This window comes from Centroberyx affinis, unplaced genomic scaffold (assembly GCF_046629955.1).
Source record: "Centroberyx affinis isolate AG114_WGS23_722 - 3 ecotype Tasmania unplaced genomic scaffold, CSIRO-AGI_Caff_v1 ptg003328l_1, whole genome shotgun sequence".
Taxonomy (NCBI): Eukaryota; Metazoa; Chordata; class Actinopteri; order Beryciformes; family Berycidae; genus Centroberyx; species Centroberyx affinis.
Window position 1 is genome coordinate 167,688 of NW_027281329.1, and position 140,876 is coordinate 308,563.

The 140,876-nt window shown below is 43.4% G+C and overlaps 5 protein-coding genes across 6 annotated transcripts; 2 read left to right on the top strand and 3 right to left on the bottom strand.

Moving 5' to 3' along the window:
- Positions 1 to 10,723: 10,723 nt before the first annotated feature.
- mafaa (MAF bZIP transcription factor Aa) lies at positions 10,724 to 11,662 on the bottom strand. Its single transcript, XM_071538712.1, has one exon. It carries the CDS (start codon positions 11,660 to 11,662, stop codon positions 10,724 to 10,726), a length of 939 nt encoding a protein of 312 aa, XP_071394813.1.
- Positions 11,663 to 16,751: 5,089 nt separating this feature from the next.
- On the bottom strand, positions 16,752 to 63,301 carry zc3h3 (zinc finger CCCH-type containing 3). Of its 2 annotated transcripts, XM_071538708.1 has the most exons (13): positions 63,253 to 63,301; positions 60,256 to 61,729; positions 59,555 to 59,739; positions 37,839 to 37,989; positions 32,734 to 32,760; positions 31,581 to 31,741; positions 29,887 to 29,965; positions 29,538 to 29,693; positions 28,702 to 28,771; positions 26,693 to 26,824; positions 19,785 to 19,960; positions 19,125 to 19,294; positions 16,752 to 17,036 (listed from the first exon to the last, which is right to left on the bottom strand). In XM_071538708.1, the coding sequence occupies exons 1-13, from the start codon at positions 63,296 to 63,298 to the stop codon at positions 17,005 to 17,007; spliced, it is 2,859 nt and encodes a 952-aa protein (XP_071394809.1). In that variant the 5' UTR covers positions 63,299 to 63,301; the 3' UTR covers positions 16,752 to 17,004. The 2 variants fall into 2 exon arrangements, with proteins under 2 accessions (XP_071394809.1, XP_071394810.1); XM_071538709.1 differs by lacking the exon at positions 32,734 to 32,760.
- A 970-nt stretch (positions 63,302 to 64,271) lies between these two features.
- On the top strand, positions 64,272 to 71,630 carry cyldl (cylindromatosis (turban tumor syndrome), like). Its single transcript, XM_071538710.1, has 15 exons — positions 64,272 to 64,585; positions 64,908 to 65,346; positions 65,486 to 65,764; positions 66,221 to 66,302; positions 66,393 to 66,571; positions 67,014 to 67,179; positions 68,066 to 68,207; positions 68,306 to 68,409; positions 68,525 to 68,623; positions 68,716 to 68,779; positions 69,081 to 69,213; positions 69,746 to 69,854; positions 69,930 to 70,048; positions 70,173 to 70,386; positions 70,495 to 71,630. Exons 2-15 carry the CDS (start codon positions 64,912 to 64,914, stop codon positions 70,677 to 70,679), a joined length of 2,310 nt encoding a protein of 769 aa, XP_071394811.1. The 5' UTR covers positions 64,272 to 64,585; positions 64,908 to 64,911; the 3' UTR covers positions 70,680 to 71,630.
- A 12,348-nt stretch (positions 71,631 to 83,978) lies between these two features.
- On the top strand, positions 83,979 to 103,728 carry ghrhrb (growth hormone releasing hormone receptor b). The gene is made up of 13 exons (XM_071538706.1): positions 83,979 to 84,084; positions 87,453 to 87,555; positions 93,500 to 93,607; positions 97,147 to 97,247; positions 98,091 to 98,188; positions 98,848 to 98,980; positions 100,050 to 100,203; positions 100,397 to 100,457; positions 101,267 to 101,336; positions 102,289 to 102,380; positions 102,639 to 102,768; positions 103,064 to 103,105; positions 103,443 to 103,728. The coding sequence occupies exons 1-13, from the start codon at positions 84,001 to 84,003 to the stop codon at positions 103,647 to 103,649; spliced, it is 1,383 nt and encodes a 460-aa protein (XP_071394807.1). The 5' UTR covers positions 83,979 to 84,000; the 3' UTR covers positions 103,650 to 103,728.
- Positions 103,729 to 110,255: 6,527 nt separating this feature from the next.
- Positions 110,256 to 121,570, bottom strand: adcyap1r1b (adenylate cyclase activating polypeptide 1b (pituitary) receptor type I). The gene is made up of 13 exons (XM_071538702.1): positions 121,514 to 121,570; positions 117,376 to 117,478; positions 114,688 to 114,801; positions 114,105 to 114,208; positions 113,899 to 113,996; positions 112,808 to 112,940; positions 112,332 to 112,485; positions 112,154 to 112,214; positions 111,978 to 112,047; positions 111,770 to 111,861; positions 111,221 to 111,350; positions 110,781 to 110,822; positions 110,256 to 110,510 (listed from the first exon to the last, which is right to left on the bottom strand). The coding sequence occupies exons 1-13, from the start codon at positions 121,568 to 121,570 to the stop codon at positions 110,322 to 110,324; spliced, it is 1,347 nt and encodes a 448-aa protein (XP_071394803.1). The 3' UTR covers positions 110,256 to 110,321.
- Positions 121,571 to 140,876: the final 19,306 nt, after the last annotated feature.

Genomic DNA, 140,876 nt, shown 5'->3' on the forward strand with positions numbered 1-140,876 from the left:
TAGCCCCCCTGCCCTGTGTCACTGCCTTTTCCGTTCATTTCCGCTATGGATTTTTCTAAGCTGTCACTCATTCCCACTCTCCTTACATAACCGCGGACGGCCGGTCGCCTGACAGGACGCGGAAGATGAATCTGTCCCATCAGAAGCAGGGTGCGCTCCCAGTGTCCTACAGCGGCGCTCCCGCTCCAGGGGGGATTCCCACCCGCTCCCCTCTTGACAGGTTTGATGAATCTCCACTCTTCCTCTCCTCCAGACGCAAATCCTGGGGTCTTACCCAAATGCACCGCTGCCCCGTCGTTCGGAGGGGTTACAGATGCACTGTGGGCCATTTCACTAATAAGCGACGTGACATTTCAACCCAGACCCCCGGTACACACGTCCCTTCACCCCATCTCAACATGACAGCCTGCAGATGTGGTTTGTCCTTCCGCTCTGTGGCCAAAGTCATCAAGATCCAAGAACTGAAACGCATACAAGCAAACTTCAACACATGTGATTTTAGGGTGACTCTACCTTGAAGCAACAAAAACGTGCCTAAACTCAGATGCATTTTCCCCCATTTAACTCCATCCAGGGTGTGGTCCTGCCTTGTCAAAGCCATTGGCTTACTCATGACTAAACAGCACTTAAAGCCTAACAGCCCAGACTAAACAATCCATTTACACGAGATGAACAAACAGGGACCCCCATTTGTGCCAAAATAGAACACCAGAATGGTGTGTGGGTGTGTGTGTGTGTGTATGTGTGGTTGAGCGGGAGGTGTTTAGTTAAAAAGGTGTAGAAGGGAGGTATTTAGGAGCAAGTGTTTTTGACATTAAATTGGCGCCCACTCTTAAATCTTAGTAAAAGCCATGCATATTTAATAGATGTAAACAGGGCCAGGTGAGTGGACTGTGGAAGATGACTTATTCATACAGGCCTATCTGACCGGCCCTGGAGGAGACCTGGGGGAGGGAGGGAGGGAGGGGGGGGGCTGTGTCAAACCGCTTGTCTGACTGATTGCGTGTGAATGTCACCATGCTTGGTTGCTGTTCTACACCACAGAGAATTAGAAGAGCAAGTGGTGGAGCGAGGAGGGGCACGAGGCAAATGCAATTAAATAAGAGGTGCTGGGAGAGGGCAAGTGTAAGAATGAGAGATGGTGATTGTCTAGAGCGGGGATAGGCACGAGGGCTGAGAGTCTGCAGGTTTTCATTCCAAACAAACACGATACCAGGTGATTTCCCTGATTAGTGTCTCCTCTCTGGTTGAAGGTGTGCTAATCAGTGAAATTAACCGCTGTAGTGTTTGGCTGGAGTGAAAACCTGCAGACTCTCTTCCCTCCATGGCGCATGGTTGTTTATCCCTCCTCTAGAGGCAGGCGGACTTTGTGTTTCAAGTTTTCAGGGTTGGTGGGGAGCGGTCATGGGTTCGGGGGCGCTACCCCTGAAGCTGAATTCTGTGAGGACAGACTACATGAGCCTGCAAGTTTCTTGAGTGCGTGTCTCTGGTTGGGATATTAAGGGAATGCAGATGGGATTAAAAAGAAAGTGAGTCTTGGTCAATCTATGGGGGATATGGAGCGGATAGAAGTGTTTGGCTCTCAGATTTCAAGGCTAATAAAAAAAAGGAAGATGAAAGAGTATCCTGAACCATACAGTTACAGCTGGTTTGTTCCCCTGAGGTGATCGGGGCGGTCTAGATTAACTAAAAAAAATAGTGAACCAAAACAAAACAATAAGGACAGTGACAACAGCAGCAACAACTACCACAATAACAACAGCCGAGGTAGAGAACATAATCAGCTAGAGAAAAGACTGAGAGAGAGGGAAAAAATAGAATAGCTGGCCCCAAACTGCCAACATCTCTCACCACAAAAAATACCTCTAAATGAAAAGGCAACATGTCAGACAAGTACCTCCTCTCTTTCACTAACTCTTTTCAATTTCTCTCTCTCTCTACCTCCTTTGCTTCTTCATTCCCTCTTTCCTTCCCCTCCTTTGCTCGCCCACTGACGGCACACACACACCCCTCTGTCACCAAGCGAGGGCTGCCATGACAATTTCAGCACTCTGTCTCTGTCTCCTCTATATGCCAGCGGCACAGCTGAGTCTGCACTCTTTCACCACAACACTTCTTCATTCTGTTTATTTCTCCTCATCTTTTCTTCCCAGAGAATGATCCTCTGCTAAGTATTAAACAGGCTAAATGAGGACACGGTTTTATAAGGCAGATCTTTTGAGTTTACCCCAGTTTAAGTTGCGTCGGAGTTGAAACGGGACGTCGTACCGCTGCTTGTGTTCCGGTTACTCTCACAGTCTCTCTCAAACACACATACACACACACTGCAGTTTAATTTATTCAAGAAGCATAGTTGAGTCTCTTTCCCCTAATTTAATTGAGAAAAACTTTTAGGAGCCACTTATTCCAAACTTCCATATGTAGAACTCAGCTATACTGCATGCACTCCTGCATGTAACGCACCATGACAAAACCCAGTCAAGAGACATTACATAGACACACATATTGTCTCCCTGTATGGGGTGGAGCGCCCTTCTAGATGTGCATCAGTCAGGACAGTGTGTGTGTGCCTCTGGGTCCGGGCTCCGAGTGTCTTTGGGTGTGTGTGTCAGGCTCAGTGACGCCTCAGTCACTTCGGCTCTGCCGCTCCACCGTCGTTGCCACCATGAGTGCGTGCGTGGCATTTTGTGGGCGCACGCGGTGACAGGGTGCACGACACTGGCCGATGTGCTACTAGCAGCACTCTGTCATTTGTGTGACTCTGTTTGGCACCATGCAAAAGCAGAGTATCCCCCCTCAGGCCTGTGCAGGAAGCAGACAGCGAGAAAAACAGCTCTCGCTACATGTGATGTGTGTACAAAATCTGATTCAGCTCCATGTAATGTGACATTCACACAGCTCCTGGTGAAGAGTGGATGACAGACTGAGAGAAGGAGAATTAGCAGAGTGGTGATCTACCCGAGTGACCAGTGGCTTTTTTAAAGTTCAGTGGTAATCCTCAGTATCTCAGATCTAATGTAAATCTGTCCCTATGCATGCATTTATGACTCCTCTCCCTTCACTGATTAGTAACAATGGCCGTCCTCCCTTAGTGCGTTTTCACCCTACACTAGGAAACTTTGTGCTGGCCTACATAAAGACACAGATGAACGATGGCGGTGCCTCAGACCTGCAGTCGGGGGAAAGTATATATTATCTGTTTTCATGGCATTGTTTTTCATCCAGTCAGACTTGCGGCCTCTGTATAATATTGGCACAAGACGTAGACTGATGGACATCGGCCATGGTGGTTCTGTCCTGGGTGATTGTGTGCTGTAGGAGGGACACACAGACACACACACACACACACACACGCACACACACAGACACACACAGACGCACACAAATGCGAGCGCGTGCACGCACACACAGGTTATATGTCTGAAAGTGACTGAGAAGGAATAAGAATGTACAATATCTTTGATTGTTTATGTGTGTGTGTGTGTGTGTGTGTGTGTGTGTGTGTGTGTGTGTGTGTGTGTGTGTGCGTGTGTATATGAGACAGAGAGCGAGAGAGAGAGAGAGAGTGCATCTGGTGCAGGGAGTATAGAGACTGTGGTGTGGCTGCAGGCCAGGCTGAGTGGAATAATTGATTGCCGATTGACCCTCCACTGCCACTAAGGACAGTCCTCCACTGCATTACTCCACATATTCATTTGGTCAACACTGTGTGTGTGTGCGCACTCATAAGTGTGTGTGTGTGTGTGTGTGTGTGTGTGTGTGTGTGTGTGTCTCAGCCCTCTGTCGACACACCAAAGCCACAAACCAGCTACTATTATCACAGCAGGAAGGCCTGCATGACCTTAGACATAATGAATATGAATGGAGTTTAAGAAATAATGACTATACAGCCGTGCATGCATGGTTGACTAGGCCAAAATTGCTGAATCACACACACACACACACACAGGGGAAGTGAAACATGTAGGGAAGTGATAATGGTGGTTTGGGGATTCAGCAAGAACTTCATCCTTGTTAAAAGGTTGACTCAGTAAATCGCCTTGTGACCACTGTCAACGGGAAATAAAATAAAATAAAATAAACATCATCTACTAAGTGAAGACACTGCAAGAAACAATCAGTCCAAAACTAAGCATATACTGTAGGTATAAAAAAAAAGTAGGAAAACAATCACAGCAGTATAGGCTGCAATACAGTAAAATGTAGCCTTATAATGTAACATAATATCACAATCATAGGAATGGTGCATTGTTCAGTTATTCATGCTCATGCAAATTACTTTGATAACAGTTGCACTGCTTTAATAACTTCAACGGCGGATAGATGCAGTTCATTTAGAGGTTTTTATTTTCTCCCCAGAGAGGCCGACGGGTTTTAAACCGCTTTAATTCCCACTTTCAGGTAAATGTAGCCTATTTCCCCTGAATCACACAGCGCAGCCCGTGGCATCTCCCCGTGTACAGATCAGCACATCATCCCACCGGTCTCATTTATTTGTTTGTTTGTTTGCTGGTAGGTTTGTTTATTACTGTATTTTCAAAGCACGGGACAAGGTTGGATTTGCTGTTTGGGCATATTTTCTCCTGTGATAGCATGTTTGAATTTGTCTACTCAGCACGCCGCGTGTCAGTGCGGGTGTGTGTGTGTGACAGTGCGGAGCCGGTGGAGGCGCGCCAGGGGTCGCAGCAGCGCGCGCCGGTGCCAAATTGCTTTCCTGGGCGCGTCGGGTGGGGACCGGCACGGAGCCGCGGCCCCCGTAGTGGGGATTCTGGCCCCGGGTCACTAACTCAATCACCAGATCAAGAGTAATAATTATTAATACCCCGTGAGCGTTAATAGCACACGGGTGATTTATCAAAAATGTCGATTTTATTTTGCGCGGGGTGACAACTTTTTAAATCTAAACATGCCCCTAAGGAATAGGCCTACAAGGCGCGCCAAACCTCCGCGGCTACACACCTACTTGTCTGGAAAGAGGCGGGTTTCTGGAAACTAGAAGGTAGGCTTGGCACCAAAAGCCCTATATATGATGTAGAAACTATAATACACTGTGCAAATATTCAAAATAAAAATATTTCTCCTTCTCAATCCCCTTTGCAAAATGTACTTAGGCTAGAGCTAATAGTTTGATTCTCTTATTTTTTTGATCATCCACACAGCCTACTCTCGCGATGAGTGCTGAAAGCGAACAACAGGTGCAGGAGGATAAGACTAAAGTCATTATCACTCTTTAAAAGCATGTGGAATCTATCATCTGGTCTACATGGCTTCCAGACTATACGTTCGTCTGGACTCTGTTTATTGTGTGTGTGTGTGTGTGTGTGTGTGTGTGTGTGTGTGTGTGTGTGTGTGTGTGTGTGTGTGTGTGTGTGTGTTGCTCTCCCACTCTGGGTAGGTGGGTAGGTAAGCTGAGCCGAAGAGACGCTGACTGTGTTGAATCTCAGCAGCAGCAGCAGCAGCCTAGACGCCAGAGACACACTGCACCTCTCTCTCTCTCTCTCTCTCTCTCTCTCTCTCTCTGTGTCTCTCTCTCTCTCTCTCATTCATTGTTCTCTCCATCCTTCTCCTGTTCTCTCGTTAGACCTCTCAGTGGCTCAGGGGTTGTTTTGTTTCTCAAATGCACCTTGGGTAGACTAGAACTTGATTTATAGAAAGGAAAGTCTATACAATATAGTCACAAGCACGTGCCTGTGTGGACCAGTGCATATCATAACAATCAATGTGTGTGTGTGTGTGTGTGTGTGTGTGTGTGTGTGTGTGTGTGTGTGTGTTATAGGTACAGTATCATGGTGAGGTGATGGCTGTCAGACTGCTCAACGTTCCCTCTGAGTCAGCAAAACTAAGAGGAAGAGGGGAGTGATGGAGGGAGTAGGAGGAGGAGAGTGGAAAAGGAGGAAAAAGATATTAAGAGAAAATTAAAATTTGAACTGGTGATGTGAGTGCCGCATAACCCCCCCCCCCCAAAAAAAAAAAAGAAAAGTCAGCAATTTAATTAGTTTAAAGTTGGTGAACTTATAAAGAAGTAAATGCAAGTGTAATAAAATAGGGGGGGAAAGTGTAATGTTTCTATTAACGATTTGGCTAATTTTAATGTGAGTCAAATGTTTGAGATTATGCAGTGCAAGGAACTCAACACACTTCAATGAAGAGGATGGGAATATTAAATAAATCACATTGTTATGGAAAGAGGAAATTGTAATAACAAAATGGTCCTGTCTCCTGTCTGTCTTTTTCACACACACACACACACACACACACACACACACACACAAACCTAAGACTACTAAGACCTGAACTGTTACAACTCAACCAGTAAATCTGCCAGCCAGGGTTTCTATATAAACACACACACACACACACACATATCTATATATATATACATATATATGTACAGAAACATAATGGTACCTCAATCATACCAATATGTTTATGACAGCCTAATTAGGGTTAACCTATACTGTCGTGTAGTATTTAACAGCCCAAATTAAATACACCTGCCTTGTGATTTTGCACATACACATATACAAACACACACAGGCTATGAGCATCTAAACACACAACATGCGTTAGCACAGTGCAGATCATTGACATCCTTACCGTTTGACCTATAACCTGTCTATTGGCTATCACTGGTGTGCATATGACCCCCACACACACCTACAAAGAGGCCTACACACTCACTCACTCACTCACACACACGCTCACAGTGAGTTGTGATATGTATTTGATGTCAGCCACCACCCACTGGGCATAATGGCGATGTGTGCATGAGGCCTGGAAGGATGTCACATCAGGACCAACACAGGCTGGCATCTGTCTCAACCCGCACTGCGTTAACCCTGAGAGGAGGGACCGCTTAATGCAGCTTAGTGAGCGCACGCACACACACACACAGACACACACACACACACACACACACACCACTGCAAACACACATGACATAGAGATGGTTGTACATATAAGCGACCTGCCACATGGACACACATGCCACTGCAAACATGATTCTGACATAGCAATGTTCGTACATATGCCACATGGACACACACACACACACACACACACACACACACCACCGCACATATGACATAGAGACAGTCAAACATACCGGTCATATAAACACACACACATGCACACACACACCACCACAAATACAGTATAACACAGAGACAGTCATAGTCATACATATCGGTTGTACACACACAAAGACACACACACACAGTAGTACAAACACAAACACACATGTTCATCTATAGGCCTATCTGTCATATGAACAGGTGGACAGACAGGCAAAGAGACAGACAGACAGACAGACAGACAGACAGACAGACAGACAGACAGACAGAGAATGACTTTTGCTTATCTACCTTGTTTTGTTTGTGGGCGGCAGACAGACGCCTCTCTGCTGAGCTTCACTCCAAGCAGTAAACAGGCCGCATCCTTCAGAGAGACATCCATCCATCACCGGGTGACGAGGGGAGCAGAGGCCCGCTGACTGACGGCCAGTCCCGGGACAGCGGGGCTGATGAGGGCGGCTCGGCCCCGGCGGTACTTTACACAGAGAGACAAATTGGTCCGGTGATGTTCCCAGATAGCAGATCAGCCTCTTCCTCACCATCCTGCGCCGGACAGCGGCTCAATTAGACTAATGTGCGCACTACAAAAATCCAAACAAACAGCTTCCCTCTGTCATCACCTCGTTAATTAGAAGATAAATTATTTGGCGAACGGCGTTTGTCTGAAAAATATCAGAGAGAAAAGCAACTTGCCAAGATGATGTTCAGGGCGAAATTAAAGGGGAAAAACGACTTCAAGGACAATTGATGAATGATTCCAAAATGAAGGATAAAAAAGTTTTTTGTTTTTTTTCACTTTTTAATTCTCGCACCCATAATAATAATAATAATAATAATAATAACAAGCCTAATACTAATAATATATTTTACATCCACATAATTGTTCATATTATTATGAATAAATTATTTACCACTCTTGCCAACACGCTGCTTTACACAGTTTTTCTCTGTTTATCGTCGACTATCTGCGTTGAGTCAAATTCAATAGAGCTATTGTTCAAAAACACTTTAAAAAAATATATATATATATTAGTATTTCTATTATCCGTGAAGTCTGAGACAATTTCATGTAGGTTAAATTAAATATTGTTGTCGGGTGTAGGCGGTCGAGGCTGAAGCAAATTTCATTTCGATTTTTTTTTAAATCAGGATGAACATAATAATTTTTATTATTCAGTTATTTTATAGGTAAACATTTAATGGCTAAATTTTATGACCATTATCAGGTCAATAGTTTGCTGTTTAGGCTACTCTTTTTATATCAAATCCATAAGGATGCCACGAAATTAATCTGAATAGAGTCCTATAGGCCTACGGGAAAAAAGTACCAGATTTATGACAGGCTTACGCAAACGCCAAGACTTAATAATTTAGAGGCACGTAGCCTGTGGTAAATACACTTGACCAAATTCCACCTTTCTTTATAAACGAATGATGGGAGCAGTCTGATAGATTTGGGACAGAACTTTTTATTAAACATTATGAAAACAAGATTCTCAACAACATTCCACTTGTATGTTTTCACTTGTTGACACGTTAGGACATGTTCCTTGAATAAATATAGAAATTATATGTACAGATATACATAAACAGCACTGTGCAGAAGTTTTTTTTTTCGCCATCTTGCTTAGATCAAATCGATATTTAGGCTATACCTCAGGAGGAAATACCTAAATTTGGGATTAAATCTAACCAAAAAGTCAAATGAAAACAAAGACAGTTACCCGAGGAAAATGCTGATCACCTAAATGATTACAGTAATTGGCAGATGACTCGCAAGAGTTACGTTTGAGATTGGATCATTTTTTGTTCTTTTGTGTTGTATTTTGCTCAGGTAAAAATCGCCCCACTGATCACAAGGTAAAAGAGGTGGGTGATATCTGAATTGATCGGAGCAGCAATACATAAAAAGTTTCACAATGTAGCCTAATGTAATTGAGAACGAATTCACGAATTTATTTGCATCATCGGATTGTTTTTCGGTGGCATTTTGATCAATCTTGTGTTTTAGTTTCAGCTCTATTCCTGCACAGGTCGCCATCCAACAGGTAGGCTGAGCATCGGATACTTCTGCACAATATTGCACATATATCTAGGCAGCAGAAAACACACGAACCAGGGATTTCTTGTCGACAGAATAATGCGTTGAGTTACTCCAAGACAGTAGGCTAAGCTCTACCATCAGGCAAAGTTTCCTCTTTTCCACAATCAAGCATCCTCCTATCAGATAGAAGACCTTAAGACACGGGACTGCAGAGTAATCCACAGACCCTATAAATTGTTGGCTACAGATATTAAAAAGTAAAAAAAAAAAAAAAAAAAAAAAAAAAAAGAAAATCCATTAACCAAGTTTTTTAATCATCAGGTTGGTGCATAGAGTTTTAGCAGCGAATGCAGTCCTTGTTTATCTATTAAATCAGGGATTCATCCCATCAAATTTACATCCACATTTTTGAGAGTAACAGATCAAAGGTCCTATCAGTATAAAACAAAATGTTTTCCCAATTTGATCTCTTCTTAGTGCAGTATAGGCTTGCCTTTGACATTACACATGTTCAGTAGGAGGAGGATACCATAGACGATTTGCATGCTGTAACATACAAACATTGTATTAAGACATTTTGAATCATCAAGCAACAAAAGCATTTTTAAAAAGTAACACAGTAACTGTTCTCTACACATATGTACAGGTGGAAATAAATAAAGTCTAAAATCTGGCTCAGTTAATCTCTTTTTGTCGTTTTTCTTTTCTTTAAAACAATAGAAAAATTGATTGAAAATAGCAGTAAAGACGCATCCATTTTTGTAATAGCAGATTGTTTTGCGTTTTGTCTGCAGTCCTTGCACCTCTCGGGGATATGGGAGAAAAAATGTGGTTTTTGCATACCCAGGCCTTACTGATGGCAGAGGAGGGAAGGGAGGGAAAGGAGAAGCGTTAAAGGAGGAGAGAACCATGGGCCATGCTTTCCATACATGTGTAAGGATGTCAGGAGATGACTGGAGGGTCGGGGTTACCATACATGTCCTGCATGCAGGGTTGCAAATAGGGATGGGGAAACTAGACTTGCAATATTCAAAGGTCTCTTTCTCTGCATCACAGACCGTCTCTCTGTCAAAACAGTCCATTAAGGGCGCTTTCTGGAGCGAAGAGAGGGGGAGTATTGCTTTTTCTGCTTCTATTTCAGTCCAATCTGATAAAATAAAACAAAATAAAAAAAATCATCATTCATCCCCCAGGTGTAAGACAAAAACATCTCTCTGAATTAAGACAGTCATGTTAATTGTCAGATTGGTTCAGTAAGACTTCAGTTGCAGATCAGGTTTCCTTGTTGTGTTGCATCAGAGAAAAGTCTTTTGATTTGACTAAGTGATCCCATGTGTCCAGATCAGAGGTCTTTGTGTGTAGGCTTGCAGAAGTTCAGCCAAAACATCTTTAAGACTTATCATGCGCACAAGGATTACTTATGTGCGCATCTAATGCTTATTTGTTTACACATGAAGCATTGTTATTAATGTGTGTTTTAATGTACAACGATAGTCTTTTGTCGAGGGAATAACTGTAAACAAAATACAAACGAGAAAAATATAAATAATAGTTAAAAGTGGGTTGGGGATATAATTAAGAGTCTATGCTACAAATCATCAGTCTCTCACATGAAGAACTCAGTGTTGGCCTGTTTCCCGTGGTTGCCAGTGGACGGATCTCTTGAGTTCGCAGGTCCACCGGCATTGTAGGTCCGGCTGGCCAGCTTCTCGTACTTCTCCTTGTAAAGATCCCTCTCCTTGGCGAGGCGAGCCACGTCCTGCTTCAGCTGCTCCACCTGGCTCTGCAGGGTGCACTTCTCGGTCTCCAGCATGTGCCTCTGCTGCACGCGCTTGTAGCGGCAGGACTGCGCGTAGCCCCGGTTCTTCAAGGTGCGTCTCTTCTGCTTCAAGCGGATCACCTCCTCCTTGCTGAAGCCCCGCAGCTGCCGGTTCAGTTCCCGCACCGTCATGCTGACCAGCTGCTCGTCCGAGAAGCGGTCCTCCAGGCGGGCGTGGTGGCCGTGGTGGTGGTGGTGGTGGTGATGGGCCTGGTGGTGGTGGGCCGCTGAGGCCGTGGACAGGTCCTCCCCCACGTACTGCTGCCCGCGGAAGCCCTCGTAGGCCTGGTGATGGTGGTGATGATGGTGTGCGTTACCGATGAGGGCCTCCACGGCGTCCTCCGGGGTCAGGTTGAGCGCCTCGGGGTTGATGTGGTGCTGGTAGCTGGGGATCCAGTACAGGTCCTCCAGCTGGGGCTTGCCCGTGGCGCTCTGATTGTTGTTGCCGTTGCTGTTGTTGCTGCCGCCGCTGACCCCGTTGGCGAGGCTCTGGTTCGGTTGGGCGCCCGGGCTGGGGGCGCAGAAGCTCGGCGAGGAAGGCACGGAGGAGCAGGGTGTGCTGATCGGGGTGGAGGAGAGGGAGCCCGGCGGGAGGCGGTGGCAGTACCGGTCGGCCTCGGGCGGCTCCTTCTTCACCTCAAACTTCATCAGGTCGAAGTCGTTGACGTACTCAATGGCCAGGGGGCTGTTGGGCAGCTCTGCGCTCATGGCGAGGTCGGTGGCCATGTCAGTCCATGCGACGACTCCCGCCCTCACAGCCAAACCGACAGCGGGCAGCCCTCTCGGATACAGATTGCGAAGAGGAATAAAAGGCTGTTTGGTGTATATATAGACACACGCACACGCCCGGTGCGTGGGGCTGCTGCAAGGCCGGTCGAGTGGGTGGAGAAACTTATTAGGGCTGCTAGTCCCTAAAACAACTTCTATATATAGTGGCGTGAATATACGTATGCATGTAAATGAACTTGTACACCTGCCAGTTTGCCTCCGTTTGCTCCTCTTGTTGACAACTTATCCCAGGTCAAATGCACGCTTTAATACCAGGAGCCCCCGGGGCCGGCTGAAACTCGAGCCTGGTGAATTTGGAGACACCGACCTGTCTTGTCCTCGCTTCACCTCTGCGGTCCCCTCGCCTCCCCGTGATTTACTGTCCTTGGGTTGCTTGATCAAGTAGGATGAAAGATTCGCTCGCTTCGTCTCCTCCGCCAGCCGTGCGTTATAAATATTTTCCAAGTAGCTATCCTTCTTCGCTTCCACTGTTTACAACTTGATCATGAAGTCCCAGTGTGCAGGCTGAAGTCACTGCAGCGTTGCACGCACAGCAGCGGATTAAAACTTTCCCACACAGTGAGATCAAGACAGTGTATGACAGTCACAGGACGCCGGGCAGGCGTGCGTAAAGATGTGCCAAAAGTCCCAGTTTTTAAACACGGAATCCAAAATGGAATGGCACGAAAAAAAAAGTTGTCAAAGTTCATATAAATAAGATGACTTGGAAGTTAAATAGATACTTCCTTTAGCTGGAGGGACTGGATAGTATGGTCCCGTGTTGGAGTGGTCAGTCCAGATATTCTTTTCATTCAAGCAGCAGTTTACTTACGGCTTCGGTCCCCAAGGTCCTCTCCCCCCTCACCCGGGGCGCGTTGTTGACTTTACGTGTTGTGTGTATATAATTATGCAAGAGGTGATAAATTCCAGTTGGATTTCTCGCTAATGGGCCAGAAAGGTTGCAGTTTTCTGAAAGCTCTGCGGTGCAACCACGCAGTGTCACTGAGGCGCTGGGTATGGCAATCTGCACTTATAAAGACAGCGTGGCCCCCGACCCTCCCACCTAGAGGTGTGACGGGCCAATGGGAGGAGATGACAGCGGTGGATTTGCATTCTCCTATAGCAGCCTCTCCCTGGGCCAGTCGGGGCCGAGCAGAGTCGGATAGAGCCGAGCAGAGCCGAAGGCGCGCCGGGAGAACAGGTGCAGCATATCCCCCCCTCTAGTGACGGAGCAGATGCAATTGCACGGACGTAAGATGATCGCCCCGTTAGTTTCTCAGAGAAAAAATGTTTACTCGGAAATGGGTAAACTTTTCCTCACGGTTTCAAAACCACGTTATGCAGGTCTACGTTATGTAATAGGGCTGTCCTCATTTACACTATTTTTTGATTTACCTTCAACGGAAACTCGTTACAGTGAGTTTGTAGTCACTACACGTTATTGTACTGTATGCCTTTTTTATTTCCTAACACTATATTTCTATAGGGACTAAAAGTGCGTCTGTGGTAGCCTACTCAATGCTGAGATTTTAGTGACCTTATCATACTTATTTTTTTCATCTTCCACAGTATCATTATAATCATAAAGTGACTTACAGTTTTGCTGTGATATTTGTATAGTATATTCTAAAAAAATATTTTAGGTTTCCTTAAGGGGAACTTCATAATTTAGCCATTCACAATAAAATGTAAGCTAAAATACAAGCTATAGATTGTATTACATATTGCCAAGTTATGTGACCTATCACTTAAATTAAATTGTCACCTGTGACCCCTCAAAAACATGTATCGTGGTTGGTTTTGGAGTCGTGTAGACAATTAAATATAGACCTACTACTATGACAAAGAGGGTACATGCTGTAAACATCTTATAGGCTACAACTTATAGCCTATGGGAGAAAAGCTATATGGCAGGAAAATCAAGAACATTTACACAATAACCTATTTGGCTATAGCCTATCAAAAATGACTTATCTTACTTGGCAAATGGGTTTGCTTTTGAGTTTCAGGGTGGCTCTGACACCTATTGGCCTCCCAAACCACGACTCTATCAATCAGTGATTGATTTAAGGCCACGCGCCCCTCTGCCAAAAAATCAATCCGCATTTCCGTGGGGCTATAAGGCCGCACGATGGGTGCGTGCGGGTTAATTATGATTGGCTATTCCTTGCGGTGGTCTACGGGGTTTTCATTCGCAATTAACCACAAATTGCATCCCGACTCATCTCCGCGGATCGACGTATAATTAAGCCCCGCGCGCTACGTGCGCCTCCATTCTGGACACACACGTCTTTTTCTGGTGAAGCATGCCGGGTAAAGCAAATCAAAGCGGAAGGTTGAGCAGGATGTCGATACCAGTGATAAGCATCTTGGGACCAGGACTTAACGCGGGATGGATACCAGGACTCTGCTGCACCTGACCCATTTAGCCTTTTAAGCAGCGACTGCACTTGGGGCCCCCAGTGTCCCATCAAACGAACAAATGATATCTGTGAGATATGTCGGTGAAATAGTGCCTATCTCCATGAAAAACAGGTGGCAGTAAGTTTAACTTGGTCAGATGTGAACAGCAAAACCTTGCACAGCACTGAGCTTAACTTCCAGTCCGAGCTGTCCATGAAATACGCGCCCTCCCTGGCTCAAATCTGCTGGCGAGGATGAAAAGAAGAGTATGAGATGAGGGGACGGAAATCATATCAAGGTATTTTAAGTTTAGGTGCGCTAAGTCATTAGGAGGGGTTTTTTATCAAATAAGCAGGAGCAGGCCCGCAAACGCCAAGCTAAGCAGTATGCATTGAAATGCCACATTTAAGAAGATCTGCTGTGGTCCATTCATTGTCAGGGAAAGGGGAGTGTCTGTGGCCGAGGGCTTGAGACATAAATTTTTGAAGTCAGGGTTTTCATTGTGCTTTTGCATATTGGGAGTTCGCTGCTGGTGCAGTTCTACCGATTTAAGCAAAATGGACATCAGCAAGGCGGAGATCGACAGCGGGCTTTGAGCCGGGCACAAGGCGAGCTTTGAGCCAAGGTAGCCCCATCCAAACCAAAGCCCCACTGTGGCTCTAGGAGGTGGCTGAAGGTTATCTGAGACCTGGAGGTTTTGTAACTGCCGTTAAGTCACTAATGCCGCTCTGGAGGAATCAGCTTTAATTGTACAGGGATATGACACGCACACATGTGCACACACAGTGAAGTTAACAGCTAGGCTTACCTTGAAAATCAGGAATTTCACCACATGTAGTAGGCCTTGCTTACATCGAAATCATGTTTGTCCATCTGTATGAGAAAGTTCTTTGTTCAAAAAGCAGCATCAAACATGCCAACGCTGAATCTGGACTATAAGGGGTTGGGACTTGGGAAAACTAATGAATTACTCCTCACAGAAAAAAATGTGATCTTTATTGATGGAGGAGGCCATGTGCATATAATTAGTTTGTGCTCATTTAAGAAGAGAATATTGGATACATGCATGTGCCCACAGACAGACACACACACACACATACACACACAAACCAGTTCTTATCAAGTCACACACACACACGCACAGTGAAGAATCACAGTTGACCTTTCTTTTTGTCTCTCCGAGTCTCCATGGACAGATGATTTCTCTCCCTCCGTCTTCTCTCCGTCTCGTGCGCTTTTACTAAAAATTGAAATATTGATCTTAATTAGAGTTTGCCGAGCTCAGCAGCTCGCGTTGAGGGTTTTAGACAAGAGGCAGCAGACATCTGTCTAAGGCACTTACGTCTTCAGCGCAGGAGAGAAGGAACGTGGGTGAGGAGGAAAAAAAAGTGTGGTGAGAAGAGAAGAGTGATAGCTCCCTGTCTCCTACCTTTTCTGAGAAACATGTCTAGCTCTCCATCTCTCTCGCTGCTGTCAATAGATCTCGGAGAGAATCAAGTTGAATAGTTACACACATGCACGCCAACCCACGCCCACACACACACACACCCACACACACCTCTTCCCATCCACTGAATCCTGCCACACTATACTCAACATGGTTTCAGTGGGCAGTATGTGCCAATCATACCAATGTACCAATGTTAAGTTGTGCATGGATGATCATCAACCGATTGATCTCTCTCCTCTATTTGAGATCTGCTGCCTCTGGATACACACAAACAACCATTTATAGGTGTGGAAATACACACACACACACATACAGGCACTCACACACAGAAACACAGAGTTGTCTCTTTCATCTGCTGGGGGTCCTTATCTTGTTAACACGGTGGCAGGTCTGTCAGTGTATGTGTGTGTGTGTGTGTGTGTGTGTGTGTGTGTGTGTGTGTGTACATGTGAGCTCCTAGCTGTGTATTAATGTGTCGTGTTGCTGTGAGCACCGCTGAGTGAACACACTCCCCAGGGTGTCGCACTGCTCGTTTGTCACCGTGACGACGCCTCGGTTAAATAGCGTATTAATGGTCTAAATATCAGGGGCCACACTCACACCCCCACACACACAAACACAGTGTATTAATAGTTTTATTATCGCGGGGTCTATGCTCTGCAAAGTAATGGATGGATTACACAACCCAACATCCTCTCTGTGCCACTCTCCATTGCCACACACACTATTACATTACACACAGATGGAGACGGTGAGAAATCAAGGGAGGGAAATCAAGACAAAGGGAAGACAGGGGAAGAGGGGCGGAGGTGAACAATGTGATAGTTTAAACACCTCTGCCTCAGAGCACAAGGGAAGCAAACACCTACACACACACACACACACACACACACACACACACACACGGCTTGGTGAGGCTGATGTCACTGTGCGCTCATGTGTCTCGACTCCAGGACTAAAACCAAGGGGCACTGCTGGTCCTGTCACCACCTTACAGACGAAAGAGGAAAGAGTCCGTCTCTAGGGACTCCAACACGCACGCATACGACGATACACCGCACCAAAACAGGAACACACTCATAGCCTATAAACACTCTAGCACCACTGAACCCGTCCCCTTTACTCGTCTGAAGGGCCAAAAAGAGTCTGTGAAATAACACGTGCACGGTAACAGTTAACATTTTATTTGCCTTATTAAAATTTACAAAACATGTACTGATAAAAGCTGCATTGTAAACATCCAAGCAGATATGTAAAACAGCTTTATAGGCATAGAAGAGATACCTTCAGGCCCTGAGTTAAATAATTCAGAGGGAAGGGACAGAGATGTCTGTCAGGATGAACTCAGCACTCAGAAATGAGAGATCGATCTCTCTGGTGCTCCAGAAGTGTCCAGGTGCCTCTGGTACCTCGAGCTTTTTAGCCTTCGGTGTTGGACTTTGTAGTTCTAAAGCCGTGGCTTGATCTGCAGTTTTTTCTCTGTAGAGGACACACAGGAAAAGCAATAGATTAAAATGAAAGAGAAGCATGGTGGCAGACATAAAAGGACAGAAATAGCGAGGCAGCTAGCAGGGCTGTTTTAACATGACAAGGTGTGTGTGTGTGTGTGTGTGTGTGTGTGTGAGGGCGTTCGCTCATGTGTAACTGACTCTGATCTATGTTGAAACATTTGAATCTGGATCCCTGTCCTGTTGAAATGCTGAGTGATGGCATCTCAGCTGATGAGTAAATGAGGAAGTGAATGGGACAACAGGGATGGATGGAAGTGTGTGAGTGAGTGTGTGTGTGTGTGTGTTTGTGAGGTCGCACTCTGGCAGTGATACATTGCGTCTGAGCTAATTTATGCAAAGTGAAGAGGAGCTTGTTTGGCTGTGTTCCACCCTTAATGAGGCACTGGGGTGTGGAGTGTGTTAGGGGGAACCAAGCTATCATTAGTAATACTTAAGTGCACAAAGCAACTGGACAAAGTGGGTGAAGGGATTAGGGAATGACCACTGGTTCGGTGTGTGTTTGTGTGTGTGTGTGTGTGTGTGTGTGTGTGTGTGTGTGTGTGTGTGTGCGTGCGTGCGTGCGTGTATGTGTGTGTGTGTAGGGGCATACATGTGTATGTTTGTGGATGTGTTGCCCAGGTGATGGCGGTTGCTGCTGGGCATCAAAGTGAAGAGTGGGTTTGTGGAAGCTAGCTACACATGTATACACACAGCCTTCCATACATACTCACATATACTGTACATACAATATGCGTGCGCACACACACACACACACACACACACACACACACACACACACACACAAACACAGACACTAAAAACATACACACACAAACACATAGACTAAAAACATATACACACACAAATGCATAGACAAAAAACATACAAAAGCACACACAGAACATCAAAGATACAAACAAACACATCTACTGCCTCAGACGCATTAGGAATTTGGGCTGTGTGTCTGTGTGTGTGTGTGTTGGGGAAGGAGGGGAGGTGGAGGTTGGGGCAAGATGACTCAGGTCAGGTCAAAGGTCCTGCTTGTTTCCAAGCAGGCGAGACTAAATATAAAACCTAATGAAGGAGGGATTACAAAAGCATGAGAATGAAAATAAAGAGTGAGAAGCAAACTTATAGTGAGCTGTGTTTCTGTAGATGGTGCAAGGTATCAGCTGTGTACAGTTACAGCAACTGAGCAGTTATCAACACTAAATTACAAATTGATTTCTTTTTGACTGTTAATCACTATATAATGTCTTGTTTAAAACAAGGCAATATTAGTTGAAACAGGAATGTAAAATGACATGAAAAAGAAAAATGAAAGAAAAGGGTTCAAATCAGAACGTTGTTAGGTGACACGGTGTATGGTAAGGTAGGTTGAAGGTGGGTGTTGCAGTGTAAGGGATTAAATGTTGTGTCGCAGTGCCAGGCAGCATAAGTGTGTGTGTGTGTGCATGTGTGTGTGTGTCCAGCAGGCAGGGGCAGGTGGGCAGTCGGGCCCGATGGGAGGGGGAGGAGGAAGGCAGCCACTTGCCTAATCCTTTATCTGTCAAGTCTGTCAACAGAAAGCTCAGCTGTGCCTTCCTCTAGCCCAAAACCTAAATATTATTACCTCTGTCCCCTAAGCATTATTGCACCTCCTCTAAGCATTATCACAAATGCTCTACAACCCAGCTCCAATCATCATTACCTGCCCCCAGCTCAGACACCTATATAAAAATCCTCAATCCCCCTCTCTTGAACTGAGGAATTATCCCATGGCATTCACCACCTTCAAAAAGCATGGTCCCCTCCCCTAAACCTGTCTTGTAAATATGTGTTTGATAGTCAGCAATTCTACACCAAGTAAAGCATAATTAGGCCTCTGAAGTGAGGAAATATACCTCAAAAGCTAATTTAGATATCTCACCTTCAGCAGGATGGTCTCAGATTGGTTCTCACCCTGCATTCTTTGTCTGTTGGCCATTGGTCTTTTTAGGTCTTTTCATGTCACAGTTGTTTTGTGTATGCTGGTGGCTGCCCTCTGGTTTGTTGGGCCATGTATTATCTAGGCTAGACCGTTCATGGGAGTTGTTACCTTTAACCTGCGAGGTCTCGGCTGGCAGCGTGTCTGGAGCCTCTGCCTCCTCCGGGGAGCTGGAGAGGGAGATGAAGGACGGCAGCTTCAGAGGACCCGAGGTAGGTGTCCCCGGATCTGCCTGAGAGCCCTGAGCCTGCTCTGGTGGCATGATGACAGACAGGCGGGGCCTAGGAGAAGGACATGAACAGGAGCAGCCATGACTAAACATGAATGACGTTTTATCAGTGAAACTAGATATGTGGCATTCATCACATGCCACATCCAACTGTGTATACTCTCATTAATATATAACTGTAAATTAGTTTCTGTAAATTCAGTTTTTTTTAAGTGATTGTTGCTATGACAAAAAGTAGCCTGAACTATCAGATTCATGGTTTCCTTCTGTTCAAGAATCAAAGAGTTTTTGGGGCTCAATTTCCTGCAAAATAGAAGAAAACACTTCCAGTAGACTGGTAGGTTACACATCATAAGCAGCAGAACATGTGAAATATGCAGACAGAGAGCAGCTCACAGGAGCTATAAAATGCTGTGCTTGTGTTTTGTATCACAATTTATTTAACAGTGACATTCAAACAAAAAAAATCCAACAAGGGTTATCATAAAAAATATCTCTGTACAGCTTGTATGCTGCTGCATTACATGATCTTCTGCTCTGACCTCTTGGTGGAGTCCTTGGTGCGGCCTCTCTTGGCTGGGTTGGGGGAGGTGGAGGTGGAGGGGGTGGGGGCGCTTCGTTTGGCTCTTTGGCGGTGCTGCAGCTTACATCGGGCACCCTGGGGGCAGGAGCCGGTCCTGGAGAACTCTGGACACACCAGCGTGTGTTTCTTCTTACACTGGTAGTTAGAGAGAATAAAAACACACCCAGAGGTTTATAGCATGCATGAAGAAATTATGCAAATCTGATAACAGGATTGAGGATTTGTGGACACAAAGTATGCACAAAGCTTTAAAAGGTCTGACAATCACCATGTAAGCAACAAAAATCAACTAAGAGTTTCAAAAAGGGCAAATAGTCAGTGCCCCAATTGCAGGTGCATTCATTGGTCAAGAAACTGCAAAACTATTTAATGTGACACGGGGAGCAGTCTTTTTTTTTCTTCTGGGATTTTTGCCTTTTGTTTATTGGATAGTTCAAAGTGGAGAGACACAGGAAAGACTGGGAGAGAGGGGGTATGACATGCGACAAAGGCTAGGCTGGATTCGAACCCAGGACGTCACAGTTACATGGTACGTGCCTCAGATCACTGAGCCACCAGGACGCCCCAGAGGGAACAGTCTTGAAACTCATTTCAACATGAAGCTCAGGGATAGATACGCTTAACATGATAGCTGCTAAATACCATAAAACTAAGCTTTCAAAAATGATCACAGAATGGAATCAACGCTTCTGTGACAGTTTCAACAAAAATGCACGTAAGGAGCACAAAACCTGGACCCATGAGCAATGGAAAAATGTGTCTGATGATTCGTCTTTCACTCTTTCCTACATCCAGCTGGGTTTGTTTGGAGAAAGCAGAAGGATGCGGTCAATCCACAATGCCTATTGCCAGCTGTTTAATATGGTGGTGGTGGATCTGTAATGTATGGGGCAACCATCTTGTTATATTAGGTCTGTCAATTGTTCTGCATGGTTGCATAAAGGTTGAGGCCATTTTACAGGACCAGGTGCATCCCATGGATTAAACATTGTTATCTCATGATGTTCCCATATTCCAAGACGATAATGCCCCCATACACACAGCTGAACAAATTCATGAGTCAAACAACTTTCACAGCCTCTCCAATATCCAGACATCATTGAACCTTTATGGAAATTTCTGGAGCGCAGAGATATGTCACTGAAGTTAAGGACTGAAGTTCAGTGAAGGACTGAAGTTGTTCAGAAGGCAAAGGGCGACCCTACTCCTTATTAGGTACTTGATATTCATATATTGTTAGTTTCTGTTATTTTGTCCACTCCTTGTATGTTACTACTTCAAATCTGCATGTTTTTCTTTAACCTCCAATGTGTCAGTTGAGCAAGTGGGTCATTGTGAGAGTCATTCTGGCAGCATTGTGCATGAGAGAGTGAGGATTCAGATGCGTGTTTGCAAGTGAGAGTGTGTATGACAGTGTAATATGGGCGTAAATTGGTAGCTTCATTCTCCACGAGATCCGATCCCTCCCACCTGTCAGAAAAGCTAATTATATTCACTCTGGGGTGCGGGGTGTGAGGAGTGTGTGCGCGCGCGAGAGAGAGGGAGAGTGTGTGCATGTGTGTGGAGGGGTGAGGAGCGCGGGACCGGGAAGCAGATTGGTCCAGAAATAGAGTGTGGATTGGGGGATGTGTGTGTGTGTGTCTGTGTGTGTGTGTGTGTCTCGGGTGGGGAGAGGGGGATCTTGAGATCGAGTTTCCAGGAACAGCGTGGACTCTTGGTCAACTTGCGCTGCAGCCAAACAGCCTTGACTCTGGCAGGGTGAGTGAGCCCAGATGAGGCACATTTCCCCTACACACCTTGTCCGTGTCTGTCTGTGCCTTTAGAGCCCCTCTCACTGCTCTCACACCCATGTTCCTGCTCACTGGAGGCCAGCGCTCCCCGGGATCAGCTCGCTGTCAAATGTTTCTCCGGATCACCTTATAGGACTGCCATTTTAAGTCATAACAAAACAGTGGCACAGGGCCGCCACTGGTGTTGATGATGTACATTATTTTATATTTGGTGTATGACATCAATACTGACCCCACCCCCATCAGCTCCCACCCAACCAGCCTGTCTCTCACTGGTCCCACCAGCAGACATTGTCATTGGTCATTGAAAATATACAATATATAGAGTTTTGGTTTTGGTAATTCTAGTGTGCACAGCAGCTACCGATTATGGCGCACACACACCTGCAAACACACAAACATACATGTATACACTTCCAGTCAAAAGTTTGGACACACATGATTGAATGTACTATGTTTTTCTTTAGCTTTGATCTATAGGTTTATGCTTAAATGCTTGACATTTGTTTAAATATAAATAGTGAATTTGATGCCTATGTATGACTTTCTTTCCAAAGCCTTTGTCTTTCCATCAAGGCAAAGGGCGGTTACTTTAAAGAATCTAAAATATAAGATAGTTTTGATTTGTTTAACACTTTTTTGGTCACTGCATAATTCCATTTGTGTTATTTCATTGTCTAGATGTATTTACTATTATTCTAAAATGTGGAAAGTAGTAAAAATTAAGAAAAATGTGGTGTGTTCAAACACAACAAAAATAGTGTACGCACACCACACACAGATCATGTGCAAATCAATACTGTTCACCACTGTGTAGCATGAAGTATTAACAATGCTCATCTAAGAGACCACATGAATGTGGTGAATTAGCAATCTAAACAAGGGCTATTACCCACAGGTTTCACAGAGCGCTCATCGTGAGATGAGTGCGACAGGACAACAGGAGTTAACACTGCTGAAGCACTTTACCAATGTGAGAAAGTCAAAGTGAAGGAGAAATTGACTGTAAAAGCAAAGTCCACTACAGCCCAGCTCCCCGCAGTCCCATACATCCTCATTTTCATAAAAAGTCTCAAGACAGAGAGAGAGAGAGAGAAAGAGCATTGGGAAATGGGAGGAAAAAGCAAAAGTGGACAGAACATCTTTATTCCACACCAAGTTAACAATTTTCCACTTGATTTAAGGAATGCTGGGATGTCTCTGGGGCCTATTAGAGAGCTCTCTGCTGGGCCAAAACCAGGAGGAGTCAGCACATTTACCATGAGACGGAGAGGAAGCAAAAGAGAGAGAGAGCAAGAAAGAGCAAGCGAGAGAGAGAAGGGGGTATAAAAAGACAGTATAAAAAAGAGGGACATCCATAGGCATTTACATTTTGGGCATTTAGCTGACACTCTTATCTAGAGCAACTTACACTGAGTAGAATAGAGCAATAAAATAAACCCAGATTGCTAGAATATTAACATTACAAGAAGGCAATATTAAAGGATAATTCCAGTTATTTTGAGTTGATTGTGTTCAAAATTTCATCACTTACTTCATTGTAGAGCTTTGTGTCGGGCCAAAGCAAGCTCCAACAGTTGAACCCAAAAAGCGATTAAAACACGTCCTTTCAACACAACAATAGGCACACTGCAATGAGACCTTCCTACATCCAATTTCTGATTATCCATTGCCTGAAACTTGCATATACTGTGGTATTAGATATGTTTTTTTAACTAGCGTGAGACACTTGGGAAGTGGAAAGTTCAGCATATGTATGCATATACGTATACGTATATCTATATATCTATATCTATATATATACTATATACAGTATATACAGTATAACACCATACTAATACTGGGTAGGTATCAGCTTTCAGCTCAATGTCAACCGGCTACCAAAGTGACATCCGCCTCAAGGTTCGACGTGTTGCCTTCTGAGATGCTTTTCTGCTCACCACAGTTGTAAAGAGGTTATCTGGTTGGAGCTGACAGAAAGGCTTCAGTAACTCAGTCTGGTCATTCTCCTCTGACCTCTCTCATCAACAAGGTGTTTCTGTCCGCAGAACCGCCGCTGACTGGATGTTTTTTGTTTTTCGTACCATTCGGTGTAAACTCTAGAGACTGTTGTACGTGAAAATCCCAGGAGATCAGCAGTTTCAGAACTGAAACCAGCTCGTCTGGCACCAACAACCATACCACGGTCAAAGTCACTGAGATCACATTTTTTCCCCATTCTGATGTTTGATGTGAACATTAACTGAAGCTGCTGACCTGTAGCTGCAGGATCTTATGCATTGCACTGCTGCCACATGATTGGATGATTGCATGAATAAGCAGGTGTACAGGTGTTCCTAATAAAGTGCTCGGTGAGTGTATATATATATATATATATATATATATAAATACATACACATATATACACACACACACACACACACACACATATATATATATATATTAAGGCTGGGCGATATGGACCAAAAATCATATCTTGGTATTTTTAGGCTGAATGGCGATACACAATATATATCTCGGTATTTTCTACGAAGTAGGCTAAATGTTCAGTTGTAAGTCAAAGCCACATGTGAGATGTCACAAGCACTTTCATTAAAACAAGACTGTGATCAAAATAAAATGCAAAGACAGGGTTTCCTTCCCTGTTTTAGAACAGTCTGGTAAGTTCAGAAAATGACATCACTTTATTGTAATGCAGCCTTTAAAACCAGGAAAAGGCAACACTTATGCCATATCACGATATTACGATATCCAAAATCTAAGACGATATCTAGTCTCATATCACGATATCGATATAATATTGATATATCGCCCAGCCCTAATATATATATATATATATATAGATAGATATAGAGATAGAGATAGATATAGCTGAAAGCCCGTTCGTCTGCTTCTTACAATATGACCTGCATGTAGCAGAAATCCAGCAGACGTGGAATTACAGTGTGTGTGTTACTGTGTTGAAAGGACATGTTTTAATCGCTTTTTGGGTTCAGCTGTTGGAGATTGTGTTTGCCCTGTGGGTGTGTATTGGAGAGCAGCACTCCCAACGGACTGGAGGAACAAAAAGCTCTACAGTGAAGTAAGGAAGTGACAAATTTTTGATGATGGCAAAAACTAGGAAAATAAGACCCAGGTTGAAAATAACCAGAATTGTCCTTTAAGGAGTGCAAGGTTCACAGTGACAGTTCCTTAACATTAGATGTAACAAATAGTGTCCCTACATTTTGCATGCATGATAGAGAACTGCAAGGTAAAGAAATAAAAAACAAGGGCAAAAGGTACAAATGTTTTTTTTTTTTTTTTTTAGACAATTTAGATCTTAGACTAAGAGTGGAAAGGACAAAGAGAGGAGCCAGATTTGAGGTAATGAGAGATAAGCGCAAAAGAAGAGATAAAATAAGCAAAAAAACAGATAAGAATGAATGCTATGGAGCGCAGAAAGGAGAGGGGCGATTAGAATGGTACAGAGAGCCTGTGAGGTGGAGAGCGACTGTGAGACAAAGCCAGGATGGTAGCAAGTCTGAGAGGAGGAGGAGAAGGAGGAGGTGGAGGAGGAGGATGGAGACGAGGAGCGGACTTAACCCCTGAGCTGCTGGAGTGTCTGCCTGCCTGGTCCATAGTGCCATCCTCAGCACTTTTCCCATCTATAATTACTGCCTGCTATCCATCATGGAGCCGCCAGACCCTCACAGCGCAGCGCTCCATAAACACACACATACATGCACACACACACAAACACACACCCAAACACACACACACACAAACACACACACACAGGGGAAAATCACAGACCTAAGCACTTCAGCTAATAGAATAAATATTAATATCCCTTTTGTTTTCTATATCCTCATTTCCCCATGCACTATTTAAATGAGGTCTGACAGTGTGAAAAAGCATCTGTTTCACACTCACTCAAAAACAACCACTGAGAGGAGGAGAGGGATAGAGAGGGGGAGACAAAGGGAGGGAAAGAGAGGTGGGGGGGCACAGGAGGTGCAGGGGAGAGGAGGGGAGGGGCGGAGTGAGAAAGTGGGTCTGTTTGAGGTGGATGTGGGGACAGTGTGGGGGCCTTGCATGTCTAGGGTCATGTGTAGCTGCTCTCCGTTACCCATCAGGTCCTCAATGTGTCACTCAGTCACTAGAGTAATGCCACTATGGAGCACAACCCCCAGCAGCTGTTCCTGCCTGTGTGTGTATGTGTGTGTGTGTGTGTGTGTGTGTATAGTTGGTTACCAAACCACTTGTTTACCTGAGCCTCAATTAAACTCCAATGGAGCTAAATCTTAACATAATTTCAACATAATTTCATGTTCAAATGATGAACACCACTCACATCCAACACTCATTTTAATGAGAGAACATTACAATCAAGTAATTGCATCAATGGGATGGCAAAAAATATAGTGAAGCCAAACTTATCTTGGGCATAGCCAATATTGGATATAGTAAGTAATATATGTACAATATATGCATTCAATTAATTGGGTGCAACTGGAATTTCCCAGTCAATGTGGACCATCAAAAGCATTTGAACTGCAAATTAGGCGCATGGTACCAATAGACTTTTTTTTAAGTCTGGACATGATACACGTGCCTACCAAATTTCGTACGTCTAGGGGAAACGTACGGCGAGGGATCGTTTGTAGGGGGCGCTATCTAGCCATTTTGCCACACCCATGCGCGAGACCCTTAAAATATATAATTTGCACGCGTGTGCAAAGTTGCGCAACTTTTCGAGCACGTTTAGGCCCTCAAAAGTGCGATTTTTTTGTCCAAGTAAGAAGAAAAATAATAATAATTCCTTCAGTTTCAATAGGGCTTCGCACGAGGTCGTGCTCGGGCCCTAATTAGCTTTGGCTTTACTGTGGGCTTATGTCAAAGTTTTTAACATTTCAATCTTTTCACTAACCCTCAAACCTGAGGGGGTTGGATAAAAGGGGCTTCATCAATACAGTCATAAAGAGGCTCTGATACACGCTGGGAGCTCTGGAGCAATGCCTCCGATTGCGTGTGTATGGTGTGTTGGTGTGGGTGCTTGTGTGTGTGTGTGCGTGCGTGTGAGTGTGCGTTATACCTTCTCTCCCTGAGGGCAGTAGCCCTTGATGAAGTCTTGACACACGTCAGCCTTGCGGGACACATAGACATGACTGTAGGGACAGCTACTGTTGTTACAGATTCCCTTCAGGAAGTAGGAGCACACTGGCATCTAGAGAAGGAGAGAGACAGAGAGAGAGAGAGAGAGAGAGAGAGAGAGAGACAGAGAGGCAGACGGAGACGGACAGGGAGCGATAAAGAAGGAAAGAGAGACGGACAGAAATGGAAGGAGATAAAACACGGGCAGAGAGAGCAGGAGTGACGAAAGGGTGAGATTATATGAGTTTGTAAACAGACAAGCGGTTTTACAAACCACACGCCAATGGGCACACATGAGCCAACGTGTACAATAATTCAGATGTGTCCCGTCTGCCAAACAATCTGTCACACACTGAGCAGCTAAATGACCTTAATTGCAGTTGACAGCACTAGAGTGAGAGTGAATGTGTGTCTGACAGCATGTGTGCAAGCGTGTGTTTGTGTGTGTGTGTGTGGAGAGATCTACTGTTTGGCGTGTGGGTAAGCTTAGTGGAGGCCGGTCTAAATATACCTCTGAGGGGTTCAGTTCAGAGGGAGAGGTGGAGAGAGAGGGCCATGGGAGGAGGGGAGGAAATGTGAGAAGGAGTCCATCTAGTTGGGATGGGATCAGTTCTACCTAATTAACTGCTACAGAAATATTTATCCAGGCTGCAGCTTGTCCAGCTATCATGATGTGTTTATGTGCTGGATGTGTGCATGGTCGCTAGGACTTGGGCCAGTGGCGGGGGGCGGGGGGGTCCCAGGGGGCAATGCTGGGGGTGTAGGGTGCGGATCTCTGGTTTCGAGTTATTTGTGGGGGGGTGGGGTGGGGGTGTGCAGGATTTGGACTCGCCTATCCACACTAGTGCCCCGGATCAGGTTCAGATAGCTGGGTGCATAACCCCGCACCCCCCTGCCCCCTCCATTTCTCCCCAAGACCCCCATCCAGTTCTGTTTAAGGGGTCCACGTGAAAGGGGAGCAGACTTTTAAGTAGTATCCTGTGGGGGGAGAGCCAGGGAGTGAGGCAGGGAGGGAGGGGGGAGCTGGGGAGGGCAGGTGGGGCTCTTGGAGAGGTGGCATTACAAACAGACAGCTGGGCTCTCAGCACTTAGGGGCCGCAGCATGACAACCGACACAGGTGCAGGGCATTGTGTGTGTGTGTGTGTGAGTGCTGGAGGGAGAGGCTAGGCACCTGTTCTGGGGTTGTTTGTCTCAAGGAAAAAAAAAGAAAAAAAAAACAGCTTTCCCTGTTGAGTGTCTGCACTTTCCCCTATACGGGCAAGACTATTTCCTCTCTCGCAGACACACACACACAGATCAGCTGGAGCCTTGGGTTGTACAAACACAGCTAATAGGGCAATATGACAAAGACAAAACAACAAATTTTCAAAACAAGAAAATTATCTCGGAACTTCAAATTTAGAGGTGGATGCACGACTCCTTCCCTGGAACACCGAAAGAAGTAGGTAAAATAACCACGGGTTTGCAATGTGTGGAAGCAATCACGCCAATATATGTTGAGGCATTGGTTTGCTGGGGTTGAGAGGATTTGCTGTTGCTCTCTCGGGCCTAATAAGGTGTGTATCCACAGGTGTGAGGTGAACATAGTGTTCCTCTTTGCAGTATGTGAAAACCAGGACAAGGTACGTTCCAACCACAACACCCCATCAATCCACCTTAAGTGTCTCACTCACCCCCCCCCCCGACATCCTCATCTGCTCCCTTACCACCCAAGCCTGAACCCCAATCCCCCAAATCAGGTCATGTCTTCTGCACTGCTTTCAGTGTCACGGAAACAGGACCAGTGCCAGGAACATGAACACGATCCACGATGACTGTACCCAACAGTGTGTCATCATATACCTACATACCCAACCCTGGCCCCTACAATGTTCTGAGAAAACCCATAAAACACTATGTTGTCTGACATATACAAGTGAGTGTGTGTGTGTGCGTGTTTTTAGTGTTACCTTTTCCTTGGCCACCTTATGTGAGAATGGGCAGGTCCCGTCCGCCCGCTTGCAAGTCCCTCGCAGAAACCTGCAGGAATCGATGGAAAGAATCATCACAAGGTAGCAGCTATTTATGTGTACATGGCTTTGAGTATAGTGGAGATGGAGGGTTGTCTGTCTTTACTGAGGGTCACATGTCAGAACACCCAACCACCATGTCCCCCTCCCACACCCCATCCCCAGGACACACAATCAAGTATGCACATCTCTGACAAATCAGGTAATTTGTATAATCCCTGGAGCAGTCCTGCTTAGTCAAATCTCTAGGTGTATATCAAATCCAAAAATGCCAAAAGTTGTATGCCAATATATGTGGAGAACCATCTTCCCAAGTGGTATTGGAGAGAACAAAGTTCTCTAGAATGAGTACAGAGAGGTCTCTTAACAGTTTGGGATGGGCAATATGTTTGACATCGCACACACAATCAATTAAGATGCACAGCTGTTAATTTTCCCATCTGTTCCAACCAGCTCTGCACCATAGACTTGGACTGTTGCACTGTTTGGAAATGATGTGTCATTCTCCCAATGAATCATGCACCGTCCGATGCGTCCTTGTTTGCCAAGTAAACTTTTATCTGTCCTCTGTCCTTGCGTTGTTTTGGAATTATACTTCAGCTGTTAGATATTACATCAAATGCGTCATGGAGGATGCAAGAGCGCATATTGAGAAAGATCCTGTGACTTTTACTCCCACCATGGATTCTCTCACCACAGGGCCACCCTGCCAGGACCACCCATTATCCTGAGTCTACAGGCATGGAAAACGGGATGTGTTAGTGTGTGCGTGTTACCTGGTGCAGACAGCCACTTTGTCCGGGTCATGGATGTAGGGACAGCTGCTGCCACGGTTACACTTGCCGAAGCGGTTATAGTACATGCAGTACTGCCTCGGCTGCTTCTTCTGACGAGCGTGTCTGATGATGGCAAGACTCCGCTGGACTGCGCGACTTGGTGGCAGAAAACACAAAACACATACTCACACAGGAATCTACGAACAAATGAACAGCTTGTGGTCCTGAATAGCTCAATTCACAAAGCACTAACACTGCCAGGATTAGGGGTCCGACTGTCTCCCGGGGCCTCCCATGCTAAAAATGCCTGCACTCCTGGCACTATGAGGAGCTTTGAACCAGAGCCTACCTGGCCACATGACGGGTGTTGGAGGGCCGGCTCAAAGGAGGCGTTGAGGGGGAGACGTGCTGAGGACTGAACCACCTTCCTAATTGTGGAGAAAGGGGAGCACATAGAAACACCATAGGTACAATTAAAAGGGAGTCTATGTAAGATTTTCATTTTAATCCACCTTACAATCTTCAGTAGGAGGCAGGTTTTGTCTTTGTTTTGATTTAGATTAGTTATTCATCTTGCACCTACAGGGGGTGTTATTTTACATAAATCTTACATAGTATACCTTTAACTATTCACAGCAAATGAACTAGAATTCAAGCAGTGAGTGTGCGCCCAGCCGAACGCTGTAACAACTTGATATCTGTCTAGTTATTTATACTGTGATGGTTTGACACATTTGTGCTGAAGCCAAACGTGACATCCAGCACTGTCTGAGAACATCATAAACACTATGTACCCGACGCGCTCGCCAAACACAGGAAGAAAACGAGAGGGAGGGGGCTGCTGGAGGCCAGGAGAGGAGTGGAGAAGAGGAGAGGAAAGGAGAGGAGAGGAGAGGAGAGGAGAGGAGAGGAAAGAGGGGTGGGGTTAAGATGGTAGATGATCTTATTCGGGCCTCTAATTTTGGAACATTTTTGGCTGTAAGGCATACACTCCTCATCAAGTGTGCGCTCTGGTGTGATTTAAGTAGAGCAGGATTACAGGCTAGTGGCACCAGACCAAGAACAAATGTGAAGAGGAATCCAAGCTTGCTGGGAAGATGTGAAATCACAACTCCTGTTGGAGGACACCTGAAGCGGTTTTTGGAGCATGCTGGAATGCGTGTATGTGTACTAGAATGCTGGTCACGAGTTTAACAGAACGGAGCTCTTCAATTTCACCCACAGGTTGAAGAGGAGAGAGAGAGAGAGAGAGAGAGAGAGAGAGAGAGAGAGAGAGAGAGAGAGAGAGAGAGAGAGAGAGAGAGAGAGAGAGAGAGAGAGAGAGAGAGAGAGAGAAAGAGAGAGAGAAAGAGAGAGAGAGGGGAGGCATGAAGGAGAGAGGTAGAGGCAGATCCAGGCTTTAATCTGCGTCGTCCAGTTCTGCAGGCCCTCCCCCTTGGTGCTCTGACAGATGACAACTTTATTATTTCAGATGGCAAATCCAGCCGGCTCCCCCAGTCTATTACAGTGCTTTTGGACAGGGCTACAGCCACAAACATGAATAAACACTGCTGTATCACCTCGTAGTTCACACTTACTCATTGACACTTCACTCCTTTATACCTGTGCACTATCAAACTTTTTACCAAATAGTAAGAATGACCTTTATTTTTATAGTGCTTTTCAAAACAGAGTTTACAAAGCTGCTTTAAAGATAAAAGAGCAGCAAACTAAAGGAAAGGAGAATAAAAATAAGCAGAAGATAAAACAATTCGGAGCATCAATAAATAAATTAATAAAATACATGAATGAATATAAATAAAACATGACAAAAGAGGTTAATCATGTCTGTTCTTTATTGATCAGCATCTAATTAAAGTGAAGGAAGTAAAATTTGTATTGTGAATTTTGTTTTCATTTTCAATTGCAAGTCTTCATACCTTTACTGTGAATTTTCACAGTCCTGCAATCCTCTTCACATATTCAGAAAGCATCGCCACAGATGAGCCAGGGGACTAGAATCTGTACTGTTTTTGATGACCAATACAATAACGGCCAGCGTACCTGTTCGGTTGATTGACGTGCTGGCTGCCACAGTGCGGGAGAGCTTATTGGCTGACACCCTGTACCAGGAACCACCAATCCAGCGCATGCCCCTCCCTCTCCAATGCTGGGATGGCAGGTGTCTGTCCTGGGGAGCCCTCAGACGGCTCTGGAGCAAACTCCTGAGGGAGGGAGGGAGAGAGAGAGAGAAGGAGAGAGGGAGTGAGAGAGAGACAGCGAGAGAGAGGTGAGGGCCAAATAGATGATAGATCATCACTATATATTCACTGAATACAGATAACATTAATGTTAAAGCAGGAAGAATACACTTATGCTTAGTTCACAAACTGGGGTAAAATTGTCGGTGTTCCTCTGAATGTGACTGCCGTGCTCTGAGTTGAAAGGATATTAGTCTTTAAAATCTGCTCATTTCTTCCTCAGCACCACCCCTCCTTTGCCTGTCCTCTGTCCAACTCTTCCACTATATCTCCTCTCCTCTCCTCACTTTATGTTTCCCATCTTCCAGACCACCCCCCCCCTCCTCTCCTCTCTCTCTCCCTCCCATGTCACAGCACTCTGTTAAATTGCTCCTCTAATGGAAAGGACGGCAGTGTGGAAATGGAGAGAATTGAAAAGAGGAGAGGAGGAAATCAATGAGATAATAGGCAGGGCAGGGGGCCAGAGCAGGAGGTTGGCCCCAACACTGGAGCGTAGAGACCATGGACACACACATACTGACACACACACACACACACACAATGTATCACAACACGCTACTGCTGCAGCACACACAAACATAGGCCTCTACACACATATGCTCACAAAACAACATCCAGAAGTCACTCACTTGGCTACAGTATGTGTGCGGGAGGGAGCGTGGGTGCTGTAAGTGTGTGTCTACAGTTTGTATGGGATGTTGGGAGGTGGGGGTTGGTGAGGGTGGGGGGGGTACAGGGGTTATGGCGATAAATTGCGCTGTCCTGTCACTTCTATTTGGGGCGGATTGGGGCTGGTGTGCAGGGCGCCGCTGGAGGTAATTTGCTGCCGTATTTCAGATGGGCTGGAAATGGGTTTAGAGCGAGAGTTCATGCCTCCCATTATAGAGAAAAGAGAGGGTTACCCCAAACACACACCGCACACCCGCGCGCGCAAAACAACTGACACACACACTTACATGCGGCAGTGGAGAGGTTGTGCAGTGCTGAAAACAAGAAAAAAAACAGAGCAAATATCACCCATCAGTGGCTATCACATACACGGTCCTCCTGACTGCGTGCCATAACTCAACAGCAGAGACAGTCAGTTTCACAGATACAAGATCAGTGGCTGCCCTACATAGGGCAACTGCAGCCAGGGGAGCCGTAATGGAGGCTAATGTTGGAGCGCTCACTGCCACCCAGGGAGGCTTAAACAGGGACCAGGCGGCCTGGGGAGCCACAATGGAGGTTAATGGGGATATGACATGAACAGTTAACACAGACAGCAGTTAACCCTGACACAGGGCCACAGTCAGGGGGGTGACTGACGGTGTAGCAGTGGGAGAGGCAGGATCTTACGATCTTAACCTGTAGGAATAAGCACAGGTTGGGTATAAGCCTGTACATGTCAGTGTTTGGTAGGTGCATGTGTGAGGTTGTGAGCCTAATTTGTGCTCTGAGTTCTAAGCCTTCTAAGTAGTGTGTGCTCGCGTACGCGCGTGCACACACTGAAATGATTGCGCTAATGTGAGACACAGAGCTGTGTGAATGAGTTTCACCCACAGGCGCAACACCATTAGCGAACAACAGTCTCTGTGGGAGCAGATTACCTATGTAACACCATCGAGGTAATCTGCCCACTAATGAGAGAGGAGGAGAAGCAGGAAGAAGAGGAGAAAGCAATAGAGCATCTGAGGATCAAACCATGCACAAATCAGAGAGCAATAACATCATCTAGAGGGGAGATGGGAGAGCAGGTTTCCTCTATCCCCACTCTCACTTTGACCTGTTCCCCATGACGCCCTTGACCTCCAGGAGGATATCTGTTATCAGAGAGCCTCCAGGCCTGTTCACCACACAAATCCTCCACTGCTGGACAGCCAGCTTCTTTCAGGGGGGAGCCCTTTCACTGTTGCACGTTGCACAGATATACCTTAAAGCTGCCTTCCCCTCTTCCACGAGGCCTGGAGCACACGTCCACATACATATCATCCCAATCGCCATAGTGATTATTTGGACAAACGAAGGGCAGTGCATTTGGGGATCTGAGATTTAGAGTGAGGTAATGCGTCTGTGTGCACATGTAGGTGTGTTGTAAAATAAGAGAGAGAGAAAGAGAATGACTAGAGGTTAGAGTAAGAGTAGATAAACTCCACAGAAAAAGGTAAAAAAGACAGAGGGGGAAAAAGGAAGAGATGGAGGGGGGAAAGGGTACACAGGAACTCCCTTGTGAGTAGTCTGCATGCACACGTACATGTGTCTCTGTGTGTGTGTGTGTGTGTGTGTGTGTGTGTGTGTGTGTGTGTGTGCGCGCGCTTGTGAGTGTGAGTGTGTTTGCATGCACGTGCATGCATTGCTCTGACCATGCGATGCACAGATGAAGGAGAGAGCAATTCAGCACTACTAGTGCTGTTGATGAATGATCCGACTTTTGTTTTGGTGACAGGGAAGAATTTGGAGGGTCGCGCGACTGCTCAGAATAATGCTGCCCTTGTCTATTTGTCTGCAACCCAAGCATTAGTAAGCTCATATTGGGAAACAGTTACCCTTGAAACAGAGCACAGCAAAAACAGTCATCTGGCTAATTCCAACAGTGAGGACTGCTGCTCTGCTTTAGGCAGTGCACTTAAAGCAAATCTAAGCACTGTCATTATGCATCACAATACTATCAAATCCAACTTAAAGGGACCTGATTGTAATGAACAAAATCTTCTTTTAGGGCAGAAAATAACACAAAGAATGGGAAAGGCATTCAGAATGTAAAAAATAAAGGGTGTGCATGAGAGGCAGCAAAAGGGGAGCACAATGTAGGTGACGGTCAGATGACTAATGTGATAAGTAATGAGTAAATGAATAGATTGGTGTTTGAAAAGGGATGAATGGGGGAGTGAATGCGGGGAAGGAGGAGAGAAGTGAAGAAGAGAGAGCACTGCTTCACTTTATTGCCCAGTCTCTTACATCCTGTACTGATCGATACAGGAGCACTAAACGAGATGAGGGCCTGGACCGAATGTGTGTATGTGTGTGTATGTGTGTGTATGTGTGTGTATGTGTGTGTATGTGTGCGCGTGTGTACATGTATACGCTCAAAAATAGTATACTTATTTGGGGTTGGGGTGGACTCCATATAGGGGGCTGTAACATCAACACCAGAAATTTGTGAGGGAAAGAAAGTGGAGGGGAGTGGAAGACGAGAAATTAGGATAATAGATGCACTGACAGTTAACCAGACAAACAGAGTAGTGTGGAGGAGATACATGTGATTCTATGTGCAGAGATGACACAGAAAACAGATGGGTTGAGTACAAAACATTACAGAGGGAGAGAGAGAGCACAAAGCAGGTACAGCAAGAGGGGAAAGGAAGGGAAGATGGGGATATAGAAAAATAAAGAAGGGAGGGGGGAGAGAAAAAGAGGGAGGGTGCGAGAGAAAGATGAAGGGAGGGCTGGGCTGTAATTTATCCTTGAGCGTGCATGCTTTACGGCTTTCTTAATTCAACTCCTGCTACTATTAATGGAGTTAATGTTGAGATTATATCTATTTTCTGGTGGCGGGGGCTGAAATACTGCGGCCGATTTCCCCTCCTCCCCCTCCTCCCCCCTCCTCCCCCACAGCACTCAATCACCCACGATGCCCATTACCGCTGACACCAGAGAAGCGCGTGGCATGCTGGGTACGGATCACCTCACTTCCTCTGGGCCTGGGAGCAGGGAAACTTTGGGAACAGCAGGGTGAGAGAGTTTAGCTGGATAGGTTGGTTAGTAAAGGATGAAAATGTGTGACCAGACAACAGAATGCAGTGAATCTAAAGGCAAAAATTGTTATATGTCTTTTTGACACTGTCAACTGTTTTGCAAACAGCTGAAAACTGGTGGCTTGGCCTGTAGGGGTAGAGCAGGACCTTATGGGGGACCGCTCATGTTAAAATGGGGTCCTTGGAATAATACCAAACCAGGCAAAAAGACTGATAATGTGCACATATTTATCTTAAATAAAAAATGCTTCCAACAGCTCTTGGACTCCACATAAGTTGGTTTCTGCCCTCCTGAAAAACAAACAAACATGGGTTTTGCCCTACAGGCAGCCTAGCCAAAACATCAGAACAAAGTAAATACAATATTTTCATTCATTGTGTTGTTGGGGTTACAGGAATTTTCTCAGCTCCATATGGGGAACCCTGCTAGAAAAAGTCGGGAACCTCTGGCCCATCATGTGAGGCCGGGTCTGAGATGCACAAGGTCTTGAGATGCATGGCACTGAGAGATAAATAAATGGGGGAGTTCATCAGTAGTGAGGGGTTTAGGTGTTAGCAGGCAGAGAGATAGGGGATGAGGACAGATTAGGACAGGGATCATTGGGTCCGATGGGCCAGAGATGAGGAGCCGCACTCAGCAGTTAACATGAGAGAATATGAGCTCATGCTACAATAGATAGGTTAAAACTGACAAAAGTGGTGGGCTTTTGGAGTCAAACAGATAGATAGGCATGTGAAGTGTGGGATGGTGGGGAGGTGGACTGGTGGAGGGGGGCGGGGGGTGTCCGCTCTCCCGGGGGACCCAACCTGTCCCCCTCCCTCCCCATCTCCCCTCACTTCTACACACTTGGTGATATTTCACAAGATGTCGCGGGGCTCAAATTGAAAATCCCTTGATGAATCAATATTTACTGCAGCAGCTAAATGAATAGTAATAAGTCACCAGAGGCTGAGTCCAGTCACAGTCCAGGCCCTTCTGTCTCACCAAATCTGAATTACACAAATGAACCCTACACACACACACACACACACACAAATGCACATATAGACTCACAACTGCACTTATGCACAAAAAAATATGAAATTATGAAGGGCTGCCCAAATATATACCAAAAACCAAAACACAACTTAAACACACCACAAAATGAAGGAATTGTCGCTTCTATGGCCCACAATAACCGTTGTCAAACTGCAACTATTTTTGTCTGCATGGATTTGTGTGTGCGTTTGTGTGAATTAATCAGTGTGCCTTACAATGCTCCAAACACCTGCAAAGACACTGCAGATGCCAGACATTAAACAATACCAAGACAAAACACACCTGCATATGCAGCCATATGCTACCCTTAACCCTGTGTGGTTTGGTACCATGGGTTCATTGTTTGTGTGTGTGTGTGTCTCGCATTGTGTGTGCAATCGGGTCAATGGTAAGGATACTGTTAATTCTCTACACATTAACAGATCTTCAAAACCAATCACAACAATCTGTTAAGTGTTTTCATAACCAAAGGCTACATACATAACCACTGGGGGAAAAAAAAATTGTAATACTACTTGGTTAATAATCATCATAATAAAACATCAACTAAGTGTCTTTTTCATGGCGATGAAGCCATGAATAACACATTAACTTAACATCCGTCACCCAATAATGACCTCATCATAAACATTAATTAACTCTCTACCCTCAGTGATGACCTCACCACCCCCCACCATCTCATATCACACAAAAAAGACCCTCTCTGCTCTGGAGCTAAATATTCTTTTACCCTCACTTAACCAAGTAGGGTTATAGCCAAGACCATGTTCCCTTATTCACACACACTTATTTACAGCAAAATCAAGCCTCACTAACAATTTATACCTCAAATGAGAACGAGGAGAATGATAGAACGATGACTAGTGAGACTGTGAAAGTTAGATAAATGAAGGTAGAAAAAAAAAAAAGAAGCGATGGGGGTTGTAATGACATTAAGAAAAGGACGCCCCCACCCCTCCCCTCTCCCTGCGTCTGTCCCGGGCGAGATCCCATTCCCGCTGGTGTAAATTAATGTGGGGAGCACACCGGTGTAAATGTTTTATTCTCTGGGTTATCTACTGTGTAAAAATGAGCACCATAAATTTCCGACCCTTCCACTCGTGCTACACATGGCTGTGACATGAAAGACAGGGCGATGCTCTGTACTGAGGGATATTAGCCATTGAGACACATTAAACACATTAGACCTAAGTGTATGTGTATTCGTCTTTGTTAGTATATAGCTTGACAAGAGTGTCGATATGCAATACATGTATGCATGTATTTTGCAGCGGATCCTGTGTATTACCTGGCGGACTGGATCCTCTTGGCTCTCCAGGAGAGGGTGGGGCTATACTGGAGCGTGTGTGTGGCGCCGGCACCCTGGCGGGTCACCATCTTGTAGCGCGTCCTGAACACCCTCTGGGAGGCGGGGCTACGGTGGGAAGGAGAGGCGGGACCTGCGGACAGCGAGGTTGAATGACAGATCAGTAAACCGCAACACAGGATATGAAAATCTGACCACTGAAAAACTTCATACAGAAGGCACACTTAAACATCCAGTCCGTGCATGCGCAATAGGTACACATCCACAGCACACGCACACGCACACATACACACACCCACAAGTTTGTCAGAGAACTCTGGCAGGTGTGCTCTTTAATAAGCTTCACATATAAAAATGAGAGGGAATAACAAAGGCAGAATTTTTATGAGCCTAATAAATCATATCCTCTGTCTCTTTCCTCCCTGCCTTCATCCCTCCTACCCGGCCTCCCTCCCTCCCTCTTTCTCTCTTTAAGTCTCATTCGTTATATCATTTCACAGATCCATCAGGGAAGAGGCGTAAGAGTGGGGATGGGGGGGATAAAAAAAAAAGAGAGGACAAAGTGTTTTTATTTATTTATTTTGGTGTGTATCAATCATGTTGCTTTATGATGGCCTGGCTTGGCTGACGCACTCGCGCACTTCTTGGGTAAAGGATGGAATTTGCATTGTGGATCGGGAAGTTCCAGTTCACCACCAATTTACCAAGCTCAAAGATTACATGAGCCAGGAGCTTCTGTATGCAGGCCTATACACTGTAGATAGTGCAGGACAATTGTGAACTATTATGGATTCTGTCTACTAAGACAGCCTATCCCATACAGTATTCACAGACATATGAGACAAGACATAGATTCAGAGCTCGTTAGACTGTTGGTCGTAATTTAAGATTGTGATTTGTTTGTTTTTCTTTGTGACAAAATGAATAAATTTGCATGAATTAAGCCGCATGACAGAAAGAAATCTTAAAAACCACAGCACTGCTACAGTCTGAATAGAGGAAACCAATGCAACATGAATCAGTAGCAGAGTGTGTTCATTTAAGTCAGACATACTCCACACAATAAATAAATATCCTGCACTCTTCCCTCTTACGCCAACCATCGTTCAGTGTGGTGGTCAGTGACAACACTCCGTCTTCCTGAGTGAAGGAAAAAAAAGGAAAGGGGGAAAGGGATAAGAAATGAGATTCTACACCTAATGAGGAGCTCGTTTCGTATCACCTCTTTCACAAGTCTATAATTGCCAATTGTCATGATTGTTGCCATTTTAATTAGCATCCAGTAACAAACCATGACGAGAGCCGCAATGACAAACAATAAAATGATTCAATTTCCACATTCCACCTTCCCTCTCCATCCTTCCTTCCTTTATTCCCTCCACTCCTCCCCACCCACCCACCACCACCACCCCCCTCTCTTGTCTTCCTCCCTGAGGCACTCGTTTCATTTGTCAGCCAGGATGCAGTCCTGGATCAGCTGGAGAATTCATCTCAGACAAACATTTACCGATGAACAAATCACTGCAAGCTGGGGACCTGCCTAAACACCACATGCTCAGGACACACACACGCGTGCACACACTCACACACACACACGTTTGCCTTGCACATACACTCAAGCAGATGCACACACGCTGTTAGGTGTATGGATGTTCTATGGGTGAAATGGTGTATGTGGTGGGTTATGAAAGAGAGACCTGGGGAAAAAGAGAGATAAAGAGAGAGAGAGAGGGGGGGGGGGAGGGGGGGGGGGGGGGTTGTACAGGATTAGTTGCCTGGCTTATAGTCACTTTTTCTCCCACAAGCCATCTGTATTGCAGTCAGAGCTATTTGGGCGTCCTGGCAGATGACAAATAGGGCTTGTCAAAGGCGCTGCCATGGCTCACACCCCGCAACCTCTTACACACCTCCCCCTCTAGCATCCATAACCTGAACCTCAATCTCTCTCTAAACCCTTGTTCCAAATATCATGACACCCACCATGTCCCAAACACTGTCACAAAGCTGTTCCACCTTAGCTGCTGTTTAATGACATCTATAGTGAGCTGTTGGTGTGTATCCATGTGTGTCCATATGTGTATGTGTGTGTGTGTGTGTGTGTGTTTGTGTGTGTATGTGTGTGTGTCAGCAGGGGATGGATGGACGGTGTTGCTCTGATTGTAAACCACTGCAGGTTGTGTTGGTTGAGTGGCTCTAGGAGCAATGGGGTCTCAATCTTCCACTACAGGACCATGACCAATGAGCGTGTGAACACACACACCAACACAAAAACACACACTTACTCACACACATACACCTGGGGTCTCAATCTTCCCTTAATAGACCTCTGACAGTGGCCTGACTTGCAATGTGGGGGAGCAAGCGAAGTGGCGCCTTGGCCTGTGAAGACACCGTTTGCAGACGCATGCACCGCACACGTCGTCCATCCATCTCTCGCCGACTCTATGCTGTGTGAATCCACAGATAATCTACTCTACTAGCTCTACACTGCACCCATCTCACTGTGCCTCACTCCCTCTGCGAGTAGCCTGCCTACCAGTCATATAGCCACATGAAAACAAAATTGATCCCTTTTATCCTCCCTGTCTGTGCAGAACTAGCAGAACTGATCCTCTCCTATTAGTTCAACTGAAGAACCCGCTAAAACTCGACGAATTAATCATGTAAGGGCTGCTTTATCAACATCAGGAGGCAGATGTACCGCCATATAAGTGGATCTGGGAGAGCTGAACCAGAGTCCCATCCCTAAGATGACTGAGCCTCGTCTAAGTAACACGGACTAGACTTGAGCAGAGTGGAGAGGAGTTGTGGTAGCTCCCCTCTCTCTATCTCTCTATCCACAGCCCTCTGACTGGGGCTAGTGACAGGCCATTCCACAGCACCTCTCTTCTCCCATCCTCTTAGGGATCCCCCCAGCGATCCCCCCTCCGTACCTGACGGCTAATTCCAGTGAGCAGCGGTCTCTGTCTGCCCCCTCCCTGGGACGCCTCGATGGATCATAAATCTTATTATTGACAGCGCCTGTTCCCCCTGCCATCCAATGTTCCCGTCCCCTGGGGCTCATCTTCTGACTCCCACTGCTCCAGAGCTCTTATACAGACAGCGATGCCACACTAACATCAGACTTAACAAGGGAGTTACCACGATTTAATAACCCACTCTAAGCCAACACGGTTATGCTAATATGATCTGTGCATGTTTGACAACCAGTGATACTTTCTGACAGACTACCCAGAGATGGAGACAGAATCTGCTGCTCCACCCTGCCAAAAGAGAGCCGCATTCCCTGGTCTTAAAATATTGGGTCCTATAACTCATCGGGGCATACTGCCATGTGCATGCACATGTGTGTTTAGCCTTGTGCGTGGCAGACCAGGTATGTGCAGTCATATGTTCGGATGGTGGTGTCATATGAATGCTTGCCTGCTTGGAGTATGCCTAGAATGTGTGCATCGCAAGAGGCGCTGCATGCGAGGGAGTTTAAAGTGTGCCGTGTTTTAGAAAAAGTAAGAGGAAGGAGAGTGTCATGACCTCTAGATCACAAAGTCTTCACATGCCTCCATATCGCTCCTCACTGTTAAACCCATCTCCATCCCTGAAGTCTCATAATGCAGCTCTTTTTTCCAGGATGATAGACAGGCTCTTTGGGTACATGGCTGCAGGACGTGGAGCCATTTGTGGTCCCTGACCTGCTGTCAGGGTCCAGACTGTGTGTGTGTGTGTGTGTGTGTGTGTGTGTGTGTGTGTGTGTGTGTGTGTGTGTGTGTGTGCGTGCGTGCGTGCGTGCGTGCGTGCGTGCGTGCGTGTGTGTGTGTGTGACATGAAAAAAATGTATTTGCTTGATATACGTATGTGCAACTGGTGTATCTATACTATGTAAAGTCTCCATAATAAGTACCATGCATCCATGTTTTGTATTCTCAATTTGTATGTACTTGGGTGCTGTTTATCAGTGTGGACATAGAAGATTAATGCATGAGTGTGTGTGTGTGTGTGTGTGTGTGTGTGTGTGTGTGTGTGTGTATATAGGCACACACAGATTCTTGTGACCTTTATGCATTCCTAAGGACAAAAAACAGCACCACCCTCAGAGAATTGGGGACTGGGTATGATGACGGACGGACAGCTTAACATTAGTCCATGGATTGACAGAACTGAACACTTGGCTGCAAGTTAGGTGCAGGACAAGAAGCATTAGTATATTTAAGAAAGCGTTCGTACACGATAAACCTGCTAGTCTTTTAAGAGGGGAATACTCTGGGGGTCCTTTAGTGTGTGTGGTTCAAGAGGTGGGTTGACACAGACTGACAGGCTGATGGTGAGGTGGGCCTCTATACTGACACTGTGGGCCTATCCGTTGGTGATGTCACTGGAGAGAGGCATGTTCAGGGAAGGGTGTGTTTTGGGAGGGAGGTGAGGTGGGGTGGGTGTTGGTGGTGACGGCAGGGAGAGGGGGGTTAAGCTACAAGCTACTGGCTACTGGCCTCGTCCATCATCGCAGTGGAGCCATCAGCTGTAACATATACCAACTGACCCAGGGCCCTCATGCTGACCAGAGGAGGGGGGATTCTTCCACTCAGCCTCACACACATACACACACACACACACACACACATGAAAACACACACAAATAAACAAACACAAATGCATGCTTTCCTGGTAGGTTGCGCAACATGGTACTATGTAGTGTTTATGTGACTACGATGACGATGATGATGATAATCAAAATAAAAATAAAATAAAATCAGAATTCACAAAGAGCTACAACATATAAAAGCAAACATTATACACATAAAATAATAAAATAATTAAAACAAGTAAAAACAACAAGACAGCACAAGACAGAAAGATAAGAATGCAGGGAGAAAACAATATAGCCATAGGAAATAATAGGATAAGTCTATAAGAGTCTATAAAAATAAGTTTTAAGAAGTGAGTTAAAAAAAAATATATATATACACTGCTTATATACTGATTTTCCTAGCCTAAGCTTCTCAGGCAGGTGTTCCAAAGCCTAGGTTACATTATGGCAAAAGACTTAAGTGTAGACTTAAGGTCAGAGGAGACCGAAACCACACACCGGCTTATAGGGGGGTAAAAAGGTCTGCAATATAGCTTGGGGCCAGACCAATCTGTGCTCTAACAGTGATCATATCATTTCCATCACCATTTCATCTGAAATTAGCACACCTGCAGCAGCATGAAGCCTCTGTCATTACATTATGGGTCTTTATTTATTTTCAATACAATCTTAATCTGCAGAAAGAACAGGAAATCTCCACGGCGTAAGGGCACAATGCATGGCTTAGTATGTTCGGCTCTTTCCTAATGTTTATTCAAGGAGACTTGACAACATCCTCGATGAATAATTGAATGATAATAGTCCCTGCATGTGCTTTTCAGAGTAGCCATAGGCCCCTGTAGCCATAAAGAACATCAATAACGTGAATAAGACATGATGAAAAAACACATTTCCTGTGACCTAAACCTTGACCCTGACCCCGACCCCCAAGAGCTGACAAAATCTCTAGCGATGATTGGGACTCCTTCAGGTTCTGATGTCTGCATCACAAACATTTCATATGCGTCTCACGCCGTGCGTGTCACGCACAGGGTTGCCTCTGGTCAAAGGGATGACTATGGCTGTCGATCAGCAGATCCCATTAGCTGCATCAAGAGGAAGAGCCTGGGGCTTTGTCCACTTAAGGATCGGTCATTATTTGTGTACTTGTGTGTGTGTGTCTGTGAGCAAGAGAAAGAGAGACAGCGTATGTGTGTGCTTCTGAGAGAGAGTGAAAGGGTGGAGGGGAGCATGTGTCATAAAACCTTTTCCAAGTGTGAGTGGGGCACTTGAAGGTTAAGTGAGTGGATCCCTAAAGGGCTACAGAAGATTCCACAAGGGATGTGAACCCCTGCCCCAACTGATACATGTCAAGACCCCCAACCAACTAAGCAGTCCCAGGGGACAGCAAAAAGGGGACTGTGTGTGAGTGTGTGTGCGTCACTAAGTGAGCGAGCAATAGAAAAGAAAGAGGGGAAAAATAGAGCAGATGTACAAGTGTCAACCTATGTTCGGTAGAGTGTTTATTTCATCATACTGAGTGACGGGTTAGAGACACATGCGAGATCCTGTGGCATGTCAATCGCCACACACACACACGCACACAAGGGCCAGGGGGTGGCTCGGGGGTGCAGATTTAAACCAAGAGTGAGGTTCTGGTTGCAGATGCCAGGCCTGGTACACATCCATCATGCTGGTGATTCTTTTGGGCCAGTGAGTGATTGAGCCCAGCCAGCCGGTCGGACACTAGCCCTGAACTTCTCCGTTTCAGCCGCTGAGTGAGAGACACGGAGGTGACTTACAACCCCGTCGGGAGACACACAAGCATCATGAATGTGTCAAAGTGTTAAGAGAGAAGGGGGGGCAGAGCAAGGGGCTGAGGAGAGGAGGATGGGGTGTCAAAAAGAGAACGACGCCAGCAGGAGGATGAGGCCGTTCATAAGGTGTACTTAGGCCTTCTTTACACTCCAACTTTAAGTGGGGCACACCTTTCAGGGGATAAAGATTAAGCCCAGATACAGCTGCACTCCTTCAAGGTCGGGGAACAACAACATGGGCAGCAGTTCCCCACTTAGCTGTTACAGTACTGGGCCTTCAACATTTTTTTTCCTTTCTCATGTATTCTCCATAATTGTTTGTAGTGGAGAAGACATGATTTTTGTTTTTTTGTAAAACATGGTGAGCTTTGTGTTCATTTTGCAAAGGAGGAACAGGGAGGAAGATGCTAGGTTAGATGTGCTTAGTGGGCAGGGCTATTGATTGACAGTTTGCTGCATGTACATGTTTTGCATAAATACATAAATTGCAAGTTGCTGGTGATGAATGATAAGCATTGTTTCTGGGTTTTTTTCATCAAATAGTCTTTGCATTTATCAAGCCACTTGAAAATATATCATGCTGTTTTTCAATTTCTTCATACTTTCATCACCCCTATATTTATCATTATTTTTTTTTTGTTATTTACACCCTTCATACACTTTCTTATAGGTTAACGGGATGACAGCCTTCTACCCAAGAATAGTGTATACATACAGTATAAGACGGATAAGGACAATAAAGTAGCCTCCTTATGTTACTGTAAAGGTTTGCGTGTCCAAGGTACAGTATAGGTTTACAGGTGACCCTTGGCATTGACTGTGATATTTGACCTTTGAGTCTCGATGTAATGCAGAGAGCCTGCTGGACTAATGAACTGCTGTCTGACCGTTCACTCTGGCCCCCAGCCATGGTCAGCTCGGTAACAAGGGGGGGGTGGGGGGGGGTGGGGGGCACTACATTTACTGGGGTGAAAGGTGAGGGTTCAGGGTCCAAGGATCAGGAGGGAGAAAGGGGGACGGCGTGATGAGGGACAGTCAAGCCTCTTGTCGGCTCGGGCGCTAATTTGGTGGGGGCAGAGGGCCAAGGGGGCTGCCGCTCTCTCTTTTCTGAGCCTTTTGAAGACGAGCAGGTGCTCTGAAGAAGCGAGCCTCCAAATAAACACTCCTCCCCGCCATCTCACTTCCACCTTTCCCTCCTTCAACCACTGCTCTCGAGTAATCGGTCACTTTCTGCACTCATCAGGGTCCCTCCATCCTTTCTTCAGTGCCCCTTGCTCTAATAACTTGCCATGTCCACATGTATCCTTAGGCCTATCTGCCCTTCTCTTATGTTCCATCCTCACCCACACACAGCCTCCTCATTCCATGGTGGCAGTCTGGGTGCAGCTGCCAGGCTCTAATTGGTCCCTTTGGGCCAGGGAGAGCTGGCAGCAGCCTGCTAAAGTGCTGATCACAAACAGGAAGAGCGGGCACCTGCTTGGAGCGGACACCGCTGCTGAACCGCTGGCATAGCCCACGCACAGACACATACACAGAGGCATATGTACTAATAAAGGTCTTTCAAAGTCACAGCAAGACTGTAGGATGACAGCTAAAAGCCTCAATTCAATCACATTAAGACCAGCCTACAGTCATTCACAGCCTACAGTCATTCACTCTACTGAGTCACAGCTACGATACAATTCCTGTATTATGTGAGTTACGCTTGTCTTATGCTTTGTCTCCTGATGATATCACAGATTACTAGAAGTGGGACAATATATACTTACTATGGGAATAAGAAACTGACAAAATAAGTTGAATATGACTGAAACAATGTGTACTCAGACACAAATGCGTGAAACAAAACTTTCAAAGTTATTGATTCTAGCAAGTAAGCTAACTAGCAGTGGTATTAGCCTTATTTGCCAAGTTGGTGAATGCCACCTCAATCTCCAGAAAACTTGGAATAGCTGTAAATAAATAAGCACTTTAATAGTAAGTGCAGTGTCAATATATGAGATTGTTTCATGATGAGAGAAAGAAATGGATGAGTTGGCTATGGATTTCTGCATTAAATCCTCGCCATCAGTCCCCCAAATTTTCAAGTTTGTTATATTCATGTTTTTTTTCCTTTGCTTTACCACACAAAAATGCACATTTAGGGTTAACACTGGATTTGTTCATTCATTCATTCGTTCATTCATTCATTCGTTCATGTATTTATTCACTTATTTATTTTGCTGCTGTATGGAAGACACACCAAACTATGACCCAAAATGAAGGTGAATACTGTGAATTTGTGGATGGCATCACCCCTACAGGTTATAATTTTGTAGACTGAGCTGTCCAAACAATATCATGTGGCTTCTGGTTTTGGGTGTGTTTTTCCATTGATTTTTTCTCAAAGCTGGTCACTGTGCATTAGTGAAACAGTCCCCATCACCATGGTAATTCAACACACGTTGCACCAAGCTGGTAATTTATATGTATAAACTTGTTAAGCCAAGAATGCCCTGAAAGACTAGCCGTGGTGACAGAGAGAGAAGGAGGGAGGCTAAGTGAGGAAAGGGTAGCATGGTAATCTTGTCCAAAATAGACCAGGGGGCATGAACTCTACACAGCCTACACTATGAGAGAGCACAGAGAGATGCCATGGCGTAGAGCCACACACACGCACACAGACACGCACACGCACATACACACACACAAACACATATTCAGGCTTCGAATGAGTTGTCGTAAACAGGAGTTTCTCAGTGGGAGGCTCTTGTAAACAGGTAGTGTGTCCAGTGGCAATGCAATACACCTCAGAGAGCACCCTATATAAACCAGTGTAGCCTTACAGCCAAACTTTTGTGTTTCATGTCACAGAAAGAGAGACCCAGGAACAGAGACAGAAACAGGATGAAACTAGGTTACTCTTCTATTATTTCACTATAAAAACTCAAAAAGTCCATATAAAGATATTACTTTACTACCACTGCAATAGTCAAACTCAGTGAAAATGTGGCTGTGGCACAAACTGTAGGTGTCTATTATAATTAATAGCCTGGCAAATATAGATGACATGCAAGAGCTTAACCTTGGCCAGAAACACTATACGCATTTTTGTAACTGTTGCTGTAGTTACAAGCCTGCAACACATGAAGTGCCAATAGGAGTCGCTGGTCAAGCTGGTGAAGAGGATACATTTCTGTCTTCGGGCCAAAAGACCCCAGACGCAAGTTTGGCCAAAAATTGTCCCAGACTAACTTCAACCAATTTCTTGTTATTCCCTAAACCTAGAAATTTCTACCCATTGCCTAAATCTAATCCTAACCTTTGCCATTCCTCATTAGGTAAGGCAATCCCATTCCTTCCTTGCATAATGTCAACCTGGAGCTATCTAACTATAGTTGTTTTAGTTAGCACAGTAGGTTCAATCAGCCAGGAGGCTAAAACGGGTAGCTATGTGAAAAGCCGGTGTGATGCCTGACAACTAAAGAGCCAATGAGATTCACTGACCGTGAGAAAAAATAAAAAATAAAAAAACAAATCAGTGTCACTAGTAGGTTTCATTCGCAGGCCTGGCAAATTCAAATCCGAAGCCTATCATTTTAGACATGCTTAAGGTTAGTTTACAAAAAATGATTTTGGTCTTCTTAGATTTTGATCTACAACAGAGTTCATATTGTTAATGATGGCTATTTGGCAATCAGTCTAGCATTACTGTCATTGAACAAGAGGATCAATGATATCAGTGTGTGTCTCCACAGAGACAGAGTGAGGTATTTAACAGCTAAACCCCCCCCCAAGACAGGAGACAAATTGACCGCACACATTGTAGGCATGTACACATGCACGGCACACACACACACACACATACAGATACACACACAAAGAAGCCCCCTAGACAGGAGACAAATTAACCACTTCCCACAGAGCAATTCACAAGGGAGCTGGGGACAGTAAACGGCAAATGATCAATATTGCCTTCTTCAGGCAAGCCCACACAATATTAGCTCCACACATAGGCACATACACCGCAAAAGTGTCTAGGGGGCAGTATATCAATCCCTAGCATAAATGTCATATTTAAAGACCAAATGGGTGTAGAATTCTCCTTGATTTCGGAGCTCCCCTGTGATTGTGGAAGTCCTTGTGGTTGCGATGCTCTTGTCTAGATGAGACAAGTGGCTTTCTTCCCCCTCCTCTTTTTTCTCCTCTTTAACTCTGAAGCTACAATGACAGGAGACAAACTAGCTATTTCCCCCAGAGCAACTCACCGGGGACAGCAGAAAATGAACTGCCCCAGATCAATACTGTACTCTCTCTAACAGTCACTCTCTCCTCCCCTCCCCTCCCCTCTACACACACAGGGGCACACAGCAATGTGTGGGCCACCAGGAGAAAGACAGTTATTTTAGGAGTCATCATTTCAGTTAGTGAAACAGGAGGAACAGCAGTGGGTTTGTGTGTATATGCTTGCATGTGCGTTATGTCAGAAAGACGGGAGTGTGTCAGTGTGTTAATGTATTTAACAAATACCCAGATGTCCAACCACAAGTGAGAATTGTGGAGATTGGTGAAAACGTAGGTATCCCATCCAGAACTGTCACTGGCTACTTTTACATGCAAGGAGTACCTTAAGGTCGTATCTGGGCTAAGCTGTTTACATGCACCTGTGATACCCTGCAACTGAGTATCCCTGTTGCCATGAATAAGCCACTTAACTTATAGCGTCCTGCCCAGAGATGAAACGGTCCACCCACTGAAAAGGTGCAGCCGCCAGCTACTCCCTCCCTCTTTAACTGAGCGATAGTGGGTTACTTTAAAATAGGAGAAATGAAGATCCAATAGTGATATTAAGTACTGTTTTGTTGGCATAATGCTCTGTGAGTCTGAGTTTGTGCAAGTGAAATGAGTAAGATGTTTACAAGCGACGGTAGCCCATATAATATTGAAGTAAGCTAGGCATCTTTACCAGGTTTCTCTTAATCAAGAGTATGAACTTACTCAGGTTATTCTAACCAAGTTATGACATATGATCCAAAACAAGGTTATTTGAGTGAACGGGTTAAGAATGGAACATCACAATGAAAAACTCCAGTCACTAGTATATGGTTTAATGTTGCGTTTAAGTCTAAAATATGGTCTCAAAGGTCATAAAAATATGTCTGTTCTCTTTGCATGCCTCTTCTAGTGAGAAATTTCCCTGGTTGTGCTCATATTTTACTGCTTTTTCATTTTGGTTTGACTCTTCTGGCATATTTGAGGATGAAATTGGTCTTAAACTTTATTCGAACTGGAATTATTGGTGTTAAAAAGTTTTACGTTTAACTTACAGAAACATGCAGTCATGCTATTTTTATGGTTTGCACTTGTGTTTTGTTTTCCCTCAGATATAAAAAGAGATTTTTTTCAATCATAATTGTCATCATTCAGATTTTGCTCAAAACATCATGCCAATATTGAACTGTGAACCCAGTATTGTGTATCAAACCATGGGGAACTTTTTGAGATGGAAACAGGCAATGTGGCCTTCAGTGGGGAACTGACAAATGAGACAAAATCAATCCAAGTAAAGCACTATTGGTCATACTGTTGGCAAAGTTCCCATCTGCATTGCCTTAAAATGTTGCCCCTGTGTCATCACCTGTTGTCCAAAGTTCTCTTGTAGGAGAGGAGAAAAAAAAATAAAGGTTTCGCACAACTAGAAAAACACTGAATTCTCAAAAACACACAAGGCTGCAAGTTGTTTAAGAGACCTACACAAAAGCACACCTCATTTGTATGGGTGTGTTACATGAACCTTTCTCTCAATTTTGGGAAAAGTGAGGGGCTATCTCAGCTCTGTTCTGATGAAGGGCAGAGGTTCACCAATTGCTCAGGTTGCTGAGCCAGCACATGTGCAGAGCCCCCTCTGCAGCTCACTGGCAGGAATGCAAGCAGTATGATCTGTCTGTGACGTGTGTGTGTGCCAGTCACAGGTGTGTATATATAGTAATGACCCCTGATTCGAGTTCTCTGGCCAGGTCCCTGCCAACCCAATCATACTCCCCCTCAAGACCTGATGGAATAGAGACCAGTGGCCTCCTCTGACCACTCAGTGCCGACATGCTGTAGTTTACTGTCAGTGATTGTGGGACCACAGTCGAACCATTATCAGTGACAGCAGACACTAACAACCACCAGCCAGGCTAGGGGGCAAAATGATGCAGCAATAAATTGTGATTTTTTTGTGATTTGTTGTTTTGTTGACTTGACATTTCAAAGTTAATGAATGAAACTCCATGTGATAGATGTTCTATCAAATCACATCTTGGAAAATGAATGAAGTATTACTGATTGACATTTTCCTGCCCATAGTGATATCTACTGCAGTTAAATGGATAACAAAAAGGATAATAAGGAGAGTAGAATAATGAATTACAATGCATTATAGCACTGAATTGCAGTTGTTAGTGTATTGCAAAACAATGAGATTTGCCTTATTAACAGACAGTGTAATGTTCAAAAAAAGTATTGCGACTCCTGTAACGTGTATCAATTTATTCTGTTAGAATATAGGGTCACAGTATTTAACCTCCATTACTACACCTAAGACTACAAACAAATCCATCATCATTGTTTTGATGTGTAGTACCAGTTATTTATATCATAACTAATGCTTACAGCCTAAGTAGGACACCTATCACTACTAACTCCCCTCTGCCATCCATGCCAACCCTGCTGGCTTGACCGCTGCTGGCAAAGACCCCAGCTTCCAGTGCCAATGTTGCCATACCAAAATGGTAACACCACCACTACCACAAATGCCAACACTACTAATACCAACACACTGCCAGTCGCATCAAAGCCCCAGCCGCTGTACTGTAAATCACACGTGCCATTGCGATCAGGCGTGCAAGAGAAAGTGAGCCACTTGATGCTGCAATCACTGTGCGTAATGTGCTTACACCAACAGCATGACACACACGTGCATACAATACAGCCACACAGATAAGCACAAACACACTTCTGCACAGACACCCCCGCCCATCCCTATCCCATACATACACAGAGTTGAGGACTCAATTACTCTGCTTCTGTTCAGAGCAAATCTCACTAATTAAATAGGTTAAGCATTAATTATTCAGCCAGAGAGAGACCCTCCACAAGGGGAGAGGAAAAGAGGAGGGTACTGAAGGAACATGGAGGGTGGAAGGGGGGGGGGGGGGGGGGGGGGGGGGGGGGGGGTTGATTCTGCCTGGGCCATATAACAATCCCCACCCGGCACGGCTAATCAATATAGCCCTGCTGGAATTAGCAGTTATCTTAAAGCCCTTTAACAAGAGCACGCTGACTGACAAACACAAACAGTCATCCATTATTAAATATCACACACAACCAAAGCCCTAGGACAGGAGGGAGGGTGGGAGGGGCGGAGGAAAACGTTGCAGTTGTATGTTTGGTGTGTGTTTGTGTGTGGTGATGGGGGTGGGCATGGGAAGGGGAGAGGGGGGAGGGGGGGTTAGAGGCTAAACGGAAGAATTAAGTGAGATTGAGGGAAGGGGAGTAACATAGTTGAATGAAATGGAGAAAGGGAAACACTGGAAGAGGGATGGAGAGAGGTTGACAGGACCAATCTATCATTGAGTTTACACCTGTCTATCATGTCTCTGCCGAAGAATCTGTCCCATACTGGTTCCCACCACTGACAACATTATTCCTGATGGTGAAATGCGGGGGACACCTGTAGGGAGGGATGGCAACGGGGAGGTTCTGGTGGATTTAGGGAGCCCACCCTTGGCATGGAAGACCAATAGGAGTTTGGAGCGCGAGCAGGGAGGTCAGGGGCTCAAGGGAAAGTCCGGTGTTCAGCTGGAGGGTTTGCATGCCAATCATGGCTGGAAGCACACGGTCAAATAGCTGGGGGCCCCAAGAGACTGGACAAAACTTAACTGCCCCTATGGGAGGGACAGAAAAGCATGGGGAGGTACAGAAAAGTGGGGGGTGGGGTGGGGGGGGTGACGATGAGGAGAGCCAAGGAGGCACTTAGGTGGGTGGGGAGTAATAGGGTAGGGAATGGTGGGGGGATCGGGGGTCACTGAATAGCTCCACAAGACCAGAATAGACTTGGGGTTCGGGTGTCTAGGCCGGTATGACTGAAATGGAAAGTTGGAAAGGCTGAAAAAAATGTCAAGGAGATTAGGGGTCAGGTTTCCCCTCAGCCTGGTGCCTAGACCTGGAGCCTGGCTCTACGGTTTGGACAGAGGGCCAGGTGGAGCAGACAGGATGGGGAGGGCAGAGGACTGAGAAAACTGAGAGAGTGTGAGAGAGATCTGGGCTCATACTCATAAAACCTGAGTACTGAGCTAGAAAGGCTGGTCAGGTCACGTGACCATACAAAATTCACTAACATTATATGAATATGGGCCTTGGCCCGGCTTGGCTCCGCTGGCCGAACAGGACTTGAAGCCAACCCATCAATTAGGAGAATATGTTCACTCCCTCTGGCCAGGGAAAAAATAGGGAAATAGAGTGAGGGGGTGGGTGAGGGATTGCAGAATGTGATTATGCAGATGTAAGGCCAGAAAGAGGGATAGTAAAGAGAGAGGAGGAGGGAAGGTGTTGAAAATGGCCCGTGCTCTGATGTGTGTGTGTGTGTGTGTGTGTGTGTGTGTGTGTGTCAGAGTGGATGGCCCTGACCTCTGTAGAGTTGACACAACAACACAAGTCCCTGTCGATCCCACCACTGGCATAACAGACCCTGTCTCACATCTCTGTAGATGAACCCTGAACCCTTTAGATCAGTGGTCCAGAATACCGCAGTTTTTCTGTTCTCTGGACCCTGAGGACCAGATTTGAGGATTGCTGCTTTAGATTAATCTACAGTTCAAATTCACCTCTGTGAAGATAGTAAAGAGGTCTCCGTCTCAATCCCTTAAGAGGAAGATTGTTTGATGTGATGAGATTGTGCAGGGCAATTCTTCAACCTCCTAAAGACCTCAAAAAGACCCTGAAGCTCTATTAAACCACCCCCATGTCACCAGTCCTCAACACCATGCCCAGTGCCCAGCTAACCCAGCTCCGGCCATGATGACCACCCCCCCAGTCAGTTATCCAATCCCCGCTGGACCATGTGTCCCTGCATGTGGGGAGGGAGGCCCCATAATTAACATGCCAGGCGCTCCTCAGACTCTTTGCTCCTCTTCCCACGTAAACGGCAAACCCCCGTGATTATTATGGTAACACATCAGTGTGTGCAGACATATGGAAGGGAGCAGGGCGGGATAGAGTTACTGTCATAGGCCAGGGGGTACAGCAGGGTGTGGGGGTGGGTGGCGGTGCCAGCATGCTCTCTGACTGACAAAAGGTGGAGATTTATGGAGTAGCTCCTAATGACCCCTGACTGTCCCCTCTCCTTTACCATAACAGACATAGCTTTACATAATGCAACAAGACCCAAAAACATTGGATTGGCTTACACTGATTAGCAAAAGTGCAAAAACAGTTCAAGAATGATCAGCGGTCAAAAGGGGTGCAAGTGAGTAGAGCTTAAAATATGTTCAATATTTGAACCGCAATTTATCAGTGTAGGCTAAGTGCTGAAAACACTGTCAAATCAAAAGAAAGTGGACCAGTAAATTACCTACATTACCTTCTCCAAATAAATTACACACTATCATGGCACAAGACAACATGATGAAGAATTAGGCATTTGCTTGTTTAAATATTGGTAAATTAGATTCAGCGGCCATAACCTATAGCTAAAGATGGCGACACCCCTTCCCCCAGCCAAGCCAGTTACCACTAAATGACACCCGCCTTGCCTGCCATGTGTTCTCAAATAATTAGTAGGGCTCTGCCTGCGTCCTGTTAGGTTTCTGATTTATTCAGACAGCCTGGCACATGGGCCACTCCTCTGGATACCAAGAAAACATTTACCCCCTTAACTGGGAAGGAGTCACAGTAATTTCAGGCTAAAGTTTCTGAACGCAATAGTATTGATTACACATTTCAACACATGCCCCTCAACCCCCTCGTGGATACACGGGATAAAAACACCCTCTGATGACGGCATACAGCACACTCTGATCTCATCTTAAAAGGTTACTCAACAGAACACTGATCCACTGATTTGACAATAAGACATTAGGGACATCTAGACCAATCCATAGGACCAAGAATAAAATACTATTTTTCAGCAGTAGTGAAACACTCAGTAGAGCTCTTTGAAACGTTCTCAACAAAAGTCAGGTTTAGCTAAGTTCAGCGATAGAAGTGTTTTGTCTGCATCAAGGCCTGGGAGGTTTATCTGCATGTTGATCTCACCCGAGTCTTGTCGATCAGCACTTCAATTATGGCCAGTTGACGGTTTGATGAGTGTCCAGGGGAAGAGGAGGGGTCTTAGAACGCAGATGGGGTGGAGTTACTGATATGGAGATAGGTAAAGGGGTTTTTAACACTAGCGTGCATGTTCTCTGGGTCCTGAGAGGTTAATAAAATGAGGTTATTAAAATGCCCAATGTTACCGTGACCTGAGGCAGAGAGCTATACAGAACACCACTTACTGGAGAAACTGAATCATTCACACAACCTCATAGCCATACTGTTTATATACATATATACAGAGGAAACTGCATGCAGGGGTTCTTGCTACCTTTTCCTCCCAAATACATATATACAGACGCATAGAGAAGATACAAAAATGCATATAGACATAAACACGCCCTTTCTTTCTTCCTCTCTTTCTCTGCCTGCCGTGACTGTGAAGCATAGTCAGTAATCATTTCATAAATGTTTATTATAATTATAAATCAATCTGGATGTGTGTAATTTGTTTGTTTGTTTGTGTGTATATGTACGTACGCACATGCATAAATTGTCTTACAGAGCATGTGCGTATGAGACAGAGGGAAACGGATACAAAGACAGAGGAAGAGATAGAAAGGCACAGACAGAGAGAGAGAGGAAGAGAAAGGGAAGACAGTGATCCACCTGTTTGACACAGAGAGCCTGAGAAAGTGCAAAGGAATGAGCAGAATGCCAGTGTGTGTGAGTGTGTGTGTGTACTGGGTTTGGGTCCACACAGTCTGAGTGAATGTGTACGTGTGTGAGTGTCTGTGTGGCGTCCAATTGATAATACTATGGAAGCACTGGGGAATGGCATTTAGAGAACGGTATTTAGAATAACAGCTGATGGGAGAAACACACACACACACCCCCACCACACACACACACATAAAACTTATTTAAATCATTTGTGACCAATAAAAGGTATGAAGAAAGATCAGCATACACACATGGGATATTATGTGACGCATACAGTTTGCACATAGCAACACCAACTGTGTACTCTGACGTCCAAACAAACAGTGATTTAATGTTCATTCCCCCTATAAGCTGGATGTGTATGTCTGTGCTGTGCAAGTGACAGAATGTGGGAGAGAGAGGGGGAGAGGAACAAGGCAGAGGAGGACAAGTGGCCGTGGTGTAAAGGAAAAGTGGGAGAAACTGGAGCAAGTGTGAATCAGTGAGTGATGCAAATAAACAAACAAAAATAAACAAACACACTTTCAGCCAAGCCACAGCCAAAAAAGGTTGTAGTGTGCTTCAGGGTGCAGTTGCATATCGCTGTTGTTGTGTGGAAATCTACCAAGTCCATTTTTTGTGATTTTTACATTTTCACTTCAATTAATACTCTTAGGAATGGTCTTCTATGGGTTGAGAAAATTCTCTGACCTCTTGGGCTTATGAAATCCTTTCAAATCCCACTGGATAACATCAAAAAGCTAAATGCAAGGCTGTTTTCCTTATTTCCTGAAAAACTGACATTTTGGAGATATGAGGTTTTCATCCGAGTTTAAAGTATTTCTTTGCTGGTGTAGGGTGAAATGTGATTTGATTAGCTAGAACACACCTGGAACACGGGTAAGAGCTCTTACTGTCAGTTCATCTAAATGCACATACACATGGGCCCACACAATTATGGGGGACTAGTACTATACCTTAACAATTCACTGTTAGTGATAATAATCTAAGACTCTAAAGATAGATTAGTTATAAAACGGTGCATTTGTTCTGCCAAAGTGTCCTTCAGCAAGACACTGAATTGCTACCAATTTCGAGGGGTTTGACCGTCCTGTGGAAGGAGGGGCAAGTGAAAAGAGAATGTTCCTATGGGATCAATAAAGTATCACATTATTACTACACAAGATTGGAAGGCTATTTGTTTGGGCAGTGCATGTGTGTGTATGTGTTTGTGTGTATGTATGTGGCATAACACCAGTGGAGAAAGTGGAAAATGTCAGTGAGTGCAGGGCCTTGATGGACAGCGTAGCAATGATTTATGGGTGAAATAAATGGGCTCATCGTCGGCACGGTAACGGGATCCCCAAGGGAGGGGGCTAGGGGGAAGGATTCTTTCGTGGTGGTAATGGGCTCCATGGGTGGGGGGGGGGTGGGGGGGGGTGGGGGGGGGGGGTAGTAAGCTGATGCTGACAGAGAGGGAAGAGGGCAGAGCTACCACTGCTGGGCTACTATGTGAACCACTCCTACACCAACGCACAAACAGGTCAACAATCTGACCCGTGGTGGCCTGAGGTGGCCTGTGTGTGTGTGTGTGTGTGTGTGTGTGTGTGTGTGCGTGTGTGTGTGTCCAACAGTGAAAGGGATTGGTCCAGGATGATTTACATAAACAGGGCTGGGGACCAACTGACAAACAGCAATAAAACACTAGCCTGTGTACACATCCACCTCTTACCACTAACTCATAGTGATAAGAGGGAGTAATAGGAGTAGCTCTATCTATGTCAAGAGTCTGTGTGCATGTTGCTGTACAAATATACCAAATCAAGTCACACAAACTGTCCTTTCTGCTAAATAATTCACCACATGGAAGAACTGCAACACATTAATACAAGGTAACAGACACAATATAACCCTCTCTATATGCCACCCACCCCGCTCCTGTAGTTTTAACAATAGGACACCACCACAGCAAGCGTCTGCACCATGCATACACACTTTCAACCTACAACTGTTTTTTCACCACAAACCAACTTCATCCTCTATGTTGTTGTTCGGTAACACAAGCAGATGGCCTTTGATTTTTTCCCTTTAACCTTATCAAAGCGGGTGCATTAGACTTTAAAAAGGGAATTTAAGTCTCTTGTCTTCAATAACATTGAAGACAGAACTCTCCAGATGCATTATTTTGTGTGATGGAATTTTTCATGCGTATTGATTCATTATTTTCTTTCATGCTGTTCATTTGTTTTGCTGTAGATGTGTAGTGATACAATACAGAAATACCTACTGTATTGTGATATTGCAATATATTGTAAATGCTTGAAATTGTTTTTGATACTGTCTGTTTCCTTTTATAATATCATTTTTTGAATTTGTTTAGAAAGTGCCTCAGAAATAACAATAAATTCTCAATATATTATAGTTACTTTCAAACCCAGAACAGGTGATACTGGCAATGTCTGGAGTCTGTAAAGTGATATATTGTACTGCAAAAATAACTAGCAAGTATTAGCAGAACAGTGAAGACCACTACACAGAAGTAAAAGACTCATAGAGAGGCTGGATGAGAGATGGTGAGGGAGAAAAAAAGTGAGCGAGATAGAGACCTTCAACACTCCAAAAGCTTGTCACATGGGGCCCGAAGCCGCATGGCTCAGCACTCTTCTACTCCGTGTTCTGTCCGTTCCTGACGTTTATCTGCTTTATTAGGTTATCTGGGCTCCACGGCTGTCTCTAGGCGCATGCAAGCACGCACACGTACACATACACACACACACACACACACACACACACACACACCTCTCGATTCATTACGGCCCTAACTACTCACTTACGTTTATGCCCTCTTTAAATTAAACCGCAGATAACCGAGCAGCTAGAAAAACGCCCGCACTAACATGGAGAGGGGAAGGGAAAGCCAGTCATTGAAGAGGAAATTAAGAAACATTGTTTGTGAGTGCATTATCGTGCATGTGTGAGTTTGAGTCCGAGTGTGTGTGTGTGTGTGTGTGTGTGTGGTCATAAGGTTGGTTTTTAACGGGCTCATCTGTAGGACTCTGCTTCCCATCATTAGTAATTCAATTTGCTCTTTATTAGCAGCTCTTATCTGAAGCACAGACGGCTACTAGCTGCTTTTCTCACTCCATCTTCCTCTCCCTTCCTCCACACTTACTCCCGCTACTTTTCTTCTGTCTCCTCTGATTCTGAGTCCCCAGTCCTCCCCACCTTTGATTAGGAAATACTTGCGTTCTTACTATGGGTCTTTCGGGTTCGCCACATGTGTACATCTGGCATGAACAGCGGGAAATGATGAGAGGAGGGAAGTGGAAAAAGAAATAAAAGCTGATCGAACCAGAAAAAAAGGTGTGGGAAAGAGGAAGCATAAAGCAGGGAAGAGAGTCAGAGAAAGAGGAGAGAAATGAGCAACGGCGAAGCAGACTGATAGACACAGAGCCATGGGGATGAATAAAGCCTAATGTTAATAGTGATGGCTTTTCTAATGCCTTCTGACTCCATTGACTATGGGAGATTACACCAAGATGGGCATGAGGCGTGTAGGGTACACACAGAATGACCGGAGGGTTGGGGGGGCAAGGGGAGGGAGCATGAGAGGGAGGGAGAGGGGTTGTAAAAACACTGATTGCTTTCCATCAGGTTAGGCCTATATTCTACAGTTCGTTAAAACAATCCAATTTGCAAAAGGATAATTATGCATTAGCTCCTTTTTATCTACTGGGGGAAGAGTGGTGCCAGGGCTTGATAGCAGTGGCGCTGCCTGCTTCCACCTCTGCAAATTACCTACTATCGGCACTTGTTCACCATCACGGCTGAATTGGGCAATCAATTAACCTCCCCCCTCCTCCTCTTATAGCCCCCCCACGCCTCTCCTGTGACAGCCAGCCACACAAAGAGCCTCTAAGAAATACACAGATATGAGCTGTTGCCCTCTACTGGAGATGGCTGTAACAGCTATAGTCATTAGCTAATAGTGACAGGCTATTGAAAACACTAAAAATAAAGGACCACAGCACAACACAGTTGTACCACAACTAGCTGCCAGATTAGGTATGGGCCTTCCTCTAACCATGTAATGTCATTTTGCATGGATGAGCACTTGGTTAACAGCTCATTAGAGCAATTAGTCATAGCAGAGACTGATAACAGAACAACTCTGCAAAATAAATTAAACTGAGCAGGAAAATAATAACACTAGTAATGTTGCTCTGTGTAGTCTCAACAGCCCTGTAACTTCCAGCAAAATAATGTAAAGTTGGAAATAAACTTAATCCCTTTGTGGCGTCTAGGGTATAGCAAAAGGTGTGGGTCATGTTTGTACTCCTTACCTATCCTGAAAGAGGTGGGGGACAGCCGACGCAACTTGTGCCTACCAAAAGACACAAGCTCCTTGGATGGTGTCTTCCTCACCCCTGTGGGGCTCCTGGACAAGGTGTGTATCGGCCCACGGAGGGAATGTTTGCTGGTCACCATTAGTGCTGGTGGACTGGTCCCCCTCTCTAGCACAAATCCACTGTGGTCACAGGACAATGTGCAAAAGATAACAGTAAATTGCTTTGGACATCTTTGGTTAACTAAGGGTTACTGTTAGGCATAAGATGCTGAACATGATCCATTTAAATTGATGTATGAACAACACACTAATGTCACTTGGCATTAGCTCACTGTAGACCAGCGGTTCTCAATCCTGGTCCTTGGGACCCAGAGTACTGCTGGTTTTCTATCCTACCAGGTAGTTAATTGCAGTTAATTGTATTCACCCGGCATCCCAGGTGTAATATATTCTCTGATTAGATGGCTAGGATGAAAACCAGCAGGACTCACAGTCCTGAGGACCGGTATTGAAAACCACTGTAGACTCACTTCAAAGAATAAGGAAACATAAGTCATGCTTTGCTGCCACCTATTGACAAAACACAGTGATGCTCAAACCTGGGAGATGGCATAAAGTGTCCCAGAGAAGAAAAAAAAAATCAGATACAGAAAAAAACAACAAATCATAGCCTGTGCTTGTGTCCCCCTTTCTGACCTGCTAGCAGACCTCCTGATGATTTTCATCCTGCTGCGGAGCTTGAATCCACCAGGGGAGGAGGAGGGCTGGACAGAGGCACGGTGGGATAGTGATGGGGAAACAGCAGGCCCTCCTTTCACTCCTTTGTAGCTTTTTTCTGAGGTCCAGTGGAAGGCAGACCCACGACGGGCCACTGTGGCCCCTCCTGCTACTGCCCCAGAGGCACTCTGCCCCCCAGCCTTCCAGCGGTAACGGCTGCTAAGAGAGTTGCTGGTGGAGGAGGATGCTGTTGCCTTTCTCATTTTGGTAGAGTGAGCTGAAGCTGGTCGAAGCTTCTTGGTGGCTTCTCCCTTCTCCAAAGCTCTCTGAGCAAGAGCCAGGGCTTTGGGTGACAGCGGTTTTCGAGACAGCCTAGCTTGGCCTCCAGCAGAGGAGGAAACCCATGTGTACTTTGAGGTCTTGGGGGCTCCAGTGACTAGACTAAGCCTTCGAGGTAACTTCTTGCCAGGAGTTCGCTTACTGATAGTGGAGGAGGGGGGGCTTCCACTGGCAACTCCTGCATTTAAGAGTGATGTTGGGGCAGCACTCATACCTTTGCCTGGGGCCTGAGTAATGGATTCAGCCTGCCTGGGCCCCGTTCCTCCCATATCCTGGCTCTTCACCCAAGTGAACTTGGATTGTTTCAGAGGAGATGCACTCACTTGGGCTGGGCTGCTCTGAGACCTGGGGTTAAGGGAGATTTGTTGTGATACCTTAGTGACATTACCAGCCATGGAATTTGCAGGGTTTGCCATAACTGACCGTTTAGTCTCAGTGCTGGTTTTTCCTGACAGATGAGAACTGATCTGTAATTTGGAGCTGCTCTGCACTTTGGTAGAGGTGTTGGTCTTGACTGAGGAGGGCACCTCTGAAGAACCGCTGTCTGTCTTTCCTGACAGGACCACATGCCTCCCTTCAGCTCTCTGCTGAAAATCTTGAGTCTGTCTGTGGGGATCTTCTTGTTCTACACCAGCGCCTGTCAAGGCTGAACCTCTTTTTCCAACTTCATGCCGAGACTCAGGTGCCCCTTTATCTGTTTTTCTACTATCTGTGGATGCATTACTCGTATGCCCCTCTTCCTCTCGTGGATCGACCGCTGATGATAAAGTGGCAGTTTTGGTTCTATCAGTTTTATCAGTTCTGCTGCGGCTGGGCAGTGACATGCTGTGAGATATGCCTGTTGCCGATAGGGAACTAGATAACGGGGCAGAGGAGGAGGTAGAAGCTGAGGGCTGTCCGATAGAGGACTGGGGGATCTTGTTATTCAGAGAGTAGGTCTTCCTCCAATTTCCATGGGGCTGAGGGGCATATGATCTTCCTCTGGAGCTCTGTGGATGAACGACTGATGCAGTTTGACCCCTGCCTCTGGCCGAAATCGGTCTTGCTGGATGCCACTGCTCAGCTCTAGCAAAGGGAGCGTTGCCATGGACACTCTTGTGGTTATTGATGAGATCTGGGAATTAAGAAAAGTGGGCAATTCAGTTGTTCAGTAGCTTGCAAACAGATCATGATAATGAGGAGAAGTAGAACAAAGAGACCAAGGGGCTATTCCACAAAGGAGGCTAAGAAAAGCGGGGCTTGCTATGAAAATCCTAACTTGAGCTAATTTAGCAAATCAATCCTGAATTAATCAGTTCCACAAAGCCACCTTCCAGCTAAAGTAATCAAGCTACATCAAGTCTGGTTTGAACAATCAAGATAACTGCACGTTCACAAATTTAAAAGAAGATTTTAAAAAAAGTAGATTTAGTAGGATATTGCTGATGCACAGGAGACTCTGACAGGAGTAGGGATGAAATCCTTAGACTGATTTTTAAATTGTTGTTTACATTCTAGCAAGTCAGTACCATTGCTAGAATGCTTTGTGAATCCAAAATAAACATAATTCTGTGCAGTCATACTTTGTTGTCAATCAACTTTTATTTATTACATCATATCGTGGTTGTATCAAATTGTGAACCCCATATCGCATATCAAAATGTATCGAGAGATAAGCATATCGCCCCATCCCTAGGTATTAATATGTAATCAAATGTAATATAAAAATTACAGGTACCTCTATAAAATGAAATGCAATATGAAACATTGAAGTATCAAATCATGGACCCTATAATTTCACAAAATATCATTTTAGAAAGACTGAAAATAGCTACTCTATTTTGTAGCCTAAATTAGACTACTGGTGACCAAGAACCTATAATTGTCCATCATTATTTGTTTCAATTTCACTAGGTCTACTAAGCCAAAGCCATGGTCCCAAATTATTATTATCGGTCTTATTTCAATTGCAATTTATGCTAATTCTATTGGGATTGTATTAGTAAGTAGGCAAATAGAGCACATTTAAAAATGACAACAACAAAAAAGCCCTCTATATTTTAAGTGGACTAGTCTAACTTTGGTCCAAGTGTAGCCTATGTCAAATTGTGATAGTTTAATGAAAAATCAAACTTTTATTTTGGATCAGTGGGGTGGAGGATTGTGACACCGGTTGAACCAGAGTTGAAGCTACTAACCTGCTCGGGACCAGGCTAGTCTGGAAGGATGAGTTTCCATGGTAATTTAGCTCTGGATTAACGTTATTTAAACTGCTGGAACTATTATTATTATTTAAACTGGAATTGAATTTCTTGAAAATAAACCTGACTTGCCTGGTTTAACCACACTCTCGCTTTGTGGCTAAACGAACAGCTAACGTAAACTATTTAGTTAACTTAGCTAGTCATGTTATCATGAAGCACAGACAAGGGGTGATAAAGCAGAGCGTATGAACCCCAGTAACGTCAATTTACCCTTTAACCGTTACCTAGAGTTAACGTTAGTTACTGCAACTGTTAGCTAGCTCCCATATGATTATCAACGGCGGGTTGGTTACATCCACATGACAGCTGGAATTTCCAAGTGCTCGCTGTTAAACCAACTGATCACTACCTGCTGCCTGTATAACAGTATCGATGATTTACACCAGCGACTTACTTTGGAGGAGTTCGATTTGCCTTTTCAATGCTTCTCTCTCCTCCATGTTTACGTCTGTCGATTTGTCGTCATCAAGCAGCGACAAAGATAGGCGTTCTTGGATGATGTTTTTTACACTGCCCAATCACAGAACGACTTCTGCCGCTGTTGAGCCCTCAACGCTGTCTCACAGACAAGCTCTCGTCTTGTTAATTAGCTGCAACCAGACAAAAAAATTTTCATCCCTCTCCCAGACAGATTGCTCAGTGCGGCTGTGCTGATCTCCAAACACACATGTGCAAATGGTTTAAACTTGGCTTTTGGTATAAAAACAGTGCATGTGGTATGAATGCAACTTTATCAAGTCCATGGCAAAGACTTTGCAATTATACAAAGATTACCTATTTAATCAGCAGCTGAGTATTAATTGTATGCGTTGCTCACAGGGGTGGACTGGCCACCTGGAGTAGCAACATATGAAAAAATAATAAAAAGCCCCATGCTGTTTGGTATAACTCTGATGTAGACTGGCTGTCCGGCTCCATACAGGTATGTGTGGGTCATAAGTTCTTCACGTCAGGGCCAGGAATTTCAGAATTACAAGTTAAGCGTGCATGAATGATATAAACAAGGGGGTAAATAGGACAGGGAATAGCCGAGATGTGACATTTAGGTGTGTGTATGTGTATATAAATATATATATATTTATATATATATATATAGTTTGAATTAAAATACATCAGCCCATATATAAAACCCCATTTTCATTTGAAAAATTCTAAAAAAAATAATAATAATAAAAAAAAAATGTAGAACATTGTAATGTTCTACATGTGTCCATATTGTGAGGAGCAGGTGGGTGTGGGGTGTGGGTGGCGGGACTGTTTGGGTCTTTCCCATACACTGTAAAGGTCTTTCCAGGGCCGGTCTATCTCAGTCAGTCCACCACTAGTTGCTCACTTTATGGTGCCATACTGTACCTATGAGACATAGCTGAGGGCTCAAACACCTTTTAAACAGTCGCGGGCACGAGCTGTGTTTTGTAGGGTTTGTTTGAAAACAGCCTACCACAAAAAGTTTCTTGTGTTTATACTGCAAGATAGTAGCAATCTACTAGCGAAGAATTGCCGTGTCATCACTGCTAAATTGTATGTACAGAGACGGCAGAGTGTCATTTTAGTCAACAGAAGTTACGTGAATTGTAAACTGCCGATGACGCTGATGGCCCTTCTGTGAAATGAAAGGGGAAGTGAAACTTGACAGAGCAGCTGGCCATTTGGAGAAAAACGAACAAGAACTAACACAGAACTAGCATAGAACTAACGTTAGCATTAAGGTTACCCAGCCAGAGCAGGTAACGTTTGCCCATGTTTGTTTGAGAGAGAGTAATAAATCAATAATATGAACTGTCTGTCAGACTAAAGTTGTTGTCTTAGTTGTTTTACTTTCATGAACGCTAGCTTTCAGTAATGTTGCTATCGTTGATGTTAGCTTGAGTGTGCTTTTAGGGGGCGTGATCTTATTTATATTCATATTCTGATCGTTTGAACATGTTGAAATTGTGATTATTATTGTAGTATACTGACTATTTTCTGTCTCTCTCTCTTCTCTCTCTGTGCGCGCGCGCGTGCACGCTTGCATTTCTGTCTAACTTCTTCTACATCTCTTTGCTTCAGCATCATGGACTCATCAGACAAGAACATGTACTTTATCATAACAGAAAAGCCTGGCGACGCCTACATCCATCCAGGCCGCTTATGTTACATCCCAGAGTACAGATACACATCAATCATGAAAAAAAAAGACCCTCCCACAAAGTTACCTGTCATCTACATGGGCTCACATTTAGATACGTACTTAAAGGAGAGTGACATGGAGCCACTGACTGTACAGGAGGCTGAACTGCTGCAAGCCCTGGGGGAGGACTGTGAGAGGCTGAAGTGGTACAAAGAGGAGCAGGCTCTCAAAACAGCTCAGGGGCTCACAAAGGGTACTTCAGTTACTGTGGATGAGGGAGAAGAGAAGCTGAGGGGGATCATCCGCTACATCGGAAAGCTGACAGAGCCAAAGTTTTTGGATCCCCTACCCGGAGTGTTCTTCGGGATTGAACTGCAGGTATGACTTGAAATTGCTGTGATTTATGAATAAAGATAAGCTTGCTGTTTGTAATTTACAGCATGTTCACACATGGAGGTATTGAACTGAGGATGTGAGAGAGATTAACTCAGGGGTGATTGTGCTTCTTTCCTTCCAGGGAGCGGACAAAGGAAAAGGGCCAACTGACGGGACCTACAGGTTGAAAACCCTCTTCAAGTGTAAGAAAGATTGTGGCATTTTTGCCCCATTCTCCAGAGTCAGACCTGTAGTGCCAAGCTCTTTGTCGCCCGCAGTCCCTCAGCCCGCCCCACAGGCACAAACAGACCATCTGAACATAGGGGATAGGGTCACTTTCTTTATGGATGATCACTGTGGCCATGGAATGGTGATGGACCTGCAAGAGAGGGATGGACAACAGTTTGTTCACATCTCCACAGTGAGTGATGATTTGCCTGTGGTATTTTTCAGTTGTTTAGTTTAATTGGTACTAAAGTGTCAGAAATCAGCATGTTGTTGTACTGCCACTGTGTCAAAACTCAATCACCTGTAATATATAATATAAGCATCTACAGCACAAGCTCTAATCAGCCATATTCCTTCACAGTTACTCACTTCTTCAGTCTGTGCTGAAACATACATGTACACTAGCTCAGACCACACCATCCTTTTTAGTCAGTAGCTCTAGTCATACTTTTCTAGCTATATAAAACAGTGCTTACAATTCTCTGTTTGCGGCTTTTTACTCTCATGTCTTCACAAGTACTCCTGTTCATCCTTTAGTTCTTTGATACAGCCAGTCCTTCACAGGGTCCAAATAATGCACTTCCTTCAGAACAAAGTTAGCAATTTGCAATACATTTATGTATTCATTGTTCTTTCTTGTTGTTTACAGGACACAGATGAGAACGGGAAGACAGGGGGCGAAGTTGAAGTTCCACTGGCCTGCGTCGCTATGGGGGAGGTGCTAACTGCAGGTTTGAGCCCTTGACATAATGAAGTGTGAGGCTATTACCCACATTTATAATAAAGTTGACTCAAAAATTTCCTCTTCAAATTGACTCTAGAGTCAGAGCGCATGGACATTGATACACCCTTGGCGGAACCAGATATCGATGCTCACCACATGGGTCTGGGTGTGAACTCTTTGGTAGAAGTGAAGTTGAGTGCTGGCAATTCCTATGGTACTATCCGCTGGATTGGCACTCTACCTGGTCGACAAGAAACCATGGCTGGACTAGAGCTGGTAATCTCTATACTGACATCTTACTGTGCAGATTCAGAACTATATGGTACCTGCTTTCCCCCAAACTTGCAACTTTTAATTGAAACTTCTATATGTAGTTATAGAAAAAATTTTGAACTGCTGAAATGTTAAAAGTTCATGATATAGCTTTGGCACTGAATGAGTTGTCCTCAAAGGGAAAACTGGATTGCTGGAACAGATTTTTAAGCTGTAAAGTAACTCAGTAACAGGCTGTGATGGCCATACTCCCTTGTCCTATTATACAAAAAAGAATCTTCTAGATTTATTGCTGCTTCACTCTCTGACTTGGCAATGTTTAGTTTGTAATGTAAGTTCTAAGCATTTGCAAATTATTGCTGTTCAAGTCATGTTTTCTTACCAAAACTACATATAGTCTTATATGTTCTGGCATTACTCTACATCTTTGTATTTCTCTCTTCAGGAGGACAAGAAAGGAGTGAGTGATGGTACCTTTAAAAATGAGCGCTTCTTCCACTGTCCTCCCGGAAGAGCTCTTTTTGTCAAGCTGGCCTCATGCCGTCCCGACTCACGCTTTCAGAACGAATCAGCCAATCACAGTGAGAAGATTGCAAAATATGACTTTGCAGGTCAGAATCTGATTGGTCAACTAATTTTTTACTTTTTGAATTTTAGCCTTGAATATTGCCTTGCTCACAATTCTGTTATGTTATGGGACACTGAAAGACCATGGTGACAATGCAACGCCCCCTTGTGGACAACAGTTCTGTTGGCAGCAGAGTGAATGATTGGTGGAAAACCCCAACTTCTGCCTTGTCTCCAGTCCATATTAACTTAAGTGGAAGTTGTATTTTTTGACTGGATTCCTGAGCTGTTTTTGGTTTATTTTAATACAAAAGAATATTCTACAGTAGAAAGCATATTTCACTCTAGATTAACCATTTTATGTTTTTCCTCCCATATTATTTTAATTTAAAAAATAAAACTAAACATTACATACAGGGCAATATACAGTATACATATAGAACACATATGTTCCTCTTCAGCTCCCATATGTCTGTATATATATACAGTACTGTGCAAAAGTCTTAGGCACCCTAGCTTTTTTATATAAAATGTATGTTTGATGTTTATTTGTTTTCTGCTTGGCGTGTCAGTAGACTGTTCTTATAGTACATTTCTTTGATATGGATGGAGAAACTTTTCATTTCATTATTTTTGAAAGCATCTTTGCTTTATGGATGTTTTTACATGTGCCTAAAACTTTTGCACAGTACTGTATATGTAACACATAAATAGCTAGAATGCTGCGTTTACAACAAACTGATGGCAACATTGCGTTGGAGATGATACATAGAATGTGATGCATTCAATTGTGAACAAGGCGCCACTATTCATCTTAGGCTGTGTATATAATGCTTTATGTGCCACCATTGCCTTATATGTATGTGTTTGTGTCCTTTCTGAGCTTATGTGTGTGTGTGTGTGTGTGTGTGTGTGTGTGTGTGTGCTCAGAAAGAGAGACAGAGCACAGTACAGGGAAGCTGGAAAATGTTGCTCCCATCAATACTGAGCAAGTCAACCAGGTTCTGATCGGACGGATGAAGGGGATCCAAGGCCACTGTAACTCCTGCTACATGGATGCTGCCCTCTTCAGGTTAGGATGATGACTGTAGTATCATAATAGACTTTGAACAGGAATTTAAGCCATGGTGATGCTTCATGTCATACCTCTGTTTCTCCCTGTCTGTCTAGTTTGTTCTCTTGCTCCTCCGTGCTGGACTCCATCCTGTTTAAATCAACAGAGCCTCGAGATGCCCCGATTCAGAAGACCCTGCTCAATGACATTGTCAACCCCTGCGCAGGTGTGTGTTTACAAAACATTCTTATTTTTTAATTTTTGTGGCAATGGAAATGTTATTATGTATTCGTAAATACTGTATGTGTCCTACTATCCGTGTTTACTGTGATCCATACACAGTAAGGGCTTTGTGGAAGGGCGGCACGTTATGAAGCTTCGGCAGCAGCTGCAGAAACACGGCTACAGCCACTCCTTCACTACTGATGAGAAAGGTAGATTTAATCTACAGTTAGGTGGAAGCTTTAATGGCAGTGATTTTTGGTCGGTTTATATTCTATAACTGTATGTGACTGTTGTCTTTCAGATCCAGAGGAGTTCCTCACTGTCATCATGCACCACATTCTCGCCCTGGAGCCTCTACTCAAACTGTACTGTTACAGCATAACTACCAGTGTCTGCTTACTTATATCAGCTATTGGACCTGTTTTCATTGGAGTTTTATGCATTTTGTTAAACAGATAGGATAAAGGTTAATTGAAGATGCTGGTGATCTTCATTCTTGGCTGTACACTGCAAATCATAGTTGATGTAGAGTTTATTGTGTATAGGGCATTTCCCATTGCATAGCTTGATTCTAATGATTTTTGGACGATCATTCCCCCTCCATTTGGAAAAGTCACTTAATTCTTCGAGAACTTACACTGCACATGTCTTGCCTTCTCCCCCCAGTTCAGCAGATGGTAAAGTGCAGGAGAGTTATTGCTACCAGATCTTCCTGGACCAGAACCACAGCCTGGTGCTGCCTACAGTCCAGCAGCTACTGGAGCACTCCTTCCACAGCGCAGGGCTCAAACTGGCCGAGGTGGGATTACTTGACTTTCTGTTCATACTGTACTGCTAATCAAGGTCAAGGTTCAACTCACTTTCATGTTACTCTTGAAATGTCCTCATGTCAATTAAATCTTTCATGAAATGATTAGAACTTTGATTTGAACTGTAGATTAACAATGGAACGTCCACATGCAGATAGATCCATATGCAAATTTTCATTTAATTAAGTGCAAGCTTTCAGTCAAACAAGACCCTCTGCAAGGCATACCAGGCAGACAATGGATTAAACTAAGAGTAAATTAAATTCAGCTTTAGATCTACTATCTAATGTTTCTGTCATCTCAGTTGATGCCAATCTCTGCAACTAATATCAAACTTGTTTTTTGTCAGGAGAGATTAGATGAATTCATCTGTGACAAACATCCCCTGTCTGGTTTCCCTGTAGATGGTGCTGTTGGCCAATTTTCTATGCCGATCCTAATATCTCCTCCTAGATTGAGTGTATTGACTCCGCCGCTGCCGCTGTATTGTGGTATTCTGATTTAGTTGTTTTATAATTTCAGGTGCCCTCCTGCCTCATCCTCCAGATGCCTCGCTTTGGGAAGAAATTCAAGATGTTTGACAAGATCATTCCCTCTCTAGAGCTGGACATCACTGACCTCCTCTCAGAAGGTAGTGTAAACCCCCACACACACACACTCAAACACAAATGAACCAAGAGAATACAATATTTAGTGTGTGTTTCAGGTCCTCAGCAGTGCATGCTGTGTGGACAGCTGGCCCATGAAGAGTGCATGGACTGTTTTAAAGATCCCATTTTCAGCCAGACAGGATTCAAACTCTTCTGCAAGAAATGTTCTTCTCAGGTGGAGTGTGTTGTTGTTTTTTATTATGTGTGGACACCCAAGTCATTTCATACATCTTTGGCATACCTCAAGGCTTGTCCAGGATAGCGTGTTTTTCTTAGCTATAGTATGTTTTTCTCTCCAGGTGCACTCTCATCCCCAGCGGCAGTCCCATCGGCCAACCACTCTGGAGATCCCCGAGGGTTTCCTTGGACGCGGCGCACCTCATTTCCTGGCCAGAGACAAACTGGAGCTGTTCGCCGTGCTCTGCATCGAGACGAGCCACTACGTCTCCTTCATCAAGCACGGGCCGCAGAGCCAAGACTGGATCTTCTTTGACAGCATGGCTGACAGAGAAGGCGAGTAGTTTGCATTCACATTTTGTTTTTGTTACAAGCATACTGTACCGCTGGTTCTTGTTTCTTCATATGCTTGGCTCACTTCTCCACTGTGTGCGCTTTTGTCAGGGGAGACAGACGGCTTCAACATCCCCGAGGTGCAGGCCTGCCCCGAGGTGGGCATGTACCTGGACATGTCCCTCGCGGAGCTGGCCAATCAGGTGCCTCGGGACATGAAAGGTGTGGCCAAGCGTCTCTTCTGTGATGCCTACATGTACCTGTACCAGAGCAGCAGCATGTGCCTGTATCGCTGAGAGGGGGGCGTCATTACCATGGAAAGCCCACGGCTTTTTGATTGCACAAGTTGATAGTAAGCAAATATATCATAATATATTATACATATTATAATATACTAGCATCCTGTTGTTGCCTTTGCTGTTCATGTAAATGCCTTTTTGCCCATCTTGAAAGAATGTGTGAAACTACACACATGACACATAATGTGTATATGTTGTTTTGCCCTAGTGTTGGGAAAGTAAAATTAGATTTGAATAATTTATAGCAATTTTGTCAAACTTCAATAATATTTTAGGATTGAAGAGTACCAACTGACACATCAACAGCACAACTGACATATTGATTGCTCATTCATTTTGAATTGTAATCTGAAGAGAAATAAATTCACAATCACTGAGTACTGATACAGTATGTGATGGAAAAGATAAATTACACTTTGCACTGTATTATTAAGTAGTATTAATTCCTCCTGATGTAAAATATGTATCTTTACATGGTAAACGTTTTTATGTGAGAGCAAATTTGTTTGTCTTGTAAACATTAACAGGTAAAAAGATGCAGTTGTGCAACAAATCCATGTGAAAAGGCATGCCTCTATATTGTACTCTAAACACTGTATTGTAATTTGCTTGATAAGATCACCATTGTACCTTAATGCTATCTGACTAATTAGGGTTTAGGATGGTAGCTGGATGAGTTACTTAAGATATTCCAATTAAATTTGTTCAGTTTCTTTTGGTGTTTGAAAGGTTTTGTTTAATGTGGAACATTTAATTCCAATTTTGCCTCAGGGAAGGATTTGCTGTTCATTCATCCAACTACAATATATTACATTTGCACTTAAAAGGTTGTATTGCCACGAATGTGATTCTGTGCTAAATCTATTGTCTCTTATATCTATGTTTGTCGTTATGGTTTCTGATACAGTACATTGAATACAACAATTAAGCAAAAAATAAAATATATATAAACTACCACACACATTACTTGTGTTTTATTATATTTGAAGAACAGAAGATAGATTTCCAGCATATTTAGATGCATATATACATTTTTATTGAGAAATACCTTAGGCAAAATCTGCAAAAAAAAAAAAAAAATAGCCAAAAGCTAAAAAGAAGAATCAAATGCAAGGACTAGTGATGGGAATACTTGCTTTGAATAATATCATGAAGATATCCTTATGGCTTTTTTTTTGACAGTCAACCAAGTAATCAATATGACCTTTATTGTTTTTTACAAACTGACACAAGGATGATATAGTGGCTTTGATATTCTGGGAGAAAAGCATTTTTCACTGTGAGAGAATGGATTCGGAGGCAGAAAGATAGAAAAGAGGACAGTGAGGGATGTAGGGCAGAGCACTGGACACGAGCAAGTGAACATGTTAAGATTATCGTGTCCTCTGCAAAACCAAAACCCACTGCTTCCATCCTGCTGTGTTACACAGTCTCTCCTGTCAATGAGGAAAGAAGGTCAGATCGTAGCATCGAAAGCATCGTCCAGAGTGATGGGGACATGAAGCGGCAAGGCATTCCAGACATTCAGCTTTAAAAAGGTGGCTATATAACAGTGCTCATGCATAAAAGATCAATGTGGGTGTGAGGTTTGCTGGACAGGGAAATGTCATGTTGGTTTAATGGCAGAACGAAAGGGCTCACTGGCTGCACGGGGCCACAGGTGAGATCTTTGTGTGTGTGTGTGTGTGTGTGCATATCCGCATGCCTCTGCATTTGTGGGCCAACTGCCAAAGGTGAGATCTGTATACTCTGTAATGTGTGTGTGTGTGTTTGCTTGGAACAATTGCCTATTAAGAGCACATAAAGCAGCATGCATATTCATGACTCACACAATGAATTACTTCATTTGGCCATAAAAGAACATTTTTACATCCCTGTGCTTTTTCAAGATTTTTTCAGGACACTTCTAATCTTCCCTTTACAGAAACAAGCAAAGTGGTGGCTCCGATGCAGATGAAACCTTCATAAAACCAGTACTGAGAACACTGTGATAAGGAGAGCAATTAAAATTCTTTGGCTGTTGATGGAAGCAAGCTGTAAAATGCTCTGGAGAGGTAGTTATAAATCTACCAGAGGGTATTTGGAATAGAGTTGGCTGGTGAAAGGGTATCAGTGCAACTGCATTTTGGAGAGCAACACTTTTAAAACAGAGTGACTTGGCTTTCTCTGAGGTAAATGACAAACTGTCTGTGTGACATTAGTGACCTGAAGCCTATTGCAAACAATAAGAGCAGTTGTCTAGATTGTTTCTGACCACTCACCCACTGCAGTGGACTGTAGCACTGCTTGTATTGAAAGTAAAGCAGTAGCAAATTCAGTCATGTAGAAATTCATGAACCACATCCCACAGCACAGAACAACTGGTTACCTCATGCTTTGCTTGTCACAGTTCAAAGGCTTACAGTGAGATTCATAACCTTGGCCATTTCTTTTTTTCAGAGCTCTGTAGCGTCTATTACACTTAATATCACAACTAAATGTGTGCTTTGTCTGCTTTGAAGTGTGCTTCTGACTCACGTCAACCTTAACTCTGTCAATCGGACACCATGTACGGCAGGACTCACATGATCTGAATACTCTCCAAGGATTCCCACATTGAAGTGTCAAGACATGTAGCCGCTCTCTCTCTCTCTCTCTCTCTCATCTTTTTTTTAAAAGGATGACTTCTTGGATATTTGTCTTCATTCTTGATGCTTTTGATCCTGCTGTCCACTGTGTTTCCCCTTCCTCTCGCTGTGATCAGCTCAGTGAATGACCTCTACACTAGCTGGAGTGATGTGCTGTGCTGTGCTGTGCTGTGCTGTGCTGTGCGGTGCGGTGCAAGCTCTGCGCTCTGTGATGAGTGAGCAGTAACTAATGGTTCTCTCACATACCCGAGGGCACGGCTGGCTACAGCAGGGAGCAGCCTTGAGTCTTAATACTCAGCCCTGCAACTCAACAAAATAGCGTATTCCTTTAATCCAACATGCTCAGCATTTTACAAGCATATGCATCATTACGCGAAATAAAGTACAGATTGTGTGTGTGTGTGTGTGTGTGTGTGTACATATGGGGAGGGCTAAAGTTTAACTAGTCTCCAGTTTGTTGAAAGAAGATATTTATTGTCTGCATAATAAAACACACAAATAAAGCCCAGAGAGCAGTAGGCGTTCATTTCAAAATCAACATGACATTTCTTGTCTTGCCCCATTCATTCCTGCACTTATTCCTGGAGATTTTAAACATTGCACTGTCATACTCTGTCCTTGTTACCCATTTCAGATCTGACCATACCGTATTTCCATCAGTGGCTTGTCTCTACAGTGTGTGGTGGAAGCCTACAAATAAGAACGGGGACATGTGATCAGTCTTGATGGACTGGAACTCCTACCTTCATCACGGTGTCCTGTGTAAGAATTCAGATCTGTCTACCTATTTGATTTGAGAAAAAAAATCTGCTGTACAGTAAAACATCTGTCTTAATCCTAATCCAGTTCAGACATTCAGCTGTACAGAGCACGTCTCTTTACGCCGTGTACAGTCAGTGTTTCATGGGTTAATCCCCATGCTCGCTAAATTGCAAGACAACTCTTGATCTTTTCTCATTCTGTTTCATCCATTTTATGGAGCTGTGGGGATTATATCATTGTAGTTTGAAACTGGGGGGGAAAGAAAGAGCATTCCTGACTGTGAATTTGTTGTCTTCATAGTCACATATTTCCCACAAGAGTTGTAGGGCAGCATCCGAGTGAGCTCTGTTTTTGTGTTTTTTTATTTCTACACAGTCTTCGACATGTTTTTAAAATGTATTTATATATATTTATTTTTTGGATGTCTCTTTCCTCTTAACAAACCATTCACCTTTTGTCATCTCATCTCCGTGAGAGTAAAAAAATTTATTTTCACATCCACATTTTATCATTGCTTAATGTCCATTTTCAACAAGATTCATAAAAGGTTCCTCTCCTCCCATGAGAACTGGTTTTATTGCTCTCCCTTTGAGATTTATGACTTTCAATAGCCATATGCTCTTTTAATAAGTTATCATTATTAACACTCATAAATGTGTCATTAAAGCACACATGCTGGCTTAATGCAGTCGTCTGTACAGGGGGTTGTGAGGCTTACATCTCAAGAGTCTTAAATTAATCATAACACTGTGGCTGCGGTGATCCTTTGATATTGCTGTGAGCTCTCTCTGTCATCAGCACATTTGGGAGCCAGATCTACGTCCATCATGTTGAGACAACATATTATCCCCCCTCGTCATGGGAAATGTTCACATGGGAGTGGCTGGCCAATCTTGCATCTGCATAATTTAGCACTGTAAAGGTTAACCCCCTCTCATGTGCCGCTTCACAATGTCCTCCAAATACTGCAGTGAAATGATAACAAGCATGCTAGTTCAGCCAGACTGATCCATATTTCCATGTTTTCCCTTATACAGTATATCAGCCGAGCCCCAGGATAGTTGAGACATGTGAAGAGGGTGAATTAGTTTCTAGAGCATTATCACACTGTCTTAGTCCCAATCTCCTTCATTACATTCTTGGATAAAACAATGAAAGTAACTGATTGAAAAATAAAAACCTGGCATTAGTTGGCTGTGATGAAGCCTGAATGAACCATGTTGTCTGTCTGAGCGTCTTCAGTTACTGTCGTCCTATTCAGCAAGAACCATCCATTGGGACTTCCACTGATTTATCCATCACAATAAACACAGAGCTGAGCTTGCCCATAAGGGGACTGTAAGACATGGCCTTTAGTGAGAAACCATTGATCGATCCCCCACAGGCTGGCCCTCAATAGAACTGGCGGTCTTTGTATGTTTCTGTTCAGCTCCTTTGTGTAATGTGGATGCTACTGATGCCTGAGCTGATTTGAAACTTTAATTCAGGGGTTTTAAGGGACATCTAGGAGTCACAACATTTTTGAATGTCTACCATACAGTACTGTATGACAAAGCTTAGAGACTCTCATAACTGATAGAAAATTGCAATTTTATGTATTAGAGGTAAAAATAAAAAAAATCAATCACAAAATATAAACTACCTGGGAAACATAACAAATCCAACTATGAAAAGAATATTCTTATTAAATGAATGAGTGAATGTACTGGGGACGATCAACATTGTCTTATTGTTGTGTTGGGATATTATGCACATCAACATAATAAGACATGCACTTGAATTTGATCCTGCACCTTAAACAGCTGATGAGAACAACAAAGCACCTTAATCAATGGCAAAGCTCCCTATGGCAAGAATGTGAATACTACTTGTGTAGTCCTGAGATAACGACAATTAATGCAAGGCTTGGATTGTTCAATTATCATCAGAGAGGGAAGGAAGTGCAGACGGTTCGGCTCGTTCGTCTGATTAAGCGGAGACCTCTGTAACTCTGTAGCAACCGCGGAGCCGTAAAGAAAGCTTGATTCTTGTGAGAAACACCATGTCAACGGAAGAGATCAATGAGCCCTCTCTAAAAGGCACACAGTCAAACTCTCAATTAGGCTATAATTAGGAGCTAGCTGTCTGTCTCCATATGATATCCTCATTAAACCATTCTTACAAGTCAGACCAAAAACGACTGTATTTTAACACTGGACTAACAAAGTAAAGGAATCACAGCAGTAAGAGTCTCTGCAATGGTATTTGTTTAATCCTTCATGGGAGAATATGACTGTATGACTGTATTTACTGGGAGTAAACACACTGGAATTAGATACTTATCATGCATGATTGATGATCAAAACAGCAAACATCCTGGCTGCTAGAATGTGTTTTGCTGTAACCTTTGACCTGTGCTAACTCTAGACCTGTTTACCTGTCTCTCTGTTTTCTCTTTTCATACCGACTCCTGACCTCGGACAGCACTAATGAGAGGAAGCAACATTGACTTACCATTCTGACCGGGCTCCATGCAGCCCTTGGGTTTTTGCTGTTGTTGGTCCTTGTAAAGATAATGCTAATCATGTTTCTTTTTAATGATGCTGTTGTTGTTGTTGAATGAGTAATTCCATTGCGATAATGCCATGAGGAGAGATGTGTATAGACTGCAGTAATACTACTACTAATAATAACAACATTACTACTACTACTACTACTACTAATAATAATAATAATAATAATAACAATAATATTACTATATGCAAACGAAGTGATTACGATTCTATTTCAACCACGCATTCATTCTACAAAGAATGGGTTTAGCAAAGCTTAGCAAAGAAATTAAATCTGCAAATGCAGATTAAGTGGACAGTTTGATTCTAAGCACAAACTGGTGTCAGTAAATCCTTTGCAAGAAATTTCCAATCTTTTGAAACACTTGCCAGAAATGATGCTGTGATATTCCATGCTGAATGTCTTTTTCTGCCAATAAAAATTCCCTCTTACTGTCGAACTGGTCCATTTGATCCCATTCATTGTGATCACACTGTAAAGGCCCTGACTTTGCCCTAGTTGACCAGGTCAAAATAACTTTTGCCAACACCACATGATAATGAGATGATTGTGATGCGAACATGGCTTGGTTCTTGTACTCACAGAGGAGGCTGTTATGGGCCATATTGGCCACACTGACCATAACATCTGAGATTCTCTGGGATGGATAGGCTTCAGCTGGGAGTGAATGTGTAAATTGAATACATTCATGCTCAGCTGGTTGCACAAGCTCCTCCCAACAGAATACATCTCTCAGTAAGAAAATCTGACCTTCAAACTGCGTTGTGAGATCCATTTGTATAAATCACAGGCTCATTATATATCCGCTAAACATGGCTACCCATGCAAAATCACACAGCATTTTAATACGCATTGGAAATGGATGGGTTCACATTTACATTGCTATATCTATTTTCTATTTAGCCTGAACCCTTCTGTGCATTCTATGTGTTAATTTGAGGGCAAAGCCTTCATCTTTCAAGGTAAGAAAGTAAGACAATAACAATGACAGTGTCAATAAATGTCAATGAATTTTGAAAGAACTGGATTATGTGGATAATTTTCATACTGCCACACTTAATGCATTCTCGGTCTAAATATTATTTATTTATTTATTTATTTGTTTATACACACTTTTCAAAACCAAACTTACAAAGTACTTCACAACCAATGAAAATAAATATGAACAATTGACATAGTATAGCAGCATAGGTCCAGCCATAGGGATAAGACAAATAGGAAATAAATAACAAACAATGCAACAATGGTTCACATTCTCAAACCTTACTATGATCTTTGGCTTTTATTCAGCCAAAGATAAGGTTTGACAAGTGTTCTGATGAAGAAGAGTGATAAGATGAAGAAGACGACGATACTGACTCTTGATGATCTTATGAGTTGGGATAATGCTTGTTTTTCATGGTTTAGCCCCACCTAGATTGATTTCATTAAGCAGAATTCACATGGTAGCAGGTCTACTAGATCTACAGTATATTGAGAGGTGACTGCATCATTCCATTCAGAAAAAGCTCTTTTGGTCAGTCAGCTTTCTCAGTGAGAGCCGCACATCTTTGGAATACACCCATACGCAATCAAACAACATATTTAAACATAGTCTAAATAAATGGTTCATTTCTAATCAAGCTTGTCAACATGAATCCTAACCCTTTTTCAGGGCAACACTAATTCGTTATCTTATTTTTCTCCTCATTTTTTTTTTTTTTTGGTCTCATATTTCTCCTGTCTGTCTATCTGTACTGTACAGATGATTGTATGTTGTGTTTTTTATGTGCTTTTAATTACAGTTCCTGGCCAATAACATCTGGCTATAGAGACTAGAGTTGAAAATTAACCAGTTGGCTAACACTGGCACATGTACCCTCGGATCAATTAATGTACATGGTCCCTGTTTAAAAATAAATAAATAAATAAATGACTGAATGACTCTGCCAACCTTAGCTCCTCAGGCAAGTCTTTCCAACGCCTGGCCTGACAGCAAAATAATACGTTATCATTATTCTCAATGTATTATCATTCAAATCACCACATTGCATCCTCATAAAATGTCTCCTTGTGACTTACAAAAGGCATTCTGATGGTTATCACGTTCTATGTGTCCGTGAAATGTCTGTCAAAAGTGGCATTAAGTGCACCAATCTCTCAGTCTGCCAAGTCACATTGAGAACGAAAGTGACTGTCCCGACACTGTGAAGAGGGTGACACGCTTTCATTGCAGTAACAAAGGATCAGAGAGGCTGCAGCTCAAAGCCAGCACAGCCACAAAGAGAGACACAGATTTGGCAGATAAATATAGAGAATGTACCTAGATGCAGACACAGAGAATGTGAGTTTGTACATGTGCACACATACACACATGAAATACATACAGGTACTGAAAAACAAGCAAAAGTGTCCTCAAATAAACTAAGAGATCAGTTGAAATCATCATCATCATTATGTGAAATCATCAAATGGTAAGGGCAGTCTGGTTGTGCAATACTCATACATCTGGAAACAAGCCATGTACTTCCCTGCTGAATGATGGGCAAGGGCTTTTATTGTGAAAAGAATAGAACAGAATTAAGACAGAAAAGAAAAATTGGCTCCCTTTAGAGCTTTTACATCTTTACCTGTTTGGTCAATCTCTAGGATAGGACTGGGGCTCAATCAAGTGTCCATAATTCTAGTATTGAGTATCCAGAAGGATTTCATCTTGCCGCAACCAGCAGTGTGGTGAAATTAGTGGCCCTTTGTCTCTGGTGAGCACCAGCTAACAAGCTCAACCTGAGGCATGAGATGTCTATGGTTCTCCCAGCCCCTTACCATATGATTTAATAACTTACATGACCTCAACAACAAAATTATGCATAACCATTCCTTCTGAAATGTAATGAAACACAAAACCTAACTCTTACGGCCCGCTCTATCAACAGTGAAACATTCAGGGAGGTGAAATAGAAGGCTAGTTTGTTAGCCAAATGTAGTATGTTAACATCAGATTCAGCAGAATCCCCTCAATGTTAGATCAAGGTGTTTTCATTTTCTTTATTTTTTCTTTATTTATTTTTTTTACAGAAAACAAGTGGTATATTAAAGCAAAGTGGACTCAGTGAAAAAAAGCCATATTTAGAATAAATATTGATTATATTGTTAGTAACAGAGATATAGAAAATGTTAATGGCCAACATACAGTATATTTTCTAATTCCACACAGGGCATTGAGTCGAGCGACCATTTGCATGCATGCTGAAAGAAATGCAATGGCAACATCTTAATAATCAAATAACCATGAGGCCACCTGATGTAGCTTCATTCAAGGTCAGCATGCTTCATCATAGCTTCATCTTATGCCTTTCATCATAGTTTTGTTTCAACAACAAATCTAACTGTCAATTTACCATGTAAATCAACAACAGGAAGGAAGAACTGGACACAAAGGCAAATCCTTCAACACAAACTACTCTTTCCTGACTGTCAGTCTCTTGTCTCAATCCTCTGTATTAATATTTTCCTTTTAAATAATAAAATTATAAATACATGTGGCTTCCCAAGATGGAAATCACTCTCCATGTTTTCCTTTCTAAAAGGTAGATATTGTTGATGTTTCTCCAAATGAATGCAACGTGAGTTTTCTCTCTCAATTTGCAGGTGAACATCGATCAGAGATGAAACTGTGAGTCTGTCTTCAGGTCAGTCGCTCCTTTATGACACTGACATTCTAAATCTATGAACTCTGCTGCATTCTGTCCAGCTGCATTATGATTCATCAAATGAAGCTCAGGTCCCAGTAGACGATGACAGATGCGATTGATTGATGACAGAGATGTCTTGCTTGGTACATTTATAAACTTTATAAACTACACATGATTAAAAAACACATAACTGAATATTCAGAATTTGTATTAAGATACCGTATCTTTTATGTGGAAAACATTAACTGCTAATTCCTATTGCACTTTCAACTGTTTTAAGCCACAAGTTAGTTCACTCTAATCTTACTAGTACCTACTACTATTACTACTATACATTACTATTACCTATTACTACTACCTACTATCATATCTGAGGGGATACTTTAGGAAAATAAAAAGAAAAGTTATTCATCTTTAATTCAGCTTTTCAGGTGTAGAATTTATTTTTTCTAGAACAACCTGCGCATCATGCAACCCATGTAGTTAATAGAAACATGGGTAGCACTTTACAATGGCCTTTTCCAAGTGCATGAACTTTTAAGCACCGATAACATTTGTTTTGTCCTCCCTAATTATATTATTGTACCCTATAATTAATTTTTAATATGCAGTAATTACAAAAATAGTTACACCATAACTACCTTATAAATCTCTCATAATTACAAAAGTGTTACCCCTTAATTCCCAGACTTGTTGTTTTGTTACCCTGTAACTACAGCATTGTTATTTCATTAGTACCCCATAATTACAAACTAGTTACACCGTAATTAGCGTGCTGTAAAATAAAGCGTTACCACATTTTTGACCCTCTACTCTGGCAACAGAATTGTAAAACTCACTAATGAATAGGCCATTACTGACGTTATCTTGAGCCCACAGAACCATTTCAGAGGATCTAGTCATTTTTATTTGTTTTGAGTATTGTGCAATGAACATTGGGTGGTGATATGGTGATATTGCATTTTGGAATCAAGCGCTTCCTTTATTGACAGGAGATGATACAGTACATGAACTCATCATCCTCCCTCAAAAGAAAATGTCCCGATGGGTTTCTCAGGACAAACATTATCGAGTCGAAGAGCTTCATTGGTTGTCACTGAGGGATTTTTAGAACAAGCCAAGGCAGATGTGAGAAGCTAAATGACATTTGCGTGTGAGGCTGATGAATGGTATACATAGAAACTTATAGGAGAAAGGGCTTAAATAGAATTTTCCTCTTCGGATAAGATAAGCACAGTTGGCAAGGACTGAGGTGAGGGCAAAACACGTGACACATCTGGCCGACCCTGTCCCATCAAGTTCCGCTGTGAGTTGAGAGCCTCACAGTCTCTTTCTGTGAGCCATGTGGGGACATGCAGCTGGAAACAGCAGGTGTCCAGCTATGATAATACACACACACACACACACACATACACACACAGGAATGCTGTTCGAAGGCTTACACCAAGTCACAGAGGAACAGATTTGGGAAAACAGAGACGGGGTCAGCTTTAGGTCCTATGTGGCAGCGGGGGTCCTGTTCACATGCCAAGGGTGTCTATTGACGACCTGTCTGACAATGCCTCCCCCTGCTGCTTTACTCTACAGCTCAGTCAATCTAAACTTATACTTTATATTTTATACTTTGGTTCCTTTCCCACATGGTAGAGGTCGAAAGGTAATCCCGCTCAATCCAATATGACGCTGCACAAAGCACTGCTGGTTTTAAAAGTCTATGCCAGGTCATTGGAGTTCAATTGGCAAGGTGCGCAAACAAGTGTCTTATTAAGCAGGTGGGTCTATGACTAAATGTCCTAATTCATAGCAATCTGAATGCCTACATTTACTCTTCAACAAATATTTCAGATAAAGAATATATTAAGTTGACTTCCTCCCAATCTCGGAAACCCATCGTCTATCCGTCTCCTCCTTAAACGCAGCATAGTTTGGTCTCTAGCCCTGTAAACATGGACACAAACTTTACCTTGTAATGTATGGTCTTACTTTAAAATGTTGGGAAATAAAGAATTTGAGTTCTTCTGATCATTTTAGCATTATTTTTTTTTTAACATTCCATGATTGGCCTCTGTACAGAAAATGCCAAACTTGGCTGATGAAGTTTTCTTTATTCTGGTCCCATCAAACATGTTTGCAATTAATCTATTAACAAGAAATAAAAGTAGAAACCTTTTAATTCTGCTTCTCCCTTTTAAAACTGTCCACATTAGCTTTCAGTGGAATTTGAAATACAAATAAATTTTTTTATTGATAACATTTAAGGTGTTTGCTAAATAGATGTTTGCTATTAGAGTCCCTGGACTCTGAAACAGGTTGCCTGAAGATATAAACCAAGTAGACTCTTTAAAAATTGACATCTTACAAATCGCTTGATAATAAAAGGTCAAAACAATTTCTGATACTTTTTAAAGGATAATTGATAACTGAAGTCCTTGAATGACAAAAAAATAAAGACTGCATCATCTAGAAATTGCATGATAAATTTCATGAAATGATTTAGTTATGGACAGGAAGGAGAACAGTTCGTCCACAAGGCAAAGTCAGACACCTCTCATGCTGCTCCTTCTCCTCAATACATCAATATAGCCACACACCATAGTGCCCTCTCTCTCTCTCTCTCTCTCTCTCTCTCTCTCTCTCTCTCACACACACACACACACACACACACACACACCCACACACACACACATTTCATAAATACAGATAACAAAAGTGAAAAAATATTATGTTTAATCGGAATTTGAACCCACTCCTCCCCTTACAGTTAGACCCCCTTTTTCAACACAGGTGTTGTTTGCAAAGCAGCTCACTGTTGGTGGTCCTGGTAGGGAGCCAAAGGCAATGTGTGTCATTGATCGACCTCTGCATTCAGTCCAGTTGGTGCCTCCAACTACACAAGCAGAGTAGCAGCTCTATCAGCTGCTGTCAAAACACATTGTTTATATGCTTGTATTTATTCTAGCCGTTTATATTAAGTGTCCTGTGTAATGGAATTATAGCTACAAGGGCATGTCCACATGCGGGCGCGCGCGCGCGCACACATGCACACACACACACACACACTTCAAAATTCGTTTAAGTTTACTCCTGCTTTGTAAAGTGGATTTACCTTTGCAAAAAAGTAATCCGATAATAAATGAAGGAAGAATACTATATCACGTAATATATGTCACAACGAAAAGTCCTTATATCGTAGTGATACCATAGGAGTAAAAAAAAAAAAACATCAAATATGATAAGTATAAACACACTACTGAACACCAAAGAGCAACTTCCTATAGGAATATTATAGAGTAGGACTTGGATAAATTAACGTGTGGATGAATGATGTCCGAAGACAAAGATTCTTTCCAAAAGTTGAGAAAATGAATGAATCCTCCCCATTTGGTAATGTGCTCCATACTGCTGCTGTATACGTCTGTGCGCTCTGCTTTTTCAGGGGGGCGCGCACCTTGTTTGGCTCAGTCGACTCCAGGCTCTCCTCCGCGCGTAACGTGAAAGTCTTGTTTGGTCACCGGCTAACAGAGAGACCGTCAAACTTCATATTGGCGAATATAACCAAATTGTTTTATGGATTTTTGCATGAGGAGTGTAACAAGGGGAAATCACCTCTTTCGAAAAAGGAGACGATTAATTTAATTTCTTGGAATTTGTTTTATTTTATTTTTTGCGTATTTTCCTTAAAACCTAATAATATTGCAAAACAGTATGATCATCTCTACAACTTGGTTGAAATGGATGGCCACGATATTTCACTTCTGGCTGTTGTTGCAGTTGGCGGTGTGGGAAACGGTGAGTGAACAGACAGGAACAACTGAATGTTGACTCCGTTCACATGAGATTTGTTAGGTGTAGACAAGAAAAACCTTTCTAGAGACTGTGGATAGATAGTGTAAAAGAATTGTAAAGAGAGAGAGAGAGAGAGAGAGAGAGAGAGATTGAGATTGAGATTTGTGCATTTGTGCCAAGTTATGAGGGTCTACTAGGCTATGTAAGATGGAAATGACTGAGGGTGGCCCGAACTGGTGCTCCCTCCTAAAACCCCTATATTAGTAGATATTGCCCTGTGTCCTATTTGCAGAATGTGCAGATATTACCCTAGGTGTCACGACTCTATCAGAGCTGAATCATGACTCATTTGGCATTGGTATTGGTATTGAATGGTGTAAAATCCCAAGGGATCACGTGATTTTAATGCTGACTGGTCCATTTCCACCCCACTATTTCCTATGTGTCTCCCGTGACTCCATTAGGACAACCTCACTGTGGACACTTGTCTCACTTGACTCTGCTGCCTATGGAGTGGCAAAGAGAAAGCATTAATATTTTCTTTTTCTTTTTTTGATCATGCACAGCAGCTAGCCTATTCTATATCTGAAACTAAAACGACACAGAAAATTCAGGGTGAAGAAGACGCCTATTTTATTCCATTTTATACTGATTTGAACTTTATATCTTTATGGACTTCATTTCATCATGCCTTTAACAGTGGCTCCTACTCTTCCCAGGCAGCGGTAGAAATAGACCCACATGGGGTTCTTCAGTGTCTAGACCCACATGGGGTTTTTCAGTGTCTAAATCAAATACGGAAGCTTCAGCTGGCTGAAGTACTAAGACCTTTGGCTTCTCTGAGCCATGGCCTACCTCATGAAGCTGCTAATGATGTTGCATTGTCCCTTCCTTTATTAGCTGCTTCCTCCAGGGATTTCGCTCCATTTCTGACTGGCATTAATTGTAGTGCGTCTCTGGTCCTTTCTTTGTCTTCTCCCTTCTCATTATAGATTGCTGATATATTGATGACAGCAGGATGGGCATCTATAATGCCACTTATTGACCTGCCGGACCATTGTAATTGCATTCAAGTGAATATGGCAGCAGTGAATTATTATGCATGTTCACAGTTGCCTTTACTGACTTTCTTGCTCTTTCTCACTGTCACTGTTGTCTTTTTCCTTTTTCTCCCTCTGACCCTCTCTCTCTCTCTCTCTCTCTCTCTCTCTGCCCCCAAAGACACACACACACACACTCACACACATTTTAATACACATTTTTAATGACATCAAAGTCCTGGTGATTAGCTATACTTTGTATCACTCTGAAATGATGAAAAATGTATATGCAGTGAGCAAGGTGGGCTCGGGGCAATCGGTGGCCTATGATAATGACCTGGTTAAGACAACGATTGCATTCAAATCAAATTGCGGCCACATAAACTGTTGTCATTTACGGGTGAGAGCGAAGCACCTTGCGAGAAACGATAATTGAGGGTCAAGCAAACGTCATTACTCACACTGTGCCCTTTAGAGGGTTAAAATAATTTAAGTGTATGCTCAAATGTCACTCATCCACCCCCTATACATACATATGCACGCCCTTACACACACACGCACACACACACATGCTCACACTTCTGGCAGAATTCTCTCCATTATTCTTGATGGGAAAATCCTGCATTATGAGGAGCTGCCAGGTTTTCCACTTATTCATATTTTTTCCACTAGATTTTCTGCCCACCACCGATTTACGAAATTACTATTTTTTTTATTTTTCACTGTGTTGCATTCATTGTTTATATCGGATTGGACACCATGCCGCTGATACGGATAAAGGCTGTCTTTGCTTGTATGAAGGAGGCTGTTTCACTGCTGTCTTGTATCACTGGCAGACTGAACTGACAGATCTTTTTATTGCCTGCTACTCTGTCTCAGCTACACAGAAACATCTGTTGGTTGGTATAAACCATCCAAATGATTTTGGGGGACGTGAGAACCATCCAGCTTAATTATATTGTGATGCTGAATAAATTTAGCCCTTTCACTGCAACTTTTACTCCTGCCTAGTCCAATGTTTTTGCTGGCACCACGGATTTAGCTGCTAATCCTTAAATCAGAGAGGAGGGGATAAAACATTGCATGCTGTAGGGCTCCAGGAAAATGAGCAGGATATCTGACAGAGAAACCTCCGTCATCTTTCCTCTCCCTTTCAGAGTCTCGTCTGAGCGTATGACCCTGTGCTGTGGAGAATGCAAAAGACCGGGAGGGTTATTTAGTGAGAAGCCAGGATTTATAAGGTGTATTTTCTGAGCGTGTCCTTTTGAGCCAGTGAGATAAGACTGAGGAAGGGAGTGCAGGGAAACTGTGCACTTTTTGATTTACGTATTTGAACAAATCAAGCTTCTCCACACCTAGGAACTGGTTCATTGAAGGGAAAATGAAAAATGAAGGAAAAGCAAGATACTTGAATAGGCTGACACATACAGATACATATACAGTCACACACACACACACACACACACACACACACCAAGACAGACTTGACAGCTGCAGTGCAGTGCACGGTGAGCTGTTCTCTGTAATTGGCCGGGAGGTTGTTCTGTCCAATAGGAGCAAACCTCTCCTGTCTCATGTTAATCCTGGGCACAGCAGCACTGTGAGTGGAGTGGAGGGGGTCAAAGGTCACACTCACCTGCAGTGTCACCATCTGTGAGACAGGCAGGATGTCTTGCCATGATGTATTACACACTCACAACCAAACACATGCCCTAGCAATCAGTGAGACTCCTCCAAACCAATTACAGGGCTTATTTCTCATTTGAAGGCATATAATAGGCTTGACACCCAGAATCAAATGCAATCAATTTTGTGACAGGATTGCACAAATCTAATTTAGTTGCAGCATGGAGATGCTGTTTAAATCTGTATTTTTTGGCATATGTACATTTACATATTTCACTCAAAATTATTATTGGCCTAGGTCACTTTTTCCAGCGCCGATTTCTGTCCTCCTCCTCCTCAGATACTTCACAAGGCGTGAAAGGGAGTGAAAGGCGCAGGAGCCTTGACAGTATATGTCAGGAGTTTAAGAGAAAGTCATCGAGCTCCCAGGTCTCATCTGTCGAGGGGGCTGATTACTGCACAGAGGTTCCTCACTGGAGGAGAACTGCTACCATCCTCAGGGTTTTCACATCAGGTTCCACACTACGACCTGGGAAGGGGGTGGAGGGGGGCTTACGTCTTTCTTTCTTGAACTGAGTAATTTAGAATGGTACAAATGAGGTAAGGGATACTGTAACTTTAGCTGCTAGATACAATTTGCCTCCTCCTCACTGTACTGCTGCTAATTAACGTCCCCTCTCTTTGTGCTCTCTCTCTACTCCTCAGACAGAAGCCATTCACCCAGACTGTGCCCTGGTACTGCAGCACATGAAGGCTCAAGAGGACTGCATCCAGATACAGGAGGACAACAACCACTCCAGCAGGACAGGTCTGTGTGGACGTGTGTGACACATCCCTTAGGTGTTGTGTTGATTCATGCTTTACTTCATCTACTCACTTTATTTTTATTATTCCCTTTTATTCAATTAAAAGAAACTAGTTTGCACTCTCCCTCCTGTGATCCTTTTTGAATTACAGGAAAGATTGTGTATAGCAATGTCTGAGTACATTTTTAATTAGAATTACATTACTTTTACTCACTAGATTTTTTACACCAGTAATTAATTTTCCCCTTAGGTAAAATTTCAGCAAAGTAACAGTACTTATACCTCAGTTTTGCTTTAAGATATGCTTACATTATATATGTGCATATATTATAGTATGCAAGATTACCCATTAGCTCCAATTCAGATACCTATTTAAGATATAGATTAAGACACATCTGTGCAAAACCCTGAAATTAAACCTCGCTACCCTGATCGAAGGAAGTAACCATGGTCGGCCTACTGGATGCTTTCCTGTAGCTGATGATCGTCACTCTCTAATCAAAAGCATAGTGAACACAATTGTGGAGCTTCCTGTGACCAAAATCATTGTCCCTCACTTGGCCAAGCAGCCAAAAACAATCAGCGGAACTAATCAGGTGTGTAGATGTCTGGATTAGAGGCACTTTGTCAACCTGGACTGCTCCCATTTCATCTCTTCTGCTTGGGAAGGCAGTGAGCCAACTGAACCAATGGAGATTCATTCATTATCACCCCCTCAATGCCCCAGATAAATCAGCCACTGGAACAGCCTGTCCTTCAGGAGGACCAAGCTGCATTTTCCATCTGAGATGCCGTTTTAAAGCAGGTAGATTACTAGAAATATGAAATCTCTTTGTTTTGAAGTGTTGTGAGTTATGAGACAGGGTCATTCTAGGCGGGTAGGCTCCACTCGCCTCGTTCTCTCTCTCTGTTCTGAGAAGGTTGTTATGAAAGGTAGAGTGTCATCTGCTCGCCAGTGGGACTGCCAATGCAGCTGGTGTCGCTCAGAATTAATTGCATCATTTGTCACCCTTTCCTGTGATCGTCCAAAGCAAAGACGTGACAATTATCATTCGAAGCGGCAGGTATGAGCCTCCTCACGCACAGGCTAAAAGCTGACTGAGGTAGATGAGGCGTGGCTTCTCCACTCGGATTTTACAACACTGGATCGTCCAGAGGGAGACAGAGTCCCAGCTGCTCCTGTGTCTCCCAACTGCCTTCACTCAGCCCGCCGAACACAGACGCAAACAGACAGACACATACACACACACACACACACACACACACACACACACATGCATACAGCATCATAGCTCATCCTAAGGAGGCTGCTCAAGGCTTAGCTGCAGAAAGCTGCCAGGGGAAAAAAGGATCTGGAGAACTGGAATAGACGAACAAAAATGTCAAACGCATTCCCTGGTTGTAAACCTACTGCTAATGAGCTTAAACCTCATGAATATTCCAGCCTGTTTAACCAGAACTGTCCTGAGGAGAAGGCTGAGGGCAGTAGGGATGAGATTCCCCTCAGTTCACTGACCACAGAGCAGTGGGAAATAGAACCGAGAGCAGAAGCAAGAATAGAGAACAGAGACTAGAGGATAGAGAATAGAGAATAGAAGTGGTTGTCTCAGTGCGTGAAGGACAAAGTTGTGGGTTTCAGTATGAGGTCAAATGGGGTCTCAGATGAACATCATGTCATCATTTTAATAAGGTGACTTATTCATCATGATGCATCAGGAGTGAAAGGGCTTATCAGATGTGACTAAAAATGGGAGGAACAGATGGTTAAGATAGGGAGAGGTGGTAAAGGGCAATAAGGTTGATGAAATAGTCATTAGAGAGAATGATAGCATTTAGGAAATTCTAGGGCTTGATATTGGCAGTGGTGAAATAAAGTGATGTCAGTGTTGCTATGTAGTATTACATTGTACCTGGTAACTGTGGTTGCTGTGGGTGAAAAGGTGACAGGTAGACACACACACACACACACACTTTGTCTTCATCTCACTTTCGCACACCTTTTTCTCTCTCTCAGAGTAATGAACGCATGTCCAGCGGAGGGAAAGAGGGCAGATGTCTTGTCCGCACCAAAATTAATTACCTTCACACCTCCAGTACCACAGGAAACACGATCAGAGAGAGGAAATGAGGAAAAAGGAGCAAATAGAGAAAGAGAGTTAACAAAGTCTTGTCCATTCTCGAAGGATACTTGAAATTAGATTCACATTAAGCAATAGCCAGCCTCATGAATTTGTGTGTGCGTGTGTGTGTGTGTGTGAGAGAGAGACAGAGAGAGGGAGGAAGCGTGTGTGTGTGTGTGTGTGTGTGTGTGTCTGCCCATTTAAACATGGCTTTCACGCTCCACTCTTGGCATTTCCATGGATCACTGCACACCATGACTCTCTTGCCCTCTCTGTCTCTACGTGGTCACTCACTATTGTCATTATCATAACCAATTACACACACTGAATACCAGAGAACAAAATTAAATTGAGAATTATTACATTTGTGTGTGTGTTTGTGTGTGTGTGCATGCATGTTAGCATATTGTGAGTGATGTGCGGCTTGGACTTGGACAACGCTGTCAGCCTAGACAGTAGCCAGTTTGTTTAGTTACTTATCCAACAGATGTGATTTGTTTGTTGTTTTGTTATATGGTTATTTGTGTGACTTTAACATGTTGGGTCAGTGGAAACAGCTAGTTTTCCTTGGTTTAGGCGTTGGGCGGTGGGAGGTTATAGAGTTATGGGTGGGGAGATGGGGGATTGTGGGTGGAAAGGAAAATAGGGAGAGAGATATAAGTCTAAATACAACATAAAACAAATTGTAATGGTTCCATGATTATATCACTCAGTTAAACTATGGGCTGTCCTGACTTTCTGGACATAAAGCAATTCACAACACTTGACTGTTTTCATATCCTCCCCTCTCTCTCTCTCCTCTATCTTCCTTCTCTCCATTTCTCCTTCCAATGCTGCTTCTCCTGCTCTATCTTAGATCACATAACATTGTTTATTGAAGGGAGGATATTGTATATCCCGGCCGAGCCTTTTCAGCTGCAATATTGTTAACAATGTTACTGCAGAACCAATGGATACCTGTACATGAAAAACAGGGGACAAATGGGGCCATCAAAACACTGAAAACCAAAGTGTGAGGGGTAGAACTATAGCCAGAGGAGGAGTGAGTGAGGAGGTAAGAACACAGGGTGTATACCCAGCACCTTTGGTCAATCTAATTCTACTTCCTCACAAACCACATCATGTCTGCACCAGAAATGACAAACCTTGCCCCGTCACTTGTACTTAATGTGTATTATAGGTCACATAAATGTCAAATGGGTGCATGCTTGTATAACTTCATGCTGTTGTGAAGCACCAAGACAAAGAAAGACTTACCGCTGAAATCAAACAGGCAGGTATGGCTCTGTACCTATATATGCCTGTGTGTGTGTCCTAATACATATATGCACTTACAAATGTGAGTGTGTGTGTGTGTGTCCTGTATTCTGCACAAGATGTGATGTTCATGCATGCATGTGTGGGCCTAACGATGCTGCTGAAGAACATTACGAAACACCCAATCCACTGATCTTAATGCGATAACTGAGACCCTGGAGACGGGATGCATTGAAATTCTGAATACCGAGAGCATGAGCATGAAAAACAAGGCTTTGTGTTCAAGATGCTGGGTCTGTTGATGGGATAAAAACTAAGTAGAACCTCTCAGACCCAGGCGTTATTAGCCGATGACGCCTGTAGATGAGGAGAAAGAGAAAGTGAGAGCGCATCATTCATCCAGTACATTATCCAATACAATATAATATATTCATCCTCTCAAACTGCCAGAGAGCAATGCTTTAATTAGCACCTAATGAAGGTACTTACTGTGGCCACCAGTGGAGCTCCTTTCAGACGCTATACGACTCAAACAATAACACTGTGCCCTTTCATGGTGCTGCAGTCTGGTACAAACAAGAGTAGCTCTTCATTAGCTGGAGAGCCATCAGGACATTCTAAATAGCAGGCTAATTGCGTGCCATATTCAATCGATGCAACAGAAGAAAATGCCATCTGCAGCTCAGTGTTATTGTACAAACAATAGGCATGACACATGGCGAAAATAAAAAGTCACATTTATCCCGGGAGATGTTTGCCGCATCACAACTTTGGTGGGAGAACCTCCAGCATTAGCCAAAAGCTGTGTTTTATTATGAATGAGAAGTGGCGTGTCTGCCCGCGCTGCTGTTTTAATTGACGCCGGGTCGAGCTCTCTTTGATGTATCGGGCGTTGTGGCGGCGGAGAGAGATGGGCTTCTCATTACTGCTCTCGCTCCCACACCTCCCTTCATTTGGAGAGACGGAGGCTGCGGGGAGAGCTTGTCAGCCGTGCGAGGGGGAATAACACGGTGCAGAGAGGGAGCGTGGGCAGAGAGGAGGGCTGAAGACATCACCAAATCAAACGCCCCTCACATTCCCAGACCAGGGGAAACCCCCATAAAAATTACATCTGACTCCATTTGAAGGCTGGCTTTCTACTGCTCAAATGATTTTGCTTTATAGGTGTGTGAACTGCTGCTTAACATTAGCAGGTACCATAAAGAGGACGTTCAAGGTCATAAAGTGCCTTGTGGATAGAATGAACAGTGTGCTGAAAGAGATGTAAAAAGTGCAAGGGAGAGGAAGGAGACAGAGAAAAGAATCAGTGTTAATTTATATTTGGAATGTCTAGACTTTGAGGTTACTTCGCACACGGCTCTCTGTTTACTTAATAAGAATTACATCAGAACTGAGCAAATATTCTTTGTTCTTTATTCACAAAGAAGAGAAACTGATTTAATTGATGTTCTTCCATAACCTTCAGCCTAGATGTAATGAGTTAGTATCCATAATGTAATGGTGTACATGCATGCAACGTGTGTGTGTGTGTGTGTGTGTGTTGACTGTCTGTCTTTCTGAGTTCAAACTAGTGGAAATACATATATGCTTATGTATGCAAAATATGTGTATGTTATATGTAAAAATTATTATCAACTTTATACACACACCACCATTGAGCTCTCAATAAGAGCAGTGTCCACACCTTCCCGTGTTACTTGTATGTATCAGTTAATCAATTGCCCAGCAAACAACCCCCTGTAGGGTTTTTGTGGGCAGTGTGGTCTGGGGCAAACCCACTCTAATCCCACAAGCGCCCACCGTGGTTTTGCCCATGCAGGGCCCACGGTCTTTTCCCACCTATGGGCCCTGTATGGGTTTTTTGTGGGCAGCCCACACCAAGCCGTGCAGCTTTGGGCTTGGTGTGGGCGACCCACTAGGGCCCCAAACGTTGGGGCCCATATTATACGGCTGATATGGGCCCACTGTGGGCAGCCCACAAGTGGCCAAATTTTCAGCCCACAGTGGCCCCACATTGGCCCCAATAGGGCTTGTTTGCTGGGTGGTTGCTACTGAAACACACACACACACACACACAAGAGATAATGAAGGCAATACTGAACTTGAGTCTGAACTTGAAAATCTCTCTTCATGTCTGCATTACCTTTCAGTCTCTCCAATTCACTTCGCTCCCCTTCAGCCCAAGAGAGGATGAAAGGAGGAATATAACACTTAGGTTTACCAGTTAACTGTATTGCTATGTTTCACATTGATTTGCACTGTTTTCACTCATTTATTAATGTGGTTGAATAATTGTCTGATACTCTGTTTTGACACTGATCTTTACACTTTATCACTGGTTGAATTGCAGTATAATGATTCACCCTTCCTATTACCATTTAGCTCTCATTTGTACAATAAGGTATATGCTCATCTGTCCTCCAAAGGCACCACATGTATCTGACCATATTAGATATTGTTTCCTCAACCAGTTGGCCCCTCTACATTTACTGTGAACTCATCAGTCAAACTACTATTTTTGACTGCATGAAGTGACACAGTGTGTTACCATGTTGTCTTCCTGTCCCAGGGTGTCCAACGGTGTGGGACGACATTCGCTGCTGGTACCGTGCTGAGGTGGGACAGGTGGTCAGCGTCTCCTGTGCTAATGTCTCCCAGCTGTTCGCTAACAACCAAGGTAACTCACTTCAACTCACCTTTGACCTCAGGCTCACAGGCCGTCGGCATGATACATTTGTATCATTTTGAGTCAATGTAGATCAACAATTTTGCCAACAATCATGCTGTACAGCCTATTTTTTTCATCCTCCTTTAGTGCCTGTACTGTATTTCCCTCATTGATGTTGACCCATTTGTGAATCAATAACCTGGCTTAAGGCAATATTGTCTGTTAGCATGGGGTTTGGGAAGCTAGATCTAAGCCTATGATTTCTCAGTTGACTTTTCAAATGCCCAAGTTTTGTATGTATCAAAAATGGCCCGATTATGCTCTGTTTTTGCATGCACAAACACTGCACTTTAGCCCACTTGCATCTATCTTTTAGTTTATAGCACAGCAAAGTAGCCAGGTTATATATAGCTATCTCCTGGGACCAGTGTTATGATTTCACAGTGTGGTTTATGGAGACTAGACTTATTCTACACAGAGGGTCTCATGGATTCCTCCCCCTGTGTCTCTGTCATGGACTTGGCTGTAGATAGCAATGCTCTCCTGACTGTTTACACAACCCCACCTTCTCCCAGCCCCTGTCTCATCCAGCTGGCTTGCCTAAAGGAAACAAATACATTTATAACCTCTCATGCATCATAAAATGGTTGACTTTAGATAAAGGATGACTGACAATTGAGGACGTGGAAATGTGTGTATGTGTGTGTCTGAGTGTATGGGAGAGTGTCTTTGTGTCTTGAAACCTCTTGAATGACAAAATCTCTGTGGTGTCACACACACACACATCGAACATGTATTGTATGTGGGATATGGGGTGCTGGAATGATCCACTCGCTGATTTTCAGTGGCAGTAAGATTGATAGAGAGTGTAACAGAGAACAACAGAGAGTGGAGAAGAACAAACATATCAAGAGTTTCTCAGCGAAAGTTGAGCTTCTACTTAGTGTGTGGAGGGAAAAGGAGGAGGAGGCGGAGGTTGCTGTTGATGACCTCATAACTCTAAGTTTTAGTGGGTTCCTGGACCCCCCGGATTCCCTCCCCCACAGACACCAGACAGAGATAAACACTGTAGCTCTGTGGCTAGGTTCAGTCTATCCAATGGAAGGCCACGGTCAGAGAAAATAATGAATTATTGGAAAATCAAAGAGTTCACTGCGAGAGCCAAGAGCATGAGGAAGGAATTGGCGCTGCTCGTTAGGCATGGTGGTATGAGCACTAGCGCCCTCCCTGGAGCCTTAGCCTTAGCCCTCCATTCACAAGCAACCATTCACCCACCGACGCTATGGCTGCAGGGCTGCAGGTTTTACATGCCACATTATACTGAGGCTAATGCAGGGAAAGAACTCTGGCGGGTTGATATCAGTAAAACCGCCCACGACTCAAACCCCCACATTCTCCTTGGCTATGCCGAGGAGATGGACAGGCATATTCATATCCGTGGAGCCGAGTTCTATTATTACAATTCACTGTAAACTTCTTATCCTCCCTATCGCGCACACATATTCGCGTATACACACACTGTACACACACACACACACACACACATACACACACACACGGAGTGAACCTGGTGACCTTCTCCGCGTCATGACTGTCATAGAGCTTGGTGAGCGAGCTCCGTCATCCTACTGCAGGCCATGGTGGGAGAACATCGCTGCTGTCTCCGCATTCCCCTCATTCGTATTCATCATTTACAGCCCTTCCAGTCATCAGACTATTCTGAGACTGACCTAGAACTTTTAGTGAAGTGAACAAAGCAAGGATTTCTCACTGCAAATCTCATAGTTTTGCCACGGTTTGGGATACAGTAGGTGCAGTAAGTACAGTGTGTGCCAGAGTGAAAATGTACTTGCACACATACATCACTTGTATCACTTGGCGGGGGGCAAGGCTATCATTATGCGTGTATGTTCAGTATTGCCTTCATTACCTCTTGTGTGTGTGTGTGTGTGTGTGAGTGAGAGAGAGTGCGCATGTGGATATGTGTTTACATGTGCTATGCAGTCATCTGTCCTCCAGAGGATAATGGGAGGTGCAGTTCCTTATCTCTTACCACCCATCTTATTAACATGCAGATGGAATTATGGTCCGGCCCATTAAATCATAATGAAGAGAGCAGCGGGTTATTTCTCCTCTGAGGAACTAACTCCTCATCCATCATAACATCAGGATGTCTCTGTTTTCATGCGTATTTGTTTACGCTTGTATTTGCAGAGAGAGAGGAAGGGGGGGGGGAGGAGAGAGAGATTCGTATGTGATTTTAACTAATGTTATTCATCAATGTCCTAGTAAAACTAATAGACTTCATCCCCAGGAAACTGCTTGTTCATGGTGGAGCCATCTTATTCATGAATCAGAACGAATGGCAACAAATTTAACAGTAATGAGCCAATATGTGCACCAAAGGTTTGGAACAAACTCCCATTACAAATAAGACAAGCAACTTCTGTTGATAGTTTTAGGAAACAGCTCAAAACCCATTTTTATGATCTTGCTTTTAATTAATTCCACCTTTTTATTTTACCATTGTTATTAATTCATACTTTTTTTTATTTTTCTTATACTTGTTTTATATTTCTTATACTTGTTTTATGCTTTTTATATCTATGATTGTTCTTTATTATTTTCAATTTATTTTATTATTATACCTGTTTTATATTTCTTATACTTGTTTTATGCTTTTTATATTTTAGGATTGTTTTTATCATTATTTATTGATTTTTATTGTTTCTCTTGTAAAGCACTTTGAGCTGCATTTTATGATATGAAAGGTGCTATATAAATAAAGTTTATTATTATTATTATTATTATTATTATTATTATATGTGCACATGATGTGGGAGTGCGTCATACTGCCTCTTGTTGATAAGGTGTGAAATATGAAATTGCTGCATGTAAGTATTCATTTATAATTTCACTATAAACTGCTAGTCTTACAGAATTGAGGCTAATAAATACAATATTAATGCAATGTTGTATTTTGTCTGAAGATTATTGTAAACAGTGGAAATCTATCAATGAAGAGCTGGTACCATTGAGATCTAAAATAGGAAGAGGAATATACAGTATATATATCTATTTTTTTTTCTTCTATCTTTCTTTCTTTTTTTAATTGGTTAGTTAATCCAATACTCTGCCACATTGACCATCATTGACCTCCATCTTCCTTTGCCTTTTTATACTGTATCTATCCTCCCTCCAGTGAAGAGAAGGGACACTGAATGCATGCGGTTTCATCTTTGTCTTTCCGTTTTCATTTCCTTGCCAACTGGCTGAAGTCCCTCCATTGTTGCCCTATCTCAGTACGCAAACCTCCCCCATATATTTCAATATATTTCAATACTCGTCTGTTATCTTCCTGTGTGTCAGTTACTTATTTGGTCTGCCACTACCCCGCCTTTAAGTTTTTTTGGTTCAGATTTTGTTTCCGCGTATGCCTCCTAGTTGTGTTTTTGCACTTGTATCCACTTTTAGATCCTGGGATCTCCTGGGATACTTGTTGTTGGGGACTTCTATTCCTCCCACTGAGAGGTCGATGTGTTTCCTAGGTTACATCTACAGGAACTGTACTGAGCGCGGCTGGTCAGAGCTCTACCCCACCTACGAGGAGGCCTGCGAGTTCGCCGAGGACACAGAGACAGAACCGGAGGTAGACATATTTTATTTGGTCATTTGTATGTGCCACCATGCAGCTCTCTTATTCAGCCATTGACCATTCACTGTATTTCACTTGTTTTTGCTCCTTCCTCGTTTGGACGTTCTCTCTGTCTGGCTGCCCTTGCAAGTGTCACTGGACCACTGAGTGGCTGTTGTTGTTGTTAACAGGTTTAAGCTGCCAAACCATATTCCTATCAGTCCCAGCATCACTCCAGGCGGATATTTGAGGACCCATCAGACAAAGCCTGTTTCTCTGCTGCAGGCCAGTCGCACCACTGGGCTGGCTTGTGTGAGAGCAGACAGGAGTACGCTCATTTAGTCAATATGAGTTGAGAGAAAGGAGCATAGAATAGGACAGACACACAGAGAGGCAGAAAGAATGTCCCTTTGTCCTGCCTTGCACAACACCTCTCCTTCTATTTTATTATGCCATTCCTTTGCGCGTGTGTGTCTACAGTATGTGTGCTTGCATGCATTGTTGTTGTTCTCTCTCAAACACGCGAAAAGTCTCCTGCCAAGGGTCGACCCCATTTCCATGCACAAAATGCTTGTGCAGGATTTGCCCTTTTTCACAAGTAACTGCATTAGCGCCAGCACAAATACAGCCGTGAGTGTGCTAATTAACCACATTGTCTCCCACCAGACAGAAATAAAACAGCAGCTCCTGACTGCCAATATCCAACTTGTGCACCATTTCCTTTGATTTTAATTAACATTTAATTGATAGGGTGAGGCGAAGAGTGTGAGCACGCAGTGAGGTAAATGTTAGTTCTTGTTATTAGATCCTAAAAGTGGTTTAAAGCCCTTCTTTCTTTCTTTTTTTTTTTCATTTCAGACGACATACTTCTCCAACTTCAAACAGGTGTATACCGCTGGCTACGCCACCTCCCTCATCTCTCTCATATCTGCCATTTTTGTCTTCACTGTGTTCAGGTAATACTGTTTTTTTGAGATATTACACAAAGAACCTGTCTATAAGAAGGTCAATTCTCCAGAACTGATCCCACCACCATCATTTCTTAAACTACTAGATTTTGGAAAATATTCACAAATATCTCAAATGGGTTTCATGGTGCATTCCATTGCACTCGGAACTCAGAGAAAAACGACTTCCAACACAGGAAAGTGCAACAGAACGGTCGTTCTAGTCGGAATTCCCAGTCGGAAATTCGGGCAAGATTCATTCTGCCCGAGTTCTCCGACATAAACACAGCTTACGTCATAGCATCAATTTATACTTAATAAAACTTGATTTTACTTGAAATGTAGTTTTTGTGTTAGGAAAACATGTTGTAACAACTTTGTAGTTTCAATTTGTAACATAATTCAGTAAGTTGTGCTTAGAAGTCTTTGCTGTATGAACTAGCTTGCTAACATTACTAGAGCTGTCAGATAGCTTAACGTTAATGGGCAAAGGCTGTTGCGTCCATGTTTTCCTGAGAAGACTCACTGGAACGCATTTAGATCGGAAGTCGGTAATTCCAACTCGGAACTATCAACTTCTGACTTCCAATGGAATGCACCATAAGACACGGGACTCTCCTTTCAGGAAATGACATCACTCAGGCAGGAAGTGTTTCTTTGCCCTACAGGAAGTTCCACTGCACCAGGAACTACATCCACATCAACCTGTTCTCCTCCTTCATCTTGAGAGCCAGTGCCGTCTTCATTAAAGATGGGGTTCTCTTCTCTGACGAGAACCTGGACCACTGCTTCATGTCTACTGTGAGTGTGAGAACATGCAGCTCCGTTAGGCCTACTTACCATGACAGATTTACTGTATATATAACTCATGTCTAGCTACTATGTGCAAACTGTACATTTTGAAACTGAGAGCTAAGTTACTTCTTTCATTCCTAAGTGAACACACAGGCAGTCAGGGGAGAGATTACCTGCAATGCATTTTTTCGGACACGAATCTCGGCAGCTCAGAAGGGCTTATTAATGTCGAGAGCAGAAAGTCTGATTGAAGCGCTGAAAGTGAATGAGCCGAGCCTGCGAGAGCATTCATGATGAGTGTCTCTCCTCCTATATTTTTCCACTGATAGGGCTCGGAGTGAAGCCAAGTGTCCCTGTTTTGAGGCTGCGAGTGGACGAGCATTGGCACATCACTGTGACTCATTAGGGAGGATGTGAGACAGAGGGTGAAAAGGGCCATACAGTCAGACAGAGAGTGTGAGAGAGAGAGAGAGAGAAGAGAGAGATCTCTTGCGTTCTGTCAGAGCCAAAAACCTCTTTCTTTTTTAGAGAGTAAATCCTGCTTGTTGAGGCCAGATAGAGGGATAAGAGAGGGAAACATAAAAGATAAAAGTAAGAACAAGGAAACAGGCTTCGGATGGATTGGTGATGTGTGTGTGTGTGTGTGTGTGTGTGTGTGTGTGTGCGTGTCGGAGGATAGGTTTAATGAGAGAGTGAAAGGGCTACTCCGGTGGTCACAAAGCCTTTTTTGTGGGAGCTTTAGAACGGCCACCCTGGTATCGCTCCTCACCCAGACGCAGTGTCTTCGACCTTGATTGGAGTGTAATTATAATTCTCATACCGACTGACACACACACACACTGACACACTCAATCGGTATCTCACCAAGCAGAGAATTTAAGCCCTTCATATGAAAGGTGACAAATTAGTATCAGACTTCCGCTATTATCATCTGTGCCTCCGAACGTATCATCGTTACACAACTCTCTGTGACTCACAAATTGATGGGAAAGGTCATTACCATTATGAGCGCTCAGGCTAAATGAGATCCGCAGACTAATGTGACCGTCACGACTATTGTTGTTTTGTCCTGCAGACATCCTGCAAATCAGCAGTGGCGTTCTTCCAGTTCAGTATCCTGGCCAACTACTTCTGGCTGCTGGTGGAGGGCATGTACCTGCAGACCCTGCTGGCTCTCACCTTCGTCTCCCAGAAGAAATACTTCTGGTGGTACATACTCATCGGCTGGGGTGGGTGACCCGCTATTCAGGAAACCAGAGCTTCCTCAACTGCTCTTCCTCTTTTGCTTGTCTGTTTCTGTTTCAGTTCAGGTTCTCCCCTGATCTCTCTGTTCTCTCTCTCTCTCTCTCTCTCTCTCTCTCTGTCTAGACCTCTTCTTTGTCTCTTACCTAATGGCCATGTCACTCTGTTTGTGCCTCCCAGGTCTCCCAACTACAATCATAATGGCGTGGGTCCTAACTCGAAACTTCTACGATAACAGGGGGTGAGGATAATGAAATCTGATGCGTTCCTTATAAGAAACTTTGAAGATAGACAAATGAATGTACTCACCTAACCTCCCAATGAGGTCCACGTTCATTATGTCCCTGATAGAAACTTCATACTTACACCACAGGTTCCCCCTAGATGATCTGCTGAGATTTTGAAGCACCATGCTGCATAAATTTGCAATGAGGAAAAACTGATTTCTTGAAACTACTTACTAACTCCTTAATACCTTAAGATATGGAGTTCATATTAATGCCACCCACATGTTATGTGAAGACAAGTATGTCGACATACATACAGTAGAATTTTTTGCCCATTAATGTATTAATTAGCTTAATTAATGACCTCATTAGCATAACTGCTTGTGTTTAGTATATCAGGGTGATTATGTGGGACATTAGGCAGCTCAAGTGCCTCTTGTTTTCTGGTTATAACTAGACACAATGCATGAGAAGATCTATTGTGTTCATTGGATCTATGTATGTAATTTCTGTTTCCATGCTTCTGTGTGTGTGTGTGTGTGTGTGTGTGTGTGTGTGTGTGTGTGCAGCAATTATCTTCACAACTGTTCAAGATACAGTCATGAAACAAAAACCAGAGTCCTCAAAAGGGCCGAGGGGAAAAAAGATAATCCATGTCTTTGACTTAGAAAGGAGCAGCTTACAAGGATTTGCATGATAATATTTAGACACTGTACTATTTAGACAGTGAACAGTATGTTACAAAGCCTTAGTCTTTGTCAGGGACGTACAATGCTGCAGTCCTTCTCTTGTTTGTCTTATTATTGTCTCTTGTCTGTCTCAGCTGCTGGGATGACACAGATGTGGCCTTCATCTGGTGGATCATTAAAGGGCCAATAACTGCATCACTACTGGTGAGTGGCCTACAGAACCAATATAGCTGTAGCTAATTGTACATGTCCACCATCTAGCATCTAGTCTGCAGCAGCTTCTGTAGACTCTTAGCCTGCGTTCACACTGTGAGCAACACAATCAACAAGTCATTGAAAGCCCATTCATTTCCTATAGAGCTGAGCGAACAGGGAACTCGGCTGATATGTGCATGGTCATCAAGCTTGTTGGCCGAGAAAAGTTTGCCACAGCTGAACTTGGCCAACAGCCAATCAGAATTTCCTACCGATGTGATTTTGTTCCACGAACAATAGCTCTGCCTGGCAAGTGCAGAATGGACGCTAAGTTGATTACATCTATTCATAGCTTCCCAATTCCCTACAACTTATTTTGAAAGACTAGAGGAATGATAAACTCAAAAACAAAAACTTAGAGAATGGCTGCATCCACTGTTGCAGTCGATGGTAAGTTTTGAAGTAATGTCATTGAGTTTTTTTTTATTGTTTATTTTTTATTAATGCTAATGAATTAGTGCTTGCGTTAACTCATTAAAACAATGTAACATCATGAAAGACAATGTCAAAGCCGTGAAAAATACATGATTTGACTGTTCAAAACTTTGTAGCTGCACAAGACCACTAGATAGATGGGAGCCTTGCACTGCCCGCAGTCTGTCAGAATAGAACATCAACAAAGTCGCCCACAGTGTGAATGTGGGGTTAGGCAGTTATTCTGTATTCTTTTTGAATGATGTAAATCAAACCTTATGTATCTCAAAAGCCAGAAATTTTTTGCACCTTAAGGAGAATAATTTGAATATTCTAAAACAAATCTTCACAGGAATGACGCATCAATGCAGCAGCAGTGCAACATCCAATTAGAATAAATAAATAAATAAATCTTGGCTACATCTGTACAAATACCATAGTGCCTTACTCACAGTTCACTTGATGCCTCTACATTTGTGACATATAGGTGAACTTCATCATCTTTATCAATGTGATCCGCATTCTGGTCCAGAAGCTGAAGTCTCCTGGTGTCAGCGGCAATGACACCAGCCACTTCATGTAAGACACACCCACCCACACACACACACACACACACACACACACATACATAATGAATTACAATTCAATGCACAAGAATAGAGTGTAAAAATAGTGAGAAGAGATGGCTTTGTTTCCATCTGGGGGAATCCTCTAGCCTTTTGCCCAGTGAGTGAATGAGTGAGCTTCAGATCACAGGCCATTGGCTGGTTGCACACACACACACACACACACACACACACACAGTCATTGTGTTTCTTTTCTATGGTGTGTGTGCAGGAGACTGGCCAAATCCACTCTGTTCCTTATCCCTCTGTTTGGGATGCACTATATGGTGTTTGCCTTCCTGCCAGAAAACACAGGAGCAGAGGCCCGCATCTTCATAGAGCTTGGCCTGGGATCCTTCCAGGTATGTGTGATGTGTGTGATGGAAGTCAAGTTCAGCTTTATTAGCCATTTGTATGAATGGAGATATGTAGAGTTGGAATTTCGGGGAGTGCAATGTACAAAGATAACAATCAAATACTCTAACATACAACACAGACAAATGGAATAAAAGAAGTAAAAAAAAACAGAAGTGTAAAACAAGTGTAATTAAAATAGAGCTGCCATGAAAATAAAAGTGCCAGTTTCCTTTATATACGCATGCTCAGGATGCGCACCATGTATTTAATGTAACAGGATAATATGTTTCTGTTCCCTAGGGATTTGTTGTGGCCCTGCTCTACTGTTTCCTGAATGGAGAGGTAAGCCAAGCATCCTTCCACATCATGCTGTCATTATGAAGACACAGTTCAAATTAGCTATGGAGTGCAAAGTTCATGCTACTTCATTATTACTGTCTAATATACTTGAACTCTAGTAACTATTAATCTTACAATGAAGACAAGGAAGAAAGAGAGAAGGGAAACGTGTGTGTTTGTGTTTTGTGCTTTAATCATCGCCTTGTATGTATTCATGTGTGCGTGAGTGTGTGTGTGTGCGTATGCTTATTTGCGTGCGTGTATATGTGGATGTTGGTGTGTGTGTGTGTGTGTGTGTGTGTGTGTGTGTGTGTGCGTGTGGGTGTGTGTGTGTGTTCAGGTGCAGGCAGAACTGAAGAAGAGGTTTTGGAAGTGGCAGACCCAGAGCTATCTGAGCTACAGCAAAAGGCGGCGTACTTTGTTCATTGAGAGCAGCACTGTCACTCAGATATCCGTCCTGGACAAGTCCAGCCCCAAAGAGCAGCCGGGCTCGGAAACGCACGTGCTCACACACACGGTTACACCCAGTACTGTCTCATCTGTCTGAAAAACAGCCAACAGCCAACAAATCCTTTTTTCTTGACCTTCTGGTTATCATTACAACACTTCTGCTTGCTATTTTGATGACCTTCTGAGCAAGTGACCAAACCATAGACCCTTGAATGTCTGAGATATCTTTTACTGCAGGTGGTACAATATTTCTGCAGAATCCTACAAGATCTGCCAAATTTACTAGTGTTACCCAGTACAGTATACATTTTATCAATCCTCATCATCACACATCATTTATGAAAACTCTGCCCCATGGCATTGATTATTCTTTGTATGGGTTGCTGCTGAAGTGATAAAGGGCTGCTTTAGTTGCACGGACAGAAAGAGAGGTCAGAAAACATTATTCGTGACCTTAATGGTTTCAGTAGGTTTTTCATTTTTCAGTGTAAGAGCAAACTAACTGAGCTTTTATTTGACCCATACTGCCCAAAAAAGGAGAGCTGCAGTAACTACATTTTGTGTGTTTTAAATGTCAAAGGTCATGACTAGTGTTTAGAGTTCATCAGAACAGAAATTATACCCATAAATGCTACGAAATGACATACTGTTCATTTCTGTACCAACAATACTTGTGTTGAGACAGGAGACAATCTTTGAAGTCATTTTCTTCTGCCACTAATCATGCAGTTACTGCTCCTTGGTTTTGTAGGGCAGCATAGATGTCATTTTTCCACAACAACTTTAACCTTATGGATTGCAATTACATGCAACTAGTGTCGTTCATTAAAATGTTTGGACATTGCCAGCAGTGCTAGCCATGGTAATTTCACAACAATGCTGCTCCATCACTGCTGTTACTGGTGATTCAGCGCCACCTGGTCTCTTGAATGTCGGGCATTCCACTATAGTCATGTTACGGAGGGCATTCTTTCAGATTGGACACTTTCTTAGTTCAAGGGAAGATGCCCATTTTACAACCTGGCTGAACTCTATCAATGGCTCTGCATGCAACATGTTGCACAGTGCACTAGCGCACATCTGGAGCACTCAACTGTAAAAGCTATTTATTCCACAGATTGTTGTTTTTATGTCTTTGTGTGATAATGTAAAATAGACCTGAACTAGAGGTTACATGTATTTTATGAGAGTATTACATTTCCTACACCAGATTTATAAAATACTACCAGAGTAAATGATCACGCTACTGTATAAAACATTCAAAAAGCATCAAAAGGCAGTCAACTACCTACTTTAAATAAGATAACGCGTTTATTTATATGTTCAAAGTAGATAAATTAAATGTTATTCTCATATGCTGTAAAATTGCAAATGCAGAGAGAATTGTACATTTCCTTTTGTTGTTGTTATGAATGGTTTAGTGATACCCAGTTATTGATTCCTAAGCTAATACTAATCCACAACCTATTTCCTCTGAAGAATCACTTTGGGACCGCATAGATAAGCTGGCTTACAGTGTCTACTGTATGTATCTATGCTTTGATTTAACATGTCTCTCTATGCTTTGACTTGGTAGGCGGTGTGCAGGTACAGTATATTGGATGGAAAGGAAAAGAAGATTACTCAGTCATTGACCACTAGAGTGCCTTTACCATATAACCCACTGTTTCTCTTCAGCTCAGCTGAATTGAACCTAGGTTTAATTTCAATATCGATGTAATCTTGTAACAAAATCATATATTTAAGATTGTGATACTATACTGCATACTTGAGTCTATATTTTGAGCAACATAATGGATGTGCTTCTGTATTGCATTGGATTCACATTTTGACAAGAACATTGTGCTGAAATGAACAAAGCTTTTATCGACTGTAACTTTGTTCGGCCAGCACATGGCGGATGATATTGATTGAGCAATTTTGATTTGATCTTTCTGATGGAGAGCTCTTTGTACTGTGTCTGGACCTTGTTTTTTTTTTTTTTTTTTTTTTTTTTTTTTGGATTACATGCATTTACAGTGCCAGCATGGACAATGAAGTCTTTTTTCTTTCTCTTCTTTGCAAAAGTGAGCAGTGAAGTGAACTTTTCCCTTGCAGGTTCCGGTGTACTACATGAATAGAAGTTTCTGGTCTGGTGTTTTCTTTGGGATGGGGAAGAAGATTAACTGTACCCAATACTACAGGACATTTGAATATGTATGATACTAACAAAACACAATAACATTGAGCCAACAAGTTAAAAACATTTAATTCTCATAATTCCATAATGTACAAAAACCCTTCTAATATGTACACCAAAACATGAAGATAAAATCATATACTGTGCAGTCAAAGAGATCAAATGAAAAAGATGAGCTTATAACCTGATAGAGGCAGGCTGTGGTCACAGATGAGCTTTGCAGAGTAGACTAAGTGCTTTCCTGTACAAAAGTTACATTTACATTCAGCCATCAGTACACAGACTGGTGAGCCCCTTTTATTTCCCCAATCCCCACAAATGACTTGGTAACTGATTCAAACAGGCAATCAGTACTATATGAAGCAATTTAATAAAGATTACCACCATCAAAAAGCTACAAAAGCTTGAATCCCATTCAAAATATTTCCTCCCATGCTATTCAGTAATAGCAGATTTAAAAAAAAAAAAGTAGAATGTTCAGCAGTTTTATGGCACTTTACTTTTCCTCATGTCAATGAACCCCTGAAATGATTAACATTCAAAGGAAAAGTATTCATGTATATGGTGAGTAGGGGTCCTTGATGGGAAAGAGCTCCACTTAGATAAATCACTCACAGTTGAAACCCAATATCTGTGTTGTTCCCTCTTTTTTAACTGGCTCATCCACTCATTACAGTGAATATGATTAGCATAGAAAACAAGGACACAGTTCAATTTCCCTTAATGGCCTAAAATCTTTACCCTCCCTAGCGATTATATCTGCTGGTCAAATGAGATCAAACCATTTAACATGCATGCATCAGCCTACGAGAGAGTACAGAGGCATTACAATAGGCTTTATACTTCAACAAACAAACACTATCACCAAAAAAAAAAAGTATGAGAACAATTACAGCGCAAAATTTAAATGACTGCTATTCACTTAGAATCACAGAAAATTCCATTTACAAGGTACAATGTTGGCAGCTTGTTTCTGTCTCACACATTTAAACCGCGGAATTTATTTAGACCAGAAGCCACGACGGCAGGCTACACATCTTTTTCAAACACTTCAGCTAACTACTTCATAATTCAAAACAACAGGTTCAAATGAATATGCGGTTTTACTCTTATAATAGTAACATCTTAGTTTGACATCAACATAGTACTGGCAATATAAGGCTCCAACTCCCATATTAACACTAAGGAAATAATCCTGTACATAAATACGTCAACAGAATAGGCTCGTGACCCGGTGAGATTGTCATAATGTTTATAATGAACTCCACTGTATGCTGCTAAACATTCAACTGAACCAGAGCAGATATTGTGATTGTCCAGCCCTTTCCCAAGAGCAGGGAGAGAAGGTGAAACAGGGCCCCCTTATGGCTGCTGTTAAATCTGGACCAATATTATTACAGGCCAGACAAGGTACTGTATCATATACAGTAGAACAACGGACAATACAGTTTCCGGTCAGCCCTTCTGTTCATTCTACACCTTTGCATGGTCTGAACTGAATTGAAACAGCTTATGAGGAGAAAAAACGGAACATTCAAATATAACATTGAACCAAGGAGATGTGCTTATTTCTTTATCATTGATTATCAGTCATGAGAAATGTGTATTCTGCAAATAACCAGCAAATATTTGTTATGCTAATCAAATAATCAAAGAATACCCTTGTTTGTTGTTGTTTTGCAGTTTTACAGTTCCACTCTGTGGATAAATACAGCCATTTGTGGCTAACCCAAATTGTTTCCATCCTCATAAAATTAGAAAATCTATAAAATTTTATGGAACTTCAGAATACATCCCCCAGTTAAGTGGAAAATCCTCTCCAGGACACATTATGGAGAGTATCATCAACACAGTTCTCTTGTGATTTAGTTGCATGTGGCTCTTATTATTGTCCCATTATTCTGCTATAGAAAAGAATAAGGATGTGCCTAGAATGACACTTAAAACAAGGGAACGAAAACATATTAACCATTGCTGTGTGTGTGTGTGTGTGTTAGAGAGAGAGAGAGAGCGCTACAGTGTACACAGACCATAACTGATTTATACTTAATATAGCACTGGTTTATTCAAAACGGTAATCGGTCGTAGGTTGTTCCCATCTTAAACAAAGATGAGTTTAAAGTACTTTGAAGGCCTCCAGGTTTTAAATATTGATTTAGTCTAGCATCATAAAAGCACTTTGTTAAACCACATTGTTATATACTTTGCAGTTTCGTTTTGAAATGAAAGACAGAAATCTTTTTATCAACAGAAGTTAAAATACTTGTTTTGTGCATAAAGGCACTTTTGGAGACACAAAGTAGAATAGAACATTGGGATTCAGAGGATCGTTTAGTCAGACCAAAGGAAAAATCTGCAGTGAAATCAGCTGCGAAGCCAAGTCAGCTTCTGCAAACAGATACGGCCGTGCAAACTCAGTGAGGAGTCGATTATTCATCTTTGGAATGAGAATTACCCCCGAGTTAAAAGTCCCTCTCCAAAAGTTACATCCATCTCAATATGCCTCTTTTCAAACATAAGGAGAGCTAATATTATCATAGACAATTACCGCAGAAAGACAGAGATGCTGCAAGGTAGTAAGAGGGATTTGAAAAAGCCTAATCCCTATTAATTATAACGTAAGATTGATTACTCAAATTGTCATCTTTTCGGAAACAAATGAGGAAATTTTATCCAAAGAAAAAATATGATGTGCTGTGATGTTTCCATTGGTCTTCACTTAGACCAATACAATATTGAAACTACCTGCAAGAGGTTGTCGAACAGGCTCTGCTTTGAAAAATGACAAGCGAAACAGTAGCAGAACGCTTCGCCTCCACAACAGCCCACTAAACACTGAAATTTCATGAAAAAAAAACAAACCAGCAAACAAATTCAACATCCAATTAAACACTGAAATTTCACAAAAAAACAGTAAACAAAATCACGTGGACGAGAAACGCAATTCATGCAAGCAATTGAACTCATGATGCCCAGTCATGAGTGAATTTTCATTGACATTTTCTGTACTAACGGCTGTTTAAAACTATGGATGCCTGATCCCAGAGAGGACCCAAGGCTCCTTCTCAGGCCGCTCACTTCCAGTGCTAAGATCCCAGGAGGTTGTTTGTGGTCGTAGTTGGCAAACCTTAGCACTGTATACACATCCAAAGAAGATCCTTTGAGTCAAGCATCTAACCTTGGTAAATGTTTTTTGGCATTTTGTGTAACTGTAGAAAATATGCATGTCTTTCTCATAAATACTGCTCTCCTCGGTTTCACCCGTTACATCCAGATGACATTCCTCCTCGACATTCCTCAGTACGGTTGCGTTGGATTGTGAAAGAGTCTTTGTCCTCATTACATCGCTTTACACCAGTCACAGCTTACACAGGAACAGGTGGCTTGTGCCAGCGGAAACAATACTGTAGGCTGACGTCACTGAACTTTCATACACAGCATTGTACTGTACATCAAAAGCACTGAAATATTTTGGAGATGGAACGGTTCACTGTTGTTTTTTCCCATCAGCACCCAGGCTGGATTGGGTGAGTATTATTTACGTTAATAAATCCTGGTATGACTCTATAGAATTGAGTCATGGCCTCATGAGGGTCTGCTTGAAGCCAGCATGTTTCAGTTGACCCTTATTGTAGTTCAATCTATAAGGGGTGAATTCTCATCCCTCCAATTCCTGTCAGCATGTTTACCAAAACCAGGAAGTAGCTACTCGGTTGGTTGGTTGAAGTCAGGTATTTACATTAGGTTGTTCTGTTACCTATCTTGTGAATTAGCCATGTCACATGGTTTGGTCCACGCTATGTCACAGCAACTATATCCGCAATTAAAGAGAGATACTGTATAGATATGGTCTGACACAATTTTCATTGAGCCAAAACACATTTTGAGGAAAGGGTGAAGGAAGAATGGAAATAACTTCCTTTCCTCAGAGAGAATGGAATGATTACTGTGACCGACCATAGAGGGCACGAGCCCTCTAGCTGTAGTAATACAGTGGTCCACCTGTGCTATACAGCATATAGCACCGGAGGCCTTTTAACATTAACACAATGATATATACACAACATTTACTATGCCTCTCCTGCATGGTGCCAACCCACTTGGTAGACATCCTGTCTTGATGGATTCCATGCTAGATTCCCTACTTGTGTGAGGTCAGGCCCATCGGAAATGACGGGCCGCCCAGGAATAGGAATACTGAGTTTGGATTTCATTCCAGCTGCACCTGAACCAGGTCAAGGGTGGCGGGTGGTGATGATGGGATCTAAAGTTGGAGAGATTGTGATTCTGGATTTGGCACATGGGGTTCAGGCTCGGTCATGTTTCGGGGTCAGGCAGGTCAGACTCGAGGCTGCGCGGCGGGGCTGGGTGGAGTCTGGGCTCCAGCCGGCTCAAGCTTGTCGGAGGTGAGTTGGGTCTCCATTACGGTGGCGTCTGGGTAGGGGTTGGGGTACGGGTTTGGGAACGGGTTGGTGAGGCTGGTCATGGGTACGAGGGTGTGTGTGGGCTTAGCGGTGAGGTCGGTAGCATCGGGTCCGGTTGTGAAGGTGTCACCGTTGCTGGACAGGGCCTCTCCCCCCTGGCTGCTGTTCAGGTGGCCGGGGTCTCGGCCTGCAGGCTGGACATGCGGATCTGAGAGCTGCTCTTGCTGAGGATGGACAGCTGCGTGCCCCCGTTCACCCCACTGCTCGCCAACGAAGGATGCCGGTGCTTCAGGTCCACAGCAAAGTATCTGTTCACCGTCCAGCTGCGCCATTTCCTCTTGATCTCCGATTGCACCTTGAGGGATATACTTCACAAGGTCATTATTAATGGACCCCGCTGGAAAGACACAAGCTCTCTGTCCCTCAGTATCACTCTAGCCCTGTCTGTCTTGTACATGAAGTTGCAAATCTATTTTATTTTGTTTAAATCTGAGTTTAAAACAAATTATATTCCTTGTTGATATGATGTTTCAGTATTAATGCTCTGTATATATAATAAATTATGCATTCAGAAGACAAATGTGATGTGTGTGTCAGTTATTTCTTTGTTTTAAAGGAGCGTTACCTCTCCATTCAGGAAGCAGTAGAGGACAGCCACAACAAAACCCTGAAGGGACACAGAGGATAAAAAAAATGAGACAAAACTACTGGCATATCTAGTATATCAATAACAATTTATTAGATGTCTAAACAAATTCTTATATTACAACTATTTTAATAGTGCATCCTCATGCATTGTAGAAACAATGCATATAATTTAACTTTTTGTATCGACAGCCAAAAGGTAAAGTATTCAAATAATGAGCTGAAGTTGTTTTGCTGGTGTTCTTGTATTAACATTATTAAAAATGTTGGCCATAATCAAAAGCTGACAGTCTGTTCTCTTGGCTCATGTTTAGATCTTGATGTGAAATCATCCAATCATCTCAATCCTCCATTGGCTGTATGTTGCATTTTCCACTGTATGTACATTGACTGTCCCTCTGCAAGCCCAAGACCACTCACCTGGAAGGATCCGAGGCCGAGCTCGAACACCAGACGCTCTCTTTTACTGACGTTCTCAGGGGAGAAGGCAAACACGGTGTAGTGGATCCCAAACAGGGGAATCAGTAGCAGAGTGGAGCGGGCCAACCTCCTGCCAAGTAACACACACCACATCATCAAGAGAGGAGCAGTATGTTGCTTATAATTAGGACACAGTGTGGGGTTGTCTTCCAAATTTTGCGGGAAAAAGGAAAGAAGTAACTGTATGTCACATGTATGTCTAACTGCTAACTGTCTGATAATTGGCACATTTACATTCCCATTTAAGTATGGAAGTTATAGGGGGATTATACATTTGTTGTAACAACTAATGTAAAGAGATGGAGAGGGAGAGCAAGAAAAAAATAATGCAAACACATATTTAACAGACACACGGTGTGGACGTACAGTGATGTGATCTCATGAAATCTGATCTTTAGAATCACATCCAAATAATAAGTGTAACTCTAGCCAATACAACATTTTCAATGCCAGGCAACAAAGGTACAAGTAAAAACAAGCAATACTTACAGGTAAATACTGGATTCATTTCCACCAATGTCTGGGGACTGCAACTTCTGGACAAGGATGATGATGATGCCAATGAAGAGGACAAAGTTGATCTGTGGGGGAATATAATGTGAAAATCCAGTAAATTCTTGGTAAAAAAGTATTGTTCTTGTGTTCAGGTTTCTCAAACAGTTGACATGAGAATAGAGACATATCAGTGATAACGCACCATAATTGAGGCCAGCACAGGTCCCTTTATCACCCACCAGATGGCAGCATTGTCATTCATATCCCAACACCTGAGAGAAGAGGTAAAAAAATATGCAAATATTCATCATATTGGACAGTCACCACATATAAAGACAGCCTCCAACTTAGGACTAAATTCTGTGGACCATAACGTACCCTATGTCATCGAAGTGCAGCCTCAGCACCGCCCATATGGTCACACAGACTGTGGGGGTTCCTGATTGTAACATACAAAAATATAATGCATACATTAACATATTGGGCATTTAATCACTTGATCATATCAAGATCAAATCCAGCAAGTCAAGTCAGGGTCTGATGGCAGATGTCTCACCCCAGCCAATGATGATGTACCAGTAGAAATATCTCCTCTCAGGGAAGAAGGTTTCCACCAGTAGAGTGAAGAGGTACAGACCCTCGATGAACAGCCAGAAGTAGTTAGAGAGGACGCAGTAGTGGAAGAACACCATCACCGCTTTACACTCCACCTTCAAGGAGAAACAGACAAAAACTGTGATTAGCTCGAGTGCATTTCTGAAGAGGGAGTGCAGGTATCTAATCTAATCATCAAGGGGCGATTTCAAGGAAGGGGAATGGAATTCAATTTGCTCACACAAATTACTGAGTATATTCCCCAAGGTAAGTATGGATTTCGGGGAAAATGTGAAAACAAAAAAAACAGAATTAGGAGAAGAAAAATAATTTACCTGCCCACCACTAAATTCCTTGTTACGTTTGAACAAATCATTGACTGCCTGTCACAAAAGAACAGAGACTGGGTTGGTGTGTGTGCACATTTGTCTTACTCACAGTGTGTATGAAGCAGTGCTCGCTGTCCTCCTTGGCGTAAAGCACGCCGTCTTTGATGAAGACGGAAATGGCTCTCAGGATGAATGACACAAATAGGTTCATGTGGATGAAGTTCCTGGTGCAGTGCAGTTTCCTGTGTTGAAAACCAGCATCAGTAACTCAGCATTGATGAATTCTGTGTCCCCTTCCCCTTACAGTATGACCGTAAAACTTTCACACTTTCTCTAAATACACATCCCCAATGAAAGCCAGACAGAAAAATAGGGCAGAATTACTAAAATATCATTAAAGTTGCCATAGATACAGGTACTTGTGCATAAGCCTTGAAATTCTGCTTGTATTGTTATACAGTATTGCTCCTGTTTGTTAGTCAAAACGTGATAGTAGTTGTAGTACTAGCAGTAATATTTTTAGGCGGTAGACCTACAAAGGTAATTCTATAAATTTTAGCACAATTCTTTACAAAATACTGGTAAATTCATGCATAGCCATACTACTGTGGACCAAAATAAATTATTGCCTGTCTCTAATAAAGGCCTGGTCTTTTGTTGATGTAAATACATTTTTTTTTTTTAAACTTTCATTACTGGAAGTTTTACGATATGTGCCTGCACCTCATCATCACCTCATCATGAAATTCTCTATGGCTTTTTACCAAGCAATCTATAAAGATTATAAAGACTATTAAGATTCTTTATAGATTCCTTGACTTCAACCATGGAATATTACTTTCCCTTCAGCTTGTCCCCAGACTGCATGCTGTTTTTCTCTCTTCCTGCAGACAGAGGAGTTCACTGACTGGCTGCCTCTCTACCCTGAGGACCGCCGAACATTTAGGACACACTCCCTCTGTCCTCCACCTGAATCCCCCTTCGAACTTCACCTCACTGGACCCTGAAGCACCGACACTTTCCACTGTCCACCACCTCTTCCCCTCACCACCTCCACGTTTGTCTAATGAACTCCCCTCCGAGACTTGTTGGCACCGTTCTTGCTGCGTTGTCGGGTTGTGTCGCCCAACTGCTGTTTCCCCAACACCACACCCTGCTGTCATACACCAACAGTGACTGATCCAGGTTGAAATGTCTCACCTGAACCTGCACAGGATGACCATGGCCGTGGTGAGGGACACCAGGGAGGTGCTGTAGCCCACGGTATACAGAGCCTTCACTGACACATAGTACATATCCTAAACAGGAGACAACAGCACAATAAATATACTTGTCAGTGTGACAGCTGACAGATACTTAAAACCCTTAAACAGAGACGGCGGAAGGCACTTGAGTGGTTTGCTTACCGGATGGCTGCTGTTGCCGTCATCAAAGAGGCAGGCGTCTACGTAGTGAGGGAAGGTCTCAGACCAGCCGAACTCAGTACAGTTACGGCTCACCTTCCCCAGCTCTGTGAACACAATACAGTATATTTGATGATGGTTTATTTTGGCAGAGAGGATACACGACTGAGGTTCAAACAAACACAGACTTTACATCTGCCAGTGTCAGAAGTACATCTGGCGTTTGTAGTGTGGAATCAGGAAGAGAGGTAAAGTTCATAAATTAATTATATCAGTTAATAGGGCTTCAATAGAGTTTTAGTATCTTGTGGTATAAATGTTGTTTTGGAGACTTTTCCACACCGCCAAGGATAAAATTCTGGGGTAAACACTGAATTCTTGCAGGTTCTTTTGCATTTTTGGCATGAAATTGGTCAAATTTAAACTGTATTGTCTCTTGTGCTACTGCACTGCAATATGAATAGGGGTTTGCTCTTTTGGGTATAAACAAGTTGCTTTAAATAATCCAATAAAATGAACTTAATTCATTTCAAATTGTAATTCAGCATGAGTAACATCCCAGCTGCTGCTGCCATCTGTAACTGACCGTAGTCTTCTTCGCTCATGAACTCAGAGAAGAGTTCAGGGCAGTTGACCTCCACCACTTCGCCAATCCTGGCAGGCTGCCAGCATGTCAGGTTGTCCCAAAACCATTGGCACCCTGGGGACACAGCAGGTAGAGATATATATGAGTGGTTTCATTCCAAAACACTGTATGCCTATTTTGGGAAAAATGCTACCTGAGCGTCATCTACAGATATTTCTAAATCACAGATCTCCAAAAACATAACTTACACAAAAATCATGTGATGTCATTTTGAACAAGCAAGGACCATTTTTTTTTTAATTAAACTCTCATACTGTCCACTACAGTTCTGCCCCTCCCTAAACAGAGTATCTGCTGCATGTAGGGTCCCGCAACCCTCCAAAGGACAGAATTGTTGCTGCAGCTTGTTTATTTGTTTGTTTGTTTGTTTTTAAATAAAATATGAATATGAAAGCATCATTTTCTGCCAATATTGAATCATGGCAACAGCCCAAATGCCAGTCATTACTATGTTATTTTGCATATCTAGGAAAGGAAGAGACTACAGAGAGTCTTGGTAGCGTGGGGATTGACTGGGTAGTTAACTTGATGAGGCTTTGTCACCCTCTGATATACGAAGATATAACGAACAAAAAAGATAGATTTTAGAGAGAAGACGATTAGTGAAATTTGTTTCTATGTTTTTGTAAGATGGTATTTTAGTACAGGCTTTGCAGTTGTGTCTAGTATCCACAGCTGGCTTCATCATTGGGGGTCTATTAAACATACAAGTAATGGGTGTGGGTCCATACAGTAATGTTCTAGCTAAAAGTGAAGTCTGATGAAGATGTAGATTTCCAAATTTAGGTTACAGTGACACCCTAAACTGCCTTGTCTTTAGCCCCAGCCTAGCTAAGAAGAGTCAGCTCATCATACTAATGTATTTTCATTGACAGCATCATTTTAGTGTGACATTGTGCTGCCAGCTCTGTCCAGCAGGTGGCAAATGAATGCTACAACACAGCTATAATTAGCCTTTTAATTCATGTGATTAAATGGATTTCATAAATTTTCTGATATTTGATGGAGAATTTATTTAATTCAGTCTGTTGGCCCATGGTTTCTATTTTTTGACTGGATTAGTGCTGATATTTATTCACTAGCCAGAAACGGGCAAATGGAAATGCAGATATCAGTCAAATGGTTAGTATCCCAAATGATTACATTACATTACATCCCTGTCTCAAGGATAATAGCATTAAGCTGGCTGGTCAGGCTATAACTTGGAGGACTAAATGGATTTCACATAGCACAGGTTGTGCGGCCATTTAATAAGTGTGAGTGTGTGTTTGGTATAACCGCCGGTGACCTTGCCAGACTGTCATTGAGATTCACAACCATGGTGCTGTCCCTCCCACCCACTCCACCCCCTCTTCCCTCATTGACCCCAGCCACCTTTTTACTGTTAAGAGCACATGGTCAGAGTTACATTCAGAGAAATCAGGTGCAAAGCTCCACCCTCCCCCATTTACCGTCAAACCCATCCCTCTGTATTGTCCCCCAGTGTTACTTCACAGAGTGTATATAGAAGAGGTCATTGTGTTTCAATATCAGTCACGTAAAGCAGAACTGCAGCATAAGCAGCTATACACTTCACTGGAGTGCTGGAGAGAGAGACATTCAGTGTGACAGCACAGCATGCGGCTCCTCTTTTTAAGCTGAAACAGTGTTAGTATCCCGGGCCAGCTGTGCTGCTGTCTTCCCAAATTGTAACTTTCACCTTCCATCATCACAATACACACAAACATGTCCATGCATGCACACACAGACACACACAGTTGAAGAGAACTGCTATATTTATCTTCAGTTTCCTCACAGACACTCTTCAGATATTCCTAGAATTTCATTTTCATGTTAAAACCCTAAAGGTTTTTCAGCATTAATAACAAGGAGTCTCTCACAGTAGACGTCCATCCTTGCTCCACTGAGCGCTGTGTTGTTATTTTAACAGCACAGGCCAGAGTCAATAGTGGAGTGACTCTAGGGAACACAGTACGGTGGAAGGGGTTTGGCAATAGGAATAGCAATACAGAGCCAGTGCTCCAGCACCAGCAGCTGATTGTGATGGTTGGAGGGATGAAGACCCTGTCTCAGTCTATTTTCCTCTTTATCCATCATCCAATCTGTCAGATGAGACGCCTGTCACTCACTGGCGCACTGGTCAGCTTGCATTTTTCATCATAAGACGCTGTCCATTTAGAGCCTTCTGCTTCACTCACAAACAGAGGCACAGAGTGCAATGCCGTAATTAATTTACTTTGTTGAGTTTCTCTGTTGGACCTACATTGTTATTTGTTCTACAAAACACACACAAAACAGGCTCACACACACACATACACACATATACACACACATTTCACAAGCAACAAGTCTATCTAATGATCTCTTTTTGCAGACAAGCCGGTCAGACTCAACTCCCATTTGTAGAATTATCTCCCGCTCATTAGTATGGCACCCCTGAAGTTGTTCTCCTTATTAATCTCTGTGTTTATTCTTGTTTTTTAACCAGCTCCCATTGAACACTGCTACAACATAAACGAAATAGTATTTAAAATGAGGGGGATGAATTAAAGGCTACACTCGCTCACACAAACACAGACACACAGCTACACACAGACACACAGCTACACACACACACACATGACCTACCAAATTCTGGATCATTTCCTGGATCATCTGAAGCGATCTTTTCCATGCATTTCTCTTGCTCTCTCTTGATGACACAGTCAGAGTGCCCATGCTGGCCTGAAACCTAGAAGACAGCATGAACACACACACATACACATAAACATACACACACACACACACACACCACACACCACAGAGAGAAAGAGAGGGAGAGAGAGAGAGAGACAGAGAGAGAGAGAGAGAGAGAGAGAGGGAGAGAGTCAATTTATTAATGATTAATTTCTTGTTACATGCTTTTGCAATATTGTTTGTTTGTAAACTATCATGTCAATATAGCACATTGAATTGAATTGAACTGGAGAGAGAGAGAGAGAGAGAGAGAGAGTGGGAGAGAGAGAGAGAGAGAGAGAGAGAGAGAGTCAAATGGTTAAGGATTACATCACAGCAGAGGAGAAGGACCCAAAGGTAAATTGGAAGACGCTGCTTCATTAGTTTCACCATGTGGTTCACACCACAGTGTGGGAGAGGTCTTAGCGCTGGGACCTGTTTAACACTCAACCAATTAAACAAACCATTTCAGAGCTGCTGGCATTTTCCCAGTGTTAACTGACCCGGTGGAGAGGCATTATCCTACTGAAAACAAGGCAGGAAAGACACTCAAACATGCACTGTTCACACTGGACCATGGCAGGCATCGCTCCCATCTCTAGGGACCGCAGACACACAGACACACAGGCTGTTATGGTAGCTAAAACACTTTCCAATAGCTTCAACACAGTGGAGACCAGAGATCAGAACAACAGCCAGAACCCCGGAGCTACAACCACAGACATGGAGGTCGCGTCCAGGAAGGCCCTCCTCACAACCCCTCTCTGCCCGCTGACAGCCGCACAATGCTGGGCCGGCGCTGGGGGTCAGAGCGGGGTGCAGATGGAGGCGGGTGTCTGGCAAGGGGACGCTCTTGTGTCTTTGTGCTGGCGTCAGCCTGGGAGACGCCGCGTCACAGCTTTACGAGGCGCACCAGGGGAGCGCTCGGCTATTATTCACTGACGTCAGCCGCGCTCATTGTGGACTCATACACATAAAATTCTGCCAGGCACCGGTGTAATAGAAACACATTACTTATTGTGCATCGGCTGGCAGCGGTGTTAAGTGAGTGTAGACCGGTGTTAAGTGAGTGTAGACGCACACTGTCTGCATATGCGCTGTATGAAAGGCCACCAGCAGACTAACAGTGCTATATGCTCTAATACACTAGTGACTGACAACACACATTTCGTGAATTTCTATGTACATGGCAGCCAGAGGGATGGGTGGGTTTTGGTAAAGGTACAGTAGCGAAGCCAAACATTTTGTGTGATTGATGTAACTTAGCTGTGTGAGCCTGGGAAAGTTTAAGCATGAGTTTGTGTGTGCTTCTATGTGTGTGTGTGTGTATCCTGTGTAGTCTCCTGTGACTAATTATATCACTATCTGTCCATCCTGGATCATCATACTACATCTAATTAGGTCAAACTAACTGTGTATGCCCAGCTTGATCAGCTTTCAGAGTGCATGTACTTGTGCGTTCGTGCGAGCGTGTGTGTGTGTGTGTGTGTGCGTGTGTGTGTGAGAGTACGGCTGCATAATGCTTGCTAAATGATCACATGGTCAATGGAGAGAGCCATTATGTCATACCATATAAGTTTAAAACTAATCCAGTCATTAAATCACTGCGTACAGCACCACGGCTTCTGACCCCACTGCTACTTCACTAATATATCACACTAACACTACTTAGCAGTGTTCTGTGACACCTCCTTTAACCTCAATGTAGGATATTGGTAATACCAGCTTCAAAGAAATCAAATTTAAGGTCAAAGCTGCAATATGCACATTTTTTCACATTAAAATAACTAAATAAATACTGTAAGTCTGTCTGTCTGTGACCCCACATGCCTAAATAACCCTGTTTACCTGAAACTGGCTTTTCAATGATCTTCAGGAGGTTTTGGGGACAGCAGGACTTTGCTGCCTCAAGGTGAAGAGTTGCACATAGTAGCTTTAAAAGTACCATAGTTCAGGGTCATGTAAAGGACAGCCAATGACAGACACAATATAACCAACATCATAATGGGACACAAAACAGAACAGTTTAAAACGTGTAAAAACTATAGAATATGATATGAATATAAAACATTTGCATTAAAAAAAGCACAGACTTTTCATGTCATTACAGAATGGTCGTGGACCAATCTGTGTGTGGCCTTTCTATGTCATGGTGTGACAACCTCATCATCAGCTAATTGCCCTGGATCACGATTTCACGAGATTATTACCAACTCACCATGAGACAACAATAACAAACAGGTGTTGCTTGGATAGAGGCATGGCATCATTCTGCCAAATAATCCCATTCTATGTATAATATTGAATTGAGTATGGGAAAATAGAATAGCAAAAGTCATGGCATTTGTCTGACAATAATTCAATGCTATGTACACTATAGAAAGAAATTAGTTAGGGAAAAACAGCAAAATCGACAATTAGCTATTGGAGGCAGTCATCCATTATCATTCCCCATACATTTGGCTGGTGTTTCATCTGGTGATCACCTACTATGATGCTAACGTGTTAAAACTGTTTCTCTCCAAATCACCCAGATTCATGAGCTCACAGGAGCTGACAGTGGTAAGTTTGGTGGAGATGTATTGTCTGTTTTAATTAGCAATGGTAGTTGCTAGGCAGCAGCTAGTGAGTGAACCCCAGACGACAACAAGACAACGCCACAGCAGAGAGCCTCTTTAAATTAGAAGTCATTTCACGTTACTGGCCAAACATCATTACTGCCAACATGGAGGATTATTCTTGAAAAATAGCCCCTCTCCCCTTCCCCTTCACCCACTCATGAGCTATTGTGCTAAGACAGTTTTCTTTTTACCATAATGATCCGCTCACAGTTCGCCATTACCACAGGTAACTTCATAAAAGGTTTGTGTGTGTGTGTGTGTGTGTGTGTGTGTGTGTGTGTGTGTGTGTGTGTCCGTGTCTGGATGTGTGTGTGAGGCCTTGTATCATGAGAAATGTTTACTATGAGTCGGTCATGCATACTGATGAGGGCAGTGTCAGCCGCCAACCCTCACCCAGGAGGGATTAGAGTCCCAATTTACATAAACAGTCATGTACCCCATTACATATACAGTCACTCTCTCTTTCTCTCTCTCTCTCTCTTCTAATTCAATCTTCCCGCCTTCCCACAGTGCAATATATAGACTGTGTAATTTTGATTCCCATTACCCCTCCACAAACCCTACTCTCTCTTTCTCTCTCCCTCTCTCGCAACATAACCAAGACCTATACAAGGAAAAATGCAAAACGACCCCCAATATTTCGTACACATGTTAATAGAACCTCTCTGTCCTCCCTCTCACCCACCCAACACTCTCTCTCCTCTCTCTCTGATGCTCTTCCCCGTCTCTCTCATGGACACATCCTCATTTTCAGCAGACCGCTTTGCTCATACAAACATATCTCTCAGTTCCTCTGACAACACTTCAGATCACAGCCAACTACTGTAATGGAGAATCACTTTACTCGAGGAGAGGAGAGGAGAGGAGAGGAGAGGAAAGGAGAGGAGAGGAGGAGAGGAGAGGAGAGGAGAAGAAGAGGAGAGGAGAGGAGAGGAGAGGAGAGGAGAGGAGAGGAGAGGAGAGGAGAGGAGAGGAGAGGAGAGGAGCAAGTAACCGTAACAAGGAGCTTCTCCTTCCTAACAGATTCGACAGGAATAATGTTGAATAAGCAATGAATAAATAATGAGAATGCATCCCTATCTGTTATTCCAGCCACTCGCTGATCAATAAATTATTAACGAAAACACTGCTTTATCTGTTGCCTGTTATTCATGTACAAGTGCATGAAAATGAAGCCTCAATCCCTGTTTGAATTTATTCAGGTACAGCCCCACCTGTTGCTGAGTTGCTTTTCATTTCATTACTTTTGCCAACACGTACGCAAGGAAGTACACTCACTCACGCACACGCACACACACACACACACACACACACACACACACACACACACACACACACACACACACACTCACACATAAATTGAAGTTAGGCTACCCATTTTCCCTCCGAAACTGCAAAAAAAAAAAAAAAAAGGTTGGTGATCGGCTTACCAAGGGCAAGAGGAGGAAGAGGGTGTGGATCAGCGGGCTGATGGTGGCAGCGGACATTTTGTGTTCCTCTGAGTTTCCTATATAGACTGAGCTCTTATGGGCTTGACAGGCGCACAGGACAGGATGCTGGTCAGCTCACCTTGGGATCTGAAAAACACAAAGGAGTAGGACATTAAGAGACACTGAAGGGGGGTGGGTGGAGCGCGGGCGGGGCTGTTGAACATGTCTTTATAAAAGAGTGTGCACAGTATATTCAATGCAGCATATATATCGAATGTACCCACGTTTGTCTGCATCGTATCCACCTGAGAGACACAATTAAATCGAAAAGCTAAGAGATTTGTAGACTAGAAAAGGAGAAAGACTAGAGAAAATTTAAAAAAAAGGTTGTGTGTGCGTGCATGCATGTGGTTTGTGCATGTGCAGTTTATGTGTGTTTAATAACATAAGCAGGTGATTTCACTGATTAGCACACCTTCAGCCAGAGAGGAGGAACTAATCAGTGAAATCACCTGTTGTAGTCTTTGGTTGAAACGAAGACCTGTATACACTCGGCCCTTCATGGCACACGGTGTGACTCCCCTGGTCTAGAGCATCTTTCAAGTCACCTGTCTAAAAGGTTACAGACTGATGCTGATTCTGATGCTCTAGCTCTGGAAACACCTTCACATTTAACATGAAAGAAAGACAAATTAAACCTATACCAAGGTGATGCAAACCTTTAGTAATTTCAGAAAATCCCTGTGACCCCAACATTGAAAACACATATAAACTGGCTTCTTTTATATCACATATTTATTTATGACACGCAAAAACAGTTAATTTCCCATACAGTGAGATACAAAGTTTGCTCTGAATGACAGTTATGTAGAAGTATGACTGTATGACTTTTATAGTGGCTTCTGTGACCATTACAAACCATGGCATTAGCTTTGCATTTAAAAGAAACAATGTGACACAATAACAACATGATTTCTGTCATTTTCAGTGCCAGGTATAAAAGCAGTTTGAAAACGCACTGAAAAGGCTCCATCAGAACCTCCCACTTCATTTCCCCTTAGAGTGATTGGAGAGATAAGATTGGCACCACACTTTCTACCAACCACTGAGAAGTTATCGGGTGCATGTCTGCATATGAAATGACTGTTTGGCTTTACAAACCGCGGGCCAAGACTAGCATTTGGGTGTCTGAGAAAGAGCCATTTGGCATGCGAGCGTGTGTGTGCGCACGTGCATGCATCCGTGCAAGTGTTTGCTCATGCATGCAGCATGAATGTACGTGCCTGGAGGGTTAGCTTGAGCCTAGTAGAGCCAAGTAGCAGGATGACTGCTCGGGCCATGTCCCACAGGGTGAGCTTGGCATTCTTACTCCACCAGAAACCTGCCAGAACCAAGTCCCCCCTCCTGCCGTTGTCAAGAGCAACAGCTGAGAGGGCTGCTGAGTTTGGATCTGAACGGGACCATGTGGACCTGGAACTCCCTTCTGCTCCTTCTCCTGCTCTACTGTACACAGACACTCTCAGATATAGCGATTAGCTTCATTTTTTTGGCAGTACGTTATTAATCATTGAACCTTAATGATTGTTGGCTCACCTTCAAAGCTCAATATATCTTCTTTACATGGCCCCAAAATTCATTGTGTATGTCTGTAGACGTTTCCAATTTTGCAGATTTGAGCAGATTTGAATAGAGGCCTGTACATAGAATATGAAGGTATGAGAAGACCATTCATACTTGGGTATGGGGCATTAAGTCACAGAGGGAAGACACACACACAAGCACACACACACGCACACACACACACACACACATGAAAAATAAAATGCAGGGAACATGAATGGAAATCCACAACAAACTAGCTTTGCCAAGGCCACCATAATGCCTCCTCTATAGAAAAAGCTTTCATGGTGAGTGCTCGAGCACAGTCGCCATTAATTCAGTTCTAAGGGATGAAACCAGTCATATGTTACAAGCCACAAAAATACTGATGGTATCTCATCCTGCCTGGAGTATTGGTGTGTGTGTGTGTGTGTGTGTGTGTGTGTGTGTGTGTGTGTGTGTGTGTGCGTGTGTGAGTGAGGGAAAACACGACAATACAACTAAGGTGATATGTAGATACACGTAGTTATCCGCAAACAAGAAACTCCTAGAAGTGTGTGTGTGTGTATGTGTGTGCAGCAGCTGCTCAGGAGTCTTCCCTATGGCCTGAATGAAAGTTGACGCACAATCTAAAAGGCACACACAGCCTTGGGGAACACACACACACACGCTCGCACAGACATGTTCACCCCCTTCACCCAAGACCAAACATACACACACAAACACACACACTCACGCAAACACACACCCAGTAACAGGCACATGTATAATGTACACCTGTAGTGTACAGGCATGTTAATTACTTCCACACAGATCACCTGCAAACACTAGACTTTATCTCGCTTTGGGTTGATCTGCTTTATGATAGCGCCAATAAAATGCACCATGTTGTAGTTAAGAGGAGGAAGAGGAGTGACTGAGAAACTGAAAAGAGAGGAGAAGCTGCAGTAGGAAAAGAGAGCGAGAGAAAAGGCAGACATAAAAACACCACAGAGAGGAGAAGAATTAGTGGCTTCCTTTCTCATCCACGGAGGAATGTGTGTGTGTGTGTGTGTGTGTGTGTGTGTGTGTTAAGAGAAAATATTTCTCTCCAGAGCACAAGGGAAAAGAGAGCAAGAGATTCTTAATGATCACTCTCACCTATAGTGAGAGATGCAGTTGTTATGAAGAGAGAGAGGCTTAGAAAACTCTGTGATGAGAGGCATCATTAGAGTGTGTGTGTGTGTGTGTGTGTGTGAGAGAGAGAGAGAGAGAGAGAGAGAGGGAGAGAGAGACAGAGAGACAGGGAAAGACAGAAAGAAAGACATACAGAACAAGGGAGATAATCATAATCATGATCATAAGAGAGAGAGAGAGAGAGAGAGTGCCTCCCTGCTATGTGTGTTCATGTCTCCTTTGATGTGACACTGGAGCCCATTCAGAGCAGTTTTGTCCCTCAGCACATGCATTGGTCTGGCTCTGACAGCTGTTGCAGCCTAGAGAATGGAGGCATGCACCAGCACATCCCCCTCCACTTATTAACAGGCTCTCAACTCTTAGTTTCTCATCACCCTTCCATCTAAACACATAGAGCCCACTGACCTATGCTTTTTTCACTGTGTAATGTGGTTTACTTATGTCCTTAGTCAATGCAGCAGCAGAAGAATGCACTTCCACAGAGCAAAGTCCTCCAGAAAGAGAATTATTCTTCTCCCTGGTTCTCCAAGAATCATCATACGGTGTGTTAATCCAGCGCTGGGCTGCCTAATGCCTGCTGAATACTCCAGTAAGTCACTCAAGTCTCTAGCTCTATATTTAGACCGAGGAATTATGAGAGGAATTAATATACACAGACATGACTTAGTCTTCATTATTTTTGAGGGAAATGGGAGGGGGAGGGGTTGCACATATTACATAGGGAGAGTATGAAAGCTGTCCTGGTTTCTCGCTCCCATTATGTCCCTTTTTTTCCCACAATTCCTTAGGGAACTACATAGTCATGGGACCAAGGCAAAGACATCTTGGGTGGAAACACGAGTAAAGGAATAGTAATGATAAGATCACACACACACACCCCTGAGGCAGAGAGACACACATACCAACAGCAGCCAAATAGCTGAATTTACCCCCGATTTCCACCCCACCCAACTAACCAGTGCAGCGTGACAAAAGTGAGTGTGAGCAGGGCGAGAGAGGAGGAAGACAGAGGAGTGAAGGAGGTGCGGAGAAGAAGCACTTATCTGAGGTGGGGTAGGTATGATAGTGGCTGGTGATGCCATCTCCGCTGTGAGAGTGCTGTGGCTCTCCAGCATGACCGAGTATAAGCGGGGAGACGCCTGCATGGCTACACCTTGACGCCCAAAGGCCACGCATCTAACGCCTGATCTCCATCTCTTCAACATGTGGGCGGAGGAGTGACTGACTGCCTGCTATGGATCCAAACTGCGACACAGGTCAAGCATGCAGCGTGGTAGGATTTACTTAATGATTCTCACGGCCCCATGCGGAGCGCTGGCCTTGCAATAAGATAATAAGGAATGTGAATATAGATACAATAAAACAAACCACGGAACAACTGCTGTAATGAACGCCTTCATTCCCTGTCTCGGCAGCAGAGTGTGAATGGCTCAGCGCAAGGTGTTAATTTGCTGTGAGAATTCAAAGGAACAGTAGGGGCAAATTAAAACATTATTCTTCATCATGTGTATTGCGGCAGCATCCAAAACCGGACCTCCTTGATTCGACTAAAGGGCAGTAGGCTCATGGGTGATACTGGGTGTGTTACAAGGTTGCCGTGCTGAGACCGGGCCTGACACCTAATGTCCGATCCTCCCTCTCTCCTCTGCTGCACCAGCCAGACAACATAACAAGGCTAATTGGGCCATTTAAATGTTAACTGGTAGACCGAGGAGCTATTCCCTTCTACTTTATGGATAACATCTATGCAAATGTTGCTATGAACTTTATCTATAAGGTTTTAGCAGTTATGTGTTAATGATTGAGGACACATCAAGCAAATCTAGTGAGGGATTTTATGATTTGACTGATGTGCTGAGCACAATATAAAATGTAGATTTAAATCAAGTGGAAATGCAAAGACAGTGTTTCCATTTTGGATAACTACCGTTCAGATATTCAGATATCAGAAGTGCTCTCCCAGATCAATAGTAAGGATATTCATTTATAAATTAATCACACAGAGAGGCATTGTAGCCATTGTTTTCATCACTATATTTCACAAGGTAGCATGCAGAGCAGCTGCATGGCACTGATTTAGAATTCAGGGCAAATATGTTTCATTCATCTCTCTTTATGAATGAGTCTGCAGCTGAGTGATCAGAAATGTAAACGAATAAACATGACCGTTGTTTTCACTAATCAATACCCAGAATGAGCAGTAATCAAGATAGAGAGAAATGTGTTACCAGAAACACACACAGGCGCACAAGAGCACACGCACACACATGCAAACGCACACACAATTAGCATGTAAATCAGTGGTAACGATAACTTGATGGTTTCCAAAAAGCAATGTTTTTCAATTTTTGACCATAAATATTCTTGTTTTCCAGCTAACTATGTCCACAAGGCAGTCAGAGCAGCAGTGAAGAAGCAGATCGCTGTCAAATTTACAGCAAGTGGATAAGGAAGCCTGTGATTAACAGGCTCTTCAATTCTGCTTTAACCTTCCCCAAAACACTCAGTCCATCCACAGGGAAGAGAGGAGAGAAAGCAGCATTTGTGATTCAGTGACAGAATGATATATTACAAGGTCACTCACAGATTTTAACCCACAGGCCTGGATTTAAATGGATGTTCAGGGACACAACTCAAAAAATACATGGTAAAATACTGCTTTATATCAAATAATGGGTAAAATCGAAGTAATTGTTGAGCAATTGGACTGTTATAAAGGCCCATACTGTGTGTGGATATGGCAGATATGCTATAATTTCATGTATGATTGTATTAATGGCCTTTGGACACCCTTATGATATTAAAGGGGATGGGCCCATAAAAGACAGTGCAACATTTACACATATGTTACCATTTTTCAGTGGGAGTCAAATACCATGGATTTCAGAGTTGCCCTTGGAAAAAACCCCAATGATGCTATATTGAACAAAAAACATTTTATATACTGTAACCAAATGTTACAGTAATGAAAACATAGCCTAAGCCTAGTTGCAAATTAAAAAGCCACAGAAAAAAAACATAAAGGAGATTTTCAAATAGAGATTATGTGAACACAAATGCATTTGCCTAGATGCTCAAAGCACGTTGGGTTTATAATGGGCTGATTTGTTCTGATTTCCCTTTTCCGATTCTTTCTCTCTTTTTCAAATTCGATGCAAAACATTGTCCGTTCCCATAATTGTGCAAACTGCATATACGCTGTGAGCAGTGAATGTAGGGAACCCCCACACTGAACCCAGCCGACACATGCCGCAAGATCCCAGCATCCTTATTTGCATTCTCCTCCCATAGCCTAGATGCACGGCTCTGCCACATCCCTCCATATGTCCATACAAATTAATGCATACAAATGAAACGTGGTGAAAAATGTATTCTAATTATTTTTCAGAATCTTACAATTCTAATGTATTCTTTTCCAAATCTTACCATGGTAGCGGTATTCTCCAAAAACATCGAGAGGGTTGAGTTGGGTCCTCCGGGCTGGAGAAGGGGTGCAGCGCGCTCCGCAGGGGAGGAAGCTCACCGGGCTGTCAGTCGAGGTGCAAAGCTCCCCTGTGTCCCCAGACACGGACACCCAAACTTCAGGTCCAAATGCAGTTTGCAGTTTGCAAATGCTCTCGACTCCTCAGAGCAATGAGAAAGCGAATTTGTTTTTGCAGAGAGGAGGAGAAATTGAGATTAAGATTCGTCTCCGTCCGCGATGAGGCTTCTCGGTTCGGTATCACTGTTGATATTTCAAGCAATTCCGCTGCCCTGCGGATGGCTGTGGCTGGTCACGTCGCCCTCTACAGAAGAATGCACCGCGCATTTCAACTAACTCTCACTCTCTCTCTCTCTCTCTCTCTCTCTCTCTCTCTCTCCCTCGCTCTCTCTCTCGCTCTCTGCGCGGAGAGATATTGCCGTCCGTGTTCACAGGGCATCTGTAATTATTAGACGTCAGGCTAGTTAGTAATAGCCATCTCAACGTAGTTAATTCACACACACACACACACACACACACACACACACACACACACAAATCCAATCTTGCACGATAGATCTTGGACATATGTAAATAGGTTATGTTAAATAATCCAATTGCACCAGATTGAATACATAAATTGATATTAAATAGGATGTTAGTGGTATATGAGCCATGAGGACTGTCTCAGGTTTTCAGTCAAACAAAAGGCAAGGTCAGTTTAACGGGTCACCAGACTCACAGAGATCAGGACCAAGGACAGCGACTTACATCACTTTGTCCAGTCTCAGTAAATATACATGATTTTGATGAGAGTATGTGCTTTGCATTTCAATATGATGAGCACATCAGCTTGTTTTCTTATGGGCAACACCTACAGATCAATACAATATGATTACCTCTTCAGGCCAGGCTGGGTTCACCAAACCTTTTAAAGGAATCACAGGAAACTCACCTTTATTTTCAGGATCACCGCCTATAAGAAATCACACATCACACGCATCCTGAATGCAGTTGCATCCCGAATACATTGAACACCACAATGAAGGCTCAGTCCCATGTATGAAATTTGGCAGCAGAATTTTCCAGGAATCTAAATCTTCTTGTCCTTTTACAAGGATAATAACTTAAGTGTCAATTGTGATGATGCATGAACGGAGGAGGAGGAGAAGGCCTTTAGAAAAGTGTCTCTAAAAATATACTCTCTCTCTCTCTCTCTCTCTCTGACTGACATGAACACACCGCTCTGCAGGAGAATGAAATTCAAGCAGAAGCCTCAGTGTGTTGTGAGAGAGGCCAAACACACATGCATCAGTGCCCAGGGGAAAGCCATTACGATCAGCAGGGAGAGGCAATGGCCAAAGACTGCAGCAGGTGATTTCCCTGATTAGTTCCTCCTCTCTGGTTGAAGGTGTGCTAATCAGTGAAATCACCTGCTGTAGTGTTTGGTTGGAATGAAAACCTGCAGACTCTCGGCACTCCATGGCACATTATTGCTTATCCCTGGTCTAGAAGATGGGAGATATGGAAGGAGACAGGTGACAGAGTTGCGGCGGGATTATTGAAGTAGGTGGTAGGTTACTATCTCAATTTGTCAGGAAAAAGTCTATATTTGCAGTGCAGCACATTTTTTTCTGCTACTTTGACTCTTGGAGAAGTGCCATGGAGTGCACTAGATTTAACTTGTTTTGTCCTCTTCAGCTTCTCTTATGAAGTCCCTCTCAAGGGCACACATAGCTTTGGAGAAAAGAGAACATCTGATTTCTCTTTTTCATCTAACCCTCATGCTACATGTCACTGTCTCTCATTCTCCCTCTATTCCCCATCCTGCTGTCATGCAGCCCTCCCACACAGTGTGTAGTGGTGACTCAGGCACCTCAGGTCTGCATATTCCAAGAGATGGTGCTGAAGCTGAGAATAATTCCTCTCCTTTTAGTTTCCCTCTTCTCACATCCCTATTTCCCTCAAATAACACACACACACACACGCACATATGCACACACATACACACACAAACACACACACACACACCAGGCCCCCGGCTGGCCACTCTGAAGGAATCGTGATCAGGATTTGAGTGGTTCGCTGACGCAGTGACATCATCACTAATTGATCCTCTTTTGAATTCTGAAAGGGGAATAATATGCTGCTGTATGGGGTTGCCATAGCAACTGGCCCGTTTCAATGCGAGGGGATGTGGAGGGCTGGTGGGAGCTTGGGGGGGTAATTGGGGATGCTGGGGTGGGAATGGGGGGTGGGGGTCAGGATGTGTGTATGAATAGGGGGCGGGCTGGTCGAATGAAAGAGTTATGAGAAGGAAAATGGCCTCGCTGCACTCGGACAGCTAGTCATAACATAAAGCCCCGGCACCCAGCTGAAACTGGCAAGCACACAGGACTGACAAAGAATAGAATTGATTTTATACATATGTGTGCCTCTCAGAGCACATTCATACACAACCCAGCAAAGCATAAAGAGTAGTGCGACATTGCGTAGAGCTGTGAATTTGACATGAAAACTAATCCATTCGCAAAAACATAATTGTGTTGACTATGGAATTAGATTGACTAAGCTATTGAGGTTTGGATCAATTACAAGGTTTGCCTAAAGACACTGACCTGACACATCTGCACGGATCCGTAGGTCGCACACATCCACTGCAGAGCAGAGCAGAGCAGAGCAGAGAAAAAGCACTTTGCCTATGTGTTTGACTTGGGGGGATCCCTGTAAATCCACACAGTCACCCTTATACCAACAGAGAGACTGCAACTTAAATCAACACTGCCTCTTAGTGCTGGACCCTGTGGCCCCGCTATAACACACACACAGGCAGATTTACATACTATGTATCATTAGGGGAGTACTGTGTTGCTTATCATGCTGTAACATGGCTATGACCCAAAGCCGGAAAAATGCAAAATAACTTGTGGAGCATAAATGCATAGAGCGCTATTGATAGATCTCTCACTCTGTTTCTGTTCCTCTCCCTCTCTCTCTCTCTCTCTCTCTCTCTCTCTCTCTCTCTCTCTCTCTCTCTCTTATCAATTCATTCATTTTCTTTACCCACTTAATCCTTTTCAGGGTCGCGGGGGGCTGGAGCCTATCCCAGCATGCACTGGGGCAGAAGGTAGAGAGACACCCTAGACAGGTCACCGGTCCATTGCAGGGGTCAATTCAAGTCAATATTCAATTCAATTCAATGGTGTTATATATTGAATCTACAGTATAACACCATTGCCAAAACAAACAACTAAAATAGAATAGCGATAATAAAATAAATAAGCAGTATAACAATAAGCACATTTGTCTCACTCTTCAGTACTGATGCTATTCTTGTTCATATCCGATCCCATGTGAATCTCAAATGTTCACATGGGAGAAGTGGATTGAAGGAGGGAGGGGTACATGCTGGCAGAGATGGCCACTGTGAATGTTCGGGAATGTAAATATAACGCGCTTCTCTCTCTCCACTAGAGAGTCCTCCTCATGCTGTAGCAATAACAGCGATTGAAATCACCATGGCAACAGAGTTCTACCTGAAAGCAAGGCCACGGAGAAGCGGGAGCGAGAGAGGATGGAGAGACAGACAGAGGGAGAGAGAGAGAGAGACAGAGAGAGAGAGAGAGACTGAGAAAGAGGGCCTGGGCCTCTCATAACACAGCATGATTTATGAATGTCTAGAAAGGAACATTTACAACACATCCACTTCACACACTGAAAGAGAGGGTCTAAGACCAGGCAGGCATTCAAGCAAGTAGATTCATTCTTTCTTTCTTTTCTCCCCCTCTTTCTGTCTGTCTAGCTCTCTCTCTCCCCCTATCTCCCTCTTTTCCTCCATTGCAAAAATGGCTAAAAATGTTCTATTTCTGTCACTCCAATGTTAATGTCAGTATTCTGTATGCTGCCGACGGGCTGGTTCCCATGGCAAGGAGATTTTCTAGGTTAGCCCTATTCAGTTTGAATTGGCTCACAGCATTTTTTTTATATTACATATCTAGCCTCCTCTTTGGTGCTGTGAATAGAAACATCACAAACCTCAGTACAGGATACCTGAGTATGTCCGGGGTGCGTCATTCCACAGAAATCTGCACCTTATCTTAGAGAGCGAGAGCCTCAAACAGCCCAGCAGGAGAACAGGAAGCCATCCAAAAATGTGTGATTTAATGTGTGAATTCAACAAGTCATGGCTTTCTTCAAAAAGCCTGATATTCTCTGTCCTTGCGTTCTCTCGTCCCTCTGTGTTCTTGTTTTCTTTGCTGAGTGAGTGAATCATCCTCTCGTGCTCTGGTCTCCTCCAACTCAATGGAGATCTCCACATGGGTTCTCAGAAACCAACCCGCTCTCCCATTGCCATGGAGACTCTACTGAGCTGCCTTACAACACGGCAGGACTTGTCAGAGACATGCAATGCTTCATAGCGGCCTGATAGACACACATGCACACATACGCTGACAAGTCTTCAATTGAGGAGCAGAAAGAAAAGGCTTCCTCTTTCCCCTGCCCATCCATCTCGCTGTCTTCCTCTCCTCAGCCCCCTGCTCCCAGTTCCTCATCGACATCTTTACAGTTGAATATTCATGCTCCTGTCTTTCTGAAAGGTCCCATGCTACAAGGCTCAAAAAGGGCACACCAGCCATTGATTGCCCTATTGTATGGTGGGTAACAGGTTTTGACAAGCTCGCACAGTGACAGCGAGGTCCTGAGAGTACGAGTGGACCAAGGGGACTGTCACAGATGAGCTGAGGAGGATTATAATAATAAGTGAAAGTGACGAGGCGCTGGCGAAACCGCACAAGCAAGCTTAGCAATTCACAGGCCAGTGAGCAATAATTAATGCTCACTTGTAGATGTGTGCTCTCCCAAAGTATTATAGCCTCTTAATCAGACTAGAATCATTATTTTTCTGTGGAGAAAAGTTTTTCAAAATGGACATTCAGAAACAGGGGGAAGCATTCGAAATTGAATTGAAATGGGTAAAAAAAAAAGGTAATAGAATGGAGACAGTTATTGGTGATGTTGTGTGAAATGAGCAGATTTCAGCAGACTGTCGCCAAAGGCCGGTCAGTAAACACAGTGAAAGAGCCGGGTCAATATGATGATGAGGAGAGGCCCCATATGCCCCAGCACTCATTATATGGCAGTCAGGAGAACAACCAGCAAAACATCTGTAATTAAAACTAAACTGTGTGCGTGCGTGCGTGCGTGCATGCGTGCGTGCGTGCGTGTGTGTAACTGTGTGTGTGCGTGTGTGTGTGTGTGTGGCTCCAACTACAGCTCTCACTGAATTAATTAATTTGATTTGATTTGGGTTTACCTCTCTTCCTGATTCCACACTGCAAATGAGTATGACTCTAGTGGTACTTTGGACACTGACAGACAAATCTGCACTTTGTTTCACCATGAATAACCTCTTCCAAAATAAAACCCTCCCATTAGCAATCGCATAATCAACTTCCATCGCTCACTAGTCGCCTCATTATAAGCTTGTTTTGATATCTCCCTCTTTTGTCCCTGTCTCTGTGAGCTATTATGTCCGCAAAATCCCTGGCTGGGCTACCAAGAAGGAAAAGCACCGAGTCCAAACATGACAGAATAATGGTGTTTGGCACAAATTTGTTGTGACAGCTTGTTACTCAGAGCTTTGTGACCCTGTCATCCAGCAGACAGGAGAGAGCCTTTACCCAGAGCCAACCGGTGCATCCACAGAACATACATTCACCCAACACCCTGCTGGGGCATGATCTGACCTGAGAAAACTACCGCTTTACTGGTGGAGATCAAGGGAGGGGGAGAGAAAAGGGCAAAAGGGCAACAGTGACAGACGTCTTCAGAGACAAGCACAGAGTACAGTGTTAAACATTACCAATCCATATAATGAGCTGAACAACTCTCTCTTGATAAATAATACATTCAGCATTTCCATTAATGTTGATCTCCAGAAGGCTTGACGGGCCAGGGTGAGAAACGAGTGCAGCACAGCGGAGCACATTTCTCACAGTGTCACAACAGCTGGTGGCGTTCTGTCGAGGTTCAACCCTGCTTCTATATGCAACGTGTGTGTGTGTGTTTGTGTGTGTGTATGTTTTGCCAGCTCCTTCTTGTAATTTGCTGATTCTCAGAGGATGAGGGGTATGAACAGTATTTCCATTACTTCTACAAACCCCAAGCTATTAAAAGTAGGACTTATTTCCTGTCAGTATGCAAATGCGTTGCAGCCACTGCTTCATGACAAACGGTTCAACTGTCACTCAATCAGGATATAAGGACATATGCGCAAGAATATCCAGAACTCTGTAGAAACAGACCAACAGAAATAACTTACCAAAGTAAAAGAGACACTGCACACAGATTATTCCAGCCCATCAAGCTGAGTAGTAAATAAAATTAGCCAATAAGACCACAGCCTGGACCAGTTTCTTCAAAAGCAATTACTGTTTTTCAGTGATGCATGCTCCCTGCAGCAGAGTTTATCTGTTGAGGGAAATGCAATCACAGAATGATAAGTTCTAATAATATCAAAACAGGGTCAAATTCACTCACTGCTGTCAGTAGAGTCTAGTGACTGGGATTAGAGCTGCCTGTTGTTTCTATGCATTCCTGTCCAGTATTACCTTCCAAACAGATGTTCAGAACCATTAGAGAGGAAGTCCTCAACTCCTCCTTCAGGCTCATGAAGTCAGTGCAGAGTCACGATTGGAAGATAAAAGCATGCTAATCGGATGCGATTGCCTCTGATATCGGTTAATGGTTCGGAGGTAATGGGTTGATTGAGATGCACTTAGCAGGAACCGACAGTGTTAAATGACTACTTCATAGAGGAGCAACTGTACATTGTATGTTGCCCTTTGACAAGCACTGAGCCGAGCATGTGTCATTGTATAGAACTGTGTCTTTACATCGAGACATCTGCATGGGCTGTGCTCCACACCACTCCGCCGCATCGGCAACGCAGCCCCTGCCTACCGCAATGAAATTACTGCCTTTATCAGAATGTAATCACTGTTATTGTGCTGTCTCCCCTCTCACTGTCACACAGCCATAGGAAATGGCTGCAAGTCTATTTTAGGGCTGCCTGCAGATGGCAGCTCTCTCAGGTTAGACCCCTCTGTGTGAGGAACAGAATTTCCACCCATTGATATAGTCTTGTGAAACACAGCTTTCTGCAGTTAGCAAATATTCCAGCCATAAAACACTGCTAACTCAAACCTGTGGTGTTCCATTTTCTCGGTAGGGATCAGGAGGGCAATATTGCCGCTGGCTCTTCACTTACGATTGGCTGTGTTGTGAATAAAAAGTTACTGCAGTCCAAGAAATACCTTTATTAAAGCAGCTTTAGTTTTTACTACCCTGCATCTTTCCATTCAGAATTGATATCTAGATTTCTTGTTGTCAATTTAATTTAATTTGCGAACGGAGCAATTTCAAAAGAAAGGCCGCCACAATAAGGATCTCCAACCACGTTTGGGTTCCTACAGAATGCGTCTCTCGCCATTTGTCCTGCCATTGGTAAAGGTTATTGTCTCCTCTTTAGAGGCAGAACACTGAAGGATGAGTTCATTTTCTGAGGCAAAGGTTCTTTTGGGAGGGACGTGGGCTGCAGTTTATTTGAAATGTAGATTCTGGGCTGTGTCTGTTGCGCTTTCATCCTGGCCATGAAAAATGCATGCTGTGATCTCATTATCCTGCTCTCCTCTTGGAACGCTACATAAAATCAATCCGGGGCAGAGGAGGGGTGAGGACACTACAGATTCTTCTTCTCTTTCACAATGAGCCAGAAGAGGCCCTACAAGTGGGAGGAGAATGTGAGTGTGTGTGTGTGTAATGTGTGTGTGAATCTGCACGTGTGTATGTGTTTTGAGCTTTGTTAGTGCACGCACTGTCAATGTCTGTCTGAGACTGTCAGTGTAGGAGGAACATATAAATATAGCTGTTTATCATCTTCACCCAGGAGAAAAGTCACCTGTCATCTTTTTTTCTAGTACAGCAGTTTTTCACCACAGGATGTTCTCATTGCTAAATTGGCTGCAGGTGGGGAGAGATACATCTAGCTGCAATTTAACCAATTACAGTAATGATGGGTGAGGGCTGTGCCTTGTTTCCCACTGTAATAGGGCTAAAGTGAACGCACCTCATGAAACACACTGCATACCAATGGCACATCTGAAACCAGATCGTCGGTATGTTCCAGCTTGTGTGAGTGCGAGTGCGAATGCGCATACGTGCGGCAGGGTGGGCGGTTATACTGTTAAGTGTATTGTAGGGAATCCCTTCTTATTCCTGTTATGGTTGCTATGGGGACCGTTGCCCATTGGCTAACTTGAGCTATGCCCTTGGCCCCTCAAGGATTAATGGCCTGTTCAGTCCACTATCCCTCGATTGATTGCTCCATCTTTGTTCACATCAATATAGACACTGCTGTCCTTACCATCTTAGCAGATAGACAAATGTAGCCTTCATCAACTATGTGGGGGCTGCAGCAGTGCTAGTCACCTCTTTCTCTTTAATTTTGCACTCTTTTTCCTTTCTCTGACTTCAGCAGCCTGCACACTACAGTGCTCTATCCCAGACTGCTTGGTTGCAGAGTCTGTCTGTAGCTACTGTACTGTATTGACTCTGTCTTTGCTGTAATCTCATTGGGATAATGGACTGTACTGAACGCTTTGGGTCTATTTTCAGCCTACGGCTCACTCAATCCCCTTGCTCTGTAACTCGGTTAGGAGAGATTCATTACCATTATCGTTATGGATCACTATCAATAGGATTAAATGTGCAAAAGGTGGAACGGGATAAACTGATTCAACAAGACACTGAGTAATGTTTATTTGGAAACTGCTTAAAGAGGGAGTGGAAATTAAGGAGGCGTCAAGTCTGTTGCACCAGCATAAACTTGAACAATTGAAAGGAGCGACGTACATTTGCGAGTCAGTCCCAAACACGGACGGAGGCTCAAACTCCCCCAGACCAAACGCTGAGGTGTAAACTGTAAACCCACAATCTGTTCCCCTGATGTCACCACAGCCACTTCTCGTGAAAGGCAACACCACTGTCACCTCTCCCCTGTACGCACTTTGACTATTGAACCGGTCAGTGGAAATGTCAGGCGATACATGTTTAACTGCCTGGCATTTAGTAAACACCGGCTCTGAAGAGGATCACGGCTTGTCCTGTCCATGTCCTCAAAATGACCAAGTTCCCTCTGAGGTCCACGGCGTGCGCCATGGCTACAGTATGTAATCATATAATCATTATAATTGCTGTGTGTAGTAAGTCCCCCAAAACATTACTAATAAGCCCAGTAAAGGTTGAAAACCGCTGATAATGATAATTGTAATGATTATAATGCGTGTGAGCATATTCTGAAACAAAGGGTGTAATTTGTAGATGAGAGAACACGTAGCATGTACTAATAATGATTAGATAATTGGATGATTCAGAATTACAATCAGACTCATTTTCACTGTTCCTCATATGAGAAGAGACCGTTTTGTCTAGTCAGGTTGAATTCAGTTTATGTTTGGCAGATTCCTCCATGGAATTGAGCTATCTCCTCTTAGCCAGGTACATCTTGGCTGGTATCATTTTCTGTCAGATTGTTTCACTTACTAAATTGGCCATGCTGTCTGTTGGCAATGGCAGACGGACACATTGAAAAGAACATAGGAAGAGAACTTAAACATTTTAGTGGGGATAAGAGAGCTGAGAGGAAGGTGAGACGAGGGGGGCAAATGGAAATGAAATGAGAAGAAGGGGCATTTTGTTCAAATAGAATATGCTGGAAGAGAGAGTGGTGAGGAGAGAGAAAGAGAGAGTTTAACTGTTGACGTTCTTTAATGAAACACCTCCCAACAAAATAGAGTAAAAAGGAACTAACAACTCCCACACACACTGAAAGGATACAACCATCCCCCCACCCAACAGACACACATACACAAACAGAGAGAGAGAGAGAGAGAGAGAAATAGAGATTGCATGTTTCTGTAGTGAAATAAAGGAATCAATGTGATGCTGTCTATAGAGGCTGATCACATGATAAAGAGCATATTTAAATTCTATCTTTCGCCAACAGCTGAGGGAAAAACAGACAAGAGATTGTGAGGAGATAAAGGACATGGAAGAATTTAAGCACTGAGATATGTGGACTGATTAGCTGAGGAGAGTTGGGAGCTAAGGCAAGGAAGCGTGGAAGACCCTCTTGATACTATGTACACAACAGCAGTACAGTAAGCCCGATATAGGCCTTTTATTGAATGTTGGGGTAACGCTTTATTTTACAGACCGCTAATCACAGTGTAACTAGTTTGTAATTATGGGGTACTAATAAAATAACAATGCTGTAGTTACAGGGTAACAAAACAAGAAGTCCGGGAATTAAGGGGTAATAATTTTGTAATTATGAGAGATTTATAAGGTAGTTATGGTGTAACTATTTTTGTAATTACCACATACTTAAAATATAATTACAGGGTACAATAACGTAATTAGGGGGGACAAAACAAATGTTATTGGTGCTTTTTTTTTTTTGTACAGAAAACAAGTGGTATATTAAAGCACAATGGACTCAGTGAAAAAACAGCCATATTTAGAATAGATATTGATTATATTGTTAGTAATAGAAAATGTGAAGGCCAACATATGCTAACTCCATCACACTTTCTCTGCTTTAGGCTACAGGTTACCCATAACTGCACGAATAAAGGTGTGTTTTGAAGAAATGCACAAAGACACTATAAGAGTAGTGTGCAAATAAATGTATTTAAATAAAATGATTCAGTTGTTCAATTGTGTAAAGTGGATAGGAAGATGACAGCGGTTCAGAAGTGGACTGCAGATGAGAGGCTGTTCAAGCAGGGCTTTGGCTCATCTCCTTCTGCTTGGAGTGGCGTCTCTGCTGTTGTTGCCATGTTGTCAGGAGATTTCTTGTTCTTCCTCCGGAATATGCGAGATAGCCAGGAAAAGAAGCCACGCTTCTTCTTCTTTGGTTTTGTCGACAGGCTGTCTTTGGCACTGAAACTGTGAGGTCCTGTAGGTTTGACCAGTTGGACAGGAGGAAGTGTCTTTTCCAAGGTCAGACCAGATAGATCCTTGGTGTCCTTTATAGTTTCAACCACAAGGCTTGGTGGAGCTTTGACCTCAACCTGGATGGCTGGAACCTGGGACTCCTGAAGCAGGTTGGTTGATCCTTCCGCAAGCCGGTGAATCAGGGTGTGTTCAGCAAGAGAGACGGGGAGAGACTCCTCTAAGGTGGAGTTATTGTCAGGTCCAGCTGAGAGGACAGTGACTTTTGTTCCCTCACAACATTCAGGGATGCAGGACAGTGACAGAGCTTTCAGCAGCGGCCTCAGTCTGTGCACAAGAGTCGACCGTTTCCCTCTTGATGATAAAAGGACATTGTTCTTCCTCCTTCTCCAAGTCCTGAAGGAACAGCATCAGTTTGGAATCAGCTTTGACGATTGGCTCCCATTCATCAAGATCATCTTGAGTAGGGGCATGGTGTGCAGCACAGGCAGTCATAAATGTAGAACTCACTGATGAGGAAGCATAGATGTGCTTTTCACAAAGTTCCTCCTCCTCCAAGAGGACTATGAGGAACTGCATCAGGTGAGAATCAGTGCTGCTGATGACAGGTTCCCATTTGTCAAGCTGGTCCAGAGTTGGCCCATGCTGCGGGGAGCAGTCAACTACAAATCTAGAGAGATGTGATGAAGTGTAGAGGAGATCCTAACAAAATCCCTCCTTCTTTGAGTCAAAGTAGGATTTGACCAGTGGCTCCCACTCATCCAGGCAGCCCAGAGTGGATCTACAGGGTGAGCAGCAGTCAGCCACAAATCCAGATGTGTCACCTGGGGGAGCATAGAGGTATCTCTTTCCAACTGCCTCCAGGTGGTAGTCATCGTCAAAACCAAAGGGGGAGTGCTGAAGCTGCCACAGTCTCTCAATGAGGTTGAAGTTGTCAGTCATTTGAGCCTCATGGGATGGAGCCTCAACAAGGCGGAACAGGTTGGATTGAGCCTCAACATGCTGAGCTGGGTGGATGGATGCTCCAGCATTACCTAACGCTGTGTCTTCGGTCATGAGAGGAGACTCTTTCTCTGTGGGAGGAAGGTCTCCTTTGTCCACATCCAAGAGACGTTTGTATGCTGATGAAGCTGTGCTGGCTATTGGTTCCCATATATTGAGGCTCTCAAATCCACAAGCAGGTTTGGAGCCGAGACCAACAGCAGACTGAGGTGAAAGGTCACAGTCGAGCTCAGCAGGAACACCAGAGAAACTAGAGGCTTCAGCATAAAGGTATTGCTCCTTATTCAGGACTTTTGCAAACATGCAGTTGATGTTTTCATGGCGATCGTCATTAAGGGCATTGAGTTGAGCGACCATTTGCATGCATGCTGAAAGAAATGCAATGGCAACATCTTAATAATCAAATAACAATGAGGCCACTTGATGTAGCTTCATTCAAGGTCAGCATGCTTCATCATAGCTTCATCTTATGCCTTTCATCATAGTAACTGTCAATTTACAATGTAAATCAAACTAAGGAAGAACTGGACACAAAGGCAAATCCTTCAACAAATCCTCTGTACTAATCTTTTCCAGTTAAATAATAAAATCATAAATACATGTGGCTTACCAAGATGGAAATCACTCTCCATGTTTTCCCTTCTAAAAGGTAGATATTGTTGATGTTTCTCCAAATGAATGCAATGTGAGTTTTCTCTCTCAATATGCAGGTGAACACCGATCAGAGATGAAATTGTGAGTCTGTGGCTGCGTTCGGAATGGTTCACTCATTCCCTCACTCACTATTCCCCATGTAGTGTTTATCATATAGTGAACTATATGGGCAACGACCAAAAGAAATTTCGGACACTACAGTAAATATAATTGCGTCAAAAAAATGCGCTGGATATTCGTGTGACGCACCGGGATGCGCCCAGCATCACGTAATTAAACCAAGCATCATGACAGCAGGTTGAAATGGACTCAGGTCGTATTGATTTTGACAAGTTTTCAACATTAAATTACAAATAAATTGTTGAAATTCTAATCATGTGCAAGTGTGGTTTTGTCAACTTTGGTGCTGTCTGCTAATGGCAGCAAGCTGTTTTGGTTGGTAAACAAGCTTGTGAG

Excerpts from the sequence above, each read along its gene's own strand:
- cyldl (XM_071538710.1), top strand. The coding sequence starts at position 64,912 with ATGGACTCATCAGACAAGAACATGTACTTTATCATAACAGAAAAGCCT. Across the intron at positions 69,214-69,745 it reads CAGGGCTCAAACTGGCCGAG|GTGCCCTCCTGCCTCATCCT; the intron begins GTGGGATTACTT and ends TTATAATTTCAG. Across the intron at positions 69,855-69,929 it reads CACTGACCTCCTCTCAGAAG|GTCCTCAGCAGTGCATGCTG; the intron begins GTAGTGTAAACC and ends TGTGTGTTTCAG.
- mafaa (XM_071538712.1), bottom strand. The coding sequence starts at position 11,662 with ATGGCCACCGACCTCGCCATGAGCGCAGAGCTGCCCAACAGCCCCCTG.
- adcyap1r1b (XM_071538702.1), bottom strand. The coding sequence starts at position 121,570 with ATGTCCGCTGCCACCATCAGCCCGCTGATCCACACCCTCTTCCTCCTC. Across the intron at positions 113,997-114,104 it reads ACGGCAACAGCAGCCATCCG|GATATGTACTATGTGTCAGT; the intron begins GTAAGCAAACCA and ends TCTCCTGTTTAG. Across the intron at positions 112,215-112,331 it reads GTACATCATCATTGGCTGGG|GAACCCCCACAGTCTGTGTG; the intron begins GTGAGACATCTG and ends TGTTACAATCAG.
- ghrhrb (XM_071538706.1), top strand. The coding sequence starts at position 84,001 with ATGATCATCTCTACAACTTGGTTGAAATGGATGGCCACGATATTTCAC. Across the intron at positions 84,085-87,452 it reads AGTTGGCGGTGTGGGAAACG|ACAGAAGCCATTCACCCAGA; the intron begins GTGAGTGAACAG and ends TCTACTCCTCAG. Across the intron at positions 102,769-103,063 it reads TTGGCCTGGGATCCTTCCAG|GGATTTGTTGTGGCCCTGCT; the intron begins GTATGTGTGATG and ends TCTGTTCCCTAG.
- zc3h3 (XM_071538708.1), bottom strand. The coding sequence starts at position 63,298 with ATGGAGGAGAGAGAAGCATTGAAAAGGCAAATCGAACTCCTCCAAA. Across the intron at positions 31,742-32,733 it reads CAACCTCTCCACTGCCGCAT|GAGTTTGCTCCAGAGCCGTC; the intron begins GTAAGTGTGTGT and ends TCCCTCCCTCAG. Across the intron at positions 17,037-19,124 it reads CGAGACCTCGCAGGTTAAAG|AGAAAAAACTGCAGATCAAG; the intron begins GTAACAACTCCC and ends TGTCCTCTACAG.